The sequence below is a fragment of the Polypterus senegalus genome, chromosome 8 (genome assembly GCF_016835505.1).
Source record: "Polypterus senegalus isolate Bchr_013 chromosome 8, ASM1683550v1, whole genome shotgun sequence".
Lineage (NCBI taxonomy): Eukaryota > Metazoa > Chordata > Cladistia > Polypteriformes > Polypteridae > Polypterus > Polypterus senegalus.
In genome coordinates, this window is record NC_053161.1 from 105,500,349 (window position 1) to 105,644,527 (window position 144,179).

Sequence of the window (144,179 nt, forward strand, 5' to 3'; positions counted from 1 at the left end):
TGACATGAAGTGGCCATAGTCATAAGGTCACTGCGGTCATATTTAATGATGCTTAGAAAATATCCGTCCTGGGTATGATGTTAATCTGCATCCAGCTCTGCAAACAGGTCCTCAAACTTGCATGGAAACCTCAGGGGATGGTGGCACTCCAGCCATTGTGAAAAACCTCACACTGTTCAGTGCGGTGCTGAGGTGTCACAGATTGCACAGCAGCACTCAGATCCCAATCCGTGTAGTTTGTCATGTGGGTGGGTGGGTGCAGCAACATGCTGTAATCAGCGCATGCTCCTTACCTCTCTCTCAGAGAATATCTGCACATTGTTTCTAAAAGCAAAGACTCATTAGTGGAAAAAATATATATTTTCAGGCTACTTCTTTTTTGGTTTTAGGTTTAAAATTTTTTCCCTGTTAAATGATCTTGAATTTGATTTGCTCAATTTGTGTTATTTTGATATTCAACCAAAGTAACGTAGGGTCATTTAAGCCATACACAATATACTGAATATTTGTAATTACTTATTATTAATAAATCTTGAAAATAGGTACATATTATGAATGATACACATCCATCCATCCATCCATTTCCTAACCCGCTGAATCCGAATACAGGGTCACGGGGGTCTGCTGGAGCCAATCCCAGCCAACACAGGGCACAAGGCAGGAACCAATCCTGGGCAGGGTGCCAACCCACCGCAGTGAATGATACATATGATGAATGGAATGAAGATTAGCACTGTTATTAATTAATTCCTTTCACTTCTGAAATCTATAGAAGCATAAAATGACCTTTGTGGAGCTAGCCTTAAACCTCCATGAAGAGATGCAATGCCACTTAAATTTAGGTTATGTTGCGATAATCACATACACAATAATTTACAGTGTTGCACACACTGAGGAGAGGCAAGACACATGACAGCCCGCATGGAGTTTGCTAAAAGACACCTGAAGGACTCTGAGATGGTGAGAAATAAGATTCTCTGGTCTGATGAGACCAAGATAGAACTTTTTGGCCTTAATTCTAAGCGGCATGTGTGGAGACAACCAGGCACTGCTCATCACTTGTCCAATACAGTCCCCACAGTGAAGCATGGCGGTGGCAGCATCATGCTGTGGGGGTGTTTTCCAACTGCAGGGACAGGATGACTGGTTGCAATCGAGGGAAAGATGAATGCGGCCAAGTACAGGGATATCCTGGACAAAAACCTTCTCCAGAGTGCTAAGGACCTCAGACTGGGCCGAAGGTTTACCTTCCAACAAGACAATGACCCTAAGCACACAGCTAAAATAACGAAGGAGTGGCTTCACAACAACTCTGTGACTGTTCTTGAATGGCCCAGCCAGAGCCCTGACTTAAACCCAATTGAGCATCTCTGGAGACCCCTAAAAATGGCTGTCCACCAACGTTTACCATCCAACCTGACAGAACTGGAGAGGATCTGCAAGGAGGAATGGCAGAGGATCTCCAAATCCAGGTGTGAAAAACTTGTTGCATCTTTCCCAAGAAGACTCATGGCTGTATTAGCTCAAAAGGGTGCTTCTGCTAAATACTGAGCAAAGGGTCTGAATACTTAGGACCATGTGATATTTCAGTTTTTCTTTTTTAATAAATCTGCAACAATTTCAAAAATTCTTTTTTGTCTGTCAATATGGGGTGCTGTGTGTACATTAATGAGGGAAAAAATTAATTTAAATGATTTTAGCAAATGGCTGCAATATAACAAAGAGTGAAAAATTGAAGGGGGTCTGAATACTTTCCGTACCCACTGTATCTTTGCATGTTTGTAATGCTACTGATTTATAGCTTTTACATACAGGACCCAGACACTCAGCTACATATCACAAAGGAGTGGACAACTAGCCATGGAACTGCATCTGTACGTTTTGTAGCAATCCAAATGTCACATGTATATTGGGAAACATTTGCTAGCAAGAGCTTTACCTGATTCAGGTGCATAGGGAGCTACAGTATAACCAACAAGAAAATGTTTAACATTATGTAAGTTTCTTATGGTAAGTTTCATGCAATATCCAGTTCAGTACTGCAAACTACATTTTCTTTATTCACTTCTGAATTTAGGTCTACGCTCACACAAATGTGTCTTATTGTCATACAAGGAAACTGAGCAATATCCACAAGAAAGATGATAGCTGACTCTCAATCACATGTTCAAAATCCGTCATATGACAGGCTATAACATACTGCTGAATGACCCTTATGTGATCTGTGTATTGCAGTTTGCTAATGTCATATGAGCAATAAGAATATTGGAAAGAAATATGTTCAGATGGGCAAGATTCATCTAAGAAGCACAGAAAAACAGGTAGTGAAGCAGAAGCCAGGAAGACAAGTGGGAACCTCTGCAGTAAGAATATACAGTATGAAAATATGACAATTTATGATGTAATCAATGAGGACACAATGACAATATGCAAACTCCACACAGGGACCCTAGTCTAAAATGAAACAGGATGTCAAATTATTGTGTGACAGCAATGTTGTACTGCTAATATATAATAAGAATAATTAACCAAAACCTAAATATGGATGCCACAGTGGCACAGTGGTAATGCAGCTGCCTCACAGCTCAATAGTCCAGAGCTTGTCACTCCTGTAATTTAATCTTTTGTGTCACCTACATTTTCCTTAAACGACTGACATGTTTACAAAGTTTAAGAAATAGCTTATCCTGTACAGAACTAACACAGTATAATTTGCGATCTTGCTCACTGCCAACCCACGCACACTGGGCTGTGGTGCAAACAACTGTAATTTTAAAATGGGTTTAATAACCCAAATGAAATGCATCTGGCTAAACATTAAACATTACACTGCAATTCAATTGCAGCCATGAAAATGCTTAGTTTGCAGCAGTCAGATTCTCATCTGATACGGCATACCTATACTTACACATTTGAGCTTTACTGCATAGCCTAATTTGGGGGATTAGTTTCTGTTTTATGACATATTTACTTTACCAGAACCGGTGCTTATAATATAGTAGACGCAGCGGCTGGCACTTTCACTAAAGCAGTCTCTGAATATATAGCTTCCTGAACTAATTCATTGCTGAACCCACGGTCTATCTTGCATTAAAAAAATATTTAAACTTTTCTGTTAACTAAGTGATCTAAAAAGAATACAGTTAAGTATGGTTGAAAAACTACAGTAAGTTCTGCATTCTCCATATTAATTAATCCGTTCTAATTTTTCACCTTTCATGATCAATGTTATCCCAGAGTGTCTGACCCAATCATTACAACACAACAGTATTTAAAAACAAATATTCTATGTATTATTGAATCTAAGGCTACAAGGTGTAATTTAAAAAAAGGCTAGGATCCTAACACCTTGTGATTTAGGTGCAAATCCATAACCCCTAAGACTGGTAAAATAACATTCCAATATAAATGATAAAAGATCATCACCTTCTTGAACCCAAAGAACCTATTAATGGTTCCACTTTTTCTTCACATTTCTCATATAATTTGGAATGCCACCTAAACAGCACTAAATTCCAGTCCTGCATCTTTCAGAGCTCCTGTCAAAAATTACCTTAAGGTGATCACCTTCATCTGCATTTAATCTTTGACCTGGAGAAATGTTTTCCTTTTTAGAAGACATCTGGCTAGAAGTGGAGGTTTTCATAGATTTGTCTGAATTTCCCTGACATAGAGGTGATTCCTGTACTGTTGAATCTGAACAGTTCAAAGAGTTCTGAGTTTTGGTCTGAGGTAAGTCCTGATTTTCAATGGCAGTGGTCCCAAATTCTGACACATCCTCAGGGCCATTAGATTTGGAACTAGAGTCGTTTGTATCTTCCTGTACGTTATTAGTTCTTTCTGTTCCCAGCAAGTCCATGTTCAAGAGAGGCCGCCTTGTGCTTTTTCTCATTCTCCTTAGAGTTGGAGAGGTTGAAATTCTAGCTGGGGCTTGTCTATCAAACTGATAGAGAAGTCTGGCCCCTTCATCAGGCTCAAAGGACTGAGAATTCCTTAATTTGGAAACCACGCTGTTGTAATCCCACTTGTTTGGCATCGTAATATGTGTCTGGGTTTCCTTGTCCTCAAAGTCAAACGGAGACGTTTGTGTTCCGGTGCTAGTGAAGATGTCAGAAGCGCCACTTTCTGAATGGGAAGCATTTAAACTAGTGGCGCTGAAGGCAGATCCACAGGCGTCCGCTTCACCATCTACACCGGGCTGCATGTTTCCTTCTCCAAAAGCATCAGGATAAGAACGTACAGGTAGCGCTGGGTCTAGAGATAATACTTATCTCTCATTGCCCCTCTGTCTGTGTGTGTTTTTTTTAATTTGTCTTTTTGTTCATGCGTTCTTCAAACAGTCTTGGGTATCCTAATCCTTGGACATTCCTGAAAACAAAAGATCGCATTCTCAGTGAAATCTCCTTCACCAAACGCCCCCACCCGCTCCGCCCAGCAAAAGCATCCCAAGTAATGTGCTCCAGGTCTGCCTCAGAGAAGACTCCCAGATCCCAGTCCAGGCGCATTTAGTCGCCTCGCTTTGTTTAACGACTGCAATCTCAAACCAGCAAAGCGACTGAGCTGAACCTTGGACGCTGGAAACGCCCGTTTTGTTTTGATATTCCTTTCCTGGTGTGGCCAGCACCGAGTGACGCGCTGAAGATGACAACACTTCTCATTCAAATTCTTTATTAAGTGCAAGTGTGCAGGTGTGGTGCTGTACCTGCCAGCTCATCTTGCCGCATTTTTAGCATACCGACTGCTGAAAAGAAAACCAGTACTATACGGGAGAAAATGAGCCCCGGAGCTGGCTTAGGAGCAGTCACGTGACACGCGCAACGCCGCCCGCTGTCACCTGTGATTTGCCGCCCCCACCTGCACCCGTAACTCTCTCTCTCTCTCTCTCTCTCTGTCAGTCGGTCTTTCTTTTCACATTTTGGCCGTGTGCTGCATTCTTACTGGAGTTCCAGAAAATAACATCAAAAGTCACTGGACGTGGACGCAAAGATCGGTGGTGAGAGCAGAAGATCCCCCACAGATAATTGCCTTGCCAACGGCTAGTCACACCCTGGGCACACGTCATAACCGCCTCCTTACACTCTTTCTTTAGTATTTTATCTGGAGCGAAGTACACTAACATGACAACAAAATAGGTGTAGCACTGTTCACTTAATGAAAAGGAATTTTGGACCAAAATTAAACGGTGATCTCTTGGGTGTATACCCGTGCCCGGTATTGTCCGTGTAAAGTCTTCTCCGTCATCCCGTGTCTGCTTTTGTTTCCCCGTTGATTTAATCAGTGGATGGGAATGGGTATAGCTAGCTAAGACAGTAGATGTGCAAGCTTATCCAAACTGGCCTGTAGGATGGAGCCGCGTCCAGGCTGGTTCTGCTTTGAGCAAAAAACTAAACGCCATCAGGGTATTAGAAAGTGTATGGATTCTCCAAGATAGAATCTGTCAATTTACTTACAAAACCTAAAGCAAAGCAGTCATTACAGAACACAAACGGTTCCACTAAAGGAGCCATTGACGCACTGGTTAAGGTTTGGTGGTTGACGGTGACTATATTAATATTGGCTGTGTGGAGGCTGCACGTTCAATATCTTGCACATTTATTCCAGTTTTCCTTCCACACCCCAAAGAGGTGCGTAATTTGGTTAATTGTCGACCTTAATTTGATACTTCATGAATTGGTCACGCGATGCTCTAGCGCTTCGTCCAGGGCTGGTTCCCACTTTGTGCCCAATGTAGGCCCTGTCCCCAACCGCCACACTGAACGGGAATAAGCGGGTTCGGGAAATGAATGAAGGGATATTCTGTGTTCAGTGTAACCAGCCAACCGTGAAATGATTAAGCGTGTTCGAATAATTTCTTGTGCATTTCTAGTTTATAGATTGGTCATTAATAACTGATCGCACAGTATGTAAAGGTTTACTTAAAGGAAAGTTTTACTGTGAATTAGTGGCTAGAGTTTATATCTCGGGAAATAGTGGATCCGAGTTCATTTGCTCAAAAAAAAACATACCAAAGAACTCTTGTGTGAGGGAGTGTGCCCTTCGAGAGATTGGATTTGTCCTTTTTCCGTGTCCCCATGGATTGTCCATATAGCCTACCGACGACTCTTGCTTTAACTGGCATCGATTTTTTTTTTTACCGCCGTGTAAGTGAGCGCCTCCCGCTTTGCTCTCGATAGCTATGGGATACACTCCGGCACTCCCGGAGCAGCAATTGAAACAAGCGGTCATAAGAAAGGTCAGTTGGATCCACATATGATACTTCAGGACTGGTTTTACAGTTTTCATTTTCTTTTCCAATTTGCGAGGATGTCGCACCGATGGTATCGCAATATGTGAATAAAAGCGCACTAGAATTTGAAGCGTGCTAAGACAAATGGGCAAGTATAAAAAAACGGGTACAGTACTGGATTTTTGTCTGCACCGTAATCGTAATTACCCAATCGTAATGTTATTACAGTAAGGTTATTCCGCTCATCTTGTTTCAGTTGATGTGTACTTATTGTGCGAATTTTGCTATTACAAGACTTTAGGTTGCTCCTTATGTCAGGGAAGTTGTGAAAGAACGAGGGCATCGAGTGAGGTTAGAGGGCTGTGCAGAGCTGTGTGCTGAAGGCGTGTCAAACATGCTAGAAAGCGCTATAGAAGCCTACACTCCTAAAATATTGATCCTTTAATGACACTTGATCGGGTTTTGTGGCCTTGTTGAACTATTCAAAATTGATTCTTTACATTTGAAATCAGATTTTTAGGCTTTGAAAAGGTTCCTAATATGTGGAGAAAGCAGACCTGTTTAGGCTACCTAACTGTATTCTAACACAAGAAGAAAACCTAAACTGTGGCAGTGTTATTGTATGAGCATGAGTCCTGTTAATATCAGGTACCCACTGGTGTTTCACAAATATGTTATCTATTCACAGTAATTTATGGAGCTTGTTGTGGAGCTAAATAAGGGTCCATAACAACCTCCATGTGGAGCCTTCATATGAGTACTATAGCTCTGAAGAACCACTCAGATAACTTTATTTTTAAGAGTGTAAACTATTTGATGCTGACTGTGCTTGAACAACTAACACTAAAGGGCTGATTATTAGTGAATGTTTTTTGCAGACCAAATTCAGTATATCACACACCATAATTACTAATGCTGGCATACAGTATTTCTATATCAGTCCGTCCATCCATTTTGTTACCTGTTTATCTAACTCAAGGTCATAGGGCACCAGAGCCTGTCCAGGGAGAACTGGGTGCAAGGTGGAAACCAACCCTGACTAGATCACCAAAGCACACTCACACTAAGTCAATTTAGAGTCACCAAGTAAATTACTGTGTGATTTTGAGATGTTGGAGGAATAACCCCACCTAGGCAATGACGCACTATGTAAATTTAGCAGAGACAGTGCCTGAGTATGGGCTTTGAATGCAGGACTCTGAAACTTTGCAGCAAGAGTGCTAAACTCCACACCATCCATCAGTTTTAATTATCAGCATGACATTAGGAGTTTATTTACTGATGAAATTCAAGACAAAAATCATCCAAGAAAAAAGTTGTGAGGCATGCAGAAGAACCTCAGTTGACTAGGGGGTTCAAGCATCTCAGCAAGGGGGAAAACGTGATTGGAAAGCTAAGACAAACAAATCTGTAAAATAAAATAATGCGAATTGTTAAGACTGCTATCTTGTAACCATTTCCCAAGACTGCTTATTGTATACAGAGTTGTGCACGCTGGAGTCTGTCTTGTGAACCAGCCATTGAGCAGACCCCAGCTTGCTGCAGTACATACACTCACACTCACTCAGTCTAGGCCAGGTCAGAGTAGCCAATCAACCTGACACACCATGATGGAGTATGCACAGGGAGAACATGCAAGTTGCACATAGAAGACACCCCAGCCAGCAATGGAAGTTCAATCTTAGAATTGTACTGGTTACATTTTGATCGCAAGATAAATTCTATGAAACTATTCAATAATAATAAGTCAAACTGAATCTGGATCTAAAAACTGTGAAGCAGCCATTCTCTCTTAAAAATGATGAAGTAGTTTTTTAAACACACTCACTAGCACAAAATACTCCAAGTAATAACACGAACAACAAACAAATAAATTATAGGAGTATAGCATTGCAAAAATACTAAGATTTATATTTTTCAAGTAAAAGTGACTCTGTGTGTCTGAAGGTATCTAGCGATTCTTGGGGTACCGTCCATGGCTAGTTTTTTTGGGACAGGCACCAGCATCTTATGACAATAAACTGAAAACAACTTCAGAACACTGATGAATGTAGGAAAAAAAATAGAACAGTAGCGCAATGAACCAAAGTTGAGTCTGTACGAACAGCAAGCAACCATGCAGTTATAAGGATTTTATATAATAATGATTATCAAGAGCAATGTAAATCTAAAAAATGTTTTTAAAAAATATTGAAAAAAGAAGAAGATGGCACACTGTTACTCATACCGCATCCATTTGTATTTTTTGATTAAGGGATTACTGTAAACACGCCATTGTTGATTACAGGAGGAAACAAAAGTACACAGAGGAAGCCAAAAAGACGTAGACAGAAGAAGAATGTGCACAGCTTGGTCCACCTAGGCAGTGACCAAGCTAGCAAATGAACCCAGGACCTTAGAGATGTGAAGCCACAGTACCAGACACTGAGCTATTTTACTCACATGCCTAGCTCTGTATATATATTGTGGAAAAAGACTTTGATGGGGTTTCAAAAAAATGAAGAGTTTTGTTTATTTTGAAAAAAAAAAAATGAGAGATTTTTATCTTTTAGACTATACATTGTTTCATCCAACCGCCTAATCTGTCCATTTTTAATTTCATTTAAGGATTTGTCTATGGCGTGCATGGTATGAGAATGCAAGGACAGTCATTTGACAACAAAAGAAATTTTCACTGTAGAATCTAGCAGGCTTGATAATTGTGACGGTTTAAAACAATATCCAACACCTTCAATTAGAAAACAGAAAGTAGTATTCACGTCAGCGCAAACATTCCACAAGGTAGCCAGCAGTTTGAATGAACACCTCACCTTTCCACATAATCTTCTTAGACACAGTATTCAAAACCAGATATGAGTGCATCAAGGGTCAAAGGTGTATGTGATAAATCATAGGTTACCTGACAAAGCAGAGCTTATCATTTCTTGCTCACTCTTGTTTTACAACCTCACCTTTTTTCATTGAAGAGAGAAGAAAAAGTACCAGTAATTAGTTCCACGTTCCTTTGGCTTATTTGAATTCAAAGGTGTCACCCTAGTGTTAGAACCAGGAAAGATACCAGTGTCCTAAATAGAGGCAGTTCTGGAACACATGCTAACATCCGTATTGTACATCACTTATAATTTTATAGATCACATTTCTAGAGAGATTACCAGCCCAATTTGCGTTACATGTGAAGAGGTGAGAACCAGAATGTATTTGGTTTATAGTTCAGAGCTTAAGATTCTAGGCCACACTTTATGGATACATTAATAACAGAAAATGTAACTGGATGTTTAAAGCCACACACTAGACCATTTATGTCTCCCTTTGTATTCAAACAGATTGACTAACATGAACAATGGGATCAAATCTCTTGGTACCTACTTCTTACTCTTGCTACATATTAACTCTGTGCCATGCAGCTGGGGGGTGGAGCCCAGCCGGGACGCCCAGGAGGACCAGAGGAGGGCTTGAGCCTCCTCCAGACCACGAGGGGGCGACCTCCCTGGTTGTGTTGGGGGCCATGGGTAGAAGGCATGGAAGCCCAACCCTGTGGGGGACCGTAGCCACTGCCAGGCGGCACCCCTTGTGCCTGAAGAACCCTGGACCTCAGCACCAGGAAGTGCTGGGGGGAAGAAGACTGGGAACACCCAGAGGGCTTCTGGGTGTGCAGCCGGCACTTCCACCACACGGGGGTGTGTCCGCGGGGGATTACTGGGAAGCAGCTGAAGCCCATCCGGGGTGGGATAAAAGGGGCCGCCTCCTTCCGTTCATTAGCAAGAGTCGGGTGGAAGAGGATGGAGCTCGGAGAGAGGAGCGGAGGCGCCCAGAAGGAAGGCATTTGGTGACCTTGAGGCCTGGACTTTGGGGGATCGGTGCTGGAGGCAATGGGTAGTGCACTGACTTTTGTAAATATTGTAAATAAAATAAACGTGTGTTGGGTGAACAAACGATGTCCATCTGTCTGTGTCCGTGTCCAGTTCCATAACTCTAATAGGTGTTCTTTCTTTTAATATGGTATTAGTTATCCTACTTTTAGAAGTGGACACCACTCAAATCCTGAATGCAGAAATTTACATAGATCAACGAAGATAAATATCAGATCAACTGTCAGATCAGGCAGATATGAAAATACATACCATAAATTAAAAACAGGATGAGGAACCAAACTTTTAAATTATGAAATCAAGTTTGACCACTTATTATTGTAATGTCTGACTGCACAATTATCACATCACAATAACCATGCTTTGCCCATGTCCAAAAAGAATGGTACGCATTCATTCCATATGTTAAAATATCCATCACATCAAAAATGGAATTTGGGAGAGGATATCGCAATGGTGTAGCTCTGATATTCAATTTATTCATTTACTCTATCTATCTATCTATCTATCTATCTATCTATCTATCTATCTATCTATCTATCTATCTATCTATCTATCTGTCAGCCTGCCTGTTTTGTGTATTTATCTATTTGCCTGTCTACTCTGTCTCTACTTATTTATTTATGTGAAGGGCTGGCATATTGCCCAATGATAGTCTTCGACCTATGGCAAACCTGAATTGCATTAAGTAGTTTTGTGGACTGTAGATGCCAAATGGGCTGGACCAGCATCCCAGCCAGGAGAGGGTATGGTTCCTTACCCGGTTGGGAGACTCCAAATAGGCAGATAAGCATCCCGGCTGAGGAAGAAGAAGGTATTAAACCCAGAAAGAAGGACCAAAAGGGATGGACAGACAGCCCACTGCGAAAGAAAGATGTCACTGGAGGCTTTTTATTCCCCCAACACGGTGGAAAAGAAGGATGTCGATGCCCAGTAGGAAACCAGCAGGGCATGCTGGGAAATGTAGTCCGGCAGAGCAGACTTGCTGGAGTCACTGGGGGCCACGAGAGGGTACTGCAGGGAGACAAGCTCCCTGTTATAATGGACTTCCGTTTGACCCGGAAGGACTTTCATCGGGCAATCACCCTGGCACCGGAAGTACTCCCGGGTCTGTAATAAAAGGGACCGCACTCCCTTATCCAGGTGAGTCGGAGTTAGGAGGTAGTGGAGCAACACTTGTGTGGAGGTGGGTAGTGCGGTAGGAAGAAAATACCGTGGACAGAAAAACCTGTGTTTTGTGCTCCTTTATTTGAACCCGGGACAGTGCTTGTGTGTTGGGGTTTGGGCTTGCTGGCGCCAGGATTTTCATCATAGGACATTTACTTATTTATTTATTGCATTTTTAAGGATTTTATATTATCTGTACAATGTCAATACTATAAGTTAATCAAAAACATGCAGTTAAGACATTGAACATTCTCCCCAAAAGTCAGTTTTAAAACTTTCATTTCTTTTGTTTTCCCAACTGGAGCACAGGCAGGTGAAGTAACTTGATCATGGTCACACAGTGTCAGAAGTGGGATTTGAACCGACAACCTCAGGGTTTGAGGCCCAAAGTTATAACCACTACAACACACATGTATTCAGGGACCAACTATGTGTATAGGAAGGGTGTAAGTATTTCTGAGGCAAATCACCATGGCTAAGGTAAGGTTCATATTGTTATACTACCCTGATTGATTTTGTTGAGGAGGAAATAGGTATGGTGGATATGACGAAAGTCCATTTTATTTTTTTAATCTGCTTGTACAATGTACTTAAGATTTTTCACAGTCACTTGATGAAGTAGGATCTTGTTAAAGAACAGTACTTAAACCAAATGCAGTAAAGATTGTGGGGAATGCCACGTGCTTGCTGAATGTCGAAAGTTGGGATGTCGAATTGGATAAGAACAAAGTGCTCCCCAGATGCAATCTGGTACTAACATGATCACATTGCCTGTTTATATTAATTATTTTTAGAAGTATATTGAATCCAAGGCAATTACATTTTTCCATGGCATCTGGAGTTGTAGTGGATAACTATGAAGTATCTGGTACAGTTTTAGGAGAATGGAACAATCTCATCTTTGCTAATGCAATCACGGTAAATACGCTTTTTGAACTCAGTGTGTTGGGGGATTGGCTATTGTCACCACAATTTATTTATCAGTTATCTGGCTTGGGAAGGGCTTTCTTTGGTATTTTCTTAAGAAATGGCTTCTCATGGGTCTTTGCCCTGCTTTGTGCTTTTTGCATAGCATTTTTCACTTCCATGATGGATAAGTCATTTATATAATGCTGTAGTTTGCACACAGAGCCAAATGTTGGTGTTATTTGAATATATTTGACAGATGTTATTTTCAAATTAGATAGGTAACTATGCTGCTATCAGGATTTACTGCATCATAAAGCACTTTAGTGTATCTCCCTTTCCTGCTCTGCTAATCTGCCTACATGATGTTCCACACATGAAAAACCTGCCCCTTAGTGATTAAACATGCACTCTTCCTGATACAGTTCTTCCCTGTGGTTGCTAAATCACAAATGCTGTGATAAGTCTAAAGTATTTTTATGTCTCTTGATTCCAACTTTTATTTTTGAAACAGCTGGAAGTTGAAACAGAGGTCAGTCTTTGTTTGAGTGCTGTGTTCTTATACTTGCATAAGTGCATAATCCTAAATGAATATGCAACGGAACTGAAAAAGCAACAACCACATATTGACATTTTTTTCTGGAACACAAGTTGAGGTGCTTTAAGCTTTATTGTTTTTAGATTTCCTTTTTTGTGTAATCCTGCACTCATGCGATGTGTGTTGTTGACTTACCTTTACTGTAAAGCAGATTTAAGGTCACTAATTACCCTGACACAAACATTTTGTGAGTGAAATTATGAGGTACCTGGAGAAAAACACACTTATGCATAAGCCAGCTTCACACAGAAAGTCAACTAGAAGTGTGTGCCAGCAGTGCTGACTACTGTGCCACTCATGTTGAAGAGTTTGCTTTTCATTTGCAAATGTAAATTCAAAGATGAACTGACTCCCTTGTCCATAGGCGTGTCCTGCCTTACACTCAGTGATGCCAGAATAAGCTTTTGGTCCTTATGACCCTAAAGAGGATAAGCAAGTTGAGATATTGAATGGATTTCACTTCCAAAAATCCAGATTGTACCTTTCTACTGTCTTTCATCAGCATACACTTGTGATGTTCTGACACCATTCTTCTCAGTTTTCTAAATCTCCACTACACAACCACTGAAGAATATGTATTCATCTTTGCAGCTTATAGGCAATGACACTCTCTCAAAAGGTTAGTCTGTTATTCTTAAATCAGACATATTTTGGGAGCACTACATATAAATTCTCCAATATTGCCTTAAATTTGATCCCTGTGATGAACCATACTGATGTTTACTGTGGTATTATTTAGCAGTAACTACTACCTGACACCTCTTTTTTTGTTATTTCAGTTCATTGTTTTCAGGTCTGATTTGAATGTGTGGCATATGCTGGCTCAGGATTTTTCCATGTGATTTGCTTTATTATCAGATATTGTAATGCACTATTATTTGCTTTGTAAAGCACCTTGTGATGTCACTGTGAAAGGTGCTATACAAATTAAAGATTGATTAATTGTAAAACTAATCTAGGAAGCAGAATCTTTAGCTCTCTGGTTTGATTAGCGCTTTGTTTTACAGAATGAGTCTATTTGTTAGTTTTAGTTACAGCATTTACGTCATAGCTAAAGACTCATTTTTCCCATTTTCTTTCTCTTCCACTGTCACTCTTAATATTACAACTGGACCATTGAATGGTTATACCATAACAGATGATGTACCCAATGTTCATTATATTCTGCTACATTGAAATTTGTTATACAGTTCCAATGGAGATGCTGAACAGTAAGCTGGCCAAAAGCCAGACTGTGTAGAATTGTCTTTTTTTTCTTCATGTCAGCTGTCACTAACTTAATAGAGCTACACTTTTCAATTTGTTTAGTTACAATTTTAAGTGCTTAAAGAAACTAATTTTAAAAATAATATATTTATATATGTAAAATCATCTATCCATCCATCCATCATCCAACCCTCTATATCCTAACTACAGGGTCACGGGGGTCTGCTGGAGCAATCCCTGCCAACACAGGGCACAAGGCAGGAAACAAACCCCGGGCAGGTTTACCAGCCCACCGCAGATATGTAAAATCATGGTTAAAGAAACTAATTTTTAAAAAGAATATATTTATATATGTAAAATCACCTTCATTTGCCATGAAGTAAATGGCATTCATCCTCAGTGTTAAGTAAATGACATTCGTCCTCTTTTTCCATCCCTGACATGACCCCCAATGATTCAAGGTATGAACACTGTCTACTACGCCACAAGATCACAGGGTTTCCATATATCTATAGTAATTAACTAGATGAAAAGTAAACAGATACTTTATTTATGGGTTTCTGTTACTAAATGCATGCAGCACACTCTTTTCTGATTGGCTGTGCCTTTGAGCCATGCAAAGGACCAACTTACCATCTGCCACCTTTATTCGTTGCCTTACACCCAGTACTGCTGCAATAGTCACTGGCTCTTTTTAACTGGACAGTTGAATTTACTCCTCAGCACATGCAGGATTAAATGTATATCTGTAATGCCTGATTGTAAGGTATACACTTGCTTAAACACTGCCTCCCTAGCTGTCACCAGATGACCGGAGTGTGCTTCACATGATGTTACTAACCACAGCAGGCAATATCATTGTAAAATAATGCAATACTCATTGTGAAATAACATCATTCTTTTGCCAGATAATAATCATGATACTTTTACAACAACATTTTTTTGCGTTGCATGAATACATTTCTATATAACACTGTATATAGTCAGGTAACTGTTAAATTAAGGGAACATGTGACAAATAAAATATACACAATCTATCAGGTGCTTTAATAAAGTAATTAACCTCCCATCATGCTTAAGGTCACATGTGAAATAAGTGGGCAAACTCAGTCGCCTCTTTACTTTAGCTACCATAACTCAAAAAAGAGATCTCTAGAACTCCTGAGAATGGGCTGAGTCTTGGGGTACATTTAGCAGGAGCATCACTGATAAACACGTCTCAGCTTGATGGGAATTAATATAATCTGTGCATCAATATCAGAGGGAAAAGCCTAATTTGCAAGTGGAAACTAAACTAAAAAGTTAAAACTCCACGTCCATACTTTGATTCCCAATTTAGAGAGGAGCAGACAAGCTTATGTGGGAGCAGGAAGTTTAATTCAAAAGATTCTATCAAAAAATAATGAGGCTGAGGGGTCGTGCATTAACTCTTTTTTACACTCTTGAAAAGTTGTGCAAAGAACACAAGCAGTGGTCTACTGAGACAGGAAAAACATCCTATAGTCGGGGGAAAGCATACTGAATTAGTATGTATGAAGCATATACTGTACCAGAAAAAGACTTCAGACCAAGTTAAAGTCTTTTGAAGACTTTTTTTCTGCGGTGGAGTTGTCTTTATTAACATACTTTAAGGTCACAGATTTCTTTAAAGAGACAGATTATAAAAAATACTGTCAGATCCAATCACTTGCTCAAAAGAATGATGAATGAATTTGTGGTATGCTGTTTCATTAGTATGGGCATTATAATGTGACTATGAACCAGTTCCATTTCCACTTTTTAATAGCAAGCTCAGAGTGTGCTCCTGTAATGACAATAATGAGTGTAGTAGACATGTAGACCTATTTAGTTTGCATACTTAGCTATGTTGACCTCTCATATTGGTGTTGATGCTACCTGGAATACATTAACTTGGGCCTAAGAATTTTTTTGTCTCAGTCTATATATATACTGCATGCACATACACAAAGAACAGAGTGGTTAGCATTATTGGCTCATAAATCCAATGTTTGGAAACATATGCCTGGTCATTGTCTGTGTAGACTTTACACAGTCTCCCAATATCTGCATGTATTCTCCTCTGGTTATTTTTTTTCTCCTATGTTTCTAAAGACATGCAAGTTAATTTAATTGGAGACTCAAAATTAGCCCATGAGTGCGGTCATTAGTCAGACTGGACCCTGCTCCATAGCTGGATCCTGACTTGTGACAGATACCTCCAGAATAGTCTCCAGCCTTTCATATACTTGAAAAGGATTAATGGGGCTTGAGATCATAATGTTATGTAATATGTATTTATTGGTTTATGCCTTTGTAAATTTCAACATGTATTTAAATAAAGATATCCAATTTCATATACAGAACTGCTATACCATTTTATTGTATGATTGTCATTCTAACGTTTGCTACATAATGCTATGTCAGTTTATCCAGTCAACTATTTTTAGTACTCACTATATCTGAATCACAGTTGTGGCATAATCTAAAATACAAGCATTCACAATCCAGGTATAGAATTTGCACTATTGAGAACTCTAGTCTAGCTATGGTTTAAATAAATGACTAAAATTGAATTACGTATTGTGAACGATAGGGGGCGCTCTCGCTCCCTTGAACCCCTGTCCACGACTCCAGACACCAGGTAAAAGTCCTCAAGTTGACTTTATTTTGTCGCCACAGTGCACAAAGCACACTCTCCACCACAATACTCATTAAATCACAATAATACAATCCTCCAGCTCCCAGACGCGTTGCCACCCTTCCACCCAGCTCAGCTCATTGTCTGTGAGTTCCCACAGTCCTTTTATACCTCCTGACCCGGAAGTGTTTCTGCCCAATAGTCCACAAGTCCTTATTCCTTCCGGGTCAGGGTAAATAGTCCTTTTCTTCATCCCGGAAGTCCGTCGCTCTTCCTGTGACGAACCTCCAGGTCACAGGGCACAAAGAAGCCCTCGGTCCTTCCTGCAGCTCCCTCCTGTGGCCCCCACGGCATCCAGCAGGGCTTTGCATAAAAACTCCAATGTCCATGATGCCCTGCTGGTCTTCTGGGGACCTCCACCCTGCAAGGAGGGCTCCACCTGGCGGCTTGGGGGTATTGGCCGGGATAAATGGCCGGCCATCCATCACAGTATATAGATTGTTTAAATATTTTTAATGTTGAGTCATTTAACTGACAAAAGATGCCTAGTGATTTACATAAATAAAGCTTCCTAGGTTAGTTCCCATAGTACCCATAATTGCTCAACATTTCTGACAAATAAAATAAATAATAAATAAATATATACTCTTATATACTTAAAGAATTTGGTGTATAGTGTTGTAAAGAATGTGCCACATTATTGTATCTGCAGACAAATAAAATTCAAAGGTGTCAGCAAGAAAGCTTTTTGTTATTAAAAACACAAAAAAAAATGAAAAAGGTGAATGCAAAGTATCGAAAGAAAGTAAGTAAGAACACTAAACATATTATTCCACTCATTAGAACACCTTTCTATCAGGTGTTTTGGCTTCCTCCTTTGCGTACTTCCAAAAGTTCTACAAATGTGCATCCTCTCACCTCTCGTGTTCTTCTTCCTTAATTTCTCTCACTCAAAAACTCTGACCTCTCTTCCTACTTACCAGTGACCAGTGATGTGGAATAGGGGGAAATCCATGGTTTTAGCCCCTAGATCTCTGGCATACAGCCTTTGATCACAGACACACCCCGCAGCCCCTTCCCTTCGATCTGACCTCTATGTTCGACTTGTACAAAACCCCACAGGGGATGGCCTCCCCCTACGCTCTTTGATCCGACCTCCATGCATGTACAAATTGCACAAAACCCAAAGGGGCATCTACTCCCAGGTCCTTTGATCTCACCACTAGGTATGACCTGGAGAACTAGAGAAAGTAGTCGCCAGTCAGCTTCAGTCACACCTTACGCATTACAATTTATTTGACAAATTCCAGTCTGGCTTTCGCACTGGTCATAGTACAGAAACGGCGCTAACACGGGTTGTAAATGACATTCTGATATCCTCTGATGAAGGAAATTCCACTGTAATTTTGTTGTTGGACTTAAGTGCAGCATTTGACACCATTGACCATTCTATTTTACTGCACAGACTAGAAAACGATGTTGGGCTTACAGGCCCCGTGCTCGCTTGGTTCAGTTCTTATTTATCAAATCGATTCCAGTATGTACAGAAATGTGCAGACAGTACTCCATCATTATACACAGAAGTTGAATATGGTGTCCCGCAGGGCTCAGTACTGGGACCTTTACTGTTTTCACTTTACATGCTTCCACTGGGATCTCTCATTAGGAAACATAATGTTAATTTTCACTCGTATGCAGATGACACCCAGTTATACCTTTCATTTAAATCAAATGAAGTTTCTCCGATGTTGTCTTTAATTAGTTGTGTTAGTGAATTAAAGGAATGGATGAAGGAGAACTACTTGTCTTTAAATACAGATAAAACAGAGATGTTAATTGTTGGAGGGAATGACGCTGATCACAGCAATATTTTGTCGTCATTTAACTCAGTTGGAATCCCAATTAATTTTACTGAATCAGCCCGCAATCTAGGAGTTATCTTTGACTCTAGCATGTCATTTAAAGCACATATTACAAAGTCATCCAAAACATGTTTTTTCCATCTTAAAAATATTAGGAAATTAAGGCGCTTTCTAAATAAACAGGATTGTGAGAAATTAATTCATGCATTTATCTCTAGAAGGATTGACTACTGCAATGCGGTGTTCACTGGCTGTTCAAACTGTTCTCTATACAGCCTCCAGTTAATCCAAAATGCCGCTGCAAGAATTATTACAAGAACAAGAAAATATGAACACATAACTCCAGTTCTTAAATCCTTACACTGGCTCCCAGTTAAGTTCAGGGCAGATTTCAAAATCCTCCTTTTAACATATAAAGCATTAAATGGCCAAGGTCCGGCTTACTTGTCTGAACTTATCATGACTTACAAACCTGAGCGCACATTAAGATCTCAAGATGCCGGTCTGCTTAGGATTCCAAGGATTAATAAAATAACAGTTGGAGGTCAAGCTTTTAGTTACAGGGCCCCTAAACTGTGGAATGGTCTTCCTGCTTCCATAAGAGATGCCCCCTCGGTCTCAGCCTTTAAATCCCGGCTGAAGACTCACTACTTCAGTTTAGCATATCCTGACTAGAGCTGCTGATTAACTGTACATACTGCATCTCTGTTGTTAGTCATTAGCACTATAACATAAGTAACATGATAATTATATTTGAATACTAACCCTCACCTATTCTGTTTCTTTTCTCGGTACCCAAATGTGGCCATTGGTGCCACGGCCCACCTGCCAAGTTGTTTGCCTGCCTATGGTAAAGTCATCCCTGATGGAGGATCACAGGAATCATGGGAAAGAGGGGGCCTTTCATTGGAGCAACGTTACAGCCGTGGCATGGCCAAATGGAGATGCAGCTAGATGGATGAGGTCTCCAGGACTCTAAAAATATCCAAACCTAATTATGTCATATCATCTACTGTTAAACCGTAATTTTAAAATTTTTATTATTATGCTAAGCCCATATGTGCTACAAACTAATGACACGCCTGCCAATGAATCATCAGACAGTTGGCCTCCCCACTCTAGACTCACTGAGCAATAAATATAAAAAGCGGGGTTAGTTCCTGTGTGAGGGTTCACTCTTTAACATTTCAGAGTCACTACAGCACAGTGACTTGTGATGGCTACTGACACTATTGCACCTCCAACACTTGACCTGCATAGGAAGCCCTGTGAGCTCTGTGTGCTCCAGCTGCCCCAACAGCCTACATATTTTCTTTAATGGTCCTAACACTCTTGGTAACATGCATGTCTATTACACTGACAATAGTCCTGCATGTAGAGGTGTTCTTTTATTGGCGTTCTTCCTCTCTCACCAGCTCCTGGTAGATATCTCCCCTCTCCTGTGCCATTTAAGGGTATATTTGCCCTGACTATTTAATTGTTGTAAATTATCTTATGATGATGTATATTGTGAGGGGCTCTATAGAAAATAAAAATATGACTGATGTCTTAAAAACAGGTTGCAGACCATGTACATCAACTATAAAGTATGCCACAAAAGACTGTAAAATTTCTTAAAACACAGTTTCCTTACAATATTTTATCTCTAGTTTTGACAAAAGTTACTTTGATTTACTTAGACTCATCAGACATGTTTCTCAGTTTCATAGGAAAACAAACAACAAAAGATATATTACTGTATTTGTAAATGGACAATGGACTTTAAAAAAGTGTTCCAACACTAATTTGGAAACCCGAATATTTTTGGTTTTTCCGCTTTACAGGTAAAGGTTTCACAAAGTATACCATTATGGTAAGAACAAAGGGTGTATTGAGCTAGTGTAATGCACACCAGGCATGGCCTAATGTTCCGGTCAGGAAGGTTCATGGCCTGGAGGCCTGTTTGTTTGAAGGACAGAGGCACACAGGAAGGTTGACTACATGGACTATTTACTTCCCCTACACACTAGGTGGCAGCCCTCCTGATCGGATGGATCCCTGCAGGAAAGGCCGGGAGTTGCTGTCCAATAGCACAGCCCTGCGGTGTTACATCCATGGCGCCAGAGGGAGCTGCAGGGACAAATTGTCCCTATTTCAGGGAACTTTGGCCTGACCCAGAAGTACCTCCAGATGGTAGTGCCATAACACCAGAAGTGCTCCCGGTTCTGGCATAAAAGGAGCCACTCGATCTCATCCAGACGAGTCAGAGTCGGGAGGCAGTAGACAACATTCGTCTGGAGAGAGGAAAAGGAAAGAGGGAAAGATTGAAGGAAGGAAGGAAGGAAGGAAAGAAGGAAAAAAGGAGATGAAGATGCATGTGTTTTGGTACAATCTATATATTGAGATTGGTTGAAAAAAAACATCATTTGAACTGAAATATATATTGTTGTGTGTGTGTTGAAGGGTTTTGGGGCTCGGCAGTGACCTCCACTGGTGACACCAGGAAACATTTGAAATTCCAGTTACTGAGTTATTCTGCATAATTTATATAGTAGTAGTTTGTGTTATACACATTGAAACTTTAATTCTGTATGGCTAGATAGTCTACTCGTCTATCCATTTTCAATCCCTGGACTGCCTTTAATTTAATGTGCCACTATTTTCAATAAACAGAGTAAGACTGTAAGACTATCTACCTTATTTAAAGTTTTCTTATTACTGTAACATCATAATCACTTTTACTATGCTGTATTCTCATAATGGTGTGGTAATGCAGTAGGTAGCAGTGCTGCTCTGTGGATCTGGTGTCCTATGTTTGAATCCTGCACCTGAGTTTTCACTATGTGCAGTTTGTACATTCTCCTTGTATCTGTGTGGATTTTCCTCCCACATTCCCAAAGACAATAAGGTCAGGTTAAGTTGTAACTCTGAATTGGCCCTAGTGTGTGTGAGTGTGTGTTTGTGACGGGTCCCTGCTATTGCCTTCTTCTTGCCTTGGATTATTTCCTGTTTTGTGTCAAGTGTGGCTTGAATAAACAGTATCCCCACCACTAGAACTGGATTAAACAGGTTTGAAAATTACTGACTGGTAATATTTACATACAGTATTCTGAAATACTGCCCTGGGGTTTGATTAACATTATTCTCACACAGTTCTGTTGTCCAGGGTCCACAGTCTGGCTTGTAGATTTCGATACATTTTTTTTCTTGTCGACCAGGGTAATTTTTAAAAATCTTTTTAATGATATAAACATTATAGCTATTTACAGTGTAAGCTTGATGCTAGCGCCTGACCCGACACAGATTGACATGGAGGCACGTATACAATAAAATAAACTATTTATTTTCTTCCCCTGTGGGCACACGTCTTCCCCGTGACCCACAGGTAATACACAGTCGCAGCACTAATCACACCAGTACAACAAGCACTTTTCTCTCCTTGGCACCACCACTCCTCCCAAGCAACCTTGTCCTCTTCCACCCAACTCTGGCCCTTGAGTAGTGGCTGCAGGCTCTTTTCTGTAGCCCTCCCTGTAGCTGCATTCCAGCCCACACAGGCATGTTAAGCTGTGCAGCTTCTCTGGGTGGTGGCCACGGAGCCCAACAGGTCGGAGTCCTGAAGTCCCACACCTGTGGCTTCGATGTAACCCAGGGGGGCTGCCACCAAGCGTTCTGGGGGACATAGAGTGCATCCCATGGCTTCTCCCCCGGATCCAGTGTTGAAGGGGCGTCCTGGCCGGACATGGGACCCGGCCACCAGTCACAACAGTAATAGAGAACACACAACAAATAGAAAAATTGTCAGGGGCACATTAGAGGATATTACAGAAAAATATTAGAAACATTGCAAATACTGATAGTTTTTAAAGCTTTACAGCTATTTGAAGTTGAAATGGTTATTCAATTTAACTTCATTTTCAAATTTAAGAACCAAAGGTTTTTGATTGATAATGTTAGATTTATGAATATGAAATTTTCTCTTTACAACTTTTAAACCTATAAAAACCCAATAGGATATCCTTTAAAAAAATAAAGAGAAATCTTTAGTAATCTTTCTTTTAATAAACCTAGTAAAATATTTGCAAAATACGTGAGTGTAGGAACAGGTCCAAGATAAATGTAAAGCAGTTTCTGTGCAAGTATTGCAAAAGGAGCCATTTACTAGGAAAATACCAACTGAGTTATTTACAAACAATTTCTCTGATTTTTTTTATAATAGAGAGATATGTAAGTGGTATTGTCCATACTTTCTTCCAGGCAATATCTGCAGTAAAATTCTCCCAGTGAGACAGCATATAGGGAATGATTACAATATTGCTTTAAAAAAGAGACTCAATTTTTTTATGAGATTGGGGACTTCTTTCCTTATTGAGGTTTCAATGAGGATTAAAAAATGGGGACTAGAAGACTGACAAGTATTATTACATTTTAAAAGTATGATTACAGTTTGAAGGATAGCATTTCTAACAATAAAGGACTTTTTTGGTTACTGAAAAATTATGAGTAAAAAAAAATGTATGTAACTTAAAAAGTACCTTTTGAACTGAGTAAATTAGTAACAAATTCAGTAACAAAATATTTTGATTGAACCAGCTAATACAAATAAAAATGTATTTTGAAATGAAAAATAATGAATATTTCTTTTAAAATACATATGCGGGGAAAAGTGGTGTTTGTAAATTATGGACCAAAGTAAAAGCATATCCTTATGAAATTGTGCTAGTCTACAGGAAATCTTATTAATATTATAGTTATACATCACTAAGAAAGGCAAAAGTAAGACCCATGTTGGAGAAGACTGAAATAAAATTCCACATAAATTTGGTGTTAGAAACAAAATGTCTAACCAAGGTAATTTTAAAAGTATAATGCATGGAAGAAAAATAAACACAATTTAAGTATGCCAGTATGATAGGAATTCATAATTATGAGATTGTTAATTTAATAGGTTTTGTTTTTTCATACAAATCCAAAAAGCATTTTGTCAGTTGATTTGGAGAATGCTATTAACATCCAATAAAGGACTGCTAAAGTCAATCTGGAGATTCCCTCTGCTTTAGGCAAAAAACTTCTTGCCTTTTTAGGGATAAATCCTTTTGGAGCCATGGATTGAATCTTTTTTGTACTTTGTCAATCAGTGGGCTTATGTTTAGGTTACATCTAGTATCTATAGTTTTTGTAATTATAATTCCTAAATAAGAAACCTTATTTTGACAGGCATCAGAAAATATTTTAATAGTGTCAATAGGTTTTGAAGTTTATAATGTGTTTTTTAAAAGCAATGTTCTGTCATCTGCCAAACTGACTAATAATAAATTGCCTATTAGCAAAATTGGATTCCCAGCAAAGGTATGTCACTCTCAGAAACAAATGTAGTAAGAAGTTGAGTAACTAACAAAAAAATAAGCAGATACACTCTTAAAAATAAAGGTGCCCAAGTGGTTCTTCAGAGTGGCGCAACAAGGCAACCATTTTTGGCTCCCAAAAGAACCATTCAAATGTAGGTTCCAGAAAGAACCTTCATTTATTTAGATGTGTAACAAGTTCTATGAATAGCTATGAATAGATGATCAAGAGATTTGTGAACAACTAATAAGTTTCTGATTTTAAAAGGACACTAATTGCACAGATGTGGCGGCACGGTGGTGCAGTGGGTAGCGCTGCTGCCTCGCAGTCAGGAGACCCGGGTTCGCTTCCCAGGTCCTGCGTGGGTTTCCTCCAGGTATTCCGGTTTCCTCCCACAGTCCAAAGACATGCAGGTTAGGTGCATTGACGATCCTAAACTTGTGCTTGGTGTGTGTGTATGCCATGCGGTGGGCTAGCGCCCTGTATATTGTTTCATGCCTTGCACCCTATGTTGGCTGGGATTGGTTCCAGCAGACCCCATGACCTTGTAGTTAGGATATAGCAGGTTGAATAATGGATGGATGGATGGATTGCACAGGCTAAGAAAGACTAAATTCTGGTTTTCTTGATCTGTTAGTATACTGCTTTCAAAGCACCTTTTCAAAACCCGAAGAACTAATTTCATATACAAAGAGACCTTCCCAGAATGAAATGGTTCTTAGTCAAGCAATGATTCTTCAAGGAACCACACAACCAATTAAGTGCCATTAAAGAACCAATATTTTTAAGAGTGTAGGGAGAGATAGGTGAACCTTGTTACGCCATGAGATAGCTCACATTATGGGGAGTGACCATATTTCTTTTGTATTAAACAACTTCCATTTGTATATAAAGGTTTGACAGACAGAATATATGAGGTGTAATGATGATCAGGATTCAGAAGGTAGTCTACAGGGACAGCTATTAAAAAGAGTGGATACATTTAAACATCTAAGATCAGTGGTAGCCCAAGGTGGAAAACTAGATGCAGAGATAACCCAAAGAGTGCAGTGTGATTGGAACAACCGGAAGAAGGTATCAGGAGTATTGTGTGACTGGAGATTTAAGACTAAGGTTAGGTTTTTAAGGCAGTCATGGACCAACGATGATGTATGGAGCTGAGACATGGGCAGTAAAGAGAGCACAGGAGAAGAAGTGTGGCAGAAATGGGAAGGTTGAGATGGATTTGTGGAGTTAAGAAAGGACAAAATAAAAAAATGATACAATCAGAGGTACAACAAAAGTATTAAGAGATATCAAAGAAAAAACAGGCCAGTAGGCTTAAGTAGTATGGGCATGTGATAAGGAGAGACTGTGGGCAAAATAGTGATGGGAATGAAAGTACAGGAGAACAGAAAGTGAGGAAGGCCAGAGTGGAAGTGAATCAATAAAGTAAAAGAAGATCTTAAGGAAAATGGCTTGACTGGCAAGAAGGTGCGGGGCCGAGCTGTTTGGAGAAGGTTGATCAATCACATCGACCCCACATAAAAATGGGAAAAGATGAAGAGGAAGAAGGAGGAGAAGAAGAAGCCCGGTAGGCCAGGGTACTGTCGGCAATTTCGGATTCCTTCCACATCCTCAAGACGTGTAGACTATGTTGATTCACATCTCTAAAGAAGCCTGATATAAGCGCATGTCCGTGTAGAAGCGTCTCGGGTCCGCCATGGGCTAACAGACACTGTTTTTTTAACTGCCTTGCGCCTATTACTGCCAGCTTAGACAGCCTTTTTGAATAAGGTGGTTCTGAAAATAAAAATATTTATTCATGGTTGGAAACTGAACGCTATGCGAAACAAGTGTCTCTTGACTTACCTTAAGCCCTGATCACGCCGTGGACTCTACATACCGAATTTCAAAGAGTCGACGAATACCTTACGGGTTTTATGATTTCATTCTATATAGATTTAGTTAAATCAGTACACGCTTACATTTTGGCTTAAATCACTGTAACAATTGTATTGTAATTATGGCTTTTTACGCTTATAAAAATGCTATAGTCAACACAGTTGGACTGTTCAAACGAGTCTAGAAGCGGAACAGTTTTCAGCAAAGCTCAGCGTGCCGCCCGAACGCTAATGTGTGATGGACCGGGAAGAAATGGTGTGAAAGTGGAGTCCATCATCTGATAAGTAATGTATTATTGATGTCTGGAACATCATCGTGAGAGAAAATGTGTCAGTATGACTGAAGACAGTGTGAAATTGCCAGATGTACTGGAATAGAAACCTATTATAGAGTCCAAAGGATACTAATCTGGACGGCTTTGTTTACTTTGAACATGAGCATTTGAACATGAGCAATCTCTGCTGTTTCTTTCTGAATTCTTTAGCTTAAGCTTAGATGTGAAGAGGACCTAGCGAAAACAGGTGACTCTATTATTATTCCCTGTAAGTCGATCGTTATAGTAATATGGACTGGTTTAATGTTTTTGAAAAGTAAATAATTACCATTTCTGGATATAAACACCTAGACTCGCAGAATTTAGTGGCGCCCTTCTTCTTTCTTCGTTTAACGTGTATAGGAAATGCACTGCTGCTAGATTTATTATACAACAGCTTTTGTTGTAATTGGTTTAACACTTAACGTTTAGTTACTGTAATAATTTTTTTAAGGAATTAAATATTTTGTCCGGAGGTCAAAATTGAAACACTGTACCTGACACCTCTGTGAACTTAATAAAAAAATAACACTTGATTAATGTGTCCCACTATTCTTGCTTGCAGATTCAAATCTACTTGATTTTACTGAAGCTGATTTCGAGGGCTTAAATTGAGGCTGCAGTGCATTTTTGTGTATAGTAAATGATGTATTGCTGTGTATACTAAACGATTAATATTAAAGAAAAAGTGCAGTTCGATAATTGTATTATTTTTTTGAAGTCGCTGCATGAAATGGATGAATAATGGGTAGCATAGATTGTTTAAGCACTTTTCCTTTGTAGAAGAAAATTATTCTGTATATTTTTAATTTAATAATAATAATAAGTAGTGGGGCTCGAACGGTAAGGTTGTGGGTTCAGATCCCGCTGCTCACAGACGGAATGCGTTAAAAGCCTTGTAATTCACAGAAATCCGGTTACTAAAATGCCTCTTAAAAAAACCGGGATATCGGTCTCTGATTTTGTAATCTGCACTCCTGTTCGGCCGTGCATGTGTTACCTTGGCACACGTTTTCATCATCCACAAAATACGTTTCCTTTGGCAAATTCTCTGGCGAGTGTATTATTCCTTCTCCTGGTTTATGTCTCTGTATTTAGTACTCCCTAAATCTATGTTGATGAGCTGAACGTGCAGCGTTGGGGTAATTCGTTAAAATGAACACAATACTTATTTTATCTAAGTAAAAATACCTACGTTATTACCCCAGCAACTCTGAGCTTAAGGCTCATTACAGGGTTTAATTGCACAGCTAAGTAGAAAAGAATGTTATAGACCATCAAAAAAAAAAACATTTTAATGAAGAGTCAGTTTACTTTTAATCCAGCTATTTCCTATGCATATATGAAGAACCAGTTAGATCGGGTGGACACAGTGTTTATATATCGAGTGCAAAATTATGGAAACCATAATAAGAAATAAATTGGAAAATGTCCTAAAAGAAAATAATATAATACACTAAATAACAATCAGCTTTGGTTTATGAGAGAAGGTCCTACCAAACCAATCTTTTAGATTTTTTGATGAAGCAACTGGAATAGTTGAGAAAATCAAAGCATATAACATTACTTTTTTATCTTATTGATTTTATTGAAATCACACAACATTCCATACAAATAGATCAATTTTACAAGAATAGGATTGAAAACAAATCAACCCCCACCCCTGAGAAAGAGAGCATGGGCAGCAGAATACAACTTAAACTTAGTAAAAATAAGTAAATAGATAAATTAATAAGTGAATATAGATGAATGGAGAAGAAAAAGAAAGACAAAAAGGAATACGGAGAGAATCTGCTTCCTCAGTGCTTTAAAATCTTATTCTAAAATATTGTTGATTAGATCCTGCCACGTTTTGAAAAATTTCTGCACACATCCTCTAAGTGAGAATTTGATTTTTTCCAATTTCAAATAGTATAAAACATCAGTTACCCACTGACTTAAAAGAGGAGAGTTTGGGTTCTTCCAGTTTATCAGAATAAGTCTGCGTGCCAAGAGTGTAGTGAATGCAATTACAATTTGTTTGTCCTTCTCCACTTTAAACCCATCTGGAAGAACCCCAAACACAGCTGTTAATGGGTTAGGAGGGATTGCGACACCAAGGCTGTCTGAAAGATAATGAAAAATTTTGGTCCAGAATAATGTTAATTTGGTGCAGGCCCAGAACATGTGACCCAGTGAGGCTGGGACTTGATTGCAACGTTCGCAGGTTGGATCTTACCTTGGAAACATTTTGGAGAGTTTTAGTCGAGACAGATGTGCTCGATATATAATTTTGAGTTCAATAATTGTATGCTTTGCGCATATGGAGCTCGAGTGAATTCTCTGCATTGCTACCTTCCACTCCTTTTCTGATATGTTGAGGGAGAGATCCTTTTCCCTTTGTCCTCTTGGATCTTTGAAAGGAATGGACTGTAAAATGGTTTTATATATTGCAGAGATGCTGTCTAAGTCCTTGAAACTGATCAATATTTTTTCCAGCATAGAGGGAGGTGGGAGGTGAGGAAAATTGGGCAGGTTCTGTTTAGCAAAGTTTCTAATTTGAAGATAGTGAAAGAAATGTCATACAACATAACTTTCCTAGACTTTCAAAAAGTCCCACATCAAAGGTTAATTCTGAAACTGGAAGCATTAGGTATTAAAGGTAACCTACAATAGTGGATCTCTAGTTGGTTAACCAGCATGAGACAAAGAGTACAGATGAGAGGGGAACACATCAGTGGAGTGCCTCAGGGGTCTGTCCTTGGACCTTTACTTTTTCTGGTTTATATTAATGACATTGATTCTGATATAGTCAGTAAACTGTGAAATTCACAGTTGATACTAAAATTGGAGGGACGGCAGACACTGAGGAGAGAGCAAAAAGAATTCAATAACACTTGAAGATCCTTCAGAATTGGACAAACACTTGGAAAATGTAATTTCATGTAGAAAGGTGCAAAAGGAGCATCAATTATAAATACAAGATGGGGGACACTGTCATACAGGAAGCAACCTCTGATAAGGATTTAGGGGTACCAGTTGACCCAGTATTTTCATCAGCTAAGCTGTGTACAAAAGCAAGGTTTTTGTATTAACCAGGTTACTCACCTTATCTTGGTTTGGAGTGTGCATTTAAACACACTTACTGTGTGATCACGATCAGTCACTTCATCTGCCTGTACTCACAGTTGGTTACATTTCTTGTTTTTCAGTTAATCTCAGATATTGTAAGTCACCTTGGACGGGCATCAGCCAAATAAGTAAATGTATTGCTGCTCTTGTTCTTTTCAATATGACACATTTGTTTAATAGTATGATTGATTGGTTTGAAATTGAACCAGAACATCTTGGTATGCATTCTAACATCTTACCCACACTTCCTGCTACTATAGCTGTTGTTTTAATTTATCATCTTGTCTGACAATATTTTGAAGTTTTTACTTTTTGAAGTGAGGAAAAATTATGAAAGAGTTCATTGCATGTTTCTTTCAAATTAATTTTATAACACAGAGAAAGCAGAATGTTTTTGTTAATCATTTCAATATGCCTTGTTTTTAAGTAACACTTGAAATCATGTACATTTTTATGAGATGCACTAACAGTATTAAAAATGAATGTTGATCAGATTGATTGATGTCTAATACTGTCTTTTCAGATTGCATCTGATCTTAACAGAATAAAGACATGAAGAACTTTTCAATTTCTCACAAAACAGTGTTTGTTGTGGACCATTGTCCCTACATGTCAGAATCCTGCAGGCAACAAGTGGAGTTTGATATGCTAAATAAAAATCGAGCTCAAGGCATCATTCCACTGGCCCCCATCTCAAAATCTCTGTGGACATGTGCTGTTGAATGTTCAATGGAATATTGCAGAATATTATATGATATATACCCAGCCAAGAAGCTGGTAAGTTAGCTTTATTTTATCTGAAAGACATTGACTACGTAAATACTATATGTTACATTTAATTCAGCTAGATATACAATTTAGCACTTGAGATTTTTTTGGCAAGAATATAAGAAGAATCAAATTTTTATATGGATAGACTTTATACAAAGGGTATTGAAACACTGAGGAAAATCTTGTTATGGGATGAATTCTTAAATGGTTTATTTATTCACTAATCAAATTAAACAAATGTTCTAATGATCTGCTTTATACTGTGAGTCTTCTGAAGGTCTTAACATCCAGAGAGCAACCTGAATGCCTAAAAAAGTAGAGAGAGCTCTTTACCGTTGTAGTCATTGGAAATCTGACTTATCCTCAGTTAAAAACTAATGACATTTTCGACTGTGGCTGAAAATCAGAGCATACCTTCAGATACAAGATACAGAAAATTCTTACCCTTTTTCCCATTATGAAAAGAAACATTCTGTATCATCAAAATCTGTAATTGAAACAATCTCTATCCATTTGAATTTCTTATTTAATATTTACTTGATCAGTCTTCTCTCTGTTATTAATAGTGTCCTCCTTTTAGCTTACTGTTCTCTTATTCCACATGGAGCTCTTCAGAATTATTATTAATAGGACTCTCCACACTTGTATTAATATTTTTTATTGTAAATCAAATGTACAATTATTAATATTTCCTCTTGGTAACCTACATTTTGTTGTTACAATACTATGTTTTTGTGAAACAGCAATCCTGTCTTCAGGAAACTTAGGTATGGCGATAAAATATAAGACTTGTAAGTTCATAGCAAAATTCTAATTGTGATCCTTTGTATTGGAAACCATATTTTGCTACAATAATACAAAGTCCATTTTATTTTTATTGGGATAATTAATTTTTCCATTTGGGCCAAATAGAATATCTATTTCTCCCTCCATTTTGTTAACCTGCTAATCCAGAGCAGGGTAGTCATGAAGCTGGAGCACATCACAGTAAATATCGAGTGTTAAAGCAGGAACAGTTCCTGGGTAGGGAGTCAATTCATTTATGGATGAACACAGTCATCAGGGCTTATTGAACAATGCCGGTACATCTCACCTGCATGCCTTGGAACTGTGAGAGAAAAGTAGACACTCGGAAGAAACCCATGTGGAGAGCAAGCAAACTCCACACAGGGAGTGCCAGTCTTTTTAGACTATTTAATAAAAGAGAGGTAGATTGTTCACCTTGTATTTTTCTGTTGTACAGCAATACAAACTAAAGTTAAGTTCACCACAATATATAAAATGTACCGTACCTTTTGATTTTCCAATATTATTTTAAGTCTGTTTGTCATTTGTCTGTCTGTCCGTTCGGTTCTTATATCTCTGTCATTACAAAAGAGGACTCATCACAAACATTTTTAGTAATAAAATGTAGTACATCTGTAATTCCATCACAGACATTAACATTGATTTTATAAATTCCATACCAGATGGCATATAATAAAGACCTATGCATTGCATGGTGCATGGGAAATGTTAACATTGAGGTCTACATCAATTACTTAGGTTTCAACTTATCTTAGACAGATAGCACAGTTAGTTAGTAAATAATACTTTCTGTTTACATCTGAAGTATCACTTGCTTTTGTGTTTTCATAGGTTATTTGCACTCTTGATTTTTTCAGGTTTGTTACATTGTAAGCGACTCTGAGTTTCACATTTTAAATAGCTGGAACCAAGAAGATCAAAATGTTCAAGAGGTAAGATAATACAGTATATTTAGAAGGAATACAGTAGTTTTCAGGTGACAAACAGTAATAAATCAAATACCCAATCTTTAAATAAATTTACTTAAAAATGTGTTCTTAGTATATAAAGTATTTACATATTTCAAACACAAAGCATAGTATATTTATTTCAGCTAAAAGTAACTTTTTTATCTGAAAGTTTTAATGGATATAATTTACTTATATGTTACTATGGTTCTTGTATTATAAACAATAAAGGTTGCTGCTTCAGTCCCCGTCATTAATTCACCTGTATGATCCTAGATTGCTAGGTTAACTTTTGTGCCCTCCAACCTGAAATGTAATAATTATACTGTACAGTCTTCTGAAAAGGTAAGTACACACCATGAAATGTGTTTTTTTTTTTTTTAAATTTGTGGACGTATCACGATTTGATCAATATATTTGTTAAGGTGATGTGATTAAAAAAATATAAATTTCACATTGCAATAATTTATTCAACAAAAAAATGAGCAGATACCATCAGTGGTAAAAGAAAGTGTACCCTTCATTCTAATACCTGCTATTCTCTTGTTTGGTAGAAACAACCTCAAGTGGGCATTATCTATAACTGTCTACCAGTCTCTGACATCTGCTGGGAGAAAGTTTTTTTTACCTCTCCTCCATATACAGTTCTTTGTGGTGTTTGAGGGTGTTTTGTATGGACAGCCTATTTCAAATCCTCCAACCGGATCTTGATATGATTCAGATCTAGGCTTCAACTTGGCCATTCCAGAATCCTCCATTTCTTTGTTTTTAGCCATTCCTTGGTGGATTTACTGGTATGTTTTTACAAGTCCACTCCTACAAATACTTAGGAGTTCATATAAATGATAGGTTGGACTGGTCTCGGAACACAGAAGAACTATATAAGAAACAGTAAACAGGCTCTGTTTCCTTAGGAGACTTTATTCATTTAATGTGGAAAATGACATCCCTCAGATCTTCTGTAACTCTGTGATGACCAGTGCATTTTTTTACACTGTGGTATGCTGGGTTAGTAGTAATATTAATAATAATAATTCTTTGCATTTATATAGCACTTTTCTTACTACTCAAAGCGCTCAGCAATTGAGGGTTAAGGGCCTTGTTCAAGGGCCCAACAGAGCAGAGTCCCTTCTGGCATTTACGGGATTTGAACCGGCAACCTTCCGATTGCCAGTGCAAATCCCTAGCCTCAGTAACGTCACTTCAAGAGGTGCCCACTGAATTAGTAAGTTAATTAAAAGGCTAAGCTCAGTTATAGGGTGCTCTCTTGAACCCCTGGAGGTAGTAGCAAAGGAAAAAAAAAAACTGAGTTCCTTTTCGAACAGTGCTGCACATGTTCTCTCTGACACACCAACACTGATTACTTTCATCCAACAAATTTTTCAGCAGAAGTGTATCAAGAAACGCTACTGGGGCTTCTTTGTACTGGCAGCTATACACCTGGATAATGCCTCACTATATCTGTGACAGCCAAGACAGAAGTTTTTCTTTCTTTGTAATTTTCTTTTTTGTTCAAACCAAAGTGTGCGTGTTAATTCATTTTTTATTTATTTAAAGAGATTCATAAGCCAAGTTTCCCACTCAGGACAAATAAGGTTCTATCTATTGGTTGATCATAATGTTGTTTTTCCTTAAGTAATTCTGGTACATTGAACAATTCACATTGAATTTATAATGGTGTGCTGGTTAGGCCCTAAAGTAGCATAGCAGCCCCAAAAAATAACATTTCCACCACCATACTTTATAGTTCTTAAGGGTTCTTCTGTTTAAATGCTGTCTTTGGTTTTTGCCATGCAGTTTTTTGGTACTGCACCTAAATTAATCTGTCTTTACCTCCATCTGTCCAGAGCACATTGTTCCAGAAGTCCTGTGGCCTCATGTATAAACACTGTGTACACACAAAAATGTTGCGTACGCCCGTTTCCATGCTTACATCACAATGCATAAAAACTAAACTTGCTGTAAAGACATGCACATTCTCACACCACCACAATCCATTTAGTATACACGTTTTCTGCTCAGTTTTGCAAACTGGCGGCACCCAGCATCAAAGCAGTGCTACTGTTCCTCTGTGGTTTCCCTTTCTTTTTTTAGATTCACATCCCTGAAGCGGCTTTATCAAATACACTGAAATTAACCGCATATCATTTATAAAATTAAGGCATCTGATTGTAATCAGTCTGTAACCGTATAATGGTGCATGGAATGGCCAAACTATTCCAAATACAACAGCTGCTTTAGCATTGTTACTCTTATTGCACCACTCAGAGTATTTTAACCTACTTTATCTGAGTGTGGAATCATATCTGTACAGCAGCTGATTGGAAAGCTCTACGAAAGATTGTGTTGAGAATGGGGAGGATTATTGGGATACAGCTTCTAGCACATACTGCTTAAGCCACGGGCACAGTCCATTTGAACTTCTTCCATTCAGCAAATACTTCAGAGCCTTTCCTGTAGGGATCTAGCGGTTCAGAAACCATTTCATCCCAAGAGCTAAAAACACACTCAATCAGTCAATCAAGTGCTCCTGGTAGAACTTTTTGTACTTATAAGTACAATCACCTCTGTAAACTTGCACTACAGTTATAATATTGCACAAGCTGAGCCACTTTATGAACCATTTGCACTATATGTACATGTATGTCCAGTATATTGTACTTCTGCTTTCATATTGTATATTTTTCATTGTTTTTTTTTATCTTATTATTATTATTATTATTGTTGTTATTTTATCATTTTATAGGAAAATAAGTTTATGGAGGATTTGCATATTGAATGTCATTGTACCATACAATAACAATAAAGGAATTCAATTCAATAGAAGAGAGCACATATTTACAGATGATGACGACTGGCTTCTGAGTTGATTTAAATTTCCAAGAGCTGTCTTCTTAGAGCTCTTAATATCATTTATAAGATGAAATGCATTAAAGTCATACAGATACATTTTTTACTTTAGTTAAATAATGTATACTGTTAATAGTTAAATGTGTGGGCATGGTGATGCAGCAGTAGTGATAAGCTGGCTCCCCGTCCAGGGACTGTTCCTGCTTTGCGCTGTATTCTTGCTGGGACTGGTGCAACCCTGGATGGAATAATTAAACATATACTACGAAGATATTTCAGTGCTCCTTAAACGTTCTGAAGAATCGGCGTTCTAAATTACAGATGGCTTGACTTTTATTGCAAAGGTTATTGTGTGGCAAGTGGTTACTTGGAGAAAGAAAAGGAAGGACAGGAATTGGAGGTTGGAACTTTTGAAAGAGACAGTACTTCTGCAATAAATTATTTCATCAAGGGTCATGGATGTCCCAGCAAGCATCTTGCTGAAGGCAGGAACAATCTCTGGATGGGGCGCCAGATCATCGCTAACGCTGTGCCACTGTGCCCCCATGTTTAATACATGCTTTAATTAATTTCATCATGAAAATGGTATCAAGTGTACATCTTGGAATTTAAATTGTTCAGAGAACTGTAATATCATGAATATAATGTATTCTGTGTCCTGTCAGCATAAGAGAAAGCCTGTTTAAGAAGCACATAGTGATTGCACAAAGAGCACATAGAAAAACACATAGAATACGAAGCATTTAACGTGCTACTTTAGTTACAATGGGACTTGAGAAACTCTAGTAAAATTTAACATTCATTTTAGATTAAGTTTATGATGTTCTACTTTAATGACAAACTACAAGATTAAAGTGGATAGTTCTACCGTTTTTTCCACTGTGTCCCTATTTTACTTTTCTCTGTTCCCTAATATGCTTCCATGTGACATTCAGACGGTGGGCTGTGACTTGCCTTTTCACAGCAACTCTGATATCTGACCACTTTTTTTTTTTTTTTATTTCGGGCGCTGTGCAACTTTCTGAACTTGAACTTCAGAGTTTCTACGCCAACTCTGTATCACTCAATCAATTTCCTTTTGTTGTTTATACCACTGCTTAAGCCAACAAATAGTATGTTTTCCTTTCCTCCACTTCGCATTCGCTGAAATTCCTTTTTTCACATACTCTTTCCATTGTCTTTTAACCAAACACTGAACGAAAGGAGATTTTTATTATGCAAAATTATGGGAGGAGTAGGGGTGGGATGGCAGGCGTCTGTATGTGCGTTACTTTTCATGCTGACTGGGATTTTTGGAGTAGAAGTGTGTCGAAGTTGGCTTACGCATGGTTTTGTGCATGTGAATTTTTTTTGTGCGTACACACATTTCCACTTTTGCTCATACACCATGTTTTAGTGTGAATTTTACACATTGTGTTATGCATGAGGCCCCTGGTCTTTGCTGAGTAGTTCTGGGGCAAACTTTAGTTTTCCCTGATATTCTTTCTGTACAGTAAAGTATCCTCCTGGCACACCTACCATGTCATGACCATAGTTATGAACTTTTAAAGTGCCTTGCAATAGCTTTGAAATGAAATGGTATTAGGGTTTGTCAAAGTCCACATGGTAAAGGTTGCAGTTTGAACCTAATAGTCTGAACATCTACCTTTCCCTGCTTTTTTGGTAATGGTATCATTTCTTAGTTCACATTGGTAAAGAGATACTGCCCAATTATCCCCAAATGACTTTTCTTTTTTGTCTTTCATAATATGTGGAAATTTTTATAACTGACACCTTGTGTGGTACTGTCCTAGGTAATAATTTGCTGTACATCTGGCCAATGGCCTATTGTGCTGTTATACGTCTGTGTGTGTATTTACAAAGTTGTCACATTATATTAAGTGACATCAGGTCCTAAATGTAGTAAAGCCCTTTGTCTTGTGGTTATTCAAGAGTATGATAACTGTCATTGACATGAGAAAAATTAAGGAAGTAACTGGCAAAAATGCTTCCTCAGCTAAAATAAAATCAGCATGAAAAAGTGTCCTTCTTCAAATCTATGATTTGTGTATAATACTGGTTCATCTTTTTTTTTTATTCAGCTGATGTCTGCTCTTGCAGCTGTTGGTCCCCCTAACCCTCGTGAAGACCCTGAGTGTTGTAGCATATTACATGGATTAGTGGCTGCAGTAGAGACTCTGTGCAAAGTTACAGAATACCAACAAGAAGCTCGCATCTCAATGATGGATAATGTAGAGCGTGTAAGCAACAGAGGCCGTATTATCTGCATCACAAATGCAAAGAGGTATTTGAAATAGTATTAACAGTTTATGATGGAGCGTTACTGTAAATTCTATTTGAATCTGGAATTACATTTTTAACAGTAATTATTTATAAATTATTATTAGTTTAATTCATGTTGATCTGAAAAATAGCTAACCAAATTTTGATCTTTCTAATTGATAGATTTCTACAGACTGGAAACACGTTTTGTTCATTGTTATGCCCTTTAATACACTTTGTCATTCTGATCATTACAGAAGTCCTTTTCTAATATGAAGTATTTTAAAATTTTTAGTATGTTAAGTTGAAGTTTAAGGGGTCCAATATAAATGTCATGGTATAAACAGCTTACTAAGCACACCCAATTCCAGTTTCAAAGGGTAATTTTATTGTAACCTGAAAATCTGAAATTGGTACATTAAAAATAGGTTATCTTACTATGAACACTCCCTAATTGAAAACTATAAATCAGTGATTGTTATTAAATTGTAGGTAAAACCTTTGTAGTTTAGTTTTTAAACAGAAGGGTCACTTCACCATTTTAAATCTATGTTATTGCTAAAGAAGATAGTAAATGTAGGACTTAAAGCTGATACTGTTATATGGTTCAATATTGTAATTGATTATTTTATATATAAATCTTTTTAGTTTTTATAACAAATAAAAAATGTCAACCTTGTTACGCTGAGGAGACTATAGCCTATGTACAGCAAGAAATGATTTGGTTGTAGCAGTGTATTCGGACATGTTTTTAAATTCACGCATATCTAGTTGTGACTACACAGGGGTGCCAGAGATCCCCAAACTACAGACCCAGCAATACACCACTCGTTAACAGAATAAAATAAAGAATTTTTTTTCTTCTCCCAGGCACATTCCACAATCCTCTTATCGATGTAAGCCACAATTATACAGTAAATCTCTTATATATATTTCTCTTCTGGTTCGTCCTACTTCCTCTTCAAACCCGGTCACGTCACGTCGGCTGCAGCCAGCGTGGGGAAGGGTTTGGAAGAGGAGGAATTGGAATCGAGAAAATGCCATGTGTGTGGGAGGGACCGGGTTTGAAGGGGAAGCAGGACGAACCAGTTGGGAAAGGGTTTGGAAGAGGAGGAATAGCAATCGAGAAATGCCACATGGGCTGTGTGTGGGGGATATTTGAAGAGGATGCATATAACCATATATATATATATATATATATATATATATATATACATATACATATACATATACAGTAATCCTCCTCGATTGCAGGGGTTGCGTTCCAGAACCCCCCGCGATAGATGAAAATCCGCGAAGTAGAAACCATGTTTGTATGGTTATTTTTATATATTTTAAGCCCTTTTAAACTCTCCCACACTGTTAACATTATTAGAGACCCTAGACATGAAGTAACTAACACCAATTAGTCAAAAGTTTAAACTGTGCTCCATGACAAGACAGAGATGACATTTCTTTCTCACAATTAAAAGAATGCAAACATATCTTCCTCTTCAAAGAAGTAAACGTCAGGGGCAGGAGAGAGAGAGTACCATAAATTAAAAGACCCATTGTCCGCAGAAATCCGCAAACCAGCGAAAAATACGTGATATATATTTGGATATGCTTACATTTAAAATCCGCGATGGACCACAGGCTAGGTGGATTGGCAATTCTAAATTGGCCCTAGTGTGTGCTTCGTGTGTTTATGTGGGTCCTGCGGTGGGTTGGCACCCTGCCCGGGATTGGTTCCTGCCTTGTGCCCTGTGTTGGCTGGGATTGGCTCCAGCAGATCCCCGTGACCCTGTGTTCAGAATTCAGCGGGTTGGAAAATGGATGGATGGATGATCGCTATCCAAAATTCTAAAACAATCTTAATTCCCAGAATCTCTCTCCTTCCTTCCGACACCAATCTCCCTTTAAACGCACACAATTCCCAATCAGACTCGACTTCTCCATGACTATCAACAAGTCCCAAGGACAAACGTCTGCAAAGATTTGCGCTAATCTGCTGAAGAGCGTCAGGTAGGAGAGGACGCTGGCGTTGAATGTTCGCCGCTTCTCCCTTTGAGCTTTATGAGTTTTATATTACTAATTTATTATTTTACTTTTACTTTAGTTTTTAGTTAAAAGTTTGTACTTTTTTGTACTGTTTCATCGTCTGCCGTGGGTTTTTACGGATTTTACCGAGTTTTATTAAGTTTTAGCTGACTACTCACTTGTTGCCCGGATATACTGTTTTACCGTCTGCCGTGGATTTTATGGATTTTATCAAGTTTTGCTGTCTACTCACCTGATGTCCGGATGCCCTGATGCCCGGATTTTCTGTTTTATTGTCTGCTTTGGATTTTACAGCGCTGTCTGGATAGCATCTCTCCTTTCTTCCTCGGTCAGAATGGCGCTCAGTTATTCCAGCTCACAACTCCGCCGACTTAATCCCGCAACCACTCCTGAAATTAACATCTCCATCATCAAAGAACTTGGACTCCTTCGCCGTCCTCGATACACTCATAGAGGCTCCGGTCGAAAGTTCATTTTCCATAACCTGCCAAAGTGCTCTGCTCCCAATATTCCATCTTTCTGGTCACCTGTCGCACGTTTGACGCGTCATCAGAGCACCGTCATTCCAACTACTATCAACTCTGAAAGTATCGTGAGATCTTTGCACTCCAGCATGGGAAACATCAGAGCTATTGAGAGAAACACCGAGAGATTCTCACATCCCGCCTGGATTTATTTTGTGGAGTTGATTCTAAGCTGCGTGGAGTGGATTTTAATGTTTTGCGACCAGTACAGAGATTGACCTCACAGTCATTAGTCAAATTTGAACTGTTTAACTCTCAATCCATCTGCAATAAAGCCACACTGATTGAAGAACACATCAGGGAGAAAGGACTTGACTTCATGTGTCTGACAGAAACATGGCACCAGTCAGAGGTTTACTCTGCCCTAAATGAAGCCTGTCCTCCTGGCTACAGTTACTTGGAAGCAGCTCGCAGCACTGGGCGTGGTGGTGGCTTAGCTATCATCCACCGTCAGGATTTGGGGTTGTCCCGTATCTTGATACCTGCAACATCTTCCTGCGAGTGCCTTGCATTTAAATGTAAGCCTCCTTTTCCCATGACTGTTCTCCTTATCTATCGACCTCCAAAACCCAACTCTGCCTTCATCCCGGAAATGACTGATCTTCTCACAACACTCTGTGCTACCTCTGCCAACATCATAATTCTAGGAGATATAAATATTCATGTTGACAATCCCACAGGTTATCTCACTGCTGATTTCCTTGAGCTATTGGATTCTCTTAATCTACAACAACATGTTGATGTCCCCACACATTCCAGGGGTCACACACTTGACCTGGTCATTTCAAATTCTGCCTTAATCAGTAACTTACAGGTATATGATCTTGGTATTTCAGACCACAAAGTAGTGTCAATGGAGCTGCCCATTCTTTCCCCCCATATCAAACTAAAACGACAGATACATTTCAGAAATCTGAAGAACATCAATGTTGATGCCTTGGCCCTGGACCTTAAACTTCTCTCCTCTGACCCTACCAGCTCCCTCTCTGTTGCTGACCTTGTGGACTTTTACAACCAGTCCCTGAGCAGTCTCCTGGACTTCCACGCCCCCTTAACATCCAGGTCCGTCTCATTCTCGTGCTCAGCACCTTGGTACACCTGCGAACTGCGAAAAATGAAGACGGCTGGCCGTGTCCTTGAGCGGCGGTTCAAGGCCTCTGGGCTGACTGTCCACAAACAGGCTTATAGGGAACACAAGAGAGCGTATGCAGAAGCTCTGAAGGTTGCACGGTCCAGGTTCTATTCCACCATCATCAGCAACAGTTCCAGGAACCCCAAAAACTTTTTCAACTATAAATCACCTTCTCAAACCTCCTTCACCTGCCCACTCTGAGGCCACCATGAGAGGTGCAATATGCACATAATTTCTTCAAACAAAAGTTGATAACATCCGCTTACACCTCTCCACCACGGATATCCTGCCCCCCCCAACTGTCGACCTACTGTCTGAGACTGTCCAGCCCCTTTGCTCCTTCTCTGTTGCCACACGGGAAGAGGTGGAGGATGTCATCAGGAAAATGAAACTGTCTACCAGTTCCCTGGACCCTTTCCCTCACCTTTACTGAGGGCCAACGTCTCTGCCGTCTCTCCACTTATCACCAGGATCATAAACCAGTCCCTTTTGGCTGGCCATATTCCTTCTTCACTAAAAACTGCTGTCATCAGACCCTACTGAAAAACCCACCCTGGATTCTGAAGTTCTCTCCAATTATAGGCCCATTTCCAATCTTCCATTTCTCTCTAAAGTTCTGGAAAAAATAGTTGCAACTCAACTTCATGACCACCTCAAACTGAATAATCTGTTTGAAAAGTTTCAGTCTGGTTTCCGCCCTGGCCATAGCACCGAAACAGCCCTGGTCAGGGTCACCAATGATCTTCTGATAACAGCAGATACTGGTTCCCCTTCTTTACTCATCCTCCTTGACCTGACAGCTGCTTTTGACACAATAGACCACAACATTCTCCTTCACCGCCTGAAATACACCATTGGACTCTCTGGAAATGTTCACAATTGGTTCACATCTTACCTGACCGGCAGAACTGAGCACGTCGCCCTGGGCAGCGCAAAATCTCATACCCACAACGTCACTTGTGGTGTCCCACAGGGCTCTGTGCTAGGCCCCATCCTTTTTACCATCTACATGCTCCCCCTTGGAAATGTCATTAGCAGACATGGTTTATCTTTTCACTGCTATGCTGATGACACTCAGCTTTACCTCAGGACTACCCCACCTCCTCTACTGCTCCTCTGCCAATCACTACATTGACTACCTGCCTGGAGGAGATAGAGGCATGGATGAGGCTCAATTTTCTTCAGCTAAACAGATCCAAAACAGAAGCCATCTTAGTTGGCACATCACACCATCTCCGCTCTTCTACCATCACCAGTATCACTTTCGCTGGCCAAAACATTCCCCTTTCCACATCTGTCACCAATCTGGGTGTTAAAATGGACCCTCAACTCACCTTTGACGCCCACATCAAACACCTCTGTAAGTCTTCCTTCTACCACCTCAAGAATATTGCTAAACTCCGACCAACTCTCACCCTGGAAGATGCAGAGAAGCTCGTCCATGCCTTTGTCTCCTCCAGGTTGGATTACTGTAATGCGCTCCTCATCGGGATTCCTGGCAAGAGTATTCAGAGACTCCAGTATATTCAGAATTGCGCTGCCAGGATCCTGATGAGGGTGCGAAAGCATGACCATATCACCCCAATCCTGAAAACCCTTCACTGGCTCCCTGTTCCACTCAGAATTGAGTTCAAGGTCGTTCTCCTCACCCATCAGTGCATCTATGGACATGCCCCCCTTTACTTACAGGAACTCTTTACCCCATACCTCCTCACGCACTCTCCGCTCTGTACACACTAACACTCTCCAAGTCCCTAGAACCAAGCTTCGCAGTATGGGTGATAGGGCTTTTTCATCTGTGGCGCCGAGACTGTGGAACGCCTCCTGACTACCTGAGAGCCCCACAGTCGACTGATGTTTTAAACGGAATCTAAAACTCATCTTTTAGAAAGATATTTTGTTAAAGCATGCATAGATTTTCTTGTTTTATTATTTTTGTTTTTACTATGTAGCACTTTGAGATTTCTAAAATATGAAGTGCAATATAAATAAAATGTATTATTATTATTATTTATTATTATTATCTACAACAACCAGTCTTCAGCTACGGTCAGTTGTACGTGGCTTTTTCTAGGGTTAGATCTTTTGACTCATTATCTGTCGTCTCCAGCAAAACACCTATTCACAACTGCGTCTTTCAAGAAGTATTTCTTTCTTCTTGATTTCTGAATTCCTTTCTCACCGTATGCTAGGGCGGTCAATAGCTAGTGAACAATAAACTAACAATTCTCTCTCCTTCTCCTCCGTTGAGTTTTGCTGCTGCCTCCAGACTCTGACTCATGCATTTGTAGCAGTGGGCTTCCTTTTATGCCAGATACAGGAGTGCTTCCGGTGTCATGCCATGTCTTCCGGGGAGCACTTCCAGGTCATAAGGGGACCTGACAGGGCTGCCCTTCCTGTCATCTCTCCAGCAGTTGTCTCAACTGGCATCCCATACGAGCACCATTTGCAACTGGTATATGAGGAATGTAACACTCCTAACTCTCAGCTTCTGCTGGTCCATCCAAAGTATTAGTCTGTCCAGGTGTAAAGTTATTTCCTCGTCCAGCCGTCCATCCCATCTGTTCTTCAGTTTTGACATCCCCCCCGGGTGATAACACATCCTCCTTCCTGGTCAGAATGCCAGTTCTCCTCCTACATAGTATATTGAATATTAGTATTCTATATTTTCATGTCAGTTGTGCTTAATAACATTTACAGAAAAGTATACACTTAAAGTATAAAATAAATATTTTTATATTTTTGTCAAAATTGCCTAAAGTCCTACAATGTCATTCTGATGCATAGTAAAACATTGATTTTAGAAATGCTTTCTTTTTGTGCTTAACGTAATTACACTCTCTGAAAAAACTTGTCTGTGAGATGTATTCTTCACCTTCCCTTTTCATACCCTATCATTTAGTGACACACATGTGCGAATGTTGGAGGACTGTGTTCAAGAAGCAATTCAAGACCACAATAAACTTGCTGCTGGGTCAGATCGGTGAGTATAGGTTTTTGTACATTCTACCTTAATTCTTGGTAAACTTGTATATTACAGATTTGGTGATTTTTTTCTTAAAGTGAACACTCTGTATATGGATCTAACCAGGAAAAAACAGAAATTGAAAACAGATAGATGTATATTTGAGTGGGAGTAATTAACATTTCCCTTTGACTTTAATTTTTACTAGTGGTGATTTTTATCTTTCTGAAAGTAATCTTGGGTGACCTTATGAATAACCCATCACACCAATGTAGTATCCATTGCATGACCTTTTATAATTTGAGCTCTGTAGAGCACCATCAGTTATAGCCTGCTGGAGACAGGATACGTAGAATACCTGTACCCTAACACTGCTGTGGAGGATACAGTATAGCTGTACAGTGACTTGCACTTTAAGGAACCGAATAGTATGTCCTTACTAAAGACCTGAACTGTGCCTTTTACGTTTTTTTTTCTTAAAAGAACTGGGATCTCTAGAATCAACTAGATATCATCTTGAGCAGCTGTGTTGAAAATGAGGGTTAACCATTAATGCGTAGATGTGTAAAACAACAGTACTCAAGTTATAAATGTAGAATTTTTTACTCTAAAGTACAAAATGGACACTTTTGTAATTTTCATTTATTTGCTCTAAATTATCTTGTGTAATAGTAAAAGGTTTAGGGTGTTAGAGGGGATACTTATATTTTTAGACAGCATACTAATTTATAATTTTATTCCAGGCCGTGCATTTCCACCTATGCGGACAAATGCTGAATAGGTTTTGGGTTCAAGATAAATGTAATTGAAATTGCACAATGTCCTCTTTATATTGGTGCCTATTTGTAAAACTTAAAGAATTATAATTATGCGGTACTTTAAAGTCTTATGAAAGTAAAATTTCATTCCCCTTCTGGAATACATCAATTAGAACCTGTCCAGCTGATTCCAATATATATTTTTCACTGAGAGATAGCAAAGCCTCTTTTTCTATTCACCAATAAGAAAGCTGCTTGCATCTTTCACACCTTCAGCATTATTAGCAAAACAAAAATGTTTAATGTCATGAAGACATAAATAGCAACTGGAAAATATCCAATAATTTATATTATCAAGTTAAGTGTGATGTGTGTGCAGACACTTTGTTGTCATTACTGATAACAAACTCCCTTCAGCCAAAACATTTGTGGTATGTAGACAAGTGCTTGCTTTATGGCTGCTGTAAAATAGATACACAACAGATAACCTATGACTCAGCATCTGAAGTACATTTTTTTATATTACTTTTAACTGTAACAACATGAAAATCCAGAATCGTGTCACTTAAAAAAATCCAGTAATATATTATTTTTGCAAACTTAATTAAATACAGTATGCACAAAAAGAAATAACTACCATAGGGAAAATAAAATACCTGTTTGTAAATAAAAATTGGTGGTAGGAGGATGACCGACAAATATGGAGGCAATGTAACAAAAAAAGTGGAGTATGGAAAGTGGCATAAAGCACAGAGGAACAGAAAAGGGCAAAGGAAGGTTTGAGTTTGGATATTTTGAGCTAATTGCCACACCTGAGCTAAGAATTCTTAAGAGCAAATGGAGGGAAAGGCATTGGGCAAGGCAAGAGTGATAAATACTCACAGGCGCATTGATGTGTCATGGTGAAAGGCCAGTGCCAATCAGTTGCTGACGAAGCAAAGAAGTAGGTATTTTAATAATAAGCAATGAAGATTATTTAACTACTTGCTATTTTAAAGTAACTATTTCTGGTGTTATAAATGTATGCATAAATAGTTTATGTAAAAATTGTTAGAAATATCTGTGGTATAGAAAGTTGTTGGAGGAGGATATGGAATGATCAGTAGATTAGTAACAACTGCCACCACCCTCCTTTAAACATGTTGCTTCCTGTAATTTATACTATATATATATATATATATATATATATATATATATATATATATATATATATATTATAATAAAGTACTCATTTACAGTACAAATTTATAAATGACTATTATGATATTTGGTTACTCACAGTCACTCTTAATAATGAAGTTGTGTTAATTCAGGTTGAGTCACTGTTCATAAATGGATGGTTGGTTTAGGTTATGGAATTAATATTCATTTGAGACCATAGTTTTGTAGAAGTTTAATACAGTGGAACCTCTAGATACAATCACCTCTGTATACGAGAAATTCAAGATAAGAGAAAAGTATGAGCGAAAAATTCGGATCTCAATACGAGCATTGGCTTGCATAACGAGCCACGAGCCAGGCTGTGGTTATGCGTGACGCGTTTCCCAATCCGCCTCGACTCGAGGATTCACCCAAGCTGACGCTGCCAGCCCGTCAGCTCACTCAGTGTTCCTTGTTCTCCCGTAGCGTGAGGATCTACGCGTTTGTGCGCTTGTGATTTCATTGTTTTGCTGTAGCAGTTCGCCATATAAGCGTATCCAAAAATATTGCGGACATGCAGATGGAGAATAGGAGACGATTGCCCTCAAGAGGAGTACTAGGGTGTTGTGCCGTGTTAGCCATTATGAATGTAGAGAAAAGCCAAGCAAAATGACACCTTTTATTGGCTAACTAAAAAGATTACAATATGCAACCTTTCGAGGCAACTCAGGCCCCTTCTTCAGGCAAGATGTAATCAAGATATATAATATATATATATAAACTGAAATCCATTAAGAATGTAGTGTTTTAGAACTAGTCATATGTAAGAAAAATTGTAAAGAATATATGTTCAAAAAATCGAAAATATTAGTAGGTTTATCTATAGTAGACTTCGAGTTGTCTTAATATGTAGTGAACATTAGTGTGACTAATGTATTTTTTTAACTACTGTGTATGTCTCTTTCTTTAATTTCCAGCATCATTGTTACTAAATAATTATAGAGATGAAGGAAACATCTTCCAATCATATCCAATATTAGAAAATGACCCTAAGAGTGAGCTGTCACCCTAAACAAATAGTAGGATCAAGCTATTAATATTACGGTTACAGACAATGAATGGAAAGCTGCTCTTTAAAAATGCAGTTTTCTTATGTTTGTGCTAAGTATAGACTAATACAATTTAATACTGCCATACTTCCAGCTCACTTAACCTTGCTCATTTTGAAGAATCCCTGCACCCCACTATAGTTTCTAATGGCTATATACATGTTATGGAATCCAAAACCTGAAAAAATAAAATTATCTCAGTGTGGCTTCTATCTAGAAGTTAAACAAAATATGGCGTTCCTTATTGATCCCTTACTGTTTTTCACCAACCAGAGCAATCTTTGACTCGCAACTATGTAATACATTATAATAGGTCAGCTTAGTGTACATTTGGTCACATATGGGCATTTCTGAATTATGTTTTGTCCTTTTTTTTTATTTATTTTTTTTAAAACTCTAAAGACTTATGCAGATTCAGCAGTGTGAACTGGTTCTTATTCACACACATCCATTTGGAGATGACACTCTTGTATCTGACCGGCCAAGGAGAGAGGTATGCATTTGAGAAAATTAGATCAAATCACTGTTTAAGCCATTAATTTAACAGTTTACTTTTTTCACCTTAAAGTCATTAGTTTTAGCATATTCCATTTTAAAATGGAGCTTGGAGTAATACCATATTTTAAAAAGTTAATATTTATTATGAGCAGTATTTGTCTTATATAAACCTATAGTATTTTAATTATATTCTGTCTGTTTTATAGAAATAAGAAATTGCAAATTGTGAAAAGAATTTTGAATTAGTGCTTAATTATTCACAATGGATTTTATTTAGTGTACTAAATACATTAATTATTCATTTAATTATAGAATTTAAATTAATTTGTATCTGCTTACATCTTAAAACAAGTGTAATCTGTTTTTATTTTGTAATTAATTTCCAAAAAATCAAAGACAAGTTTTAAGTATAACAGTAAAATTTTTAACACCAGCTGATAATAATAAATGCATGTTTTAGGCAATGATGTGGTCCTGTTACACATACACTTTTATGTGGCTTGACTTCTGTTTTACTCATTGGCCAAAACTCTGTTTTTTTATTTTCATTTCTTTGAAAACATTTGCATTTGATATGCTAATGCAGGAGGACTAATTTATTGACAAAATAAAATACCTGCTTCTAATTGAACACCTCTGCTCATACTGTTTGAATGAATAGGTGTATCTTATTAAATTGCACTGTACATTCATACCCTTTCCAGAAGATTGTTCCTTTTTAAGGATGCTATATAAAGTAAGGATTTCTAATAGTATAAATGTCTCCTAATACTATACAATTCATGAACTAGTGTGCACATTTCCCCAAATATATAGTTTGAAATGTTGATTCATCAGTAACTATATAGTTTGAACTTTTTGCCTTGTTGTTTCATACCATCATTTTCAGTTAATAGTCAGAAATCTGTTATTTATGGGTAATTTTTAATAGTTGTCCGTTTTAATATATTCTGTGAATGTATATACTGTTAATGACAAGTATAATACATATAAAATATTGTGAATAACTTTTTTATGTATTTACAATTTATCTCTCTTTTATATGTTGTACTATAGTCAGAAAATACAAGCCTTTCCAGTAAGAATCAGTATAAGTATTTAAAAGAATATATTTTTATATTTCACATAGTTTAGATGTGTGGAAACTAGATGAAGCCAGTTACTGTAAATTTAACTAGCTGCGTAACTCAGCATAATGTTTTCATGCTTTCTATTTAAATAAGCAGAAAGTGTTAATTTTGGACAATATGACATAGCTTCAATCACTTAATAATAACAAAAAAATTAACTCCTCTGTCTGGAGATGATACTGTTCAGTGGATGCAGTGGATTCTTCATGATTGACAGGAGTTTGCTTAGTGCCCGTCTCTCTGCCACAGATGTTAAACTGTCCAACTTTAATCCTACAATAGAGCCTGCCTTCTTAACAAGTTTGTCCAGGCGTGAGGCGTCTTTCATCTTTATGCTGCCACCCCAGCACACCACCGCGTAGAAGAGGGCACTCGCCACATTTCAAATGCATACAGCAGCAGAAATATAAAAAACAAGAATACAGACTTGCAGGACAGATAATACAGCTAATCAGTCAATCGATAAATAAATATATACAGCTCTGTTTTTAAGCTGATACATTCAGTTGCAGAGCAGAAGTAACAAAGTTTTCATTTATTTAGTTTTAAATTGAGTGTAAATTTGCTTGTGAAAAATATGCTGAAATTTACAAAATCAATTGAATCAGACGATGTTTCCTTTATGGTATTTTAAAACAAAATCTGTGCAGATCTGATTGATTTAATCAAAGTTTACCTTTTCCGTTGGTTATTTGTGCCTTGTCAAAATTATTGTTGCTGTTCTTCCAGATTTCTCCTGTCCTAACCAGTGAAGTACATAGTGTTCGTGCAGGAAGGCACCTTGCAGCAAAGCTAAACATTTTAGTTCAGCAGCACTTTGACTTGGCTTCCACTACCATCACAAATATCCCCATGAAGGTAAGGTTCCGTTATTTTCCTAACTTATGTTTTAGATTGACTTCTTTACTGTTCAATTTTGCTTTTTTTTGTTAACATGCATCATGTCAAAATAATCTTTGTATTGCTTTTCTTTTCGCATCATATTTTCTGTTTTGCTAGCCCACATTCAATGTCTGTGACCAGGTTAGTACATTTTACATATAAAAAGGATCATAGTACTAAAAGCTATATTGTTACACCTTCCAACCCAATAAGGCAATATAGCTTGGACATGTTGTTATTGTATATATCTCTCCAAACTCCAGTAACCTTTGTTTCTTAAGTATTTGTCTGTGATCCTTTGTATTGTGCTCATTAGTGACCAATGACCATTTTTGTAGCAAGTACTTAATTCATGTTCTGCCCCCTTTACTTTTTGTAAACCCCTTTGCTATTTATTTTTTGTATTAGAGTATTCATTTTTCCCTTCCCTTTTCTTTTATTTTTTACGCAGTAGATCTAAGCAGTCAGCTTTTATAGGCATTTATTATTGTATTGTAACTTGATAAACATTATATAAAATGAAAAACATGATGACAAGAGAGAAGAAGATTGTGTAAATATTTGTTTTATATGACATATTAATATACTTATTGCAATGAATTATAAAAAAAATATGTCTGTACTACTTTAAACATTTAGGCATACTTTAATAAATATTAAAAACTTTTGATTAGGTATCTTAAAAATAAACAGCTAAACTTTTTCGAATTGATGACGTTATTTCTGACCCTACTGTATGTGATTTCTTTAAATGTATAATGTACCTGGCATCTGCAAAAATATATTTTCTAAATAATATAAAAATAATATTTTAATATGCAGAACAGTTAATGTGAAATGTCTATGGAATGTTTCATTTTCTGATCTTGGTTTAATCATTATATAATGGCATTATTATTTGCAAGTACTAGTGCAGTTTTCTTCTTTTCAGATTTGTCATTTTTTATATGACACATGTGCAACATAAAATGAAAGAATTCTGTCACATGCACAGTGAAACTGATTAAAAAGCTGATCATATTGATCCAACAACAAAAATCATGCTTGCTTGCATGCCTTTTAACTGCTCGCAGCTCCATTCTATAATCTGTTATAGTCCCCTTCAATTTAGAAATCATATAGATGATGCCCATGTTAAGGTGTGTCTGCTTGGCATAAGTCCTCTTGTTAACTGGTAACTGTGTTTGTGATATTGCAATTGCACCACATAACTTACAAAATTGTTTGTTTTCTTAAAATATTTCAAACTTTGCTACTTTCAGCAATACTTGCTAGCAGCATCAAAATGCATTTAGACCGCTGTTGTGTAGCTGTTAAGTATCTATGTTGAACATAATATTTGCATTTACAGATTTCTTTAAAAGTTGCTATGTATGGCATCCCTGGTAATATACCAACTGCACGCTAGGTTGACCTTTATAGTGTAAAAATGTGTGCTGTTTTTGTGCCATCACAGATATCTTTTCTATTACTTATGGTAAAGATGCTGTCAGCAGAAGTGTATGGATACAAGAGTAGTTAAGAATAGTTAGAATAAGGTGCAATTAATAAATTGTCAAAATGCAATGGTTGGCAAATTTTTGCTTAAGACAACATACATGCATGACTTTGTTTTGTGAGTTGTAGTTTTGAAATGGTAATAGTGGTCCTTTGCTGGATCATCACTTGGGCTAATGCAGAACTCAGTTGTTTTATTTGAACTTAGCAATGAAATTAAAAATGCGCTGTGTACTTTTTCATGCTCTGTAGATTTGTTTCCTATGAGCAGCACCTTTGTAACTGTATTTCTAACTGTGCAAACAAAAGTTTTGACTGCTTGAAGCATTATGCATTTTGAGCTTTGTTACTTATTGTTATCTGGAGTGTCATTTTTTTTTTTTTTTTTTTTTTTTGCAGGTTTCATTTTCAAACTATAACATAAAATTAGAAAGTGTAAATAATATTTAGAAAGTATAGAACTATTAATATAGTTTACTAGTTTTCTAAAAATACACTGTGTGTTACGTCTTTAGCCTAGATTTAAATATTCAGACTAACTGAGCACCCTTCTGTCACCTTGGTCACATGCACCTAACATTCTTTTTTACTTTTTTTTTTTTTAATTTTTAACCTTCAGTTTTTCTGAATAGGATTGCCCTTAAGAAACTGACAATGTAACTGTTGTCAGTGTGTTTGTATATTTGAAGGATATGAACAGAAAATCTTCAAAATATGGTCATTATCCCAAGGTTGATGCTTGCTAGAATCTGTGCTAGGTAACTTAAGAGTTCACAACAGAATTACAAAATACAGGTGCATTTGATAAATTTGACATTTTAAAAGAGATTTTACAATAAAATTATATTTACAAGACTAAATAAATAGCAACAACTGTAGATACAGCTTGTTGTTTTTTTTGTTTTTTTTTGTCCTATATTGGACTGGCTTTCTTCTCAAAGCTGGTTACCACCTTGATCCCTGCTACCTTGTACAAAAAAAACAGGTCTGGAAATAAAATGGATGGATGTGTAATTCTAATTTAAAAGGTAGGCAAGGTAATATATAATTAGTGCAGAACATATGTAATTAAAGAAACTAAACATACAGTGCATACATGTAGAAAGAGAAATGAATATACTGTACATATAAATACACAAACATTGAAACTCATTTAAAAGTATATAAGAAATAATAATATTCAGAAAGAAATATATGCAAGGTGGAAATACACACAAATAATTGTTTATATATTAAAAAGTTTATAACTAAGAACAATGATAATATAGCAATGAAAGCCACATATGTTGCAAAAGGTTGCACAGTACATATGCATTAGCTAAGCCCATAGTTTGCATATTGCTTGCTGCTTCTAGAGTCAGATATTGCAGAGGCTTCAGCTAAACCAATAGAGTTACCCGGGACTAGGGACATGAACCTCCCTCTGTGTGCTACCCCACAGGCCTCTGGTTTTGAAGGCACTGGCAGTACATTTTTTAAGCCACCACTGACATTTAGTTTTTGGGATTAACCAAATATTTCCCAATAAACTAAACTCGGAGTACAAACTTTGACATTTCTACTAATTTCCCTTTCAGAGTTGTCTGATTGAGTAAAAATTGCTTAACATTTTATGCAAAAAAACAAAAACACCAACTAAACCAATCACACTATGAACTACAGTAAATGCAATTGTGACGATGATAATATTGAAGTAAAAACTGTCTGGTGGGCAAAGCAAGCAACAGAATGCACCGTACCATATGTGTCACATAAAATAAATGAAATTGCAAAATTAAATTTACTTGATTTATCAATCATTCAAAATGAAATTATTATTTCAGTCTGAGAAGGAGCAGATGATAATCTTCAATAAAGGTTGTTCATGGTGACCAAGCTGATCTTTTCAGTTTTGGCAAGACAACATTTTGTTTTCAGCATGAAAAGGTACAGCTTCACAGACGCTCATCTTCTTCCATCTTCCTGTTAGGGAATTTTTTTTTTCATGGTGTCTGATCAATAAATACAATACTTACAGTTAATTATGAATTCAGAAGATGTATGTAACTCATTCTGGGGGATGTTTAATAGATGAACTTACGAAAATGTAGCTTTTATTACAATAAACTTTTCTGCCAACAAGTTAGATGCTCAACAGATGGCACTGTTTTCCTTTCTGCTTCAGATTTGAGATGTCTAGTCAAGACGTTGCACCTATCAAAATTTTGAAAGCCGAGGTGACTACAGAACATTGCAGAGAGAAGCAAGGAACATTAAATTTACTAGAGTTTGAAAAGAGGTCTTAAAATGTGTATTATATAATTTGGAAAAATCTTTTACATCATTATTTTTTAATCCAAACTGGCTATGGCCATTTGTTTTATTTTTTAAATTTTTTACTTTTTCAGTGTAGCATCAGGCCACATTACTTTGGATAATTGGGGTTCTACTGTTAAAAGATGCTAGACAGATAGTTGCTAGATATAGTACAAACAGTTTAAAGAATAAAACATGAACTGTGATTTACTGTCTTACATAGATAGTAACTACACTGTAATTAATTTTTAATTAGAAACTGTTCTGACTGAGCAGTTCTGGCAAAACGAAAGTCATTGTCCCTATTAAAGCATTATTTTTATTCTGATTTAATTTTGATTCTAATTCTAAATCTAGTTTTTCATTTTAAAAAGCATAGTTTAACCCTACCTTTTATCATTGCAGAACAGTTTAAATACCTCGGGGTAAACATCACAAGTAAACATAAAGCTCTTTATCAACAAAATTTCGTCGTCTGCATGGAAAAAATTAAACAAGACTTGCATAGATGGTCAACTCTTCATCTCACTCTAGCTGGAAGAATTAACACTGTTAAGATGAATATTCTTCCTAAGCTCCTTTTTTATTTCAAAACATCCCAATATACATTAATAAATCATTCTTTAAGCAATTAGATTCAACAATAACCTCATTTATTTGGAATTCAAAACATCCACACATCAAAAGAGCGACCCTACAAAGACAAAAGGCAGAAGGCGGCATGGCTCTACCTAACTTCCAGTTTTATTACTGGGTGGCAAATATACAGGCGATAAGAATCTGGACACAAATAGAAGAACATACACAGGCTTGGACCGCAATAGAAGTAAAATCCTGCAGTACTTCTTTGTATTCCTTGCTCTGTGCTCCAATAAACACACGTTATCGACAATACACTAATAACCCAATTGTGCTCCACTCACTTAGAATCTGGAACCAATGTAGAAAGCATTTTAAGACGGAGAAGCTTCTATCTGTGGCACCTGCAAGAGAACCACCTCTTTCAACCTTCACAAACATATGCAGTTTTAGTATCTGGAAAAAATTTGGAATTAACTTGCTTAGAGATCTTTATATAGACAACATCTTTGTGTCCTATGAACAATTGCATTCCAATTTTAACATTCCAGCTACAAATTTCTTTCACTATCTTCAAATCAGGAACTTTGTTAAACAGAACCTTCCAGATTTTCCTCATCTTGCACCCTCATCCATGCTGGAAAAAATATTGCTCAATCTCAAGGAATTAGACTCCATCTCTACAATATATAAAATCATTTTACAATCCCTCCCTTTCAAAGATCCAAGAGGATACTGAGAAAAGATCTCTCAATTAATATATCAGAAAAGGAGTGGAAAGTAGCAATGCAGAGAATTCACTCAAGCTCCATATGCGCAAAGCATACAATTATACAACTCAAAATTATATATCGAGCACATCTGTCTCGACTAAAACTGTCCAAAATGTATCCAGGGCATGATCCAACCTGCGAACGTTGCAACCAAGCCCCAGCCTCACTGGGTCACATGTTCTGGGCCTCCACCAAATTAACATCATTCTGGACCAAAAAATTTAATTACCTTTCAGACAGCCTTGGACTCACAATCCCTTCTAACCCATTAACAGCTGTGTTTGGGGTTCTTCCAGAGGGGCTTAAAGTGAAGAAAGACAAACAAATTGTGATTGCATTCACTACACTGTTGGCACGCAGACTTATTCTGATAAACTGGAAGAACCCAAACTCTCCTCTTTTAAGTCAGTGGGAAACTGATGTGTTATATTATTTAAAATTGGAAAAAATCAAATACTCAGTTAGAGGATCTGTACAGACTTTTTTCAAAACATGGCAGGATCTAATCAGTAATATTTTAAAATAAGTTCATAAAGCACAGAGAATTTATTAATTTAGGTATGTTTACAAGCCTTAAATTTTACGCCGTTTGGCTTGCTCTCTCTCTCAGGGTGGGGATCGATCTGTTCTTAACTCAATTTTTCTTTTTGTAAAAACTTGATTGCTTTGTATGGATTGTAATAAAATTAATAAAAAAAAAAGCATAGTTTGACAAGTGATGTATATGAGTAACACAGATAATGTTAATCAGTTCTAGTTGTTTGAAAGACACTTTGATTTCAAAGGATGTAGTATCCAGGACAATGTGTTAAATAATATGATTCCCTCAAAATGCTTCATTGGTACTTAAGTTAAAGTAAATGAGGATAGTTCAGTACCTACACTTGCTTTTTAGTATGATTTCTCTAGAAAATTGAAAACCTCTCAATTTAAAATTGTTAAAATAAAGGGGTGAATTCTTATCAATAAAATAATTTTTAGATTTAGATTTTTAATAAAATTCTTGATATATCTAAATAACTTCTTTTTAACATTATAAAAAATATTCTTCTAAAGGAGTAGAAAAATCCATGTAAATATGTTTTAATTTGACTTTGCAACATAGCAACAAGAGAAATAATCAGCAGGGGTGATTATTGTCTTAATGCATTATAAATAAAATTATCTCTTATTAACTTGATCAGTGGCAGTTGTGTTCTAATAATACATTTTTCCATTTTAATGAAGAGATAAAATAAGTGTAGAACTCCCTTTTAAAGTTCTAGGCTTACTGCTTTATCTATTAAATGCCATAGTTTAAAAATAAAACACAGTCCTCCTTTTAATGTTAGTATTATTTCTTCAAACAGCTTTAAGTTGAGTAATGAGAAATAATTTACTTGTGTTAGTGACAGAATTAGGGAAAACTATCACCTCCTCATATTCTGACATGTTCTTAATATTGATAAAGTTAAATAAAAAATTGCATAATTTAGTTTTTTATTTACATAATATATACCATTCTGTATTAGAGTAGCTAAATTAATTTAACATATTTTAAATATTCTTGGTGATGTTTATGTATATTGACATTCTAAAGATGGCCAGCATTCTTTTTGTTATTGTTAATACATATTTTTATTTTATTCTTGTCTTGTAAAGGAAGAACAGCATGCAAATACATCAGCTAATTATGATGTGGAGTTATTTCATCATAAAGATGCTCATTTAGAATTCATCAAAAGTGGTAAGCACGAAATACAGACATTACAAATGATTGACTTCATTTTACCACAAAAATCCAAACTTAAACTTGATCCTCTTTACGATAAAAGGGAATCAACTTTACTTTAATGGGATTCATGCTAAAATGTGAAGAGTTAACATTTTTAAAATTGTAATTGTGGGAGAAAGGAAAGCATGGAAGTATAAGCAAGTCAATGATTCCAAAATCACAGCAAGTATTCACTAATTTATTCTATTTCATTTGATTGTACAAACCGGATTCCAAAAAAGTTGGGACACTAAACAAATTGTAAATAAAAACTAATGCAATGATGTGGAGATGGCAAATGTCAATATTTTATTTGTAATAGAACGTAGATGACAGATCAAACGTTTAATCCGAGTAAATGTATCATTTTAAAGGAAAAATATGTTGGTCAACAAATCCCAAAAAAGTTGGGACAAGTAGCAATAGGAGGCTGGAAAAAGTAAATTTGAGCATAACGAAGAGCTGGAAGACCAATTAACACTAATTAGGTCAATTGGCAACATGATTGGGTATAAAAAGAGCTTCTCAGAAGCCAAGATGGGTAGAGGATCACCAATTCCCACAATGTTGCGCAGAAAGATAGTGGAGCAATATCAGAAAGGTGTTACCCAGCGAAAAATTGCAAAGACTTTGCATCTGTCATCATCAACTGTGCATAACATCATCCGAAGAATCTGGAACAATCTCTGTGTGTAAGGGTCAAGGCCGTAAAACCATACTGGATGCCCGTGATCTCCGGGCCCTTAAACGACACTGCACCACAAACAGGAATGCTACTGTAAAGGAAATCACAGAATGGGCTCAGAAATACTTCCAGAAACCATTGTCAGTGAACACAATCCACCGTGCCATCCGCCGTTGCCAGCTGAAACTCTACAGTGCAAAGAAGAAGCCATTTCTAAGCAAGATCCACAAGCTCAGGCGTTGTCACTGGGCCAGGGATCATTTAAAATGGAGTGTGGCAAAATGGAAGACTGTTCTGTGGTCAGACGAGTCACGATTCAAGTTCTTTTTGGAAATCTGGGACGCCATGTCATCCGGACCAAAGAGGACAAGGGCAACCCAAGTTGTTATCAAGGCTCAGTTCAGAAGCCTGCATCTCTGATGGTATTGGGTTGCATGAGTGCGTGTGGCATGGGCAGCTTGCATGTCTGGAAAGGCACCATCAATGCAGAAAAATATATTCAGGTTCTAGAACAACATATGCTCCCATCCAGACGTCATCTCTTTCAGGGAAGACCCTGCATTTTTCAACAAGATAATGCCAGACCACATTCTGCATCAATCACAACATCATGGCTGCGTAGGAGAAGGATCCGGGTACTGAAATGGCCAGTCTGCAGTCCAGATCTTTCACCTATAGAGAACATTTGGCACATCATAAAGAGGAAGGTGCGACAAAGAAGGCCCAAGACGATTGAACAGTTAGAGGCCTGTATTAGACAAGAATGGGAGAGCATTCCTATTTCTAAACTTGAGAAACTGGTGTCCTCGGTCCCCAGACGTCTGTTGAGTGTTGTAAGAAGAAGGGGAGATGCCACACAGTGGTGAAAATGGCCTTGTCCCAACTTTTTTGGGATTTGTTGACACCATGAAATTCTGAATCAACATATTTTTCCCTTAAAATGATACATTTTCTCAGTTTAAACTTTTGTTCCGTGATGTTCTATTCTGAATAAAATATTAAAAGTTGGCACCTCCACATCATTGCATTCAGTTTTTATTCACGATTTGTATAGTGTCCCAACTTTTTTGGAATCCGGTTTGTAGACAAAAAGCACTATTTTGTTTTTCTTTTACCACCTCTGCTATGTTAGCATTATAGAATCTGTTAATAGATGTTTCAGGGCATTTCATTGTTAAAACAGACTCCAGTGAAACTTGGTAAACCAACTGAGAGGCCAATGAGAAGAAATAACTTAAACATTAAAGTCTATTGGCAACATAGAAAAAAAAGAATGTTGAACAGGATTTTAAAAGGATGGAGAACAGCAAGTAGAATAAAAGGTATGTAAGTCATTTAGAGAGATGCTCTGCAAAAAAAGAGGGAAAGCTAGCTTACATGTGATAAAAGTGATGTAGTATATTAGCTCTGGTATATGTTTTTAAAGTTATATCATTCTTCAAAATAACTACTTTCTTTATTGAATGTAAAGCTCCTGTGGATATAAGCTAGTAAGATAATATTATGGAATGCTTTAAGAATTAAGGGCTACTTAGGATGAGAGCTATTTGACTAAAAATATTATATATATATATATATATATATAGTCAAAGGCGCTATATAGCACCCAACCCCGCACAGACTGACGCAGAGGCTCGTGTAAAAACAAGCACACTTTTTATATTTCTTCACCTGTGGGGCACGTCTTCCCTATGAACCCCACAGGCAATACGCAGTCCCAAAAGCACGTAAATACAACACCACCAACTCTCCACCTTGCACCACCACTCCTCCCAGGCAACCTCGTCCTCTTCCTCCCGATTCTGGCTGTCGAGTGGTGGAGGCTGACCCGTTTTATAGACCACCCGGAAGTGCTCCAGGTGCTTGACCACCTGGTCCCAATTGCACCTCTGGGTGGGGCTGATGACTCATCCAGGCAGCACCCCCTAGCGGCCACCCCAGCTCCCAACCAGGCTGTGGATGACTCCATCTCCCATGGAGCCATGCGGGAGGCTGGGGAATCACCATCGGCCAGGGAGGCTGCCACCAAACATCCCGGGGGAGGTATTGAGCTGTCCATGGTGGCTCCCCTGGAACATATGCAGCAGGGGCGTCCCGGCCGCCAAAAAGTATATATATATACACACAGACGGAAATCATAAGTTCACCCAACACACTGTTTATTTACAATATTTACAATTATTTGTGCATCAACCCCAGTGCCTCTTACACCGATTCCCCCAAAGTCCAGGGCTCACAGTCTTTGTGCCTTCTCTTCCTGGCCGCCTCCAATCCTCTCCCCAGCTCTGTCTCGCTACCTCCCGACATCCACCAATGACTGGAGGGAGGCGGCCCCTCTTATAGGAACCCGGATGGGCTCCAGCTGCTTCCCGGCAATTAGACTTGGCCACACCCTGTAGGAAGCCCTGGGTGTCCCCTGTCGTCTTCCCCCCGGCACTTCCTGGTGTGGCAGAAGTGCCGAGCACCCGGGATAAATAGGCACTGGGGCGCCGCCTGGTGGTGGCCACGGGTCCCTACAGGGCTGGGCTTCCAAGCCCCCTACCCGAGGCCTCCTGCATAACCAGGACGGACGCCCCCTCTCAGTCTGGAGGAGGCATACGCCCTCCTCTGGTCCTCAAGCGCCCGGCGGGCTACAGCCCGGCCGAGGACACCCGGATAAACCGGCATCGGGCGCCCTGGCGGTGGCCACGGGTCCCTACAGGGCGGGGCTTCCAAGCCCTCTACCCGAGGCCCCCCAACATAACCAGGATGGATGCCCCCTCGCGGTCTGGAGTAGGCACAAGCCTTCCTCTCGTCCTCCTGGTCCAGGGACCATATATATATATATATATATATATATATATATGTAGTTATATACTATGTATTCTGAATTTCTTCATGCGATTAGTAAAGTTTATCTTAATCTAATAGTCTTACCTTGAACAAAGTGAAACATCATGATTAGATTTAGGTTTGTTTACATATAATTTTAAAAAGCATCAATTGCCATGTCTGTATGTCTGCATAAAACAACTTGGTCCCCTGGGGACTGACATAGTTGAAATTTGGCACACTTATTCTTCATGGGAACTTGTTGAAAAAAGTTAAGCGTTTGTTGAGATGTTTCAAATACATCTCAATTTGCACATTTTTAATATTTCAAAAAAATCTCATTAAGAAGCATAGATGAATTTGCAAACTCCACTTAAATTTCTGATTTGTTCACTTTTTCAAAGCTACTTTGAGAAATGTCATTTGAAGTTATATATTTTGTATACTTTCCTCGTATACTCATCAAGCGCCAATCCTGATGGTAAAGTGGATCCCCAATACAAGTTAGTCAAATGCTGGGGAAGGCATGTATATGTATGCCACAAATCTGGTATACCAGCTCTCTTCCCTTGCCTCCTGAAGTAAGATAACCTTGAATTTTTTTTTTTTTTTACTTACTTAGAAATTAATTTAAGAGGAAGAAAGGGAATTATGTAAGTGTCACTCTGTAAGCATGGAGTGAACAAACTTATACTCAATATTTACAGTACATTACATTAAAAACAACCAAACATTATCTGGACATTATGATTTAGTAATTCTCTGACACTGTCATTTATCCAGACTTACTCCCCATCATGGTGTGAAGCAACCAACAGTTTTGCCTTGAGACTTGAAATTTCTTTCAAAAAATGTTATGTTTAAGAAATTCAAACAGCAATTAGCCATAGAGCCTGTAAGAATGCTAGGGGTCGCTGTTGCCCTGTTAAACCCAACAGACAGACACACAGACACAGGGTAAAAGCACTAAGAAGATTTTTTATCTTTTTCTTCTCTATAGTGCCTCCAAAGCACCACATCCAGAATATACACACTAATCAACAAGCTCTGTCATACTCCCTTTCAAGTTCAGCTCACTTGTTGGGTCTCCACCAGTCCTTTATATAGTCCTTGACCCGGAAGTGCTTCCACTCTTCAGTCCCTGTGACTTGCTAGCACTTCAGATGGAGAATCCCAACTCTTTAAATCAGCCTTTAAGTACTGTGGGGCTTCCATCCTGATGACTTCCAAGCACTTCTGGGTTGCAAGGGAAGCATGACTCCCCAGGTCCTTTCACAGCTCCCCGTAGCGGCACCCACGCACCCAAAAGGGCTGAGAAACCGGACTCCAAGTCCCAGGATTCCCGGAATCGCTACACTCCAGGGGAGCTGCCATCTAGCGTTTTGGAGGAGGTTTTGTCCAGGAAAAGCTTCCTTCCCCCATCCTTCCATCACAGGGGTGTCCTGGCCGGGATGAGCTGCCGGCTGTCTGCCACAAGCCTCAACTAACATCGGGACAATAGTAAATTACATTTTCACATTGCTTCAATAGGAATCTGCACTCTATCAAAGAAGCTACTTTTTGCCTACATTTTTAAGTGCTTGATATAGTAAGGTGCTGTTGAATAGTGTGTAATAAATGCAGTCTATTGACAGATGTAGTTGCCAGTCTGGACAAAATGGTAGTTTTAATTCTGGACAACCAAACTACAGATCCACAAAGCAAATTACCAGGTGCTTTGGACCTTTCGTCCATGTAATAGTTTCCTAATCAGTAACAATTTAATAAACACAAAAGACCCAATTCTTCATGTATGGTTTTAAGTTTGGGGCTCACATTTAAACACAGCTGCTTACTGTGCCAGACTGTTGTAAACCCCATCTCAAGTCTGGTTTATACTTAATGTATTTGTGCTGGTTGCAAGGGAAGCACAGCAAACGCACTGGATTTTTGTTGTGTGCTGTACACTGAATTTTTTCTATCTATGCAGAGATATGGGCACGGCACTATTTAACCTCAACAAGGAATTTCAAAGAGGGGCTGTTTACGTTTGTGCCAGAATGATGTAGAAAGAGCTCAGTATGACTCAAAAGGTCATCAAAGTGAAAGGAAGACATGCAAAAGTATTTGAAGTGCATCTCTTAATGATGCAGAAGGTCCACTCATGAGAATATTGTACTCACCCTGCCATTGTCACTTTTGATTAAAATGTCAGCACACGCGCATGCACACACACCCCCACAAGTGAACAATATAGAAAAATTGTGCAGCCATTCTATAAAGTAAGGGAAACAATAGAGTTTGTTGTAAAGCACCTGGGATAGTGAGTGCAAGAATGCCAAAAGTCAGTCATATCCACTTGTCATTTACCATAATATACTGTAAATAGAAAACAGCAGAGGAGAGGACATAGCAGTCTGTTCTACTACTGCTTCAATACTAGTTACAAGTGAAAGGAGTCATAATTACAAGCTGCATTTTGACAAAAATAAAAAGAAAATAACTTTTCAAATACTTTAATTTTTTTTAGCAGAATGCATACAGAGAATATTCCGCAAAGTAGCAATGACTGCAAGGAGGGGACAGCATCACAAACGAGTTATAGAATATACTGCCCTGTATGCAGAGATCATTCAGAAACTATATCTAAAAACAGTCTTTTGTTTACAGTAAAAACTAATTTTAGAATTGTAAAAGAGAGAAAGCACAATAACCGGTTGTTTACTTGTCAGATATTTCTGCCGTTTCATCAAATAAAATTTGAACTCAAAAACAATTTCATAAGAACAATGAACAAAGAAGATGAAGGATTTTAATGTTTGAGATTGATGTTTCCACAAATACATGAGACGTTAATTAAGGAAACCATTTCTGGTGGTCCACAAATTGGACACATCATTAATGACAAGCATTTTGAAGATCTGCTAGTGGCATTCAGAGATGTTGTTGAGAATTTTCTTGGCAACCACAGAGCAGCAAATTATGTCCAGCTGCTTCGAGCATGCAAAACCATGAAGTGCAACATCTCACTAAAGATTCGTTTTCTACATTCATGTTCAGACTTCATCCCTGCTAATCTTGGTGCCATCATGGGAAAGGTTTCACCAGGACATAGCAGCGATGGAAAAGTGGTATCGGGTACTGTTTAACTGTTGTTGGACATTGATATGAGAGTATAAATGAAAATCTTCAGTAATACTAGCTTAATTGAACTAATGCAAAATGACAGAATTGTTAAACAATTAAACATGATAAACTCATTAAAAGATCATTTTCTCCAGATTCCTACGTGATAGTCATTCTTAAAATATATTTGTTTAGCTTGAAGCTATCATAATCACTGAAATTTTTTCAAGAAGTAAATCTTCTGAAAAAGTTTGTTGTCCAGTATTATAGTTTTGTTTTTCTTACTTTGTTCAGTGTTGCATTATGCCATTAAATTATTGATGAAGCAATAAATATTTTTGTCATAAAATGTATGTGTTAGGCCAAATTTATACCTATGATGTAGCTGCAGCTAATGGGTAAAAAGGCTTACTGTGGAATATTGGCATCTTCATTCATTACCTACAAAGAGAATAAAATAACTGCTGAATACCCACAATAATGAGAAATACATTATTTACAAACCATCAATGGTATCATCATGATGTTATCTACCGGTTAGTTTAAAAAAATGTATTTTTTCTATACTTACATAATCTATGTTATGGGAATAACCCTCTGCTTCCCTCCGTTCATAACTTGCATCATCACAACATAAAAAGTACCATACAGAATGAAAATGGAAAAACTCACTAGTACAAATAAAAAAACCTTTAGAACAGCAGAGAAACTTACCAAAGATTGCAGTGTTACCTGGCACTGTGAAGAGTATGGAATGGACATCAAAATTAAAGATCAGTACACCGTAGTAACAGAAATCCGAGTCAAAGAAGCTGTAGCACAATAAAACACAGTAAAGTTGATTTTTAACTGGTGGTATGTATCATATTGAATTGCGTTCATTCATTTAATTACTTAGGTTTGTGAATCCTTCTGCATCCCTTATTAATACTTAATTGTCTTCTGTATGTACATTTCATAGGTGATTTGCATCCTCCAGGTAGCAACAGCAGGGACAGCAATCTTAAAGAAACTGTCACTTTGAAGTGGTGTACTCCACGAACTAATAGTGTTGGTAAGTTCTAAAAGTAAATGCATTTTTAGTATTACTTTGAGTTAAAAATTAATGATTTTGATTACATTTTTTTGTGTTTTATTTTACAGAACTTCATTTCTGCACAGGAGCTTTTCGTATATCTCCTGTTGATGTCAACAGCCGACCCTCGTCTTGCCTGACAAATTTTCTTCTTAATGGTTAGTAAAAAAGACATTATTATTGAACTTTATATGAAATGTGTGTTGAAAATTCATTAAGTATTTTTTGTATTATGACTATTTTATTATAGCAAGAACTGATAAGAAGGCCTGGCAGTCAACCATTGAAGTTTCCCAAAGGTTGCTAGATTGCAAATAATAACTACATATCTTTTTCTAATCTGTATTTTTTTATTGCAGACAGATACGTATAAGAAACAACTTTAAAAGTGTTTAAAGGTACAGTGAGTTGTCACTAGACATCTTCTAGTAAGAAGCTTAAATATGCTTCTTGTATAAAATTATTATGATCTTTGTGCTTTGATGGTTCTTATAATGTAATATAGTAAATAAATAGGCCGATAAGTTTGGTTTCTGCCTGTATACCACTGGAATCTGTGTCAAATTAACTAAATTAGATCTAAAGTAAAGGTATGCAAATGAAAAATGAATACTGTATATTCTAAGTTGATCTTAGATAAAGTGATAAAATGTATAGATTAGGAAAAGGGTACAAACCTTTGATAAAAATGTTCACAGATTCCATTGAGCAATGCTGGTACATAAATGAAGCAATGGAAGCTGCATTACACTGTTCAGATACTGCCTGCAAAAGCACATCTGTCAAAACTTAACATCTGATAAAGAAATAGACTCTGAAGGAAGTTACAGAGATACAACCACACCTTAAATGACCTACTGTACATAGTTCAGTGTCTGATTTTGCCGTTAAGGTGTCAGTCAGCTATAACATTTACCTGTAAACCTGTATGTAAAAGTGACAAAAAATTGCAATACAACCTAAGGGTGACCAGGTAAGTTCTGGGAGAAGGTCTGGTGGTGAAATTAAACAAAGATTGATGCTTTTGGCCAAAATTCACAGCATCATGCATGGCCCAATATTAATGCTGCTCATGCTCCAGTAAACACTCCATAATTAGTGAAGTATAATAGTTACTATATTACGTTACATATTGTGACAAATAATGCCAAAACACATGATAAAGGTTTGGGGCAGCCACCCATATATAGTATCCTGGGTGCTAAAATTGCAGTAATTTAACAGAGATATTCACATGAGTCCAAAACAGAACTGATAACAGACAGTCAAGATGGCAGTTTTAAAGGCCCATTAAGGAAGTGACGTCATCTCTGGGGCCGGGACCAGAAGTGATGTTGTCGAGACTGGAAGTGACATCATCACTGTGTCCGAAACCGGGAGTGATGTTGCTGGGACTGAAGTGGCATCATCTCTGGAACTGGAAATGACATCATCAAGGGTGCCAGGAACCTGGTGGGATTTCCCGGGAATGGAGGGTGGAATTACCATTACTCAGGCCCTTTAGCTGCCTCCTACTTGCATGTGTGTGATGGTAGATATTTTTCATGTGCAGGAAATAGGCAATATGGTAGCGGAGAATGAACCATGAATATAGCAGAATCCTGGAATATATAAAGTTTTTCTTTCAGTATGCTGACAAAGTATAGATTGAGAGAATATTTATCTTTTAGCAAGACTATTAATTCCAGTTTCCAGTCTTTCCACTCAGTTTCTCTTTGCACTTCCGTGCATTTAGTACTTTTTAAATGGACTAATCCTACATCTGCTATTGTTTCAAAGACATTGCCATTTAACCAAATAGGTGTTAGCGTATTATATAAGAAGATTCTACTACCGTGGCTGTCTGTTTGTCTGTCCAGGATTTTAAATCACCTGTAGCTCACAATCCGTTTGAGCGATTGACCTGAATATGGTACATGTATACTACGTGGCATCTACTATCCGCTTTTGGGGTGATGATTGACCACCAAGGTTATTCCTCTTTTTATTTTTATTTTATTGTAGAATCAACTCTTGGCAGCAGCTAGCAGGGTGGCGGTGTGGCGCATGTGTAGGGGTGCCGTTCTCATCCCTATCATCTTTGCCATCACTTCCCTACCTCTTCATATCTTAAATCATTCTTGAGGCAGATTGAAGACTTAAGTGCCAGCCTAAGTGAAAAATGAAGGAAAATGTACTAAGTAATTGCAACACAAACACTGACTTAATCAGTTTTAACATGAAAAGATACTGACAGAAGAAGTAGGCCGCTAGGGTGGAGGAAAGAAGAGCTGCTCAGGAAGCAGCAAGCGCATCAACCTCTGAGCAAACAAATACTAAACCAACAGAGAAAGAGGATGAAAACAATAAGTCAAGTGTATTCACTGCACGTTATAGTGCAGTGGGCCATTACTGGTTTACAGAATAATTTTGTGCTCATCTGGAAAGTAACTGGACCTTTCATACTCTTATAAGACCCTGTCTGCTGTCCAACTAGAAACAGAGCTTAATACTAGTGGTTTCTTTCCCTTCCAAGATCATTCTTTGAGTAAGCCAGAAATCTTAACAATCCCCGAGAATTTCAAATCAATACCTGATTGTTCATATATTGTTCATGGTGGGGGGGATTTAGTCATTCAGTAGGTATGTTCTTCATGGAATAAGTTATGAATAAATCTGTACAAAGCAAAGTGCTGCTTGTTTTATGCTCAACTAAAGGCATGTGGATGATCCACTGGCCCTCTAGGCTAGAGTTATTGTCACAGTTGAATCAAAAAATTAAACAGTTTGGTCCAGGATAAAATATTTTAATTGACAAAATAAAGTGTTTTTTTCTAATTAAGAACCACATTCCAGCCATTAAGCATATTGATAAATATGTTTAAGTGTTTTGCTCCATTGATACAGGAGGTCATGTATTGCTTTTACTTTTAATTGAATGATGAGCTCAGTTTTAGAGCCATTAGATTAGAGCTTGAAGACAAACTATATCAGAAGAATATTTATGTAAATCTCCTGTAAATTAACCGAAGAATTAAAGATCTCACATTTTTAATTTTCCTAGTAAAAAGTATTTTCTTACTTGGTACTGAAATCTTATGACAAGAACTGAAGTAAGCTCTTAATATGTGGAAGCTGTCAGTTATCTCATGTGGAAGAATTGGCTAATGATGGTTCGCTTCCTGGGCCCTCCCTGCGTGGAGTTTGCATGTTCTCCCTGTGTCTGCGTGGGTTTCCTCCAGGTACTCCGGTTTCCTCCCACAGTCCAAAGACATGCAGGTTAGGTGGATTGGTGATTCTAAATTATCCCTAGTGTGTGCTTGGTGTGTGTGGGTGTGTGTGTCTATAAGCGCCCTGTGGGGGGATGGTGCCCTGCCCGGGATTTGTTTCCTGCCTTGCACCCTGTGTTGGCTTGGATTGGCTCCAGCAGACCCCAGTATCCCTGTGGTTAGGATATAGCGAGTTGGATAATGGATGTATGTGATGTAAGTGATTAATTGACACTTAAATAGGATTCTTTTCCCCTTAGTTTATTGCTGGTCTTTCCAGCACCACCAATTACTAAATTGGAATTACCCAGAGTTGGAATGAAATGTACTTATCGAATTTTCCAGAGGCATCAGAAGCAATCCGATAGATTGTTTAATCCTGTCAAGCAAGGCTGTTTCCAGTATTTTGCCTTAATAGTCTCTATTTGCGGCATTAGTTGTGCATGTGAGACATTTCTATGTATTTTGTGATCGATGTTTGCCTTGTAACCAAAGTGAGAAAGTTGGGGTGTCCCAAGCAGAGCTGAACAGTGTAGCTTTGATGATTTTTATGTTTGTAGCGAAGATAAAGCAAATAATTGGTAATTAGACAATAAATCTGATAATGTTCTTAAATTGTGTCTTTGTTGTGAAAGTAATATGGTTTCTTTCCAGAATCAAGTTCTTGTTTATATTTGCTATGAAATAATGTAATTATTGTGTGCCTCTCTTATTTTAGGGCGCTCTGTACTTCTGGAACAGCCTCGAAAGTCCGGTTCCAAAGTCATCAGTCATATGCTCAGTAGTCATGGAGGAGAGATCTTTCTTCATGTTCTCAGCAGCACACGCTCTATTTTAGAAGATCCACCTTCTATCAGTGAAGGCTGTGGTGGCAGAGTAACAGACTACAGAATTACTGTAATTATTATTTTAGTTCTCATAATTGTTTAAATACTGTACATTTGAAATGTTATAAGGAAGAAGTAGAAAAATGTAATTAAACACTAACATTTAATAAACAGACCATATTTTTGTTTTCCAAGTGTATTTCTATTCACTAATATATTTTAAATTATCAGTCCTAAAAGAAACACACCAAACTTCAAGGCTCCATCAGCTAAAGCACCACCAGGCTCTAAGCCTACATTTGTTAAGATTTTGCAGGGCTCCAGGACTACCAGCACTACTACTGAGCCATTTTCAAAGAATGTGTGTTGTGTTTACTCAGGTTGTCTTTTTCATTGTACTTAATTTGCCTGCTTAATATTCAGAACCTGCATATAGTTCTATATATATGGTAGTTTCTAGATTGTTATGAGGCTCAGTGAAACAATTATCTTTATTTATGTTTTTTGTGGACGTTATAGTCTATAATCTTAATAATTTTAGTATCAAATAATATTATTTTGCATCTGTTACTCCACTAGGATTTTGGAGAGTTTATGAGAGAAAATCGTTTAACACCTTTCCCAGAGTTTAATATGATGGAAAGTAACGAGGTTCCTTTGGAGAGAGCGAAGGCTCAACTTGAACGACACACTCGCTACTGGCCCATGATTATTTCCCAAACAACAATTTTTAACATGCAGGCGGTAAGTTGGGTACATATTCAATTAATATGTATTTTTAAGAAAAGGGGAAACTTTTAAAGATATTAGTGTCATTTTTATTTCTATTTTCTGGTTCAGATAAAACACTGATTTCATCAAAGTTTTACACTTAAGTAACCATATTTTTGGAAGTTATTTCTCCATTATATTCTGTTTTTATTATTAAGCTTGGTTGCATATTCACTAGCAAGCCTAATTAATTCAATAAATTCTATGTGCCTTAAAGAATAAGTACAGTATTCTGAAAGCTAAAGCATTACTTTTTTCCTACATCTTAACTTGTTCACTTTAGCTGAAAAGAGATTGTTTCTTTTAATGGTAAGCAGGTTAAAAATGTCATTATTTATATCTTTAGTATGATAATTTCAACCAAAAATCTTAAAATAAATTTCAGGGCATTGGTATTTAATTTGATTGATGAATGTACAGATTCTTGACAAATAAAGTTTTTGAAGACATTGCAAATGAAGGGGAAAAAAATCTCTAACGACTGTGGTTGTAATTAATAGAAGCAATTACCGTCTTGTAACTGTGTAACTATGTTTACAAGATCAAATTTTTTTCTATCAATTTTCAAACTCATTTCAACAAATGTTGTATACTTAACCCAGTAGCACTGTGTTAAAAGAAGGAACCAGACATGAAAGTGGAGATGATTAAACTATTTAAAATGGCATTGAGCTTTAGTCTTTTATCAAAATTTTAAATCTTAAAATACACAAAACATGTTTATCAGTTTACACTATACAGTACATTTGTGAATAAAACTTTAGGACAAACTAATTGAAAAATGATTACTCAATCCGTTTTTTTCCTATGGCTTAATCAAAGCATTATGTCGAGTATACACCATTTGGAAAGGGTATCTATCTATATGGGCTTATCAACTGTAAACATTAATTTTCTGCACTACATCAGTTTCACTCACAAATGGGATACTGAAGCAGTAGGTCACCAATATTTCATTTTTGTCTGACTTTAAATGGTACAGCACGAGAAAAAAGTATTGGATGCAGTTTTATTTAAGACCATCAGGTGGCAACATTTCCATGACCTCTTCTAAGATGATATTTCACTCAAATGTAAACAAAAAAATAAAAATGCCTCTCCTGCCAGGGTCAGACAAACTCGAAGCAGTAGTAAGAACAGTCAAGTGGAGATGCAGAAAGACAATGTATGGACGGCGAAAACAGGGACATATTCTTTTAAGTGTTAGAAATGAATCATGACTCTCATAGGCAGGCTCTTTAAAGATAAGGTAGGATCTGTATCTTGTAATGTTGTGCTTTGTCTTTCCTATGTTGTTATTATGAATAGAAGACTTTCATTTTCCATGTACATATCTTAGGCAATAATCCAGTAACATGCAGTGAATACAACATGAAATGTTAAATACCAGCTCAGACTTTATTCAAAAAGATTTATTAAAAATATATAACCTATAACAGAGTTAGGTTAGGGGATATTTGCCTGAAGGCCTATGCATGGGTACACTACTCCATTGATAAAACTTCATTTTTAAAGGTATATACACCTTATGTAATTATGAGTTTGATTATGATGTGAATCAATTGACAGTTAAGTAGCCTTGAGACCTAAACATACAACCTGTCTCACAATCTAGTAGTGCAAGTTCCAAAAGTTCTGTACTATATGCTTGAAATGAGAAGGGAGAAAAGTGTCTGAGCAGGATGGCAGAGGTCTTTATTAATGCTGTTTTCCTTTGTATGGCAGTATTAATACATATGCATGTCGTGAGCAGGAGGTAGTTATATGCCGGTTATATTCTGAATTGACATCCCCACTGTCTGTACTGCTTTTTGGTCCTGACTCCTGAGCTGAGCAGGTACTCTATCAGGATGTTAAGTAGCTAGTGAGAATGGATTCCATCTTGCACCTCTAAAAGTAGGTGCCAAATAAATGAAGATTTCTGGACCTTCTTCAGATATCTGGGGAAGTAAAGGTGTTGGACAGCTTTCTTAATGAAAGCTAGGATGTGATGGCCTATGTCAAGAGTGCCCTCAAGAATTTTCTTTGTGCTTGCTATTTGCTTTAGATTCATAAAAACCTTGGTCTTCTGATGTCCTTTGTCATAAAGTGTAGTCTAATTTTTAATACAGATCATTAAATTGCACAGAGTGCATGCTCTAACTCATGCTGATACTGTTTTTCTATATGATAATAACCATTATATGTATTAAATGAATATTCCACTAATTTTCTTTATAGTATAATTCACACGTTTAAGTGATTATGGCTGCTGAGATGTCAAAGTAAGCATCATCAGACTGTGGAATAAACTAATATTGTGAAGTTTAATTAAATATTTTGGCTTCTTTTAAAAATTCTACATAATATATTTTAAGAAGAAAACCATGCTTCATCAAGCCATCCATACATCCATTTGTATTGGCATAAAAGGATGTAGTAACATATTCCTTATAATATAAAAGGCCATTAACTACAACCTGTTATGTTCAACAGGTGATAAACACCTGCCAAGAGAGTAGTTCACCTTAATTTTGGAACAAAAATGTTTGTGCAACTAATTCTTTTTTCCCATGTTCAGAGAGTAATTGCAATACTATTTTACCTCATCATTAACAAAACTCTGGTCTATGTTAAAGAAGCAATTATTTTATAATTCAGTCTATCAAGAAAATACTGTAGTTTTCTTTTTTCAGAAAAAAATGATTAAATGTTACGAGTGCTAATTTTATGATTTCAACATCATCTGTTCAATAAACTGATGGTTCGTTTTAATAAAACGCCCATACTCATGATTCAATACAAAAATATTGCAATAAATTGTTTCACCCATGGTTCGGTCCATTGTTGATTAAAGTTTTACGTACTTGAAAAGAAAAAGCAAAACTCAGAAGACTGATTTTTATTATACAGATCTTAAACAGACATCACGAAAACACCACAGAAATAAATTCTAAGAGAATCGCCATCTTCACCATAGACGATGTTGCATTTGGTGGTTGGAAATGATATGAACAAAACTGAACTGATAATTTAACCTGAACCTCTCGCATGGAAGAAATTACTGAAAGCAACTATTTCAGATTAATTAAAATAAGTATTATCAATCACAGTTTCAACAATTATCAGTGGTGCACATTTTTTAGAGTACTACACAATACTGTACTTATACAACAGCAATATTAATTTCTATAGCACATTTTCATACAAAAACTGTAGCTCAAAGTGCTTTACCATATTTTTTTGGTATTAGCATCTTACTAATTGATCAGTCAAGTAAATAGTATGATCCATTGTCCAAAGACTTGCTGGAAGATTGATTGTTGAGTGTGAATTGATCAGTCAGTGTGTGATTAATTGGTCAGTAATGTGTGTGTGTGTGTGTGTGCGCATGTATGAGTAAGTGTGTATTGCTGTGTTTCTAGGACCTCTATGGTGGACTTTTGCTCTACTCAGGTAATTGGAATTAAAAAGAAAACAACACTCACTAAGTAATGCATACATTTAAGTATATACATAAACACTGATATAAGAGAAAATTTTATTCTTGCTTTAAGTTCTTTATAGCATTGCAAATCAATTATTAAAGAGTATATACTGTATAAATAAAATGAATTATCATCTTAGGTATCCTTCAAAATACTTTAATAACCTTACATAGAAATTGCATAAACTTTTCACCAGTCATTTACAGTATATTAATATTTTTGATAGAATTTTGATACCTTATTTTAATCTACTATGTTTCAGGTGGTTCCTTTAGCCAGCTTAATTGTAAAAGAAAGCCTAACAGAAGATGATGTGCTAACGTGTCAAAAGACTGTTTATAATTTAGTTGACATGGAAAGAAAAAATGACCCCCTTCCAATCTCCACAGTAGGCACAAGAGGAAAAGGTCCCAAAAGGTAAATCACATAACGTATTAAAAGGTTTTGTTTACTGACTTATTGTCACAGAGTCTAAAATTTCCAACAGTATAATAACTTAGATTTTGTTGTGGTTTGTTTTGTTGTGTTAATTTTCAATAAACAGTGGGTATGGAAAGTATTCAGACCCCCTTCAGTTTTTCACTCTTTGTTATATTGCAGCCATTTGCTAAAATCATTTAAATTAATTTTTTCCCTCATTAATGTACACACAGCACCCCATATTGACAGACAAAAAAAAGAATTTTTGAAATTGTTGCAGATTTATTAAAAAGAAAAACTGAATTATCACATGGTCCTAAGTATTCAGACCCTTTGCTCAGCATTTAGCAGAAGCATCCTTTTGAGCTAATACAGCCATGAGTCTTCTTGGGAAAGATGCAACAAGTTTTTCACACCTGGATTTGGGGATCCTCTGCCATTCCTCCTTGCAGATCCTCTCCAGTTCTGTCAGGTTGGATGGTAAACGTTGGTGGACAGCCATTTTTAGGTCTCTCCAGAGATGCTCAATTGGGTTTAAGTCAGGGCTCTGGCTGGGCCATTCAAGAACAGTCACAGAGTTGTTGTGAAGCCACTCCTTCGTTATTTTAGCTGTGTGCTTAGGGTCATTGTCTTGTTGGAAGGTAAACCTTCGGCCCAGTCTGAGGTCCTTAGCACTCTGGAGAAGGTTTTTGTCCAGGATATCCCTGTACTTGGCCGCATTCATCTTTCCCTCGATTGCAACCAGTCGTCCTGTCCTTGCAGCTGAAAAACACCCTCACAGCATGATGCTGCCACCGCCATGCTTCACTGTGGGGACTGTATTGGACAAGTGATGAGCAGTGCCTGGTTGTCTCCACACATACCGCTTAGAAATAAGGCCAAAAAGTTCTGTCTTGGAGTTTGTTAAAAGAGATGGTAAGAAATAAGATTCTCTGGTCTGATGAGACCAAGATAGCACTTTTTTGGCCTCATGCCAGAGCCCTGACTTAAACCCATTTGAGCATCTCTGGAGAGACCTAAAAATGGCTGTCCACCAATGTTTACCATCCAACCTGACAGAACTGGAGAGGATCTGCAAGGAGGAATGGCAGAGGATCCCCATATCCAGGTTTGAAAAACTTGTTGCATCTTTCCCAAGAAGACTCATGGCTGTATTAGCTCAAAAGGGTGCTTCTACTAAATACTGAGCAAAGGGTCTGAATACTTAGGACCATGTGATATTTCAGTTTTTCTTTTTTACTAAATCTGCAACAATTTCAAAAATTCTTTTTTTTTGTCTGTCTATATGGGGTGCTGCCGTGTACATTAATGAGGGAAAAAATTAATTTAAATAATTTTAGCAAATTTCTGCAATATAACAAAGAGTGTAAAAATTGAAGGGGGTCTGAATACTTTCCGTTCCCACTGTATTAATTTTACTATCAGGTAAACTATACTTACTTATTTATTTTCTGTATTACATTTTTAATATTAGTAAATTCTGTATAATGTAAAAAATAGCAAGAATTTAATTATGGTCAAGGGTGATTATAGGAAGATGTAATTGTTTCATATTACAGTTTCTGTAGGCTTTGCTCATTTTTATTGTGTTTCATTATAGCTGGTTTAAGCTTCACACCACATATCTTTTTTAGATAGAAACTGTGGATCACAAGTATTTAGTATTATGAAATATACAAATATTCAACTCCAGTTGTGAAATGGGTCATTATTTGAAATGAAATTAGTTATCATTTTTAAATTAATTTTGTTTTTGTACCATATTATATGCCTTTAAACAGTTTTAGTACTGTTTTAAAATTAAATTACTTTTCACGTGCTCCCTTCCAACCACCGTTAAACTTTTTTTTTTATTTTTTTGTGTCATTAACTTTTCATTCCAGTATATGGTTGCTAATATGAACATTTCTGTCATATGCTACAAACTTTGTGCTCACACTTTTACATTAACAATGAATAAGACAAAAAATAACTACTAAACACATTGCTCTTAAGCCAAAGAAGAGGTAGTTAGGAAAATTGGTCCTATTCAAAGGAGTGACATGACAATGGAGTGAAACATCAGATATAAATTTCAAAGGAGTGACAACCATCCAACCAACCATCCAAGTGGTAGGTGAGGTGACAACAATTTTTTTGGCGAGCATACTTTCAGTTGTTTGTGGTAGTTGACTCATTATATCACTCCAATAAAATTTAACTCCTTTAATACGGTATTTATGTCACTCCTTTGTTATGTCACTCCTATGAAGTGTCACTCCTTCAATACAGACCCAGGAAAATGGATTATGTCAGATAGAAGTAAACCTTTGGTGAAATCATCAGGCAGTACAAAAATTTTATAAAGCAGTCATAACTTGCATGCACTTTTAAAGTTTGTGATGTCTCTGTTATATGCTATTAGGTATAGGGCTGTCAAATTAGCCAAAAAATGGTTGAATATTACAATTAAAAATAAGTAAATAATACTGTAATATATTCATACTTAGGTTAATGATTCTGGGCTTTATACATGTACGTGTGTACATGCTATTTATATAAATTCTTATTATTCTAACGGTCACACAACAAGAACAAAAAAAAAAAAAGAAATCCTAGAGGTATGAGGACAGCTGGTATTTAAATACATGTCACAATACATTTGAGGCACAGGGACACCAGCTGAGTTCTACTAGACTCACGCATTACTGTCATAAGCACTTTGTGATTTGCAGAGGCCATGCGAGTGAAATAAGTAAAAAAAACATTAAGAATGTAGCGGAACACAGTGTGAGCACTTGCTATGAATTTTGTATCCTTTCTATGACTGCTTTTTATAGCCCAATGTCCTGACGAAGATTGTGAGAGATACAGGTCATTTTGTAAGTCAGAGTCTGCACAATCTATCTACTTTTTTCTCCTTTACAATTGTAGACTAGCAATATTTTAATACAAGTAGCCTCATTATATTTAATTACACCTCATTATTTTAGTAAGTATGGTATTTTCTGAAGTTGATTGGATTGCTTCCATCATTAAGATTTTGGCTAGGTTTTATAGTCCGATGTCCTTCCTGACACCAACCCTCTCTGTTTATCCGGTTTCGGGATTAGAGCCAAGTTGGGCTGGTTTGCTCCTCTGGTGGCTAGGTTTTAATGTCTTAAATGAGCATGACAGAAGAAAGAATAGATGGAAGAGGTACTTTGAAAATTTGAAAGAAGAAAATCTAAGGCTAGTATTTGGGAATGGAGTACAGTAGAAAATACCAGAAGATTGGACTAACAGTGTGGGTGTAACCATTTTATAAGGAGAATGGTGATTATCAGAACTGTAGAAACTACCAAGGGATAAAGCTGATGTCACACAATGAATATGTGGGAAAGGGCTTTAGAGAGGATGCTTAGGGAAGAGACCAACTTTGAGGAAGAGGAAAAACTGATGCTGTCTTTGCATTTTGACAGATAATAGAGAATCATCGAGAAAAACAGAAAGGATTACATGTGATGTTTATTGATTTGAATAAGGCTTATGATAGATAGAAAAATGGGTACTAGAGTAGTATGTGAGGATTGTCCAGGACTCTGGTTCAAAGCAGTGTTTGGATAACAGACCCCAAGATCCCAATTAGAGTAGGTCTGCACCAGGGATGATCTTTAAGTCCTTACCTCTTAAATCTGGTTATGAATGTGTTGAGTCAAGGGATAAAAGACCAATATCCCTGGTGCATGCTTTTTGCTGATGACATTGTGTTGTGAAGCACCAGAAAAAAGGAAGTAGAAAGGAAGTTGGAAGAATGGAGAGGGACTTTGGAAGATAGAGACTTAAGGTAAATAGACCAGCAATGATTCATGGTACAGGAAAGTAGGTTAAAGTGGTATGGACATGGGATGAGGAGAGACAATAAATATGTGGGCAAAAGAGTGATGGGAATGGAGGTCCAGAGGAAGAGAAAGCACAAGAGACCAAAGCAGAGGTAGATGGATCAACTAAAAAAAGATCTGAAGGTAAAGGGCTTAACTAGCGAAGAGGTGCAGAACCAAGCTGTTTGGTGAATAATCAAGCACGTTGACCCCACATAGAAGTGAGAAAAGGTGAAGAGGAAGAAGAATATTGTTTTAGGAATTGTGTGTCAGACTGGCTGCCATATAAAACGGAGAGTAATTGTAGAACACAGTCAGAATTTTCAAGCATTGAAAAAAAGGAAATTCAGAACTATGTTATTTTCCATTTGCTTTATTGACAAGGTCTTGGCATTATACAACAGTCAGGGATCTCAGGTTTAAGAGTAATGGGACAGACCTTGGTGAAATATTGTACTTTCAAGAAAAGCGTTTAGAATAACAGCTCAAAGTACTCTTGTGGGATGGGACAAAATACAAATATATGTTTAAAGGGGTCTGGCTGTAAGATTTCCTAATAAAGATATCAAGCTAACCATTCAAAATAATTAATGGCTGATAATGAAAGTAAAATGCAAAAACAGATCTCCAAAACAATGTAGCCTTACACAGTGTCAATGTGTATGTAATTGTGCATATTCTGAGAAACAGCTTGACTGTTAGACTAGCCATGGTACATCTTAAAGAAATCGTATTGTGCAGTAAAAGCAATATAAAGTTCATAGGATTTAAAAATTTTCCCACAAGTTCTAGAAATTATCAGCTATTTAATGTTGAATTCTATTGATTTTTAAAAATGGTATGTTAAGCATATGGAGCGTTAAGCAAGCACTTGTCATACTTGTTTTTTTACTTTGCTCCTGATACCCAAATAATTATATAGGAGGAGGTTCTTTTCAGCTTTAATAGATAGTTGGTATAGTTTACAGACTCTTGACTTCATGAAGATGTCAGCATGAATTCCTTAACTCAATAGTTCTATGTGAAATGTTATTTATTTCCTAGAGATGAACAATACAGGATTATGTGGAATGAATTGGAAACTCTGGTCAAGGCACACAATAAGACCTCAGAAAGACACCAACATGTCTTGGAGTGCATCCAGGCCTGTCGGAGCAAACCTCCTGAAGAAGAAGAGCGTAAAAAGAGAGGCAGAAAGAGAGAGGAGAAAGAAGACAAAACTGAAAAGAATGGCAAGGATGTTGAACCAGAGAAAACTTGGCAGGAGTCGGAAAGGTAAGGTAAAATGTAAATAAGGCTTGGTTTTAAGTGATTATTATTATTATAGCATTATTGGATGGATTAGGAGTTGTATTATGTGGAAGAAGTTGAAAATGAAGGACAAGAGATATTAGAGAGTAATTTTTATCAGTGTATAATATTTTTGAATTGCTCAAACTAATTCTTGAATAGTTAAAACTCCATACTTAAAATATAGTATTTACCTTTAGATTAAAAGGAATTTTAGATCGAGAGAAAGAAGAATTGGCTGAAGCTGAAATCATAAAAGATTCTCCAGACTCTCCAGAGCCTTTAAATAAAAAGCCCAGGTTAGCAATGGAGGAAATACATCCTGTGGACAAAGCAAAGGGTGAGTGGGATATTTTGCATCATATTTTTCACTGCTTCCTCTTGAAAACTTTTGGTGTCATTTCAGTTAGTGTCCAAAAATAATACACCTCTGTTTTCTAATGTACTCCTTGCTTGCCATGTCTGCTTTATGTGTCCTCATAAAGTGGAGAAAAACTGTATCACAAAGACCTTTTTTCAGTCCATCTTATTATTTTATTTTTACATAAATAACAATAAAAACAATATTTTTTGTGATTGTGCATGGTGTTTTATGTTTACTCTGTGATTTCAGTTTTTTGACAATGGGCCCTCTACCACAAAATTTTAGGGCTTCAGTTCAGAATCACAATATTAATTAAAGTGTTTAGGCAGAGCGCAAAGACCAAACTCACTTATTGACTTGTGGCAATTTACTTTGTGCCTTTCTGTTTTGCATATTATCAGATTTGCTTCTCATCTTGAGATATTTGGAAAAATCTTTAAAGTATTACCTGAAATCATGTGAAACCATTGCATGAAAGAATTAAATTCCGCTTTAGTCTTTTTAGTAGTCTTTCAATCCAGTATCTTTAATTTTAGAAGGAGACAGTAGTATAACAACATAATAATGACCAGGTGGATATCTCTAAAGCAGAGTGCTATTTAAAATTCATTGTTATTACTATAGGTGAAGAAACGCACCAAGGTGATGTACAGACAAACGGCTTCCAGTCTCTAAAACAGAACAAAAAAATATTGAGCGATATGAAATTAACTTGTTACAAGGAATGAGTTCAATAAGCAGTGGCTTTGAATGGAAGATGTCTGTGGTCCCATACACTATCCATTTACACTTAGTTACACCAGGACTTCAGATATAGACTAAAGTTAAAAAAGAGAACTACATATTACCTGGGTTTATATCTTTTGTTAGTCTTTTGAATTCCTGTTATATGAGATAAGACAGATGCAAAGGCAGCCAAAAAATGGGGTCTTATTAGTTTTTTTGCATTGTTATTACCATATTACTGTTTTTCCATTTCAGGAAAATAGATATATCACATATTGACACAGTGTCGCATTGTGCAGCAATTCTTCCTCATTGATTCTGCAATCCTAGTTTTTGATCCCACACCCCAATGTTGTTCATGTAGACCTTGCATGGTCTCCCCACATCTGCATGAGAGTTCCTCCCACATCCCCAAAGATATGCAGGTTAGGTTAATAAGTAATTCCAGATTGCCCCAATGTGAATGTGAGTGTGACTGTGTGTGTGAGCAAGTAAGTAGGCACGGTGGTGGACTGGTACCATGTCTGGGACCGTTTCCTACCTTGTTCGCAGTGGTGAGATAGAATCCATCCGTTGATGACCCTAGATTGAATTAAGCGAGTTTGAGAATGTTATATCATGTTTTTTGTTCTATGATGTATCACATAATTTACAGACGTTTATTTAAGCACTTTGAGCTATATTATTTGTATGAAAATGTGCTATATAAATAATTGTTGTTGTTGTTGTTTATTATTAATGTAATTTATCTTTGGCTAAAATTGTTACGCTTTTAGGCCCAGTATCATTATTGACATTATGGACCAACAGGATAAATGCTGCTAATTCAAAAAAACACCAAGAATTTGTTGGACGCATGAATTCAGTAAACGACAAGGCTGAATTATACCAACATCTTAAAGAAGAAAATGGGTTAGTATTTGCAATGCATTTATAATAGATGTAAAAATTATTTTTTATTTCATTTCATATTATATTTGGAAAGTCTGTTTTTTTGCTATTACATTCAGTTAGTGTTTAGGTTAAAAACAACAACTTTATATATCTCATTTTTTTGATTGCTTAAAATTGTTCTTAGTTTAGCGGGATGGTCATTTTCCTTAAAATCAATCTCTGAGGACTTCTAGCAGTCCTCATCTATAGCGATCTGGCGCTTCCTTTCTAATCCTATTTAATGTATCATTAGCTATTGCAGTTCTGCTTATAAAGTAATCTTAGAGCCTCCCAATTATCTTAGGCTAGTGAATCTAAAGGAAGTATGTTTGTCTTTGTATTATATGTTTGCCTTCTCTCCATGTATGATGATGTTTTGGTGATGATCTCATTTCTATACACACTATCGATGGTCAACAGACTTTTTTCCACACAATTTACCAGCATAGTTTGGTTAGCCTCAAGCTTTACTTGCTATGGTGACTCACCCCCTAGTGTTAGTCCTGATCTGACATTTATAATTGTCATTTCTAAGTTTTTCAGAAATAGTTTGAGTACTATTATTGAATAAGACTGTATCACTCTGTTAGCAATGATTACTTTTGTTTCTCTTATGTTCTGTCTTAACCAGGGCTGAACTACCTTCTCACAAGACCACAAATTCATTCTTTACAGAATTTCTTTTAGCTTTTATCAATTTTTTGTTTTAGTCTTAAAAGCTTTCCTGTATCCCTTGACACACATTCATGATTTATTTAAGCCCCCACCCAACCCTTTTGCTATTGATAAACAGTAAAAAAAAAACAAAAAAAACTGAAAGTCAAAGTGATAACACAGTTTATCAGATTAACAACACAGCTCATTGTTAAACCTTTTCTCAAACAAAGTCATCATTATAATTTAATTGTTTAACCTATTCTGTAATATTTACTGAGCCTAGGTGGCAATTTCTTAAAAATTGTACACCCTGTCCTTTTCCAGCTTTTTAAGCTGCACCTTGGACATTAAGTTTACTCATTCATTTTTTGAACCTTCCTGTTCCAGGTTAGAGACATTGCCATTGATACACCCACACGTACTCTAACTGAGACAGTTTTTCTAGTGAATGCCTTTGTATAGTCATACCAACATATTTAAAACTTTCCTGTCTAAGCACCTTCATGAATCATTGATGTCTTTCTTTCATCTCATGTATATTAGATCCCAGAATACTACTTTGTTTTTATTGTTAATGTACAGTTTTTGTTAATAGAAATTCAGGGTCAAATATTCCTCCTGTACAGGTAGTTCAAATCTAGCAAATATTTTTTTCTGTTATGGACATATCAAAAATTTAAACACCTACTCATAGGTGGGTTTTTCTTTATTTCTATAAATTCTCTATATTTTAGGCTAGACCGTGTCACATTACACAACTTTTCCAGTGATTTTCAGTTTTAGTCCTTATTTGTATAATCTTACCGAGTCGGAGGCAGTCAGCAGTGTGCTCCCTTGAAACCAGTCACGTACATGCCCAGGGAATCCCCTCAACTAGTCCACGATTATTTGATTTTGTCTTTAGTTCTAGTAGTATGCATGAGCTGACAACTAGTAAATCTTCACCCAGAAGTACCATAAATACTGTATAATTCATTGATAAGGAATAAGTCACAGGTAAAAGAGAAGCAAATTTATCTGATGTATTATGTTTTTATGTACCACAACATAACAAAAAAGGACAAAAAGAGCAGAGATTGTGGCTGAACCTTCCGCACCTGTTACTCCTTTGTACAATGCAGGATCCATCAGGCAACACGTTGTTGGATGTTAGAAAAAGGGACAAGTATGACTGTGATGGAAGTTCAGGACATAATCGCTAAACTTGATATGTCCAGTGACTTTCAGTCATGTAAATTGTCATGGTCTGGCGATGTGAGTTGGCAAATCTGATATAACCTAAGACTAGAAGTCACGTAATGTGACATCAGCTTAACTTATCCTAAACCATCTGTTGTTTAGTTTAGGTGACCAGTCATCTGCTGCCACACTATGCCAAATAACTCTGACATAGTCTGAAAATGTGTTTTGGGTCATTGTCCTGTTGTAAAATAAATGTTGACTCAACGAAGCACAAACCAACTGGGATATAGCTACTGAATGCTGTGGAAGACATACTTTGTGACGTTTACCATCAATTCTAAATAAATCACTGACAGTGTCACCAGCAAAGCAACCCCACACTATCACTCATCCTCCTTTTTATTTACAGTTTGTAACGCAGTTGCACACATCATCCATTCACTTTGTCAGCATCTCAAAAAGACATGCTGAAACTGGGATTTATCAGATCAAAAGACAGATTTTAACTGTTCTGATATCAATGCGACCTGCGTTTCTAGGCCCAAGCAAGTCTTTTCTTATTTGTCTCCTTCAGTAATGGTTTATTTGTATAATTTCTATCATGAAGACCTGATCCATAAAGTGTCCTCCAAGCAGTTGATGTTTCTGTTGATGTTTTCTTCTGAAAAGGAAAAAATTGATTAGCATTTCCTGTGGCTGTTCTTCTCGGAGCTAATTTCGTTACAGTACTTAATGGATACTGAACTTGAAAAATCTTTAAATGTTCATGGTTTGCTGACCTTTATTTCTTAAACTAATGATTGACTGTTGATTCATTTTGGTAAACAGAGGGTTTCTAGCAATATTGTGAACTACCATACAGTGGGTATGGAAAGTATTCAGACCCCCTTCAATTTTTTACTCTTTGTTATATTGCAGCCATTTGCTAAAATCATTTAAATTAATTTTTTCCCTCATTAATGTACAAACAGCACCCCATACTGACAGACAAAAAAAAAGAATTTTTGAAATTGTTGCAGATTTATTAAAAAAGAATAAAGGTCTTGAACAAATAATCAGTCTTACAGCCATGAATGTACAGTATGTAGAAAATCGGAAAACAATGTAAATACAACATAGACCTGGCACTACAGGAAATGCTGAGCTGTACTAGCTTGCTGAGCAGACCAGAGTAAATCAACAATGCAATCGTTGTGAGAGTAAGCTGAAGCTCAAAATTGATGGTGTGTCCGTCTGGTTCTCCATTGTTTACACCCTGGATAACAAGTTGGAGTTGATCAACTATGACACATGAGATGCAGGACTGCTGCATCTCCATATTTAAAGAGATATCCTGGAACATCCTGGACTACCCGTCACGCTAGACAGGCTGGCTGCTTTCTGCTTGTATACCAGCATGTACGCTTTCCGACAAGAGAAGACATCACATTGAACCTTGTACACACAAATATGTGTGAAGCATACAGAGCTACACTGCGCCCGCCTGTTGGCTACTCAGATCAAATCTCTATCTTACTTCTCCCTGCATACAGAAGTTAGGTTAACTGCACAAAGCCTTTGTAGAAGCAGACCAGAATGTGGCCAGATTAAGCTGCCCCAGCTCTCAGGATTGTTTTGAAAATACAAGCTGATGCATTTTCAAGGAGGGTGCCATCTATTTTGATAAAAGCAATCTGGAGGAGTACAGTATGCATCATCTGTCACAGGATACATCAATAAGTGTATAGGTGAAGTGATTGCCCTGTCTTGTGACATCACACAGAAAATCCATGGCCACTTCCAAGACTCCAGAAATGCAAGGCATCTGTGACAAGACATTCAGGACGAACCGAATACAGGCCCATACGACATGTCTGCACCAGCGATGTCTCTGTCTCAAATGTGATGAACCAATTCTATACACTTTAAAAGAATGAGTCTCAACACACTGGAAAGGTTTGGGGCAGCCACCTGTATATTGTCCCTGGCTCCAAAAAGGGTTGTAAGAAAGGCACTGATGTGCATGGGTTGAGTTCCAGATTGAACTGATGTGTAATGGAAAAGATGGCGGGTTTATAAGCCGAAACCAGAAGTGATGTCATTTAGGGCCTGAACCAGAAGTGATGTTTTTCTAGGCACCAGGACTGGAAGTGATTTCATTGATGTTTAAACAGGCAGGTTTTCCTGTATTTGGCCTGCAGAGATAACGGAGGTAGGTTTAGTGCACCCCACCACCCCCTGGCCTGGCGTGTAATTACCTTTACTTTGTCCACTCAGCTCCCTCCTAATCGCACATGTGTGGCAGCACAGTTAGATGCTTTGTATCCGTGAGGAAGAGTATCTTGAGTCCTGATGAAGAAGTACTGAGACTGTGCAGCCAATGGGAAGCAAACTTTGCCAAGGCTAAATCCACATAAAGCAGCAGAAACATCCCTGGACAAGTATTTAGAGACTGAGCACACAAGCTGGCAAAGGTCTATATATATATATATATATATATATATATTTATATATATATATATATATATATATATATATATAATGTGTGTGAAAAACTATTTGCCCCCTTCCTGATTTCTTATTCTTTTGCATGTTTGTCACACAAAATGTTTCTGATCATCAAACACATTTAACCATTAGTCAAATATAACACAAGTAAACACAAAATGCAGTTTTTAAATGATGGTTTTTATTACAATACAATACAGTTTATTTTTGTATAGCCCAAAATCACACAGGAAGTGCCGCAATGGGCTTTAACAGGCCCTGCCTTTTGACAGCCCCCCAGCCTTGACTCTCTGAGAAGACAAGGAAAAACTTCCAAAAAAACCTTTTAGGGAAAAATGGAAGAAACCTCGGGAAAGGCAGTTCAAAGAGAGACCCCTTCCCAGGTAGGTTGGGCTTGCAGAAGGTGTCAAAAGAAGGGGGTCAATACAATACAATACACAGAACAGAACAATTCCTTAATACAGCATAATAATAAAAATTTTAGAAGTACGGTTTAACAGTAGATGATATGACATAATTAGGTTTGGATATTTTTAGAGTCCTGGAGACCTCATCCATCTAGCTGCCTCCCCATTTGGCCATGCCATGGCTGAAATGTTGCTCTGATGAAAGGACCCCTCTTTCCCATGATTCCTGTGATCCTCCATCAGGGATGACTTTACCATAGGCAGGCAAACAACTTGGCAAGTGGGCCATGGCACCAATTGCCACATTTGGGTACCGAGAAAAGAAACAGAATAGGTGAGGGTTAGTATTCAAATATAAATATAATTATCATGTTATTATTATTATATATATATATATATATATATATATATATATATATATATATTATTATTATTATATTATTTAGGAGAAAAAAATCCAAACCTACATGGCCCTGTGTGAAAAGTAATTGCCCCCTGAACCTAATAACTGGTTGGGCCACCCTTAGCAGCAATAACTGCAATCAAGCGTTTGCGATAACTTGCAATGAGTCTTTACAGCGCTCTGGAGGAATTTTGTCCCACTCATCTTTGCAGAATTGTTGTAATTCAGCTTTATTTGAGAGTTTTCTAGAATGAACCGCCTTTTTAAGGTGAAGGATTTTTTTGAAATGCCCTTTAAATTAAAGGAAGTTGTTATTTATCTGATCTTTCTCTGTAATTACAGTTTTTCTGTTTTAATCTCTCCATGCCTTTAAATCCAACAAGATACATTACCAGTAACCATGTTAAGCTCTTTCATACCAATGTACAATTTATATTTTTTGTATTATGTGTAGGGTGGATGCAGTTGAAAATGGAAAATCCAGCCGATAATGAAGATTAACTGATGAGCCCATCATGTTTTACTTGAAGCAGTCCAGGCAAATTCATACAGTAGTCAGGTTAATATGATTCAGTGTATAGTGTTTTACTTTTTATAATGTTTATAGCTAAAAAAAAGTTACATTTTGTTTAAAGAATACTTTTTAAGAAAATTTGTTTTATAAAAAAAAAAAAACTGTGAAAAATAAATAAAATGAATATTCATCTCATTGTCTTCTGGGGCTTGTTTAATTTTTTTCATGCAGGGAATATATAAAATAAAGCAGATGTTCATATAAGAGAAAGTGTTAATCCATTTTTAGCAATCTCAGACACTGATGCTGACAGTGGGTTTTTTTGGTATACTATAAACATTGAATCCCAGTGGCTATTTTTCTACTATAATGTGATACCTTATTTTTCTCTCTATGTTTGTGACCTTAATATTCTTGTAAATGCTTGTATATTACTATTTCTTTGTTAATTGTTTTTGTTATTTGAATCTGCACTGCAGTGGGCTAAGCATTGACAGGGCTGTTGCATAATTTCTTATTAATGGAAAATGTTGTTGTAGTTAGTGGATAGCTGTTGGCATTGAAAGGATTTGTTTGATTCATTACCATTTGATCAGGAAACTAATTATATGAAGTTTTTCTTCTCATTCTTTCTAAGTTTCTGCTGAAGTTGTCCATAATGTCTTCAACGTTATCTAGATGAATTGTACGTAACAAGCCTGCTTCTCTGCTTAGTTACACATTTATTGCAGTTTATATTTATGTCATAGTTTCGTAGTGTAAAGTCCACAAATCAGAGTTGTTTAATTACTTAATAGAACTTCATTATTATGAAATCATAAGAGTAATAATGAACTTGTGCTTAAAGGATGAGTTCACTATTTTTCAAGTTGAAGTTTTTAATTCACAAATATGGCATATATGCATGTGCCACACAAAACTGCATTCTAAAGTTAAGAACTTTCTATAAATTTAAAAGAATATCTTGCCTGAACTGGTTTTCTTGGATGAAGCTATTGTCCGTGCTTTGAAGCCAGTATAATACATTTAAGCAACACTAGCACTTAGTCTTAAAATTCACTTTTGTTCACTGCATATTATAAGTTATCTCTCTGACTGAATGTTTACCTTCGACAATTCAAAGGTGAGTTGTTGGTCAGTTCTTATTAATGACGTTGGCCTTGTGTGACTATGTAATACTGTTTATGTGTCCTGTGAGACATTAACAATTAATCCAGGTCAGGGTCTTGTGTCTGTTGCCACTAAGACTGGATTTGGTTCCACACCACCCTAAATTGGATGGATGGCTTAAAGCTTCAAAAAGTAATGCATGACTTTCTTATTTCTATTTTTCCCTTGTCTACTTATTATTGTTAGCGTGAATGGATAAAGAATATATGGTACTTAGTGGAGCCGTAGATAAATAGACTCAGGTAAGTATCAGTATTTTTAATACATGTCTTTACAAAATTCGGAATCGTACAATATTTTGGGGCTGCACAGTAGTGTGAAGTGGTTAGTGCTACTCCCTCATAGACTATGAGCTCAATTTCCATTCATGGACTGTCCTTGTATTTTAACCCCGAAACTATGTGGGTTTTTTTCTTCCTCTCTAAGTTTCCCCCAATTCTAGAAATAATTTGGTTATGTTGACTCTGAAGTTACCTTATGAGATTGAATATATTTACAGTATGTGAGTGAATGTACCCTTAAGAGTTAGTTGCCGTGTAGCACCCAATGCTGCTAAGACACAAGTCTTATTCCCAGACTATGGTATTGGCTTAAAAGAATCAAGAATATGAAGGAGTGGAGGGAGAAGACATTGGAGTCCATAGGTAAATAGTGCAAATTTAGCAAGTAATTAAAATGCCTTCAGTTTTTGGTTACAAGAACTGTGATCCTGCAATTAGTACAAGATAAGCAGATATACTCAAAGCATGAGCACATCAAATTTAGAGTAAAGTAAGATTCAATAAAGTTACAAGAAACCCACAAGAATTATTAAATTGCAATACAAGACTCAATATACCAATCAAGAGAAGCTCATTCAACAGCTGAGAACAGAGTATAGGGGATCTTCTTTAGTGTGTCTGGAGAGAACGGGAGCAATACTGAGGTTCTGTGGTGGAACATCTACAAGATGGGGCTGGAGTTGGTGGGGATCAGTGCCTACCAGTGGCCTGTACGTAATAATTTTAACTGCAGTGAGAAGCCAGAAGAAATGTTATGGAATAGTCTGAGGTTAGATATGGACAAATTACAGCAGGCTGCCAGCAGCACTGTAGGAGAGAGTAATAGCTGCAGAAATCCCAAGCTTCAGTTGTCCCGCTTAGCAAGAACAAAATCCAGAACAGGACTTTAAGCAGATTACTTATTGATATGAAGAAGAGCTGGGAAGGCAGAATTGGTTAGACTGAGAAAGTGGCAAATGTAGAAAAAATAAACCAGGGTGAGAATGAGAGAATGTCAGTCCAAGACTTTAAAGCGACAGTGCTTTATCTACCTGTTTTGTATAAACATTTCTACTAGCACAAGATGATAGGAAAAGCAAAGGAAATGTGATTTAAAAGAATAAAATGTGTTTGAATATTGCCATATATCTGTAGTAGTGGCTTAGAAGAAATAGTCAGTGACTTCTACAAGGGTATACTGATTGATAAAGAGGGTTTGGTAGTAGGCTGCTTTTGATTTTGTTCAGAGCATGTTTATCATTTTACGTAATGGCCTAGTTGTTAATGAATAACACGAAAGAACAATAAAACTCTTAACACGAGATCCAAGATTCTGTTGTCGAGCAGGCACCTTTCGATTAGAAGGTGCACAGACACACCCACCCTCACTACTATGTGGCCAGTTCAGAAATGCCATTTAACACACACCTTCAGGATGTGACAGGAAGGTCCACACAGACAGCTGGCTAAATCAGCATTTAAAACCCGGTACTGGGGGGCAGCTTGGGTAACCTCTGTGTTATGATCCTGCCCTAGCCACAGCAATTAGATAGCCTTTATTTTTATTCTCCTTTATGTTTTTTTTTTATGTATGATAAACTGCCATTTGTTTATTAAAACTGAATACGAGACGAGAGAATGGGTTATTGCAGTACAAGTACATATAATTGTTTTTTAATAGGCACTTTACTTTGTTTTTGCAGAATGACTATCTTTGAGCTCAAATGAAATGTGGCCAGCAGAGGGTACTCTTGAGTCAAGCTTGGTGCTCATTGTCATGGGAAAACTGATTCCAGCCTCCTCTTGCCCTCTTTAGTCTGTTTGACTTCTTGTGGCCTCCTTTTTGTTGTTATTTATTTTTAAATTTAATCCTATAAGTTTGGTAGCAGTTAAATTTCGTTTTACTGCTGTCAGTCTACAAAAAGGCATTTTCCATAATTTCTATCCAACTACTGGATTAAGCCTGGTTTATCTCATACTGGATGATGGAGAGCTGGAGACTGCAGTGGTAAAATCATGCGTAAGGCAGAAGCTGTCCATGTTTATGGTAGGGCACACTCACATAAAATGAGACAATTTAAAGTTGACAGTTAACCCCGTCTTTGTAAGTACATTTATAGATAGCAGGCTTGGATTTCGACCAGGTCCCTGAGCTCTTCTAATCAGTGTGCCACGATGCCACCCTATTTAGGTTGTCATCATAAAGGGACTTTGCATTGGGACCCACTCTTTCTGTTTTACATCTCTGAGATTATGGTGCTGACAAAACCACACTCTCCATTAGTGATTAGAGAATTGAACACTGCTGCCAATGTGAGGTTAAACTAATTCCGTGTTTGTTTTTGGCTCCTCATAGTGTATTTATTTTTTAAAGATAATGTCATCCATGAAGGTTAAGGTGTGTTTACTGCATATCTGGTCCATTTATTTCTGATTCAGTATTGCCAAAATTCAGTTTTTTTCTTTTAAATATGTGGGTTTTGACTCATTTTGGGCTGGTGAATGCGTTTGGGAGTTTGGTAAGCAGTAATGTTCTTTTAAAATCAACTGGTATCCCAATGTCCCTTTCACACGTTGACCCACAAATTCACTTCAGAAATTGCAAAGAAGATCAACTCTGTAATAAAAGGGATCACAATATCAAAAGCTGTATTTGAAGTATACAGAGTGAAAAAATGTTAAGAACCACTGGTTTATTAATTAAATATGGCTAGTGCCTCAAACTCATAGCTCCATGGTTGCTATGTATGTAGAGTTTGCAGTTCTCACTTGGTGTTTTCTCCGTGTCCTTTAATTTTCCTACTGTATCCCACAGACATCCAAATTAACTTGTGTGGTAGGTAACTCTTTGGCGTTCCATCAAGAAATAGCTCCTGCCTTATGGTGGATTCTATAAGAGTAGACCCTGGCTCACAATGACTCTGACATAGAAATCTGTTTGTTTCTTAACTTCACAGAGGACAGACAGATGCATGCTGTGTTCATGTAGTGCTATATTTCATCCACTGCATTTTCATTACATTTTATTTCATAACACGACGTACATTGACACAAAAAAAAAATTGACGGACATTTGGAAGGAAATTGTTAATCAAGGCCTTGAGAGAGAATTTCAAGAACCTAAATGTCAAGGAGCAGGAATAGTTTCTGACACAAAGCCAAAAAAACCACACAATGACTTTGGTTCATTATACTCCTGTCATTTTAGAATGGAGTTTTGTAGCCGGGATAGCACGGCTGTACCAGAGACAGGAAATTATGCCTGTAGAAACAAAATGTACAGTTTTTTAAATGCATGAAAATGATGAATCACCTACTATGCAAGAGTGTCTTAAAAAGGAAAAATAAATATTACCATATGAAAGTCGGTTGTATCCAATTTGATTTGGTGAAGCTTGTAACATTAAAACATCAATACAAGTACACTGCCTAAGGACAGTAGCAGTCATCATCTGCCAACATCCCACAAAGAACCAATTTAACAAAAAACAACAGACATATCTATAATATTTGTGTAAAGGATTCTTAAAGGAATACTCTAGTCAGAAGTTAAAATTTTTTGTTACCTTATGTAGTAATCCCACATTTTTATGGAGATAAAAAACTTTGTCATAGAATGGGCAACTACAATGTCCTCCATGATGTTTGGGACAGTCACACATTTTTCCTTGATTTACTCCTTTTCTTCAAAGTTTAAAATTGCAAATTTAATAATTCAGATGTGATTAAAGTGCACATTGCAGACTTTTATTTAAGGGGATTGGTATACATTTCGGTCACAGCAGGTAGAAATGACACTTTTTATACACGGCCCCCTCATTTCGTGGCACCATAATGTTTGGGACATAGCAATGGCAGATATATTAAAGCAGTCACATTTAGGACTTTGTTGCACAACATCTGCAATGATAACTTGAAGTCTGCGATTCAATGACACCACCAGGTGCTGAGCATCTTCCCTGGTGATGCTCTGCCAAGCCTATACGTGGCCTATACAACCATCTTCAGCTTCAGCTCATACAGCTTTACTCCCCCTCCTTGTGGTTCTCACACACGTAACTTTTGTTTTGATCTCGTCCACAAAGCTAAACTGACCAATCTGATGCTGATCAGCTCTGGACAGACAAACAGACATTAGTGTTTTAATATATAGTAGACTGCTTCTTCAGGTCAGCTTATTTTTGTTGACTAGAAAAGCACATAGTAAGGTCTGCTACAATGTATGTTGTTTGTGACATGAAGTTAGTGTTATCCAATTGTAACATTTGGCATATGATTGGGCAGACATATAAAGCCATAGAATTGAGAGAGGGTGCACTTAACTTCTCAAGTGACAGTAGAATATAAAGCAAGCCATTACTGCACTTTTGGAAACGTGGAGACAGCTGGATTGAATTTTGTGGTAACAAAGTTAGTGCAGAGAAAATGATGTGAGCCAGTGATTCATGTTGTATTTGAAAAACAATTAAACAAAATGACCAAGCTGCAACTTGTTCCAAATGCCTCATTGACCTCCCAACATAATTACTTAATCAAATAAGATTCCTAGCAGTAGAACTATGGCATTTACTGTAACTGCTCCATGAATTCTTAATGTCTATTCGTATATACATAGAGAAATATTCTGCTGTCACTGATGCCTGCTGACACAAAATCACTTCAGTCTGTGGTTATATAAAATGTGACAGCTTAACAATTAGCGACGAGTCAACAGCACAAGAGCTGTCAAACTACCATGGACAAGGGAAAGGTCAGACTGTAGCCATATTGAAGAGAAACTTATACTTGTGTTTGCGTAGTTGTTTTATGAATCAGTATGGATAAAATGCGGTAGCTATCCATTAAATTTAATAAAGGCCTCAAGCATAAAGTGAAATAAGGGACAACCACTGGGCTCTGTGACCTGGCAATTTTGGCTAATGTGTTATTTGCTGAAATACTCACTGAATGGACTATAAAAGACAGCTGTTATAGTCTAAAGATGACAAAATGGACATTATGCTTTTGGAACAGCATTCTTGAAAGTGTTAATCAGGATGCCTATATTGCTGTTTAATAATTATGGAAATCTATTTGGCTGTCTATTAAAATGCCTTTGTCTTCTTGATCTCCAGTGGTGATCTGTGGCAGCACTGCCAGATTGATCAGATAAACTCTCTTGGAAAGGGTCTTTAGGTATGGTGGAGCATAGGCTCGGCCTTGGTCCTATTAGATAAAGCATTATTAATCTGGAGTATTGAATATTTTCAGTTAGTGAGCTTCATGATTGTGCACTGTGATAGACTGCCAAGTGATGCTAGTGTGCTGGATTCTGGAAGAAGTGTGTTAAGAAAATATTGGCATGGTGTAGTGAGGTGCAGTAAGGCTGAAAAGGAAGAGACAGAGCCCACTTTGTAATATGGCACCCTTGCAGCTGCAGTTTAGAACATCAGAGGTCAGTTTGCTCACTCTGTCAATAGGTGTTCCCTTTTACTGGATAAGCTGTTTCTTACGGACTTGGATATCCTAGGCAGCCTCAATGTGTGGGGATGTGTAACAGAGAAAGGGGACTAGTTTTCACTGGTGACACATGGATATTCAAGTTTACCAAGTTTACTTGGCTTGCTTGTACTGAACACTTCTCTTTCTGTTTATTGATTACCATGTAGCGGGAATGCATGCACATATGCCAGGAAGACGAAATAGAGAGTCTGGGTCAAGAGTTAGAGCCTTACTGCTTGGGCCTGGTTTGATTCCTGGCTGAGGACTTTATAGGTCTTTTGTTTATCCATCTTGGTTACCCTGTCAGTCTAAAGGTAAGTTGTTTGGTGCAATCGGGTGAGCGCATCCACCTGGGGCTGACTCCTGTCCTCATACCTGAAGCTCTGTCTTCCCACAGCTCACTTTTTTTGTTTTGTTTTTTATTTGATCTATACAAATATATTGAACACTACTTCTTACCCCTCTATAACTTTTCCCATTTCTATCTGGGATTGATGCACTTAATCAACCTTCTCCAAACAGCTTAGTGTTGCATCTCCTCACCAGTCAAGCTCTTTTTCTTCAGATCTTCTTTTACTTTGTCCATCTACCTCTGCTGTATCGTCCCTGACGTTCTCTTCGCCTGCACTTCCATTCCCAGCATATTCATATATTCATGGTGTCTCCTCAGTACATATCAATACCACATCAACATGTGTTTTTTTGTTTTTTTATAGATATCTTTCCTACTTTTGTTGTACCTCTGATTGTGTCATTTTTTATTCTCTTTTTTGTAACTCCACACATCCATCCCAGCATTCTTATTTCTGCCACATCTAACTTCTTCTTCTGCGCTCCCTTTACTGCACCATACGTTATTTCTGATTTTACCATTGTCTTAAAAACCTTACCTTTAACCTTAGCCTTAATTCTTCAATCACACAGTATACTTATACTTTCTTCCAATTGTTCTAATCACACTGCACTGTATGGGTTATCTCTGCATCTAGTTTTCCAACTCGGGCTACCACTAATCCTAGTTATTTACATTTATCCACCCTTTTCAATAGCTCACCCTGATCATCATTAAACATCATATATTATGTTATCTTCTTATTTATCTTCAACCCTCTATCTTCCAAAGTCCCTTCTCCATTCTCCCAACTTCGTCTCCACTTCATTGTTTCTTGTGTTGCACGGCACAATGTCACCAGCTAAATGCATGCACCAGTTGGATTCTTAACCAGATCAAAGAGGTACTTAAGGACTTAAAGAAGATCCCTGGTGCAGACCAACTCTAACTGGGATCTTTTCTGTTATCCCATCACTGCTTTTAACCTGAGCCTTCACTCCCAGCTACATATCCTGGACAATCCATACATACAACTGTGCTACTCCTTCCTTTCTCGTGCACCTCGAGACCTCTTGACGTGGCACTCTTATCATAAGCCTTCTCCAAATCAGTAAATTCCATATGCAGTCCTTCCTGTTTTTCTTGAAGATTCTCTAAGAGTTGTACCAATGCAAAGACTGCATCAAATTAATTGAACACTAACATGGTATTTTCTTGCCTTCTGATTATGCAGGTTAGGAAATGACTTGACATGCAGCCTTTAAATTGACTGTGTTGCTTACAACTGAATAGGTTTAAGTGTCGTAAGATTTGGCCTTCCTGACGCAGTCCCTACTGTTTATGGAGATATACTGGGCAGGTAACAATAAAATGTAATCATTCCCTTTTATTAACTACAAAACCCTTTATTCTTTCCTTTGCTAGCATGATCATTGATAGGTAGAATGTCAGGGAAAGATTAGCTGTAATTTAAACACCAGCTAGAACTAAGCTTTTAATGCCCATATCATATATAAACACTGGGTATCTTGTTCATTTACTTTTAGGGATCTGCATTGAAAATTGAAACATGTATTTCTAATGGTGGAACTTCAGTTCCTGAGTCTTCTGTCATGTCAAAGTATCACAATGAAGTGACACTCTTGCTTTATTTAACATTAATTGTTTTTTTTCCTGCCTGTGTAGTTGTGTGATACCCACCCTTCCTCCTCCCAGGCTGCTTTTGGGTGAACTGGTGGCCTGCTGCTAAGAAGCTTGTCTGTCTACCCGAAGTTCTCTAGCTCTTTATGTGTCCCATAACTCTCCTGGGCTTTAACTGTGACTCTTTCAGGGTGGTTACTGGTAATGTGCCATGGGATAACATTCATCATAAAGAGGTGCTACATGAAATCCAGATGGGCTGTTAATGGTTTGTTTCTTTTCTTTCTGTTCTCACACTTCTCCAGTATGGATGCTGTTTTGTTTATATTTCTGGCTTGGCTGCAGTTTTTATATGCTGTACTGTTTTTATATTAAGGTATGTTAATGTCGTGGAATTTGCAAACTGTTGTGTTGGATAGTATCTCAGATTCTTCACCACATTTATTTTTTCTTTGTTTATGGATTTTTACGGCTTTTTTCCCCTTTCATAGCAGTATGAGTAATACATGCATCTAGCCAATGCATACACGATCCCTCATTTGTTTAGTTACTTCAATAAAGCCTCAATTAAATTGTTTATTCATAACAGTAATTAGTCTGCCTTACTGCCCATTCCGTTTTTTCCCAGCAGTTCCGGCTATTATGTGATAGAACACTCCTTACAAAAATGTGAACTGGTTAAAATAATGTTACACAAATATTTCATTATTTAATATAATAGTGGTCAACAGCGATTCCACTTTTCTTAAAGTGTTAGTAGATTTATGGCACATTTACAATGGCTGAGAGGAAACATTAGCTTTTGCTTGGGCTCAGATTAACCTGCTTAGACAGTTTTCAACTCACTGTTGGCCCCAACCCAGTAGCCACTCCACAGCACATGTCACTTGAATAAACTTGGCTGTTTTCTTTTAACTAAAAGGAATATGACTCATTTTCTGTGAGAACTCTGTCTCTATTTTTTGGGAAGCATACAATATGATAATAGCATAATGTGCACAGACCATCTTGGATCAAAGTTAGGGTGTGTCATCAGAGCTTAGTTAGACAAGAACAAATTGATAAGGCACAAAAAGGCGATAATAATACATTTTATTTAATAGGAGCCTTTCTTAGCACTCAAGGACACCTTACAAAGAATTAAATAACAGTAATAAAGATAAAAACAAATAAAACAGAAAATCAAATAGCAATAAGGGTACAAAAGCAGTAACAAACATCAAAGATAGCTGGCTGTAACAGTGATAAAATTATAGTTGGTGTGCCAGTTTGAAAAGTTTTTGTTGAGTCGAGCTGACGGATGTGAGAGAGAGGAGAATTCCAGAGTTGAGGAATACTCGAGGTGCCATAGAGCAGAGTTTGATGTGTGGTACAGAAAGTAAAGCTGCAGATGAGGATCTGAGTGAGCGACAGAGAGCGTAAGTCTGTAGGAGATCAGTGAGGTATGAAGGAGCAGGATTGTGAAGAGATTTAAATGTTCAGAGCAGTATTTTGTATTGTATTCAAGAGTAGAAATGGAGCCAGTGAAGCTGGGAGAGAAGAGATGTGACATGTTCAGCAGACTTAGAACAGGTAGTTATACTAGCAGCAGAATTTTGTATTCATTTTAAGCAATGGATATATTTTTAGGGATGCCTGATAGAATAACATTACAGTAATCTATACGTGAGGTGACTAAGGCATTAACCAATACTTCAGTACTGTGTTACATAAGAACAGGACAAAGTCTAGAAATTTTCAGAGATGGAAGAAGGCAGTCCAAGAAAAATTATTTATATTTAATCAAAAAGAGAGGGTACTGTCTAGAATGACACCCAGGCTCTTAACCTGGGAAGAGATGTTTATGAATGTGTTGTTAATTATAATGGAAGAATGGGTAACCTTAGTGAGTGTAGATTTAGAACCAATGAGGAGGACCTCAGTTTTATTGTTATTTAATTGGAGAAAATGGTGAGTCACCCAGGACTTTATGTTTTGGAGACATGCCATAAGAGTATATGGAGGGAGAACAGAAGTGGAGAGATAAAGCTGCATGTCATCAGCATAACAGTGAAATTTAATGCCATGGTGTTAAAAGATATTACCTGTTGGGAAGATGTAGATGAGAAGCAGAAGCAGCCTCAAAACAGAGCCCTGCAGAACTCCGTGAGTAACGACTGCATTCTCTGTCTTAAAGCCCTTTGCTTGAACAAACTGTCTCCTGTCAGTGAGGTAGAAAGAAAACCATTGATGGACAAGGCCACAGACTCCAAAACTAGCTAGGTGTTTTAAATGTATCTGATGTGATATGGTGTCAAATGTGAAACGGAGATCAAGAAGTAAAAGAATTGATAAGAGTTCCATTTTAGCTGCCCAGAGAAGATGGAAAAAGGTGTGGAGGCATTGGCAATATTCTACTTACTCCACAAACGGTCCCCCTGGGCACTTCATTGTGATGCATATAACCCAAAAGCAGTAGAGTGCAGATTATCATTTATTTAGAGGAAAGGAGAACACTACAAAAAGAGAAAACAAACAAGTAATTTGCCAAGACATGCAGTATTTTAAAAGGAATGCCCCACATATACAACATTGTACCTAAAAAGTCTTAACTAATGGTACTGTTCTGCTTCCCAAATGGGATTGTCATGTGTGATTTTTAACCCAGTGTGAATGAAGTATCTGTATTTCCATTTTAGTCCACCCATCTATCCACTTCCTGTACTTGAATGATTTGGTACAAAAGTCCAGGGGACCACAGTAATCATTGCTGGATGGGATGCTAATGTATAGCAGATCACACTCACACAAAGTCAACAGAGAATTATCTTATTAATGTGCCTAAACAATAATAACTAGCAAACATGGAAAAAAATATACCACTATCGAAATTATCTGTAAGCTTTCTTACAAATTAGATTTGTAAACTGCCTAAATATTAAATAAATTTTAAAAGGTAGAGGAAACAATTAAAGTATCACCATTAAAAGTCAAAAAGAGGGTTGAATGGCCAGCACTACCAAGCATAACTCAGCAAGAGCCTATTGTCATCATTCAACTTCTCTTACATCTCATAATGTATGAGCTGTGAGTGAAGCAGAGTTAAGGGTGAACAAGCAAGAAAAAAAGAGAAAACTCCTATAAATACTGAGCCAGGAAGGATGAAAACTCTTAAGGGTGCATGGACACTGGGGCATCTAAAATATACCTTGATTTAGAATTGTGGATATGAATACGTCATAGCATAGTCTGATGATAAGTATTGGTAGATCCAAAATGTATTAGATTGCTCTAAAATGAGAGAGATAATGAAAATGGATTAGTAACTGATTGTCGTGATGATAACAAGCTGTCATCTAACAATTAGATGTAAATAACCAAGGAATCAGCGGCTTACCCTTCAACTTGGTCCCCATGTGCGTTCACCATGAAATGTCTGTTTTATAAAATGTTTGGAAAGAAATGAAAGGTGGAAAATGGAAGGACTGAGAATTACTAATTTGCTTTTGGACCACAAGTCACTGGGAGGAAATTTTCTCGAAAAGGAAAAATGTACAATATAGGAATAGTTTAATGTGGCAAAATTAAACCAATAGCAAGCCATATAATTGGGTAACAACTTCCATTATCAGGAAAGATTGGTTTCTAATTAGGCAAGCAGGCTGCAACAAAAACCTGAAGCCACTGTAGCCCTCTAGGACTGAATGCTGGAAAAACTGATGTAAAGGCACTAATGAACAAAGGCACTGAATAATACTGCACTTTAGTACAATTGTACACTATTACTCCTTGGTTTCGTTGTCATTGTGGACACCTTTGAACATGACGTCACGCAGCTACCTTCCACAGTAACATGCCCTCATGTTTCACTATTATGCTGCTGAGATCCAGCTCTATGTGAAGATTACACCCAAATGAACATGGAAAAGACAAGTGCTTATTTCCTGTGACTGAGCAGTAGATAGATAGATACTTTATTAATCCCAAGGGGAAATTCACATAATCCAGCAGCAGTATACTGATACAAAGAAACAATATTAAATTAAATAGTAATAAAAATGAAAAAAATAAAATTAATGTTCACATTTACTCCCCCGGGTGGAATTGAAGAGTCGCATAGTGTGGATTAGGAACGATCTCCTCAGTCTGTCAGTGGAGCAGGACGGTGACAGAAGTCTGTCACTGAAGCTACTCCTCTGCCTGGAGATGACACTGTTCAGTGGATGCAGTGGATTCTTCATGATTGACAGGAGTTTGCTTAATGCCCGTCGCTCTGCCACAGATGTTAAACTGTCCAACTTTACTCCTACAATAGAGCCTGCCTTCTTAACAATAACATAAATGTATTATATCTCTTGGCATTGTCTCATGTAGCTTTACTTCTTGCTAAACCACAAGTCTTGAAAAATTCTTTCATTGTGTTTAATTCTGATCGTAGTAGGAACCTGAACTTTAGATACCACATACTAAATCTCTGTTGTAAGCATATGTGTTTATTTTATTTTTTATTTGTAATGAACTATTGCTGCCCTGACCTCAACAAGTAAGACGCCAAGGTCCCTTTGCCATACCTTTATCACCTTTTGGTTGGACTATTGTAATGCAATTTTTAAAACTGTAATATCTTTTTTTCTGCAGGACAAGTTCCTATTGCAGGCTTAGAGAGAAGCAAATCTGCTGGAGAGACAGATCCATTTAGTGTGAGACATTTCCTTGACGTCTCCAGTTTATGATGTAAGGCTAGATGTTTCAAAAATATTTTTATATTAGAAAAGAATAAAAGCAAGCAGGTTAATAATTTGAAAGGTACTGTAAATACTAAGATGGTGTTCCAGCTACAGTACTTTATGACCAATGAACCATCCATCCATCCATCCTCTTCCGCTTATCTGGGGTCGGGTCGCGGGGGCAGCAGCTTAAGCAGAGAGGCCCAGACTTCCCTCTCCCCAGCCACTTCTTCCAGCTCTTCCGGGAGAATCCCAAGGCGTTCCCAGGCCAGCCGGGAGACATAGTCCCTCCAGCGTGTCCTGGGTCTTCCCCGGGGACTCCTCCCGGTTGGACGTGCCCAGAACACCTCACCAGGGAGGCGTCCAGGAGGCATCCTGATCAGATGCCCGAGCCACCTCATCTGACTCCTCTCGATGCGTTAGGAGCAGCGGCTCTACTCTGAGCCCCTCCCAGATGACTGAGCTTCTCACCCTATCTTTAAGGGAAAGCCCAGACACCCTGCGGAGGAAACTCATTTCAGCCGCTTGTATTCGCGATCTCGTTCTTTCGGTCACTACCCATAGCTCATGACCATAGGTGAGGGTAGGAGCGTAACATGTGAAAAAAATTGTTATAAAAAAGAAAAACAAAAAAATTAGGTAAGAATAAAAAGTAAGTACCAAAGAATAAATCAATTTAGGTTTACATAAAATAGATATATAAATAATAGAAAATCAGAGTCTTTTATAAATAACATTTTATTATCTCTCTATTATAAAAAAAAAAAAAAACCTGAAAGAGATAGACGGGAGACGATACGTGATCTTCACATTAAGATCATGGGAGACACTTAAAAGACAAAAGAGAATGGTTCTCTCGTGGGGACCTTAAACATGAGACTTTGTGCCAAGAGATTGACCCAGGATGTCTCGCGTGGATGTAGAACATGAGATTCTTGCAAGACACGCCCTACTTACAACCAATATCAAATAAGACCACGGGCAGCAAAACACTCAGTCGTGTAAAGGATTTGAGCACACACAGATCCAGGGCTCTCAGCGCATATAAAGCGTATAAGGACAATACGTTATTGATGAAACATAGACGACAAGGTGAAGAAGAAAGCAGCACAGAGAATAGAGACTCAAAAGTGTTGGAGAGACAAAAAAGAAAAAAAAATAATAATCTAGGTGCAAATTCAGAAAATAAGGAAAGTAATAATCAGTCCGAAACAAGTGGAACTGAAAAAAAAAGAGAAAGTTATCCTGAATTATGGTACAAAGTCATTAAACACATGTCTCACTGACCTCATTTAAAAGCTTCAGCACTCAAAAGGACTCAAAAGATTCCAAATATTGTTTTTACAGAAGTTCTGAAATAAAAGTGAAACTAATGAAATAGCAACAATTCAAAGAAGAAAATCTTAAAAGTGTGTATCTGGAAAACCAAACACAGGTTGGCGAGCAGGGGGTGAAGCCCCCTAGTAAGTATACAAAGATGATCATGATGGTAAGGTCATATGGCTGGTGAGGACAGGAAAAAAACAAACAAGAAAAAAGAGAAAAAGCTAAATCTGCAGGGTCTTAATGACAAAAGGGTGTCCAGCCCCAACTACGTAGCATAAATGGTCTTATGTCATGAAAGGGAAATTTACTTAGAGTCCTTATTGAAGTGGTAAAGAAAAATGACTATTATTTTTAATAATACTAGGGGGCTTTGCCCCATGCTTGCTTCACTCGCCAACTGCCCTGGCCTGAACTACACGCCAGCCATTTCACGTCTCTGACGCTTGCGTATGTGGGTTTTCACTTTCACCTAACAACAAATCTTTTAATTCTCATGCATACGCCTCTTGTTTGGGAAGAAACACCACTTTTCTCTGATGGCAACACAAATTAGACGATCTACAAGTCTCCGACTTGATCTGAACAATATATTTGAACTGTGTTTGCACTAATGCGATCTTTGCTATCATTTTTTGAGGCATTCAAATTTTAGTACTTTAATTATCTGTAACCTGCTTTTAATCCTACCTGGCATGTAGAAAATTCTTTGTGAGTTATGGTAATTACAACTCAAAGACACATGATATCCGATATGGTGTTCCACAAGGCTCTATCCTGGGTCCGCTGCTCTTCTCAATCTACATGCTTCCGTTAGGTCAGATAATCTCAGAGCACAACGTGAGCTACAACAGCTATGCTGATGACACACAGCTGTACTCATCAATAGCACCTGATGACTCCGACTCTTTTGATACACTAACACAATGTCTGACTGGTATTTCTGAATGGATGAATAGTAATTTTCTCAAACTAAATAAAGAGAAAACTGAAATCTTAGTAATTGGCAATAATGGATTCAATGAGGTTATCAGAAATAAACTTGATGCATTAGGATTAAAAGTTAAGACGGAAGTAAAAAACTTAGGGGTAACTGTTGACTGTAATCTGAATTTTAAATCGCATATTAATCAGATAACTAGGACAGCATTTTTTCACTTAAGAAACATAGCAAAAGTTAGACCTCTTATATCATTGAAAGATGCTGAGAAATTAATTCATGCTTTTGTTTTCAGTTTACTAGATTACTGTAACGCACTCCTCTCAGGACTACCCAAAAAAGACATAAATCACTTGCAACAAGTGCAGAATGCAGCTGCTAGAATCCTAACTGGGAAAAGAAAATCCAAGCACATTTCTCCAGTTTTGATGTCACTACACTGGTTACCTGTGTCATTCAGGATTGACTTTAAAATACTGCTTATGGTTTATAAAGCCTTAAATAATCACGCTCCATCTTATATATCGGAATGCCTGACACGTTATATTCCAAATCGTAACCTTAGATCTTCAAATGAGTGTCTCCTTACAATTCCAAAAGCTAAACTTAAAAGAAGTGGTGAGGCGGCCTTCTGCTGCTATGCACCTAAAATCTGGAATAGCCTGCCAATAGGAATTCGCCAGGCTGATAGAGTAGAGCACTTTAAAACACTGCTGAAAACACATTACTTTAACATGGCCTTCTCATAACTTCACTTTAAGTTAATCCTGATACTCTGTATGTTCAGTTCATCATAATAACTATTCATGGTGGCTCTAAAATCCGTACTGATGCCTACTCTCTCTTCTGTTTCTTTTTCCGGTTTCTGCGCCACCACCACCTACTCAAAGCATCATGATGCTCCAACACTGATGGACTGAAAGCCAGAAGTCTACGTCCTTCCATGAAAACCCTAAATCCAAAGAGGACTGTTTCACTTATGTTAGGTAGATTGCCCAGAGGGGACTGGGCGGTCTCTTGGTCTGGAATCCCTACAGATTTTATTTTTTTTCTACAGCTTTTGGAGTTTTTTTTTTTGTTTTTTCTGTCCACCCTGGCCATCGGACCTTAGTTATTCTATGTTAATTAATGTTGACTTATTTTATTTTCTTACTGTGTCTTTTATTTTTCTATTGTTCATTTTGTAAAGCACTTTGAGCTACATTTTTTTGTATGAAAATGTGCTATATAAATAAATGTTGATTGATTGATTAATGTGTATTGCGCCAACATTTTTGAACCTCTTTACGATGTTCTACTTTATCATCTACTCTTTGTCTTTTATTTCCGGCCCTGGGCGTGGTGAAATCTCTTGCCACAAAGTCTCGTCTCGCGGGATGTGAAAGTGTCTCTCTGAAAAAGTCACGTCTGGTCCCAGGCTAAAAAGTCTGGTCTTGTCCCAGGATTTTTTTTTATATATAATAGAAAGATTATCAACCATTCTGCTTGATTTTAATTATTATTAAAACATTTGGAAATAGATTAAATACACAAACTGTGCGTTTTAGTAAGCACTTTTGTGACAATGTAGAAACTCCATCCATCCATCCATCCATTATCCAACCCGCTATATCCTAACTACAGTATCACGGGCACGGGGTTCTGCTGGAGCCAATCCCAGCCAACACAGGGTGCAAGGCAGGAGACAAACCCCGGGCAGGGCGCCAGCCCACCACAGAATGTAGAAACTAGTTCTTTATATTACCTTGAAATGTGCAGACACCATTAAAACTATTGTGTAAGATATCACTTACAGTAAATATTAAAATTTATAAATAATTAAAATGCTGAAGGTTTCTTTTTTCCTATGTCATCTTTAAAAATTACACCACTGGTCAGAAATGATAATCAACCAGAAAAACAATCTTTCACCATATCAAATGTCATCTTTGTTGCAGTGTTTCTCAATTTTAGCAAGGGCACTTCGGTATATAATGTTAAATCTGATTTTTAAGGTGTTGAAGATTTTTTATTGGAAATTGGATTGTGTATCATTTTTTTGCTTACCAATATGTATTAAGCTGACAGTTCTGTCTAAAGTGTGTTACATTATATGCTGTTTATATCTTCAGGGTCACACAAGTGTGTACTTTAATAATATTCGTCTGCATTGCTTGCAAGGCACAGTAAATATTTAAAATAGCCGCCTATCCATCTAAACCAGCCTTCTTATTTACAGGATTGACAGGCCTTCATTACACGGTCTCTGAAGCCCACCCTGGAAGCATCATTTGTAAGGCAGAAAACAACCCTGGAGAGGTCACCAGTGGCTGACTGGATACACTCCCTTATTCCAAGGCAATTTAGATTATCAGTACAGTCTAAAACACACATCTTTAGGAAGAAATCACTATACTGCATGTCTTCTAGAGAAAATCTTTGCTGATGTGGGAAAAACCTGAAACCGAGGTGTGGAACAGTACCAAAATAGGACCCTGGACCTTGAAATTGTAAGTTTTCAATGCTAACCGTTTTACCAGCAAGCTATCTATAAATTCATATGTAGAACTCTGCTGAACAATACACTTGCAACAGGTAATACGGTTTCTCAATGCGTGTTGTCATCAATGAAACCATTTAATTCTAAACAATGGCTCCAGTATTCTGCTTGTAACACAATATGGTACAAAATACATAATACGTGACAATCTCAGAGGAGATGTTTTCTTGACCAGATTGTATTCTAGGAAGCAGTTAATGTAGTTGATACGTGACTAGTTGATGAAGCACTTTTATCCGACTAAGTATTTTAAATTTATTTTACATGTTTTGAACGTGTCCATTCAGAATCCCAGGGTAAACCTTTTTTTTTTTATAGTTAGTTGTACATGTGACTGAATGAACCTTGTGCCTGATCTAGGTAGAGATGGTATCTTGACCTATGAAAAATATTCTCACTCTTAGGTGTGGTAAATAATCTCTTTGAGTGAATGAGGCCATCAGGAGGAAGACCAGGACGAGGTGTAGTCACTGAAAAGGTAGAGAAATAAGGACTAGACCTGACAAATGTATAGGGACAAGGAGGAGTTCTGTGAAAAGAAGTTACTTCTCCTTTTCAACTTTAGTTTCAAACGGTCATGTCTAAAAAAAAATGTTCAGATTGATTGGTCTGAATAAGAATGCTGTGAATTTTGTTGAACAAATTAATCTTTGTTTTAAATTGCTATTGACATCACAAAGAGACTTATAGGGCATATAAGAAGACACAATGCAATGTGAAAGTGTAAAACTCATGAGTACAATGAAAAATACCAGTCAAAATAAAAAATGTATTCTTGATGGACTTGTATTTGGAAATGGCACAGTATGAAACTGAACTGTTAGTGCACTGTAGATACAGTATGTTACGCCATTCGGCTGGACTGCAGCACAAACTTGCTTTTTTTTTTCTTCTTGCCATCCTCTTCGCATTGTCTGCTGACACATTGAATTGTGAACAAGCAGATGGCGCTTTTAAAAATGGGCTGGGAGATGTATGCGTTTTTGAGAGAATGGAACAAAAACAGTTTTATGCAATACCAAAGTATTGTTATCATAAAAGCAAAATACAGAGGATTAAACCATAAGCAAAGTTAAAATAACAACTGCCAGGCAAATATCACCAGAACCAAAATGCTAAGACTATGAACTGAAGTCATTAATTAGAATATCAAATTATTATGAGCGCAATCTAACATTGCTCAAAATTTAAATCCATAATCTTGAGTGGAGAGCTGAAGGATTTTGCTGGGTTTTATAGCACACCCTTCATGACGTAACACATTGTGCTTCTTGAGAGACGTTCCTTCGCAACAGTGCAGTGAATTCTAGCAACTCACTAACAAGGTGCTGGGACTCTAAAATGGCTGTGTAACACATTTAAAACTAACAAAAAAAGCAATATCTTTCTTAAAGTTTTAATCCAAAATGCATATGCAATCATGTTCCCAAAAAAATTAAACTTCAAAAAATATTCAGAAAAAATGTATCAACGACATACATTTTTTCAATGAAATGTCCGATGTTTACCAATTCTTATCACAATGGGAGCAAACGGAGACTGAGGGGCTGTAGTCTTATAAAGCATGTTAAAGTTGATTATTGGATCAGATGTCCTGTAATGTAAAAATATCAGAATTAAAAGGTGGAAATCCTTGGCCAAGGACTCCAACATCTGACAAGAAGTAGGTTTGATAGCAGCCAAAGTTGTATTCATCCAATTATTTTCTGAACTCATTTTTTCCTGTATAAGGTTAATGCAGTAAGCTTTCAAAATGTAAGATTACGAAGGATGATTGGATAATTTGTAAGTGTTGAATAAGAGAGTAGATCAAAAAATAAAGTCAGTTTAAAAATTACATGGTAACCACAACAGCTGGCACGATAGGACGTGTTTGTGATGGCTTGTGGGTAGCTCAGACACATACAGTGCAGCATTCTGCCTTTAGTCTAGTTGGTGAAAAGGTCAAATGGACGGTCCGCTGCAGGATGGCACCATTGTTGAACAATACGCCATAGTGAGATTTCTTTTAGGCAGAGGGAGTGAAACCTATTGAATATAAACAGGAAGATGTTGGCTTGTTCAGATCAGTAAGCTGTTTGGGTACCCATCTTGTATAAACTTTGTGGTACATCAGGTCATCAAGTAATATGGCATGTGCAGATCCATAGCTGATATCCCAATGTGCAGTAACAGCGAACAACGTAATCTATCGGTCTTCTCTGATGAAGGCACTTGCCATGTGGATGTGGGCTTGTGTGCAATGTTGATAGTTGACCAGATCGAGCTTCATCGGGTACAGTTGTTCTTCCTACTTTAAACCTTCTTACACATAAATTAACTTTGTGTTGAGTCGCGCTGTTTTCACATCTGTATTGAGCTAAAATTCTTTGGTGAATTCAGGCAGATTTCACATCCTTTGCCCAAAGAAATCTCACTATAATGTGCTTCTCAACAATAGTGTAGCCCCACAGAAGGAGTGTCCTTGCCCAGTTGACCTTGGCTTCAACAAGAATAACAGCAGAGTGATGCACTGTGTGTGTTCGAACTACCCATAATGCATCCTGATTGGGTTGTATTCTGTTCACTTCTGTCTGTTCCGGTTACTGTGTAATTTTCAAATTGTCTTTACTTTTTAATTTACCATTTAATGTGTGAGTCAAGCTTCGTAAATTTTGCAGAAAGCATTTTTTTTATCCTGTCAGAAAAGAGTGTTTAAATTTCTCCAAGTGATAATGTCCTTGAGGCAGGTGGTCAACTTGTCTTTAGCTAATGTGTATCTAGGGTGTCTTTTTAATTAATTTTTTTCCTCCTATGAACCTTTAAGTGGAATGTGAGATCATAGTGATGTATATGATGAAAGAAAACCTTGAGGGACATGATGATTTTGTTTTGGGAAGGGGATTGCATCTAAGTTCTGCTTTTGGTAGATGCTCAGTATAATTCATGCAGAGGTAACTTACATTAAAACTAATTATTTTTTTAATTAAAGCAGATCATTGTCCTTATATGCTGTGTATGATTTACCAAAATTGTACAAAATTTTATTGCTTCCTCAAACAGATTTCTACAATTGGGTGCAACTTCTAGTATATAACCAAGAATATAAGGGTCTCTGGCAGATGTCTTTGATTGTTATGGGGAAGAGTAGCTCTATAATTTAAATCTAAACATTGAGGTTGTGCAGTCATATTTGAAAAACTTTATCAGTTAATATCACCGTTTTAGAGTTTTTGGATTAGTGTGCATTGTACTGCTTAATGGCATGGTTAAGTCGAAAATTGTGCAGATTAATTCTGTCATTTAAAGTAAGGTTAAGGTAAGGAAGGCAGAAGTTTCGAAGTAGGCAGTGCTACTCACTGGTTACGGCATCAGGGGGACAGCAATTTGTTACATGTTGATTAGCATATGCAAATTAGAATTTCATTTTGCAATTCTGATTCTAAAAATCTATGAAAATTAGTCAACATTATTATTTATTTAATTTTAAAACTATATACAAAAATATCTGATAATAAAAAATTTAATATTTATATACAAGAGTGAGCCAACAGAACTGTCTCATATATGAGACATGTCACAGGCAGTTGGAAAGTGGGCAGGCTGGGTTAATTGGCAAATCAATAAATCAGTGGATGTCCCGTCCAGGTCTAGTTCCTGCTTGTGCTCAGTGTGGCTGGGATAGGCACTGACTCCCTCCAACACTGCACTGGACAGGTTGCTTCAACAAAATGGATGATTGAGGGGGCAGCTGCATGTAGCTGAGGAGGCAGAAGCATTTCTAGGTGCGGCAGATTCCAGTTAGTCCAGCATAACTGACTAAGGATTTGAGAGCATTTTGGTGTTAACTGTGTTAAAAACGGGAATAAGGGCAAGCAAAAAGCTGCAAGGAAATCAAACCTCAGCATGTATGCCGTGATGAAAATTCAGGTTCAAAACTGTAAAGAGATGAGTTTCAGGCAGGTGCTTTATGAGTTTGGGCACAATTGCTGTATTAGGACACATAGAGAAAAGTGCAGGTGAACTGATAGATTAAAGTTTTGTTTGTAAGCATCAGGAGTCGACTGTAGAAATTAAGAACGTTTGTCTGAATGAAGCACCATCAGATCTGTGTTATATGACACGTGACATAGAAAGGGATTACATAATTCTGGTTGTAAACTTGGAGAAGGAAAGAAAATGCGATGGATTGAATAGAGTTTCAAGAATAAAGTTATCAAAAAAAAAAATGAGTCAAAGAGGAACATATTTGTGAGAAGGAATACATTAGACGCACAGAAAGCTTCTCTTACCTTCATAGATACTGTATGTGATATTCACATGTCATCGTGGCTTTAATTTCCCACTGGGGGATTTTGTGTAAACGCCACTACATTTGCTACCTTACCAGTGGTAGAATTTGAAGATAACTGTATCCCTTGATTTCACTGTTTGTGGCAGGTTAGCCAGATATTGCAATTTACAGGCCTTTTATGGACCAATGTTATATTGCTCTAAAGCATTTCTTTAGTTTTTTAGTTTCAGAAAAAAAGCAAATCTTTTGTGTTTTTTTTTATAAAAATTTGTACAATTTATCATCAATATCACACTATTGCTCAAACATTTTACCTTGAAAGGGTATGAATGAACAGAACAAGATGGGAAAGAACAGTGGTTCAAATGATAGCTACAAATGTACAGTACATAGAAAAAAAATGTTAAAGTCTTGGGTGATAGGGGGCTGTTTTTTGCTCAAGGCTGTAGGGCAAATTTGAAAACTTAATATGAGAAGAACCAACAAAGTGGGATGAATAATAATTCTGCTGTCTCTCGGTGCCTAACTATACAAAAGTCTCCCTAAGAGCCTGATAGGGTAGCTGTCACACTTGGCCACTTTTCATACCTACTACTTGCACCTTCAACTGACACATTCTTTCTCTGTCTTCCCCCTTTTTCTAACTCCCACCAGGTGAGCTTTTGCTAACACCATTCCTCCAGACTCTATTAACTCTCTTAAGTGGAGACGGGCAGGGCCTTTAAAATCCCCTATGGGCAATTCTTTGAGGGACAGTAGAATCTTGGAGAACTCCTGAGGCCATCTGGTTAGAGCAGCCACAGGTGTGCCTTTTATCTAACGCACAACCCTCCCTTAAAGGGCCAGGCTAACCCCAGGCAACACCTCCCATGTCAAGTCATCATCAAGATAGAAGCAGAAGATCAGGCCTCTATGCTGTTCCCAGTCTAACTGAAAAGTGTCCACCAACTACTCCAGTAGCCATTTGTGGCATTGGAATGATTTGCTCCTGGATGTATGCACAGTGGGAAATCCCCAAGCCCACCAGGGCTTCTTGCAGCTGGACTCTAGCTTGCCTGCATTGTCTCACTGTGACTGCAGCACTGGTGTCCAACAATTAATCCACTCATGTGAGGTCAATTAACATTTTCAAGGCCCCAACGTGAATTAATTTGTTGTATAATGTGCTGGCATTCCATCCAGGATTGGTTTCTAATTTGTACTTAATGATCAAATATCTAAAATTGCTTTGAAAAGGTTGGAAGAATAGGGTGGCATGGTAGCGCAGTGGGTAGCGCAGTGGGTAGCGCTGCTGCCTCGCATTTAGGAGACCAGGGTTCGCTTCCCGGGTCCTCTCTGTGTGGAGTTTGCATGTTCTCCCCGCGTCTGCGTGGGTTTCCTCCCACAGTCCAAAGACATGCAGTTTAGGTGGATTGGCGATTCTAAATTGTCCCTAGTGTGTGCGTGCCCTGCGGTGGGCTGGTGCCCTGCCCAGTGTTTGTTTCCTGCCTCGCGCCCAGTGTTGGCTGAGATTGACTCCAGCAGACCCCTGTGACCCTGTAGTTAGGATATAGCAGGTTGGATAATGGATGGAAGGAAGGTTGGAAGAACGATCAGTGACTTGAATTGACCTTGTAATTGTGGTGTAGCGGGTCCACAGCTGAGATCAAAGGTCACTTTTTAAATAAATAATCACCGCCCTCACGGCCGTGGTAGTGTGGCTGGAGTGGTTCCCGGGTGATTCGTGATGCTCACGATCCTCGCTTAGTGCACAGGTGAGGAGTCGTCCGCATCCATAATTGTTGCTGGGAGTTGCTAATTGCCACACCTGATCTACGTCCCTGTAATATTTAACAGAAGCGCGAGGCGGATGGGGAAGGGAGAAAAGGAATGGAAGTTAGAAGTGCGAAGAAGGCGGCAGGAAGGAGAAAGCCGGTGTGTGAGAGCGAGAGCAGGCTGGACGGTAATGCAGCTGGTAGGAGAACCTCGGAGGAGTGCTTGGCCGACTCTCGGAGGGGGCAGATTGAAGAGGTCGCTCCAGATGAGCAGTTTGGAGGAGCTGGAGTGACCGGCAGATCAGTCGACTGGCTGTTGAAGGGAGCGGCAGTCGTGGAGGCTTTGGGCGTGAGCACCCTGGCCACTGGGGAAGGAACCCAAGTCTCGGTACAGCTGGAGCCGGTCGTAGCCGGGGATTGGAGGGCTACCGGACCATAAATGAAGGAGCTGCATTTGCTGGTAGAGCAACTCCCCTGTTGCGGGGCCATAATGGGAGAAGCAGGGGAGCCACCAGTAGGAGAACGCACCTGACTTTAGTTTTAAAGAGACTGCTTCCAGCCGTTATTTTAACCTCGGTTTTTAAAGGATTTTTTTCTATTGTGTTTTTAACCTCATCTATTTTATTAGATTGTTTATTTAATGACTTATTAAAGAGACACTGCACTATTTATTTGGACACTTTGTTTTTGATTTTGCTGTTTTTAATAAAAGCATTTTGCACTTTTTGCACCATCCTCTTCCTTTGTTTTGTCTCACTGTCCAGCTCATCGGTGACATTACCGATGGTGTCAGGTTCGAGAGCTCCAGAAGCTGGATAGGAGCATGGAGCAGAACCCACATTGTCACAGTAATGAGAACTAATAAAAAATGATGATATGAAATGTTTTCTTAAATTGTATAACCTCATTTAAATTCAAAACGTTCTAGTTATGGTTTAATCCCTCAAAAATAAAGCAAAATTGATGGTGTTTTTCAACATGAGATTGCGTCAGTAATAAAAAGTCTTCCTAGCTGTATTCTTTACTGGTTATTGCTGCATACCAAGGGCCTCAGTGGGCACCACCCTTTTAATCAGGTTGCCTCTTATTAGAGCTCCTAATTAGTCTTTATCAGATGTCTTTATCCTGACAAATATGTTAAACCTGTGGTCACCAGTGATGAGAACTGTTGCCAAAGTCCTCCATTGACTTTTCTTCTTAATATTTTTCTTCTTTTTTCTGTTAGGATAGTTTCAGCTTTAATACATTTATAATAAAAAAATCAAAACACTTTACAACATTATATTGAAATAGAACAACATGTTGGCAGAGTGGTTTGAAGTACTGCATGGCTCTAGGAGCCTGGGATTGAAAATAATAGCAGCTCCTATTCTTGAGGGGTTTACATATTAATTTTTCTCCTTATATTCCAATCTGCCTCCCAGATCCTAAAGATCTACAGATTAGATTAAATGGCAACTCTTAAACTGTCCTTGTATGAGTCAATATGGCTGAGTGTCAGTTGTATGTCTTACATACAGTACATCCAGCTACTTTTGGTATGAATTTCTGGCATTCTCCAAATAACAAGAGTTTCAAATCATTTATTAAACCAAATCAGCAATGATACGCTATGATTTTGGGGTTCACAGCATCTCCAGCAATCAGATGTTGTTACAAGAGTACATTTTTTATATAGAATAATTCCAGTTTTGCACGAATGGTAATCTCTCTGTGGGCTTGCCTTCACCTTCTCGACACCTCCTTTCCTCCAAGGTTTAGCAGATTCAGCTTAAAGACCTCTTTAAAAAGGCCACTGTTACTGCAGAGAGTGTTTAATGTTCGACTTTAAACCATTTTGCAGGAAACTCTTTGATCTTTCTTTTGATTGGAATTCATCTCATATTTAGTAACAAGCAGGGCATTCCAAACTTCCTCTGCCTGTTGTGTGTATCTTACAATGAGACCGCAGAACCAGATCAACTTGTCCCATTTGGCCTGGAGAAGCTGTGGCTTTACCATGAGGTCATCCCAAGTCATGGAGAGTGAGCCTCACCTTTTCCACTTCTAACGGTGATCTCAGTATTTCGAAATGAATGACCATTGTTCAAGGTGAGAATGCAGACTGTCCAGTAAATCAAGAGCTTCTGCCACAAAAGAAGTTGCTGTTTATAGCCAGCATCCACTATAACAATCTGTTCTGTTGTTGCTGCACTAATGCATTTGCTGCCCTCCCCTCTACATCACCCACAGGATATTCATCTTTTCCACTCTTTTTTTGAAAATGAGGACCACAAGCCCAGTCAGCCCTCTCAGAGGTATTGTTTACACCTTCTATACAAATCACGAGGAAGTGTGTTAACTTTAACACCTCAACCAAGTTCCTGCAGCCTCATCTTGTCCAGTTTAAAAGCCTCACATTTTCCTAAAGCTGCTATTAAAATACTTTACATGAATTTCACAAATCAACTCTGCTTAAATTGACAAACATTGTATATATATATATATATATATATATTGTGGCAGTAGGGGCAGTAGTGCACCCTTGAACCCTCAGGTACGACTCCTGACACCAGGTAATAGTCCACGACCTTTTAATTATTTTTCGCAGTGCACCAAGCACCTCCCACACTCCTCACAAATCTCTTTCCACTAATAATAAACACACAATAACCTCTCCTCCTCGCCCAGACACTTTGCTCCTCTCCCACCCAGCACAGCTCAGTGTCTGGACTGAGGCAGCGTCCTTTTATAGCCCCTGACCCGGAGGTGTTCCTGTCCCAGCAGTCCACAGTTCCTTATTCCTTCCGGGTCAGGGCAATCAGTCTATTACTTCAACCCGGGAGCACGCCATACCTTCCTGTCACGTGACCGTGACGTACTCCCGGGTCATAAGGCACAACAGAGCCCATAAGTCCCCCTACAGCGACTCCTGGTGGCGCCCAAGGTATCCAGCAGGGCTGTGTATAAACACCACAGAGTCCATAAGGCCCTGCTGGACCTCGGGACACGATCCCGCTGTCGGGAGAGCTCCTCCTGTCGGCCTGGGGGTGCGGACCGGCCTCGAAGCCGGCAGTCTTCCACAATATATATAAATTATCTGTTTCTTTGAACCCCACTTTATCCAGTTCAGGGCTGCTAGTCCATCAGCCACACTTCAGGAACCAACCATGGACAAAGTGCTACTATATACAAATCTGCTTAAATAAATATAGGAGTACCCAATAAAAAGTGATCAATAATGCTAAACTGTTTAATGCAAAATACCAAAAACAAGTGAATACATGTCTGCAAATCATCTCTTGGCATCAAATACATGTACAGCTATACGCCACATAATGTCCATTACATCCATAACATCCATTCAGGCCCATTCAAAATATGTCTGTAGTTCCATAAGGTAATCATAGAGTTCAGGGAGTGTGACGGAGCATTTGCAACAGCTTCCCGCACACAGCACAAGTATCTCACGTCTCTTACATACAGAGATTGTGCTGCCAGTACTGTACTTTCTTTCTATTATTACTTTAATGTGAACTTTCCCTACTTACACTGGTATACAGTAAACTTTTTCTTTGTATGCTTTGACAGGTGGGTGGCAGGACCCAACATTGCATATTGCGTGTCTCAGGAGTGTTGTAGTGTTATTTCTTTGTATTTAGTCAGAACAGTTACAGTATCTAATATAACTTTGCTAAGTACTGTATATATTATTGTCTGTTTTACCTGCATTTTTATCACTCTTTAATCAATATTTTATCAGTATGCTGCCGCTGGAGTATGTGAATTTTCCCTTCGGATTAATAAAGTATCTATCTCTCTCTCTATCTTTCTCTATCTCTCTATCTCTCTCTCTCTAATATGGTGTTTGCCATGTACAAATCGTATAACATCCAATTTCATAGAACATATTGTAGATGTTAAGCAGTGCATACCTATACGTGTGTAAAAGGGTGCAGCCCTCTATACACAAAAAAAATTAAAGGAAGCCAACAGTAAATAAAACCGTGCTTTTATTATTAAAATGAATCACAGGGAGAAATCATATGTTCAAGTAAAAACTAAAGTTAAACATTGATCTAACTTGCATGAATTTCATCACAGCAACTCATGATTGAGTAGTGTGTATTCTCCCCACTTGCCTATATGCACTCTCAACAACATCTGAGTTCACCACGGCACCTCTAGACTCTTTCACGTCTGTCACATGTGCTCACTGAACATGCTCTCATCTGTGAAGAGAAAAGGTCACCAATAGTGGGGTTGCCAACTGTGGTATTCTCTGGTGAATACCAATTGAGCTGCATGGTGATGGGCTATGCGCACGTCCTACTAGAGGAAATCGGGCCCTCTTGCAACCCTCATCAAGTCTGGTTCTGACAGTTTGGTCAGAAATATGCACACCAGTAGGCATCTGGAGGTCATCTTGTAGGGCTCTGGCAGTGTTTCTCCTCGCACAAAGGAACAGCTACTGTGCCTGCTGCTGGGTTGATGCCCTTCTACGGCCCTTTCCAGCGCTACTTGAGGTATTTCCTCCATGCTCTTGAGACTGTGCAGATAGACACAGAATACCTTCTTGAGATGACACATATGAGGTGCCGTTCTGGAGGAGCTGGACTTCCTGTGCAATTCCTGTGAATTGGCAGCAGGTACCACCTCACACTGCCAGTAATGACAAGACATTAGCAAAACTCAAAACTAGGGAAGGATCAGTCAGGAAGGATGAGGAGAGAGCAATTGTCAGTGGGGCCCACCTTCAAACCATTCCCTTTTTGGGTGTTGTCTTGCTGTTTCCTCTCCAGTACACCTGTTGTCACTTTCATTTCCACCAAAGCAAGTGAAGTTGGTTCACAATCACTTATGCTTCCTAACTGGGTAGACTGATATCCCTAAAGCTTAATTGACTTGGTGTTAGACTGTGATGTTTAAGTGTTATTTTACTTTTTCAGTAATATTTTAGGTACAATTGTCTGTTTCTTCCTGGTATCCAAAAGGTGTTGTGGCAATTGTCCTGCCCTTCTGGATCTCACTTTCTTAATGTAGGCATCCTTGGCACCTACTGGGTGATGTTATCTACTTTCACCCAAGCCACATCTCTGTCTTCTGTCCTTGTGCCTTTCCTTTGGCCATTTAATGTGATTTTTTTTTAAGATAGATTTACTTATATTATGTCAATAAAACAGATCTTGGTGGTAGGTCTGTCCATCAATTTAAACAGCTATTTTCAAATCCCAAACATTCTCTTAGACTATCTAACTTTGGGTCTGTTTAGTGTGTCTCTTCAGACTAACACACAAACCTTTGGGATGTAGAGGGAGACCTGATTATTGAAAGAAATTGCACATGAAAATTGGAGAACTTCCCACAGAAAATCACACAGATGGTGATCATGATCATTTGACTGTGTAGCCCATACTTTAGTACCTCTACCTGCAGGCTGTAGACATTACCACAACATTGAGTGTTTGACTGAGGAAGAGGTGCAGGACCAAGCTATAGTGAGAAGGCTGATCAAGCCCCTCAACTCCACTTAGAAGTGGGAAAAAAATGAAGAGGAAAAAGAAAGAGAGAGACACAGACTAAGATAATGTACAGAGACCTCAATTTTGTGTTAATGTCTACAGCCTGCAGTGTTTGAAAATCAGGGGTTAAGCACCTAGTGTTGTGGATTGCCTCAGCTTAGCTCAGTAAAAAGAAAAGGCCAGGAACAGGATCAATCAGTGACCATGTCTTCACAGAACGTTCAACTGCAAAATGTGAAATTGCTTTAAATGATTATGTGTGTAGTTAGTCATATTTTAGATAGGGCAACAAATTAATTTATTTTTGCTTGCGTTAAATCATCTTTAGGGATTAGGCCATCAATCAGCAAACATTTAATATATGCCTAATCCATCTAAATATTTTCTTCTAAAAGACTAGGGAGCTCTGCCCCCTGCTTGCTTTGCTCGCCCACTCCCGGGTTTGGTTTACCGGATATACAATACAATTTATTTTTGTATAGCCCAAAATCACACAAGAAGTGCCACAATGGGCTTTAACAGGCCCTGCCTTTTGACAGCCCCCAGCCTTGATCATCTAAGAAGACCAGAAAAACTCCCAAAAAAAACCCTTGTAGGGAAAAAAATCAAAGAAACCATGGCAAAGACAGTTCAAAGATAGAGCCGTTTCCAGGTAGGTTGGGTGTGCAATGGGTGTCAAAAAGAAGGGGGTCAATACAATACAGTACAATACATAGAACACAATAAATCATCAATACAGTATAAAAATAAAAATTTTAGAAGTACGGAGTAGAATTTCACATTAGATGATATCACATAATATGATTTGGATTTGTTTTAAGTCCTGGAGACCTCATTCATCCAGCTGCCTCCCCCATTTTGCCATTCCACATCTGAAATAGCGCTAATCCGATGAAAGGACCCACGATCCTGCGACCCTTCATCAGGGATGACTTTACCTTAGGCAGGCAATATACAATCTAAAGAGATTGTTATTTTCTTGGGAATTGTTAACATATGCATTATTTTCATTTTTACTTTAAAAGTTTTTGTAAAAACAGTACTTGGCCTTTATTTCCTGCCCTGTGCGTGGTTACATCTCGTTTTTGCCAGACGTATAATGCTGCTCGTGTTGTGAACGGAGGGGGGGGGGGCGGCTGAACACACGCTAAGGATATCCTTTTGGATCATCTGCTGTCTTTTTTCTACTTGTGAGCTGCCTCTTCTGCTTGTTGCATGTTGTTGTTTTAAGAGCTGGGAGCACATGATGCTAGTCTGCCACACGCAATCCAATAACTGTTAGGTTAGATGTCTGTGGACTTGTTGTAAATGATGGCTCACTGCCTTGTCTTGCGTGACGTTTTAAAAACAGTACTTGTCCCTTTATTTCCGGTCCCGGGCGTGGTTAAATCTCTTTCTTGCAGGACATATAACGCTGCTAGCGTTGTCTTGGGGGGGCTGCTGTCGTGCTGCCCTTTGATCTTTGTAAAGCCTGTACAGTCACTGTCCTTTTTGCTACTTTGTGTCTCTGCTGCTCGCGTTGTGATCGCTTCTCTGTGATCATAAATACTGTATTTTTAAGTACTGTGTTTTCTTTGAAGTTAAACTTGTCGTTGCTTTAACTGTTGCGGGTCCACAGATTCTTATACCGTATGTTCCATTATTGTGTAAATCTACGTTTTGTGCATTGAATGTTGCGAATGCGAAAAGACTTTGTTTTCTGCTCTTTTTCTTTTATTTCTGATCCCGCTTTGTCTTGCTATTTTTTCAATTACAGCTGGTCCTGATGATTTCCATTTTTTTTTGCGCTAATGCAATCTTTTATTTGTTGCCATTTCATTTATAACGTATTGTCCTTTATACACTTTATATCCACTGAGACACCTGTATCTGTGTGTGCTGCTTCCCTTTACACTACTGATTTTCTTTTTGCCCATTCTCTTTCATCTCGCGGTTCTTTTATTTGTCTTTCATGATCTTAACGTGAAGATCACGTATCGTCTCCTAGTCATTCATTCCACAGGATTTTTTTTTTAATAATAGAGAGGTGTCTGTGTATCCCATTACCATTCACATTGTTAGCGGTGTGTGCACGACCTTGAGGTAGTAACCATAAGGCAAACATGATCTACAGGTAGTGGCCTTCCGACAAAATGATGAATGAGAAGCTCAAAGTAGGCTGTACTGAAGTAAGTAGGATTCTTGAGTTAGGTGGAGGATCACCATTCCTGGGAGCCCAAAATCATGAATGAACATGTTAGGTGGCATCTGTTGTCTGTTCTTATTCCTAGAAAAGCATGACTTGATGACTTTAAATGAGGATGCATTGTTAGGCTACGTTTGGTAGGTGACCTGGGTAATTCAGATTGATATTAATTGACAAACGGCAAGGTCAGTAAAGGAACTTGTTGTCAGATTATTCGTTTAATTTAGTTTGGTCGACTTGTTATATAGACAGCAAAAGTAAACCAATAGCACATGCACTAGGTTCCATAAGATACATTCCATACCAAATTAATCATATTTACATTATTAAGCAGTCCTTGAGTTTTGACCTTTGTTGCTACTGTCAGACCAAGTCCAGGAGAAGTGCACTGAATCATATGTGATGGCTTGTGTCTCAGAGCTTATCTAACCAGTGTGTCCAAAAGTAGCCCACTATCTTTATAGTGGGTATCTTTCGATTACATTATTTTCAAAGATAAGAGAGAAATTACACAGCAATTTTTTAGCTTGATGCCAGGTCAACATGACCGACTAAGCAAGAGAGACAGATAGTACCAGACAGCTGGTCATTTCACTGCAGTATATCAAGCTAGCTCTGCTCTTCAGGGAGCACTGACACTTGAATGTTCACAGTAAATCTTATCTGATTCAGTCAGTTGTGTCATTCAAAGCTTGAAAACCCAAAGAAATATCTCCCATCAGCTATTTCATATTGTGTTGCGTCTCTGTCACTGTCTGATACACAGTCTTTACTTAATGATGTTGCCAATGTGGCTGGGAAGGGCATAGAGACTCCCAAGCAGGGAGTGTGGTGTAGTGGTTAAGGCTTTGGATTTCATTCATTGAGGTTGTGGGTTCAGATCCCACTACTGACTCTGTATGTCCATGAGCAAGTCATTTGAGCCGCCTGTGCTCCAATTGGAAAAGCAAAAGAAAATGTAACCAATAGTATCATAAATGATGCAAGTTCCCTTGGATAAAGGCATCAGCCAAATAAGCAAATGTAATTAGGAGCTGTACACCCATATTCTCATATTGAACCTTTGCTGAGCATATTATTGTTCGCTCAGAAATGGCAAATGTGGATTTTTTTTAATTGATATTTTTTTTTCTATTTTAAAAGATGAATTCTAAAATACAAACACCGTCTAATATTGATCATTCATTACATTTGAAAAGCTGGAACTTTAAAGGTTACAACCATAAACTCAAGAGGAAAAAAGTGCTTTCGCATTTCAGCTCCTTGAAGTCATATAGTGTTTTTGAGGAAACTCACTTAAAAGGTAAAGATCAATTGAATGAAAGACTGATATCAGAGCAATGGGAGGTTTGATTCACTGAGAGAATATCTGAATCAGACAGACGTGCTATTATGGTGGTGAGGAAACTTTTTAATGGCAGGAGATTTTAATTACTGTATGTATTGAACAACTAATTAGATAGATTGTCAAGGGCTGTAACTGAAGTATCTAAAGCTCCTGCGGAGATTTCACATTTCATTAAGGATCACAACTTTAATGTTTTTTCCACCGTCATTCAAGGAGATATTTTTTTTTTCCCATCATAGCCACCACACTTGAAGTGACAATTTTTTACTAGCTTTTTGCTTTCTCAGTATTGCAAATAAGATGTCATTATCTCAGACCGTGATTTTGTTATTGTAGAACTTAAATCATTATGCTTGGTTGGTGATTAAACCTGTTAATACTAGCAGTTGAAGGTTTTATTAATTAATTTCAAACTAAATGGATAATTTCTCATAGCAACCAATACAGCTGTTGAAATATCTATAGGAATATTCTGATAAACACTTAAGGTATGCTTGAGTAAACAAATCATATGTTTTGTATATAAATAAATAGCAAACTTCAAGGGCATCAGAACTATTTATTGACATTTCAAAGACTAATCAAGAATATTCAAGTTCACCTAATGATATTTTCTTCTTATTTCGGCTGCTCTCGTTAGGGGTTTCCACAGCAGATTATCTTCTTCCAAATCTTTCTGTCCTCTTCATCTTGCTCTGTCGCTCCCATCACCTGCATGTCCTCTCTCACCACATCCATAAACCTTCGCTTAGGCCTTCCTCTTTTCCTCTATAATATACCCAGCATCTCTCCTCTGCACATGTCCAAACCAACACAATCTCGCCTCTCTGACTTTGTCTCCCAACCGTCCAACTTGAGCTGACCCTCTAATGTCCTCATTTCTAATCCTATCCATCCTCGTCACACCCAATGCAAATCTTAACATCTTGAATAGCTCATTTTAAGTCATGCCATTCCTGTTATTATCATGTAGGAAATGCTAATAGTATTTTAGCTTAATAGACTCATGAAAAAGATGTTTAGAATACAATTCCAGTGATTGAAAATGCAATTGAAAATATCTAACACATTTAAGGAATATTGTAAATCTCTAAACACGTCAAAATATAATAAAAGACTCATTTCTCCACAGACTAGAATTGGTGCAGGTCAATACACTAGAAGAGCTGGTAAACCAGTGATGCTCACCGAAAATCAAATTGATGTGCATTTTTACAAAGCGAGAAACATGAGCCTAAATGGTAATCTATCAAAATTTTATACAAACCTCTTAACTTAGTTTCATTAATGTGTTTGGGAAAGTTGAATGAATTCTGAGGTGTATAGAAACATCTGCTCAAGTTCCACTAAGTCACTTTAAACTCCTTGGACGGCACTTCGTCCTTGTAACAAGATGATGATCCCTAACGTGCTGCTAGGGCAATGCAGGAGTTTTTCATGGCTCAAAAATGGAAAATTCTTGAATGGCCAAGCCAGTCACCCGATTTAAATCCAATTGAGTATGCCTTCCATATACTAAAGAGAGAACGTAAGGGGACAAGGTCCTGAAACATGCAGGAGCTGAAGATGGCTGCATTACAGGCTTGGCAGAGCAACACCAGAGAAGATAATCAGAACCTGGTGATGTCTCCGAATTGCAGACTTCAAGCAGCCATTGCATGCAAAATAAAAGCAACAAAAGTCCTAAATGTGAATGCTTTAATATACCCACCACTGCTGTGTCCCAAACATTATGGTGCACTGAAGCGGGGGACCATGTAAAAAAAATGTTGTAATTTCTACATGGTGAGACCAAAATGTATGCAAATACCCTTAAATGAAAGTCTGCAATGTGCACTTTAATCACATTTGAATTGTTCAGTAAGTAATATTAAACGGTGGAGCAGAGAGGTAAATCAAGGAAAAATTGTGTGTTTGTTCCAAACATAATGGAGGTAGCCCATCTCTTCAGCTCTATTTAGCTGGGAGTTCAGGTAATATTGTGCTAAAAAAGTTAGCAATTCTTATAACTCTGCAAAGATCTAAAACAGAGAGTGGCATGGCATTACCTTATACCCAGTCTTATATAATAGTTTAAGACTATATAGGCAATTATATGGTGTTTGTATAGCATCTGCTTGGTTAGCTTTGGAAAGGAAATGTTGTTCAACCACCTCATTATATGCCTTGCTTTGTATTCCATAACTTGCCAATGTACTAATATTTTGGGGTGCATCAGTCACCTAAAATAAATGGTGAATCCGCTATCTCTTAATGCCTGTCTTCTTTCCCCCTCTCCCGAGTGGACGATTGACAGACAAATACCCATGACATCACTTACAGTTCTCTGATATCCTGAACCCTCCTCTTCCATCTGCCTTTCCTAATCACTGGCTCCACTGCCATCTTCCAGGAGTTTGGAAAGATGTTTCCATAGTTATTGTGTGTTTGTTGTTTTTCCCAACATCTTCAATTTTACACCTGGTGGTGCCTCAAACCTTTATGCTTTCTTTTTTTCTTTTATTACACCATGTGTTCTTACTCATATACTGTTTCTCGTACAAACTTAATTTGAGACATGAGATAAACACAGAGAGAATATACAGACTCCCTGTAGAGGTGAGAAACTGAACACTAATAGCCGAATAGGCCTGAAGGTTGGTGCCAGGATTTGCCTGGAACTGCCCAACTGATTTCATAGATATACACACATGGATACCACATTTGCTTCAGCAGTGCATGTCAATAGACCTGCCATCTTGGAGAGGTCGACTTCTCATTTTAAAGCCATACAGGGTGCGTCAGTTTTACCCGTGACACTGGCAGAATGGCTCAAAACTAGACAGCCTGTCCATGCAAGGAGAATAGAAACTGGCGGACAAGACAAGAAAGCATCACTTTCACAAATGAGACCTCTTACTGTATATGGATGTTTTAATTTTATTACTACTTTGCAGGTCCTGCTGCCAGTATTACCTAATTAACTGTGTCAGACTAAAAATACAGGTAAAAAAGCAATATATTCATATTTTGATTTGTGTAAATATATTTATGCCAAAATATTTATTAAGTTTTCATTATTTGTTGTGTGAACATAAATAAGTCCTGATACAATTGTGTTCTCCATTTTATGGCTATCATGTATATTTATGTATTATAATTAATATGTGCAAAATTTAAATTATTGGATGGAGTTGTATTTAAACTCCCTGCCCAGTGTTTGGAATCAACAGTCATATTGGCCATTGTTATGTCATTCAAAAAATCATAATAGCTGTTACAATTAGGATGGGGAGCTCTGGTACAGCACATTGCCACACCCACCACATCATTAGGAAAATTGGCTGAACATATGCTTACATGTCTAGCAATTATAACAAAACATATTATGTTAAAACTAGTTGAGTAATAATAATAAAGTTACAACTAAATTTTAACATACGAACACGGCATATGTCCATACATGCCTATGGGATTTCAAGTAGATCTGGACTGCTACAGTATGGTAGGTGCATAGATGTATTGGCCCTAATAGAGGCCCCATTGACCGCTGTTACTATGTGTGTATGTCTGTGATTAGCCTTCCCATTTGCTCTAGGTCCTTCTTATCAGTATCTAGAGCTATGCAACATTAATCAGGTGGCAGTCATGCAATGACTAAAATGAGTAAAAGAAACAGGGAGAGCTTCACAAAGGCTCATCAAAGAATCATTATACCTTCTGTCACTGTGAAAGCCTCGGTTATGCTCTCCCTTGGTTTGCTGCTTACTGTTTAGTGTTTTTGACAGTTTACTGACCTTTTTGATTCTACTTCTGTCCAGTGTTTTGGATAGAGTGTTTTCCTGTTGTTCTCAATGTACTTTATTTGCCTTTTTATTTTGTTGGTTGGTTTGCACCACTGTTTTGTTATGGTTTTCATGTTGCCCCATTTATTAATGGTCATCAAGACACTATTGGTTGCCAGTGGAGTGCCTTCATGCACCACGGTATGTGATGTCATTAGCACAACAAATGAAATACTAGCACGATGATTAGCTTGTTATCCATGTACTCTTCGTCCTTATCGCATTTCTTTAGTCTGCTTCTCTGGTTTCAATTCTCCTGCATATCCTTTTTGATTACGAGTTTGCTTACTGTTTTCACCTTCATCTTCTTTCTTTCTCACTGCCCTACCGGTTTTGACTCTCGATTTTTTTTCCCTACCTGCCTTCATTTCCTCATCCTGAATCCTTTCTTGTTTTTGCTAGTTTGCTTAGCCATACTGTCTGTTTTGTAATATTTGACACCTGCTTAGGGTTAGAGTCTCATTTTTTATGTAGATTTTTATCGGTTTACAGCTGCCTTTTTTCTCACCTCAATGTGTACACAAGTCAGTTTGTACTGACACCACTGGACGCATGCGCACCACACTGCTGTCTCAAGCTGCCTCCTCTGGGATGCTAGTATTTAGGGTGAGCACTCTCTTAATAGCTGAGAGAGAAATCATCATCATGTCATGTAACTAAAATTTACTCCAGATGAGAAGTGTTTGGCAACATCCTGAACCTCACTGCGTTGGGTAGTTTTACAAGTACAACAATAAGGTAACTCGTGTGCCACGCTCAGATGTGAGCTCAAACTGATATATTTTGGAGATCTTGGAAGGACACCTTAGTGTTTTATTCCGCCAATAGGACTTTAAATAAGTAATATTCTCATAGATGAATTGAGTTGAAGTGTCCCTGCTGATTTCCAGGCACAAATGGAATCTTGACAATGCTACGTTTGAAGCAAATCTGGCCATTGCAATAATGGGTTTGCCTCACAGCTCCAGAATCCTGGTTTCATGTCCAAGTGTAGTCACTGTCTATGTGGAGCTTGCCTGTTCTCCCCGTCTAAATTTTGCTCCTCTGGTTGTGTGGTAACCTCTCACGTCTAAAATACATGATTTTGAAAAGAAGGATATCAACAGGACTATGCAGTTATGGAGTTTAAACTAAACAAAAAAATAAAAACTCAATTTGCCCTGCTTCTGATTCAGTATTCTTACAGTCAAACACAGACATTCTGCTGCACATCTGAAAGGCACTCCATCACTGTCCGGGATCCTATTTGAAGTCTGCCGCCTTCTCTCCTTGACATTTTTATTCTTCTTTTTTCCCCTTCTGCATTATGAGCAGCATGTTTGCTATTCTGGTGACAGGCCTTACTACAGTTCACAGCTACACTCTTATTGTTCTATTAGACTTTTTTAAATTAACATGCATTTCTAGATACTCTCCCTGACAGCTCCAGACACTCAAGTTCAGTTTTCAGCCTGGTCAGTGTCTAGGCTGACTTTGCACAGGCCCTGCACTGCCTTCATTAACATTCCTCCTGGCTTGTTGGCACCCAGGTACATTTCAAGTCTTGTGGTTCCATTAACAGACAGCTCTTCATTAACTCGGTATGGGTGTGCCTTGCCATGCACCCACTTGTTGGCTGTGATGCTGCCTGGACAAGCTCCAACTGTCTGGGATCCTAAGCACCTTTTAGACGGAAACAGGTCCTGTCTCACTCATTGTTCTTTATCGTCCCCCAAAATACAATGCATCCTTCTTATCTGATCTGATTGAACTTTTAACCCACCTAAGCTCTTACTCTCAGAGAATTATCCTTCTTGGTGATTTCAACATCCATATTGACATTACTACATCTAAACTGAGAAATGAATTCCTATCCTTACTGGACTGTTTTGACTTGACACAACATGTTGATTTTCCCACCCACTCTGGTGGTCATATATTGGATCTGATCTGCACTTCTGGACTATCTGTTGCCAATATTTACAGCACTGATTTGGGACTCTCTGACCATAAAGCAGTATTTTTTACTGTCTCACTGCCTTTACCTCCTCTTACCTGTAAACGACAAATTTCTTACAGAAACCTTAAAAATATCTGTCCCTCTATCCTTTCTGGATCCATTTCTGATCTTTTACTGTCTGCACCTATTCCGTCAACACTAGATAATCTCGTTGACCACTATAACTCAGCCCTTCATTCAGCATTAGATAAAACAGCTCCTTTAAAACATAAAGAGGTTTTCTTTAAACGTTCAGCTCCTTGGTATAACTCAGAATTGCGATCTATGAAAGCAGCTGGCCGACGCCTTGAGAGAATGTCACGTAAGACTGGCCTCACGTGCACATCCAGGCTTTCTCTGACCACCAAAGAGCTTACAGAGAAGCACTAACTGCTGCTAAGAACACCCACTATGGCAGAATAATAGAAAGTGGCCACGATAACCCAAGGGTTTTGTTTTCTGTAGTTAATAAACTACTCGAACCTGCATCTGGCCCAACTACCTCTTCTACTGAAGTCTGTGAGGATTTCCTCCACTTTTTCCGTAACAAAATTAAAGATCTAAATAATTCAACTAACGTAAATACATCATCTGTTTATATCTCTCCCTGTTTTCCCACTCCATCCAGCTCCTTCTCTAAGTTCTCACCAGTCACATCTGCGTTTGTTAATGACCTGCTTTGTAAGATGAGGCCAACTACTTGTACTGGACCCCATCCCCAGCACACTACTTAAATCCTGCCTTCAAGCCATAATCCCGACTGTTACAACAATAATAAACTCATCCCTTGACACTGGCTCTGTGCCGCTCACTTTTAAAATCGCTTCTGTAACCCCAATGTTAAAAAAGTCTGGTCTTGATGCTGACAATCTTAACAATTTCCGGCCTATTTCCCACTTACCTTTCCTGTCAAAAGCTCTTGAGCGTGTTGTAGCTTCCCAGCTCACCAATTACTTATCGCCTAATAATTTGATGGAACCCTTTCAGTCTGGTTTCAGGGTGCAGCACAGCTGTGAAACTGCTCTGCTACGGGTAACCAATGATCTGCTTATGGCAGCAGACTCTGGACAAACCAGCATATTAATTCTGTTAGACCTCAGTGCAGCATTTGACACTGTCAGACATGACATTCTACTGTCTAGAATGGAGAACATGCTGGGTATCTCTGGCACTGCCCTCCAGTGGTTCAAGTCCTATCTGACTGATAGGCAAGAGTTTGTTAGTCTTGGCAACAGCAGATCCAGCTCGCGCCAGTCACACAAGGAGTTCCTCAGGGCTCTGTCCTGGCCCTCTTCTCTTCTGTATTTATATGCTTCCCCTTGGCCATATTATTCGTAGCTATGGACTGGGCTATCATTTTTATGCAGATGATACTCAACTCTACTTCAATGTTAAAAGTGGAACTTCATCAGAGCTTTCTCAGCTCACAACCTGCCTTAGTGAAATTAAAACCTGGATGGAGCAGAACTCTTTGAAATTAAACTGCAACAAAACTGAACTCCTGCAAATTGGGACTAAAATGCAGCTTAATAAAATGAGCTCCTTCCCAGTCCATCTTGGTGGTGATCTCATCAGACCTGCCTCTACTGCAAAGAATCTTGGTGTCATTTTTGATTCCTCCCTTTCTTACTCCACTCACATAAATCACATTAAGAAACTTTCCTACTTTCACCTCCGTAACATATCCCGTGTCCGCTCCTTCCTTTCCTTTTCTAATGCTGAGAAACTTGTCCATGCTTTTATCACATCCCGCATAGATTATTGTAACTCGCTGCTGGCAGGTGCCCCTTCTAATCTTATATCACAGCTCCAGCTTATTCAAAACTCAGCTGCAAGAGTCCTAACACGGACCAGCAGCAGCGAGCACATAACAACCATCCTGCTTCGCCTTCACTGGCTCCCTGTGTCTTACAGAATCGAATATAAAATCCTACTAATAACCTACAAAGCCTTAAATAACCTCGCCAAACTACATCAGTGACCTTCTCCATCACTATGTGCCTGCCCGCCCACTAAGGTCCTCTGATTCTGGCAATCTTGTTGTGCCCCACACTAATCTTCACTCCATGGGTGACAGGGCCTTCAGCTGTATGCGCCCAGACTCTGGAATGACCTACCGAAATTAATCAGGTCAGCTGACTCCATGAATTCTTTTAAAAAACAACTTAAAACTCATCTGTTCAGGAAGGCTTTTAGCTCTATTTGACTTCATTCCCCTTCTCTCAGTTTACCTCTCTGTCAAGATGCTCATGTAACCTGTGTGTGTGTGTGCTAGACCATCAATTCTGTTGTCTGTTAGGCTTTCTCTGAATTTACTGTCTTAATCTTCTTATTTATTAATTTGCTTTGTACTATGCTATATACTGTATACCCTGCCGTTCTTTCTTATATTCTGTAAGTGCCTTGAGCATGGGAAAGGCGCTATATAAATAAAATGTATTATTATTATTATTATTAGAAAACAGATACATGTGAATCTGTGGAGTCGCTTTGTATTTAGTATACCACCTTTCTTCACTCTTTGTGTCTTTTCGGCTAAGAAAAAAAAAATGTCTTAGCCTCTTGCACAAGATCATTTTTCATTTGGTTGTCCTGGTGAGGGTCAGTCTAAGCACAAAACCTGCTCTGTAAATTATTAGTGTAAAGAAAAAAAAAATCAGGTTTTGTTATCTTAAGACTTGTTTGGTTTGTCAGTCAAGAAAAAGTCGGCTTTGCATAGAGTGACTGAAGAGAGACATTTGCAGACAGGCACTTCTTCCTCATTCTCTGAAAGATTTCTTCCTGCTGATAGGAGTTCACTGGATGCCCCGGGCTAGCACAGACCAGAGAAATGAGAAGATGAAGAAAATGACATCTAGAGGTCAATAAACTGGACAGTTATCTACCAAGTCCTGCCTGCTGATCTACTCTGTAACCCATCCATCCATCCATTATCCAACCTGCTATATTCTAACTACAGGGTCACAGGGGTCTGCTGGAGCCAATCCCAGCCAACACAGGGTGCAAGGCAGGAAACAAACCCTGGGCAGGGCGCCAGCCCACCACAGGGCACACACACACTAGGGACAATTTAGAATCGCCAATGCACCTAACCGGCATGTCTTTGGACTGTGGGAGGAAACTGGAGTACCTGGAGGAAACCCACACAGGAACGGAGAGAACATGCAAACTCCATGCAGGGACGACTCAGGAAGCGAACCCGAGTCTCCTAACTGTGAGGCAGCAGTGCTACCCACTGCGCCACCATGCCGTTCCCACTCTGTAACCCTGAGAAAGAAAAAAAAAAAATCTTGTACCCACTATTTCCAATATAGGCTGTAGTTCCCTATGATAATTAACTTGACTTTACAGATTCAGTAATGAATTGCTAGATAGATAATAAAGACTGGGGATAGGTCCTAGACGGGATGAGCTTTCAAGCGTGAATCTGGGTTTTTTATGTGATGAAAAGTGTGAAATCCATCCTAATTCTCCCAGCCCAATTATACAGACACCTTATGGCACTGCACTCCATTAGAGAGGATGGGAGCATATGCTGATAGCGTGTTGCAACACCTACCACACGACATAAAGCCTGCATTGGGACCCGAGTGCAGAGGGTGACACCTCAGCACCAAACTGAAACAGTGTGAGGTTTTTCCTCAGTGGCTAAAGTGCTAATTCTGCCACCAACCCCCAAGTTTTCCCTGTAACTTGAAGGACCTGCTTGCAGGGCTGAATGTAGATTAACGTCACACCCAGGTTGAAGCAATTGCAGGTTAAGTGCCTTGCTCAAGGGCCCAATGGAGTAGTGCCACATCTGATGATACAGGATCTGATCCAGCAACTTGTCGATTGATGGCACAGATCCCTAGCCTCTGAGCCACCACTCCATTAGGCAGGTTTGATAATAGATGGTGGGATAAAATTGTGTTATAGGTCTATGTGGCACATCCAGGAAAGCTTGTTGACTTGTGCCCACTGCTGATGGGGTTTATGGCTCCAAGTGAACTTCAGATTAGATTAACTGGGTTGAGAAAATAGTTGGATAAATAAACTGCTACAGAAAAAGCCTTGGGACCCACTGGCCAAGATGATGTACTTCAAACCTTGCTGTGTGATTCTCAGTGGTCCCTTAAGCTATCTGTGTTAAAGCTGTAAAGTATGCCCTCATAAAAGAATTGTGCTATACAGCGATGGTGCTCAATATAGAAAGACACCACATATCATAAGATTGCAGATTCACTGCCCACCGTTAAATTACTGTTCACTTTACAACCCTGCAGACCTACAGTACATGTTTAGGTGTTGTCACGCACGAGCGCTTAGGGAGCAGTTTAAGCGACAACAAGTCCTGCAGGGGGACAACAGCAACGTACTAACCTCTCTTTCTTTCTTTCTTCTGAAAGACACCACCGCCGTAAGACCGCTCGGACCACTGTAAGAGCTACACCACTAACGGTTCCTTACTTCCCTCTGCTTCCCCCTTGATGACGTCAGACTCCCATCAACCACCACGATTTTCCCAGCATCCCACATTCTAATTTCCGGTCCTTCCCTATAAACTGTCTGTCTTTCTACCCTTCAATGTCTTTTGAGTTTTATGGAAACTGCTGACCAAGTTTTGTTTACAGTATACAGGGCTACAACCCCAAACCTTTATGAGTTTTTTCTCTCGTTCATTACAGTGTGTACATAATCAATTGTTCTGTATGCAAAAAGTGTTACACTGTCAAATGTTTTTTTCCTGTGTGTCAGAAACCCGAGTAGTAATTATCACAAATACCGTTGGCACTAATGAATCAGAATCAGAATATCTTTTTTTGCCATTGTAACAAATACAACAAAATTAGGTGCAGTCCCTGCGGTGTCAAAATATAAATACATATAATTACAAAATGATAAGAAGAAATAAGATAGAACACAAACATTCAACATATGACCTTAATCGCACATGAACAGTACTGCACAAGATGTCATCTATTGCACTGCTGCATTGGAGTGATTAGGTGAGTCGAGGGTATTGGTGATAGTGGAGTTAGAGGTGAGCAGTGAGTGGGCAATTCAGAAGCACAAACTCATTCAGTTCATTCTTATAAAATACACCCCCCCCCCTTTTATGTCAATTATGCTAGAGATTACAAATATTAGTAGTATTTTATCCTGCCCACAGAGTACAATGTGATTGCAACATGCAACTACAAGATAAATAAACCTAATTACTGATGTTGATAAGAGGGTGGCATTTTTTGTTTCACTCTGCGTGTTCCAACGCATCTGCCTGCAGGAAAAGCAGCATATTGAAAGTGTGAAATAAAATATAATACAAAATGAACAGAAAGAAATAAAATATAATACAAAATGAACAGAAAGAAATAAAATATAATACAAAATGAACAGAACTGAATGGTGAAGCACATATAATAAAGAAATACCAAGTGTATGCAAAGAAATATACATGGTGGAAGGTAGGCAGCACTGCAGAGCTATTTCTGATCCCAAGTGAATACAGAAGAGTCCAAAATAAGTCAGTAAGGTGTTTTTAACAAAATAACAATAAAGTAGTAATAATTATTACATTGATAATAATTTTACATAATTAATACATACTTTTGATTGCCCAAGGGAATAACAGGCTTGAAAAAAGAGATCATTTTTGGAATGCCAACCCTGCCATACCCGTTAACTTCAAAGTTCAAAACAAACACACAATGGCGTAAAAAGGAAACAAAATAATTGCTACGCAAGTAAAGTGGGTGCAGTTAATCAGGCTCTCTGGTTTGCCTTGAGATATTCGTGGAGCTCCTTAGTTCTCGATGTTTGAGGTAGAACTCGCACCTCCTTCCAAGTGGTCACATTTTTATAGCCCTGGGACCAGAAGGGGCAGAGTGAGTTTCTTGGTACCGTGGAGGAAGAAAAAGACAAGACAGGTAGTGGCAGCACTTTCTTTTGGCCTGGGGTGGAAGAACCTGGGAAACACCCTACTCATTGCGGAACATGCCCCGGGATCTTTTATGACCACAGAGAGTCAGTACCTTGGTTTTTACGTGTCTTCCATAGGATGGTGTCACAGCACTGGGCATTAAGATCCATACTCAGACTACATGGCAAGTTCTACCTGCTGGCCTCAACAACAACTCTTCCAGCAGAAACCCAAGGTGGTTCCTAGATGGTTTCCCATCCAAAACCTGGCCAAGTCCAAACATGTTTAGCTTCAGGTACTATAATAAATAGTAAAACAACAAAACCTTCACAGTCTCTCTCAGCCTGTTTAGACAGGTTTGTCCCTGACTTGTGGGTTTCTTGTTACACAAGTCCCTTCCTGCTCACTCCTTATTTCCTCTCTGTACTCTACACTCTTCATTTGTGTATTAAGGACATATAAATAGTGTGAGCGGCTGAAACTGTCCTTCTTTTTGAAGCAAATCACAGGCGTTGTCGCTGTCATAAGAAATGGTCAAAATACACAGCACAGAAGTCAAAAAATGTCTGTCAATGTTTTTCAATGGCAAAACCGAGATTGAACCAGAGGCTTTTCCTATAAGCCTATTTGATTTATCATCTGCTTCAGCCCTAGTCTTTGTGGGGGTCTTTGTGAAGGTCAAAGTTTGGATCTTTCACTTTTAAAGTGTAATTGTGTTAGTGTCCCTTGACTCCCAAGAGAGCATCATTCGCAAAGCCACAGAATAAAGTTGCCCATCGAAAAGCTCGGAGAAAAAAAAAAACGATCAAAAGAAAAAATTCTTCACCACAGTATAAGGATAGATTGGAAAGTGCCGTTCATTCATAATTCCCATACATCCTGACAGAGTCTGAGCAGTCAAGGTAAAATGGAGAAAAAGTGCAGTGTCCAAATATGAAAACCTGATAGAGACCTGTGCACAAAGACACAAGGCTAGTATGGCTGACAAACATGTTCCTACTAAATACTGACCTGAACAGGGAGAATAGTTATGTGATTCATTATTTTGTGTTTTATATTTGTAATTAATTCAGTTTGACATTGAAGAGACTTTTTCTGTTGATCAGTGTCAAAAGAGCCATTTCAAATTTGCTGAGATTCAGTGTTGTATAACAATAACATGACTTAACTCTTTTTATAGAACCAGAGGAGTACACACACATTCACATCTATCTGTCTGTCTATCTCTGGAAATCCACAAAGGGAGAAATTTAATCAAGTATCTTATCAAGCTTGGCACACCTATCCTAGGCCAATTTTGCCCATTCCTCTTTGCAGCACCTCTCAAGCTCCATCAGGTTGGATGCGAAGTGTCGTTGCACAGCCATTTTAAAATCTCTCCAGAGATGTTCAATCGGTTTCAAGTCTGGGCTCTGGCTGGGCCACTCAAGGACATTCACAGAGTTGTCCTGAAGCTCCTTTGATATCTTGGCTGTGTGCTTAGGGTTGTTTTTCTGCTGAAAGATGAACCGTTGCACCAGTCTGAGGTCAAGAGTGCTCTGGAGCAAGTTTTCATCCAGGATGTCTCTGTACATTGCTGTGGTCATCTTTCCCTTTATCCTGACTAGTCTCCCAGTTCCTGCCACAGAAAAATATCCCCACAGCATGATGCTGCCACCACCATGCTTCACTGTAGGGATTGTCCAATGTAGGGAGAGAGAGAGACACACACACAACAGACAGACACGCTGGCCCGCCTGAGAGACAGACAGACAGTCACGCATGCATACACACACGCACAAGAGACACACTCAAACACACACACACACACACAGGCAGGCCCGCATGGGGGACAGACACACACGCACTGAGAGAGAAAATTAAAGACACACAATACAGTGACGCATATTACAGCCACATACAAGGTCCCTTGCCATTTAATATAGACTGTTCCTACTAATGTTTATGCACTACTGTTCTAGTGCCCGTTATTGTAACGGGCTAAATGTCTAGTATATATATATATATATATATATATATATATATATATATATATATATATATATATATATATATATATATATATATATATATATGTAGATTGTAGATATCCATCCATTATCCAACCTGCTATATCCTAACTATAGGTTCACGGGGGTCTGCTGGAGCCAATCCCAGCCAACACAGGGCGCAAGGTAGGAAACAAACCCCGGGCAGGGTACCAGCCCACCGCAGTGTGTATATATATATATATATTATATACAGTTGGGTCCATAAATATTTGGACAGAGACAACTTTTTTCTAATTTTAGTTCTGTACATTACCACAATGAATTTTACATGAATTAACTCAGATGCAGTAAAGTGCAGACTTTCAGCTTTAATTCAGTGGGTTCAACAAAACGATTGCATAAAAGTGTGAAGGAACTAAAGCACTTTTTTAACACAATCTCTTTATTTCAGGGGCTCAAAAGTAATTGGACAATTGACTCAAAGGCTATTTCATGGGCAGGTGTGGGCAGGTCCGTCGTTATGTCATTATCAATTAAGGAGATAAAAGGCCTGGAGTTGATTTGAGGTGTGATGCTTGCATGTGGAACATGCGGTCAAAGGAGCTCTCCATGCAGGTGAAAGATGCCATCCTTAAGCTGCGAAAACAGAAAAAACCCATCCGAGAAATTGCTACAATATTACGAGTGGCAAAATCTACAGTTTGGTACATCCTGAGAAAGAAAGCAAGCAGTGGTGAACTCAGCAAGGCAAAATGACCTGGACATCCACGGAAGACAGCAGTGGTGGATGATCGCAGAATCATTTCTATGGTGAAGAGAAACCCCTTCACAACATCCAACCAAGTGAACAGCACTCTCCAGGGGGTAGGCGTATCGATATCCAAGTCTACCTTAAAGAGAAGACTGCATGAAAGTAAATACAGAGGGTGCACTGCAAGGTGCAAGCCACTCATAAGCCTCAAGAATAGAAAGGTTAGATTGGACTTTGCAAAAGAACATCTAAAAAAGCTAGCACAGTTCTGGAGAAACATTCTTTGGACAGATGAAACCAAGATCAACCTCTACCAGAATGATGGCAAGAAAAAAGTATGGAGAAGTTTGGAACAGCTCATTATCCAAAGCATACCACATCATCTGTAAAATACAGTGGAGGCAGTCTGATGGCTTGGGTGCATGGCTGCCAGTGGCACTGGGACACTAGTGTTTGTTGATGATGTGACACAGGACAGAAGCAGCCGAATGAATTCTGAGGTGTTCAGAGACATACTGTCTGCTCAAATCCAGCTAAATGCAGTCAAGTTGATTGGGCAGTGTTTCATGATACAGATGGACAATGACCCAAAACATACAGCCAAAGCAAACCAGGAGTTTATTAAAGCAAAGAAGTTGAAAATTCTTGAATGGCCAAGTCAGTCACCTGATCTTAACCCAATTGGGCAGGCATTTCACTTGTTGAAGACTAAATTTCAGACAGAAAGGCCCACAAACAAACAACAACTGAAAGCCGCTGCAGTAAAGGCCTGGCCGAGCTTTAAAAAGGAGGAAACCCAGCATCTGGTGATGTCCATGAGTTCAAGACTTCAGGCTGTCATTGCCAGCAAAGGGTTTTTAACCAAGGATTAGAAATGAACATTTTATTTCCAGTTATTTAATTTGTCCAATTACTTTTGAGCCCCTGAAATAAAGGGACTGTGTTAAAAAAAATGCTTTAGTTGCCTTATATTTTTTATGCAATCTTTTTGTTCAACCCACTGAATTAAAACTGAAAGTCTGCACTTTACTGCATCCGAGTTGTTTCATTTAAAATTCATTGTGGTAATGTACAAAACCAAAATTAGAAAAAAGTTGTCTCTGTCCAAATGTTTATGGACCTAACTGTGTATATATATTATATAAAAAAAAATCATGGGACAAGACATGACTTTTTCAGAGAGACACTTTCATGTCATGCAAGACGAGACGTTGTGGTAAGAGATTTAACCACGACCGGGGCTGGAAATATAAGACAAAAAGTAGATGACAAAGTGAAACATCGTAAAGAGGTTCAAAAATGTTGCCGCGATACACATGCAGAGCAGGTTAGAGATAATAAAAGTACTAAAATTTCGAAAGTCTCAAAAAAATGATAGTAAAGATCACATTAGTAAAAAACAAACGGAAATTATTACTCAGTGAAGTAACAGAACAGTGAAAAGAGACTGAATATATATATTGTTCGGATTTTAACTTTAAGTCGGAGATTTGTAGATCGTCTAATTCGTGTTGCCATCAGGGAAAAGTAGTGTTTCTTCCCAATGAAGAGGCGTATCCGAGAGAATTAAATTATTTGTTGTTTGGTGAAAGTGAAATCCACGTATGCGAGCGGCAGAGATGCGAAGCGGCTGGTGAGTAGCGCAGGCCGGGGGGTTGGCAAGCAAAGCAAGCAGGGGCGAAGCCCCTAATATATATATATATATATATAATATATATATATACAGTAATCCTCCTCGATCAAGGGGTTGCATTCCAGAACCCCGCATAGGTGAAAATCCGCGAAGTAGAAACCATATGTTTGTATAGTTATTTTTATATATTTTAAGCCCTTATAAACTCTCCCACACTGTTAACATTATTAGAGCCCTCTAGACATGAAATAACACCCTTTAGTCAAAAGTTTAAACTGTGCTCCATGACAAGACAGAGATGACAGTTCTTTCTCGCAATTAAAATAATGCAAATATATGTTTTCTTCAAAGGAGTGTCTGCATCAGGAGCAGAGAATTTAAGAGAGAGAGCGAGCAAGCGCTCGCAAAGAAAAGCAAACAATCAAAAAATCAATACTTTTTTGTTTTTAAGTTTACCGAAGCAAAATAAAGCAGCATTTTTCAGAGGAGTGTCAATATCTTCTAAGCAAACAGCCTCTGTGCAAACAACCCCTCTGCTCACATCTCCTCCGTCAGGCGCAGAGAACGTCAGAGAGAGAGCGAGATTAAAGCAAACAATCAAAAAATCAATACGTGTGCTTTTGTGCATTTAAATATGCCGAGCACCGCAATAAAGCAGCGTTTTTTAGAGGAGCGTCAGTATCTTTTAAGCAAACAGCCTCTGTGCAAACAGCACCTCTGCTCACAGCCTCTCCGTCAGACGCAGAGAATCTCAGAGAGGGTGATAGAGAGGCAGAGACAAGCAAACAATGAAGCACCGCGCGAGAAGCATATCTTATAGCATTGAGGAGTTTTAGTTAATATGTAATACATGCTCTCATTGGGCAGCTTCTAAGCCATCCGCCAATAGCGTCCCTTGTATGAAATCAACTGGGCAAACAAACTGAGGAAGCATGTACCATAAATTAAAGACCCATTGTCCGCAGAAATCCGCGAACCAGCGAAAAAGCTGTGATATATATTTAGATATGCTTACATTTAAAATCCGCGAAGGAGTGAAGCTGCGAAAGTCGAAGCGCGATATAGCAAGGGATCACTGTGTATATATATCCAATTATGTTGTTGGACTTAAGTGCAGCATTTGACACCATTGACCATTCGATTTTACTGCACAGGCTAGAAAACGATGCTGGGCTTACAGGCACTGTGCTCGCTTGGTTCAGTTCTTATTTATCAAATCGATTCCAATATGTACAGAAATGTGCAGACAGTACTCCATCATTATACACAGAAGTTCAATATGGTGTCCCGCAGGGCTCAGTACTGGGACCTTTACTGTTTTCACTTTACATGCTTCCACTGGGATCTCTCATTAGGAAACATAACGTTCATTTTCACTCGTATGCAGATGACACCCAGTTATACCTTTCATTTAAATCAAATGAAGTTTCTCCGATGTTGTCTTTAATTAGTTGTGTTAGTGAATTAAAGGAATGGATGAATGAGAACTACTTGTCTTTAAATACAGATAAAACAGAGATGTTAATTGTTGGAGGGAATGACGCTGATCACAGCAATATTTTGTCGTCATTTAACTCAGTTGGAATCCCAATTAATTTTACTGAATCAGCCCGCAATCTAGGAGTTATCTTTAATTCTAGCATGTCATTTAAAGCATATTACAAAGTCGTCCAAAACATGTTTTTTCCATCTTAAAAATGTTAGGAAATTAAGGCGCTTTCTAAATAAACAGGATTGTGAGAAATTAATTCATGCATTTATCTCTAGTAGGATTGACTACTGCAATGCGGTGTTCACTGGCTGTTTAAACTGTTCTCTATACAGCCTCCAGTTAATCCAAAATGCCGCTGCAAGAATTATTACAAGAACAAGAAAATATGAACACATAACCCCAGTTCTTAAATCTTTACACTGGCTCCCAGTTAAGTTTAGGGCAGATTTCAAAATCCTCCTTTTAACATATAAAGCATTAAATGGCCATGGTCCGGCTTACTTGTCTGAACTTATCATGACTTACAAACCTGAGCGCACATTAAGATCTCAAGATGCCGGCCTGCTTAGGATTCCAAGGATTAATAAAATAACAGTGGGAGGTCAAGCTTTTAGTTACAGGGCCCCTAAACTGTGGAATGGTCTTCCTGCTTCCATAAGAGATGCCCCTTCAGTCCCAGCCTTTAAATCTCGGCTGAAGACTCACTACTTCAGTTTAGCATATCCTGACTAGAGCTGCTGATTAACTGTACAGACTGCATCTCTATTGTTAGTCATTAGCACTATAACATAAGTAACATGATAATTATATTTGAATACTAACCCTCACCTATTCTGTTTCTTTTCTCGGTACCCAAATGTGGCAATTGGTGCCACAGCCCACCTGCCAAGTTGTTTGCCTGCCTATGGTAAAGTCATCCCTGATGGAGGATCACAGGAATCATGGGAAAGAGGGGTCCTTTCATCGGAGCAACGTTTCAGCCGTGGCATGGCCAAATGGGGAGGCAGCTAGATGGATGAGGTCTCCAGGACTCTAAAAATATCCAAACCTAATTATGTCATATCATCTACTGTTAAACCGCACTTCTAAAATTTTTATTATTATGCTGTATTAAGGAATTGTTCTGTTCTGTGTATTGTATTGTATTGACCCCGTACTTTTGACACCCACTGCACGCCCAACCTACCTGGAAAGGGGTCTCTTTGAACTGCCTTTCCCGAGGTTTGTTCCATTTTTCCCTAAAAGGTTTTTTGGGAGTTTTTCCTTGTCTTCTCAGAGAGTCAAGGCTGGGGGGCTGTCAAAAGGCAGGGCCTGTTAAAGCCCATTTGCACTTCCTGTGTGATTTTGGGCTATACAAAAATAAACTGTATTGTATTGTATATATATATATTATATATATATATATATATATATATATATATATATATATAGTAAAAAATGAAGCAATAGACAACATAAAGATTTGGGGTTTTCCGGCCCCGTATATTGCAGACAATCCACAATATTTTCAAAAGAAAGCTGGTCAAAATATAAACAAAACAGTTCATATGCGCGACGCCCTTCAGAGGCGTCGGCGGCTATTTTATAGAGGAGCCGGAAGTGGAGGAATGCTGGGAAGGAACCGTGAGGGAGGATGGGACTGCTGACGTCAGGAAAGATGGCGGAGGAAGGGCGGAAGTGGACGTACTGTGGGCAGGCTATAATGGCGGAGCGTCTCTTTTTCTGGAAGACAAAGGAGAAAGGTTAGTACCCCGCCACTCCCTGCCGGCGAACGTCTTTCGAAGCAATTTAAGATCCGTCCACGGCCTCCTACTCGCGCATGCGTGACAATATATATATATACACACACATACATACAGTATATATATACTAATAAAAGGCAAAGCCCTCACTGACTGACTGACTCACTGACTGACTGACTGACTCATCACTAATTCTCCAACTTCTCGTGTAGGTAGAAGGCTGAAATTTGGCAGGCTCATTCCTTACAGCTTACTTACAAAAGTTGGGCAGGTTTCATTTCGAAATTCTATGCGTAATGGTCATAACTAGAATCTATTTTTCTCCATTTACTGTAATGGAGTTGAGCGCGAGAGCCGTGGGGGCGGAGTTTCGTGTGACATCATCACGCCTCCCACGTAATCACGCAGTACGTAGAAAACCAGGAAGAGCTCCAAAAACCGCTGATGAAAACATGCATTATATAATTAAGAAGGCAGCGAAACAATTAGAAGCGGCGAAAGTGACATATAAAACCATATTCAGCGCTCACGTGAACTGACACAGTGCGCAGACAAAAAGCAACAGTTCCAAAGAGCTGAACAAAAACCGAATTACACTGCTACGCTCAAATAGACAAACCACACGCCGTGGTGCAATAGTAGAGGCTTCGCCTCTAGCGCCGGCGTCCGAAGTTCGATTCCCGAGAGCAGATGCACCGAGTATGTACGCGCGCTTCCCCATACATTTTAGCCTCGCATCCCCTTGGTTTGAAACGTATGAAAAAATATGCGGTTAACGCAGAAAGACAGATCACCAATTGAAGCTTCATGAATAATGGATACAATCAATGATTGTTTTGGTAAAGCCCTACTCAGTGTATTCATTAGATGAACGGTAAAAAAGTAAGAGCGAGGGGAGGGTAACTTATTGAGGCCTGCAGGCAAAACCACAATAGCACGCGGGCTTGATGTACTGTAGTGCGCGTCAACTCGATCTGAATTGCGCGATCAATTCGAAAAAATATATCTTTTCAAGTTCTATTTAGTCCATATGTGTCAAACTCAAGGCCCGCAGGCCACATCCGCCCGGCGTAATTATATCCGGCCCGCGAGATCATTTTATATATTATTGTTATTAATGGCCCAGGGATATGAAGCTCTGGTAACACAATAAACTACAGATCCCATAATGCAGCACTTTAGCTGCCTTGCCAAACACTTAACGCGTTAATCAAGTCTAGCTTATGATGCTGCAAGTTATTGCAAAGCTAGCCCACACGATGCCGAAGAGAAAAGGTGATTCTGAACATAGAGCCTTTAAAAATCGATGGGAGGCTGAGTATATGTTTACTGACATTGCCGGTAAACCCGTGTGTCTCATTTGTGGAGCTAATGTGGCTGTAATTACAGAATTTAATCTAAGACGGCACTATGAGACAAAACATCAAGATAACCTGAAAGACCTGAATGCAATGCACAAGATACAGAAATCAGAAGAGTTAAAGAAGAATCTGACACTTCAGCAGACGTTTTTACCCGTGCAAAATCACAAAGTGATTTCAAGTGAAGCTGCTTTTATGGGAGACACAAATGCACCAGTGCAACTTGTCCCACTTTCCCTGTTGCCAAGTAATGTTAAACCAAGTCGGCACAACGGTGTTCCTAAATACGCACTTTGCTGATAAACTGAGCGCACTGAGTTTGCACGGCGCTTTGGTGACTATGAAGAACAAAAAAAAGAATTTTCAGTTGTTTCGCAACCCATTTGCCGTCGATGTGGAAACTGCGCCTGTGCAGATTCAGATGGAGGTGATTGAGCTGCAGTGTAATGACACACTGAAGGCAAAGTACGATACTGCACGGCCCGCACAGTTTATTCACTCCATTCCCGCACAAATGCTCCAGCTCAGTCTACATGCGGCTCGAACCTTGTGCATGCTTGGTAGCACATATCTGTGTGAGAAGCTCTTCTCAGTGATAAAGACTAACAAAACAGCACACAGGAGTCGCCTCACTGATGAGTACCTGCAGTCCATCCTGAGAATCTCCACAACGCAGAACCTCACACCAAACAGAAACAAACAAGTTGCCAAAAAAAGATGCCACGCGTCCAAATCTGATAAAATGACATAAGAGCAAAGACAACTGAATGATTTGTTATTGCTGAAAAGAACAAATTTTATTTATATTTCGAGGTTGTTATGCACCATGTTCATATTTGAATTTGATTTGATTTGAACAGGATATATTTTTATAGAGAGCAAAATCTTTTGGGATATTTAAAATTTAAGTTTATTTTTTATATAAAATTACATAAGAGTAAAGAAATTTGAATGTTTGTTCTTTTAACGTTTACTTTATTTCTAACTTGTATAATTTAGACAGGATATATTTTTATGGAGAGCAAAATATTCTATACTCAGCAAAAAAAGAAACGTCCTCTGACTTTCAACTGCTTTTACTTTCAGTAAACTGAATGTGTAAATATTTGTATGAACACTAAAAGAGTCAACACCATAAGACATAAACTAAAAATGTTTCACAATGTGTCCCTGAATGAAGGGAGGCTCAAAATCAAAAGTACCAGTCAGTATCTGGTGTGGCCACCAGCTGCTTGAAGTACTGCAGTGCATCTCCTCCTCATGGACTGGACCAGATTTGTCAGTTCTTGCTGTGAGATGTTACCCCACTCTTCCACCAAGGCACCTGCAAGTTCCTGGACATTTCTGGGGGGAATGGCCCTAGCCCTCACCCTGCGATCTAACAGGTCCCAGGCGTGCTCAATTTCTTCAACGATAAACACGAATCCGTCCATCACCACTAGTGAGACAAAACCGTGACTCATCAGTGAAGAGCACTTTTTGCCACTCCTGTCTGGTCCAGCGAAGGTGGGTTTGTGCCCATAGGCGGCGTTGTTGCTGGTGATGTCTGGTAAGGACCTGCCTTACAACAGGCCTACAAGCCCTCAGTCCAGCCTCTCTCAGCCTATTGCGGACAGTCTGAGCACTGATGGAGGGATTGTGTGTTCCTGGTGTGACTCGGGCAGTTGTTGTGGCCATCCTGTACCTGTCACGCAGGTGTGATATTCGGATGTACCGATCCTGTGCAGGTGTTGTTACACGTGGTCTTCCACTGCGAGGATGATCAACTGTCCTTCCTGTCTCCCTGTAGCGCTGTCTTGGGCGTCTCACAGTGCGGACATGGCAATTTATTGCCCTAGCCACATCAGCAGTCCTCATGCCTCCCTGCAGCATGCCTAATGCACGTTCACTCAGATGAGCAGGGACCCTGGGCATCTTTCTTTGGGTGTTTTTCACAGTCGGTAGACAAGTCTCTTTAGTGTCCTGCGTTTTTAGAACTGTGACCTTAAATGCCTACTTTCTGTAAGATGTTAGGGTCTTAACGACCATTCCACAGGTGCATGTTAATTAATTGATTATGGTTAATTAAACATGCATGGAAAACATTGTTTAAACCCTTTACAATGAAGATCTGTAAAGTTATTTAGATTTTTAAAACATTATTGTTGAAATACACAGTCCTGAAAAAGGAACGTTTTTTTTTTTTGCTGAGTATAGTTATATAGTTATTTAAGGTTTGAGTTGATTTATTCCGGAATAATATTCTGTCAACTAAATAAAAATTCCTTCTATTTAAAATTTAAATAGAACTTGAACATATACGATAGTTGTGTGTGTGTGTGTGTGTGTGCGCGTATGTATATATATGTGTATATGTGTCTATGTATATATGTCTGGATATGTATATTTATATATGTTTATATGTGTGTGTATATATATATATATATATATATATATATATATATATGACAGCAACACTCATCACTCACAACAGTGACAAAACAATTACACTGACAATCATGTTACGTTATTTTCAAAATGTTTCCTTTTCTTTTCATTGCTTCTTTAACACAGTACTTCTCCGCTGTGAAGCGCAGGTATTTTGCTATATATATATATATATATATATATATATATATATATATATATATGTATGTGTGTATATATGTGTATATATGTATATATATATGTCTATATTTGTACATGTGTATATGTATTGTGAACGATAGGGGGCGCTCTCGCTCCCTTGAACCCCTGTCCACGACTCCAGACACCAGGTAAAAGTCCAAATGTTGACTTTATTTTCTTGCCACAGTGCACAAAGCACACTCTCCACCACAATTCTTATTAAACTCACAAATACTCAATAATAAACAATCCTCCAGCTCCCAGACACGTTGCTACCCTTCCACCCAGCTCAGCTCGTTGTCTGGGAGTTCCCATAGTCCTTTATAATCCCTGACCGGAAGTGTTTCTGCCCAATAGTCCACAAGTCCTTTTCCCTTCCGGGTCAGGGTAAATAGTCCCTTTCTTCAACCTGGAAGTCCATCGCTCTTCCTGTGACGAACCTCCGGGTCACAGGGCACGAAGAAGCCCTCGGTCCTCCCTGCAGCTCCCTCCTGTGGCCCCCACGGCATCCAGCAGGGCTTTGCATAAAACTCCAATGTCCATGATGCCCTGCTGGTCTTCTGGGGACCTCCACGCTGCAAGGAGGGCTCCACCTGGCAGCTTGGGGGTATTGGCCGAGATAAATGGCCGGCCATCCATTACAGTATGCCCCCCGCGGCAATTATTATTCGAGCGCCTGCCCCGAGAGGGAAGTCTTCCTCCAAGAGGACGTCCTGGTTGAGCCTTGATTAAAACGAACATCTTGGTCCCTGGAGAACCTAGGGGGAATATTATTCCAAATTGACATCTTGTCCCCCTCTCTCCAAGGACAGTTCCGCCAAATATGGCCCAACCTTCGCACCGTAACACTGCCTCTGTCCTCCTGGTATTCTTCCCCTACGGGACTGAAAACAATAAGGAAATGTTAGGTCCGCCCCTTTTGCTGGGAGAGAAACCCCTGCCGCCTCTACTGGTGCTTTTTCTCTTTTTGCTTCTTTTCCTTTCTTGTCAGGAGACCCCCATTTTATTTTCGGGATCTCCTGCTGGAGAATCTGGGGCTTGTCCACAGTCTGAGTCTCTCTATTAAGTAAAGAGAGACCCTTTACTGTTTGCACCCCTTTACTTTTACAAATTACCGGCGGCGGCATCTTTAGGGCTGCCTCGCTCCGGGAGTCAGCACTGTCTAGCTGCCCCGGATCGATTAGCCCTTCCGCCGACCACTCGGTTAACGCATCGACCTCTCTTGTAGGGTGCGCCGTGTATTGGCACCCGCTACTTATTAAGCGCGGGCCCGGATCACACGCGTCCCTCTATTATATACGATACGGTCTCGCTTACCTGTATCGCGCATCATTCATTACGGAGGCTCCTCACCAAATCGCCGCACGTAGGCCCTCACCTTCTCCAACGGCTCTCTGGCTGCCGCTCCCAAATCCCCGACGATCTTTTCAATGGTCGTCAGGACCTGTAAGACACTCGCTACGGGCTCGATTAGTTTTTCGAGCTCCCGCAAGTTTATATAATTATTCATTTCGACCGGCAGAACACTCACTTCCTCGTTCGTGTTACCTGCCGACCGGGAGCCAATGAGCACGCCCGCTTCAGGCACGTGCTCTGGACGGTCTCAGCGGAGGCTTCTGGGATTTGGAGTTCTCAGAGGGTCGAGCTGCCTTCTTCGGCGAACTGCAGTCTGTCTTTAATATTTTTTTGACATCCCGATCAGCTACTTCCCTACCCTCCTTACCTTCTTGTGGGTTGAGCGATGCCTCGCTCGCCTCCCCGTTCCCCTTCGGAAAGACCAAGTCCGTTTCTTCGGGCTCGAAGGTGCAAACAGCAGGACGCAGAGCTCCTCCTTCCCAGGATGCACCGGGTTTGCTACCGTGTCCCTTGTCAGCTGCCATCATGCGGAAGTCGATTTCTAGGTGCTCTGGCTTCGACAAGAGAAGGCCGTCGTCTTCGGGGCAGTCTCCTTTTCCCCTCGGAGCCTCCAGGTGGTCATCTCCAAGGTACATGCATGGGACAAGGTGAGAAACAATAAAACGACACGTACCTTAGAGGGATCGTTGCTTCCTGGAGGTTTCTCCGGACTTGTAAGGCCTCTCCTTAACTCCTCCCGAGCGTCCGCCATTGCACCTACGGCACTCCGCTGGCGTTGTCGCTTTGCTTGCCCTTCTTTTTTTCCATTTTGGACTCGGTTTTTTCGGGTTTTGGCGATGCTGTGGTGATTCCTGATTCCATAGTCTTCTCGGGGTTTGTTATCCACAGAAATATTTGATTCAGGTCCTCTGCAAACGACACTAGAGTATCCTGCCGACTACGCCACTGTGAACGATAGGGGGCGCCCTCGCTCCCTTGAACCCCTGTCCACGACTCCAGACACCAGGTAAAAGTCCAAATGTTGACTTTATTTTCTTGCCACAGTGCACAAAGCACACTCTC

The 144,179-nt window shown here is 38.5% G+C and overlaps 2 protein-coding genes across 4 annotated transcripts in view; one reads left to right on the forward strand and one right to left on the reverse strand.

Moving 5' to 3' along the window:
- plekhg7 (pleckstrin homology domain containing, family G (with RhoGef domain) member 7) overlaps nt 1-4,755 on the reverse strand; it is a 90,955-nt gene extending 86,200 nt beyond the window's left edge. The window contains exon 1 of the mRNA XM_039761547.1: nt 3,554-4,755. Coding sequence (XP_039617481.1) covers nt 3,554-4,204 — 651 coding nt within the window. The 5' untranslated portion in view covers nt 4,205-4,755. The remainder of the gene's footprint in view (nt 1-3,553) is intronic.
- Nucleotides 4,756-25,728: 20,973 nt separating this feature from the next.
- Nucleotides 25,729-98,819, forward strand: ints13 (integrator complex subunit 13). Of its 3 annotated transcripts, XR_005634697.1 has the most exons (18): nt 25,730-26,202; nt 29,629-29,882; nt 31,541-31,615; nt 36,562-36,764; nt 43,341-43,421; nt 46,813-46,903; nt 48,768-48,896; nt 55,706-55,790; nt 63,380-63,472; nt 63,562-63,651; nt 67,460-67,638; nt 68,148-68,312; nt 72,069-72,223; nt 77,110-77,340; nt 77,556-77,695; nt 79,222-79,357; nt 84,969-85,073; nt 98,529-98,819. XR_005634697.1 is itself a non-coding variant. In XM_039761549.1 (17 exons), exons 2-17 carry the CDS (start codon nt 29,658-29,660, stop codon nt 85,003-85,005), a joined length of 2,115 nt encoding a protein of 704 aa, XP_039617483.1. In that variant the 5' UTR covers nt 25,729-26,223; nt 29,629-29,657; the 3' UTR covers nt 85,006-85,126. The 3 variants fall into 3 exon arrangements, 2 of the variants coding, with proteins under 2 accessions (XP_039617483.1, XP_039617482.1); XM_039761549.1 differs by lacking the exon at nt 98,529-98,819 and having other exon boundaries at nt 25,729-26,223; nt 84,969-85,126; XM_039761548.1 differs by lacking the exon at nt 98,529-98,819 and having other exon boundaries at nt 84,969-85,126.
- The last annotated feature ends 45,360 nt before the right edge of the window (nt 98,820-144,179 follow it).

What these genes read in the sequence shown, in the direction of transcription:
- ints13 (XM_039761549.1), top strand. Translation starts at nt 29,658, where the DNA reads ATGAAGAACTTTTCAATTTCTCACAAAACAGTGTTTGTTGTGGACCAT. An exon ending in TATACCCAGCCAAGAAGCTG is followed by an intron (nt 29,883 to 31,540) that starts GTAAGTTAGCTT and finishes TGATTTTTTCAG; the next exon opens with GTTTGTTACATTGTAAGCGA. An exon ending in TTTAGAATTCATCAAAAGTG is followed by an intron (nt 55,791 to 63,379) that starts GTAAGCACGAAA and finishes TACATTTCATAG; the next exon opens with GTGATTTGCATCCTCCAGGT.